At 38.0% G+C, this 144,179-nt stretch overlaps 1 protein-coding gene across 1 annotated transcript; it reads right to left on the bottom strand.

Annotated features, from left to right (window-relative positions):
• Window positions 1-39,114: 39,114 nt before the first annotated feature.
• On the bottom strand, window positions 39,115-106,826 carry LOC127692964 (solute carrier organic anion transporter family member 6A1-like; the record flags this gene model as incomplete). Its single annotated transcript, XM_052193594.1, has 13 exons — window positions 106,388-106,826; window positions 104,276-104,536; window positions 96,890-97,081; window positions 95,170-95,266; window positions 92,701-92,816; window positions 85,841-85,950; window positions 77,802-77,946; window positions 71,857-72,052; window positions 67,726-67,879; window positions 53,658-53,845; window positions 48,751-48,815; window positions 46,667-46,804; window positions 39,115-39,218 (listed from the first exon to the last, which is right to left on the bottom strand). Coding segments are annotated over exons 1-13 (2,205 nt in total), but the record flags the coding sequence as incomplete, so codon positions are not given.
• Between the last annotated feature and the right edge of the window lie 37,353 nt (window positions 106,827-144,179).

Below are 144,179 nucleotides of genomic sequence, written 5' to 3'. Positions count from 1 at the left end.
CATATTTTACATATATGTAAATTCCTACCATATATGTTTATATCAAACCAAAGAATCAATAATCTACATGAATTGGACATGTTCAAAGACTGAGTTTGGAGAGGAACATAGTGTAGAGGAATTGAGACAAATAGAGACAGAAAGAGAGAGTCAAGACACAGAGATGAAGTAGATGATAGATAACTGATGAGAGATAAATATATAAATACTTAGGTAGATGAGAGAGAATGTAGATGCCACACACTTCAGCAACAGGTTTAAGATGTTGCCTGCTTTACATTATGGAAATACAAAGAAGAAATGGTCAGGGATACATCATAGTAAGAAAGGGAGGCCAAAAATGAACATGGGGTTTTAAAGTTCAAGTGTTAAAAAAACTATCCTGTGGAAATGTCTTATCTGATAGGGATTGCAGGACTTTGCAGGACTGTTTTTTCAGAGTCGCAGTCCAAAACTCAACAGCTTACTGATAACATTTATGCAAATGATGATTCCATATCTTCCTTTAATACAGACATCTAGTTTCTGTTTCTCTTCTCTGTGTCAGAACCTCAGAGGTGAGGGCATGAGAAAGACAACAGATATGACATAGGTTAGACTTTGTCTTTAAGAACTACAATTCCTGAGAAGTAGGCAGAAAATAACAAGGACTTTTTGCTTTGGATGGAAAAATATGCATGTGAAAGAATACACTGAGATTCTTCTGTGAGTCTCAGAATTAGCACAAGCATATTATGAATATAAAATAATTGTGGGTTTAATGTGAAGAAATATATCACCAATACCACAATGTTTTTGGAATTTATTATCTGGATATTGAAAGAGAAATATGTTTATTTGTTACAATTCTTGCATCCTTTACTTAGAAACATCATTTTTCCCAAAAATAGCAAGATCCCAATACCCTTTTAGATACTTTTGAAGAGAAAATATTGAATACACACAGTCCTATAAAGCTTCTATTTTCCTATTACTTAATTCTCATAGAATCAAGTTGTCTTAAATTATTTGTCTTAAATACATATTTTCATGAACACAAAACATAAATATGTTCGAGCTCAGTAAACAAGATATTCAGTGACTCTGAAGAACGTGCTCAGAGGACTGACAGGCTGTTTAAGTTTTATGGGGGAAAAGGTATGCATAATTAGACAATCTGTGGCTCCACCCATCACTGATGTTTGAGCTCCAGAATCTCAGGCAGGCTTGGTCTGACAAATAGGCGGGACTACACACATTCTTTTCCCTGGAGTTTTTAGCCTCTCCTCTGGCCCGTATTAGGCTTTAGACTCCCATCCCCACCCAACCCCCCATAGCCCCAGATGGACAGGAAAATCCCTCTTCATCAATGATCCTTGTTTCAAAAGCCTGATAGCTAATGGGAAGCACAATCTTCATTCTTGTCTTGGACGGGTAGTCATCCATGGTACTGGCATCTCCAATGCACTGGGGTCTTCCACTGCAACTAGGCTTCACCTGTATAATTGCACTGTCTTGGGGGGGGGGGGGAAAGAGGTTAAAACAAACGGTAAGCTTTATGTGTAAAAAAAAAAACAAAAAACCATCCTTAATAAAACACTTTTTTTTTTTCAAATTTGTTTCAGGGTAGTTAGTGAACAGACAAGCATAAAGACCTGTATTTCACAAGGTTTTTAAACTAATAGTTACTACAGCTAAAATGATTTATTTGGCATTTTTTGACTTTATACTCTTGACCCTGTCATTCTCTTTCTTTTGGTTTCCTCTTTTGTAAAATGTAACAAGTAACAACTATACCTTAAAATGATGGCGTTTCGTTGAATTGGTTAATGGCCTTAGCAGAGTGGGCGACATATAGGAGGGCTCCATCCGTTTGTCACACCATTCATAACATACACAGCAAGCATCTTCTACTTGAAAATATTTTGCTAATTGTTCACCATAACACATAAAACAAATAGATAAGCCATTGACCTCCTGGAGTTTACTTCTTCAGTTAATGGACCAAAGGGTAACAATCATAAAAGCAAAAGTAATTGAATGTAACTAATATGTATGGGTGGAAATCATGTGCAAGCAATATGTGCAGAAGATAATCTAAAGGATAATGAACCTAGATAAGCCCGGTGATTGCTTGATTAGGGATGATCAAAGATAGCCTCTTGGTAGAATATTATCTAAGTAGAAATTTAATGGGAAAAGTCTCTATGCACAATTTTAAAGGGATTTGTAGGGTAAGCTGAACTGAAGACTTTTATACAGAGAATAAACTTCAATTCCATATTTGCATAAGACACAATAATGTCTGCTTTGTAACACTGGATCTGGGAAACCAAAGACCTCTTAAGGAGTTAAAATAAGTTTAGTTACAGAAATAAAAATAAAAGGGAGTAATAGCTGAAACAAGTATTTGTAAGCTGCTTCAAGTTATCAATCCATGGCAATTTGGAATCCAGGGTACTAGCAACACATGCTTTGTCTATCATTTTATAGTTCCGGTATGTCAGATTAAGTCTTCCAAAATAAAACCTTAATTTCTTGCTATCGAACAAGAGGTGTAAGGGTCCATGATGAGCTGAAGAATGATAACCTGGATTCAAATAGTTTCAACAGTGTTAAAAACCCCAAAGTTCAAAGTCTCTTCTGAGATTCATCCACTCACTTAACTGTGATCCAAAAGGCAAGACAGGAAACCAGCTGGGCAAACTCCAAACTCTGCATCTCCATATCTGATGGCAAAGCAGTCTTCAGATCTTTAACTCCTTTCTCATCTTTGTTGACTGCAACAAGGTTCTGTCTCTGGGCTTGTTCCACTCCCTGTTAGCAGCTTTCCTTGGTAGGCATCCTGTAGCTCTGGCATAGGGTTTAACATCTTCACAACTTCTTGTTCCAGTGTCTGAGATCCACATATAATCTTCTGTGCATTTCCAAAAGGCTGGTGTCACTTCTCCAGTTCTGACCTCTGTAGCACTCTAAATTCAGGTCAATCCATTCCACTGCCACTACTGTTCTAGGTGATCATTCCATGGTACTGGCATCTCCAATACACTGGGGTCTCCCACTGCAACTAGGTTTCACCAATAGCCTCTCTTAGGTTCCCTTGCTGGTACCAAGCCTCAACTCCTTTGCATGACTCCTTCAATCATGGGCTGTCAACTCCAACTGAGGTTGCACTTTCACCAATGACCTTACGTGGGCTTTCACAGAGGCAAACCTCAGCTGTTCTTCATGATGCCTTCATGCCTTCAAAACCAATACCATCTGGGTGATGCTTACACATTATCAAATACACTGCAGCATGAGGTACAACCTTGGCTATCTCTGGAACACAGCTTCTTTGTGCTCTCAGTGAATACTCTCCAGAAGATTTCACCTCAATGGTGCTGGTCTCTTCTTAATCACCACTAATTTCTTAGCTCCAGCTAACCAGCATCAATTGTGTCAGTAGTCTCCTTCTCCCCTTGAATATAAAGCCAGTGACACATGGCTGAAACTGTTGAGTTCTGCTGCTTGCAGCAGCTGGAACATTGCCCCCCCCCCCTGTTCTATTATATTAATCACTAGCCTCCTTTTTTCCAACTCCTGCAATGTGTAAGCTTGGCTGTCCTGGATCTTGCTCCATAGACTGACTTTGAACTCAGAGATCTGATACCTGCCTCCTAAACTCTGGGATTAAAGGTGTGGTCAACCAAGCCTGGATTTAAAATTTTCTTCCCCTAGAATTCGTTCTGTTCTAAGATGGCCTTGAACTCAGAGATCTGTTTATCTTTGCCTCCTGGGATTAAAGGCTTGTACTACTATGCGTGGACCTAAATTTAGCTGGGTGGAATCTTGCCCCAAGGTCACTACTCCCTTAATTCAATTTAATGTCCTTGAATTCAGCTCCATTTCACCTCCTGGAGTCCCTTTAATACTCAAACTATATGTTTTGTATTTTTCCTTTCTCAGTTTGCAGTGTTTGTTCAAAATGTTCTTCATCCGACTTAGCCAAAGAACAAAGTCTGTTGGACTTTTTTGAGACATCCTTTGTGGATGCAATTCTTATACATCTCTTTACCTTAGCCTTAGGCAGTTTCTTTAGATAATGGCAAAAAGCAGCCTTGTTCTTCACCAAAACATGACAAAAACAGTCTCTTGGCCACATATTAAAGTTCTTCTTCACTGAAACCCCTTGGTCAGCAGGCCTACACAGTTCAAATGACCCTCAGCACCACTGTCTTCAATATTCCTACTAAGCTAGCCCATTAAGCCCCACTTAAAGCATTCCAAGGATTTCTAAATCCAAAGTCTCAAACTCCACATTCTTCCAAACAAAAGCATGGTCAGGCTAGCAGCCCTCAGATGAAGATTTAGATCTCTCAGCTTCTCCTGCACCCTGTTAATCCCTGGTACCAACTTCTGTCTTTGTTAGGGTTTTACTGCTGTGAACAGACATCATGATCAAGGCAAGTCTTATAAATGATGACATTTCATGAGAGCTGGCTAACAAGTTCAGAGATTCAGCCCATTGTCATCAAGGCAGAAACATGATAGCATCCAGGCAGGAATGATGCAGGAGGAGCTGAGGGTTCTACATCTTTATCCAAAGGAAGCCAGGGACAGACTGGGCATCCTCAGGCATCTAGGAGGAAGATCTCCAAACCCATTCTAACAGTGACACACTTCCTCCAACAAGAGCACACCTTCTAATAGTGCCACTTCCTGCGATGAGCATATACAAACACCTGGTATTGCTACTTCAGGGTGCTTCAGATTTTCTTTAAGTCTAGGAAGCATCTGAAGTCACAGAGTAACATATAAAACCTTGCACACAACAGACATGGAGATGCACACCTTTAATCCTAGCACTGAGATGGCAGAGGTGGGTGGCTCTCTGTGAGTTTGAAACCAACCTGGTCTACATAGTGAGTTTCAGGCCTCATAGGGCTTTATACTTAGACTTTGTCTAGTGAATAAATAACAACAAACCACAAATTAAAATGCAAAGAAAAAATTTGTACTTTAAGTGAAATTTTTGAGAAAAATAGTTCTGTACTGACTTCTAAGTGTTATATGATCTGCTTGCAACTCTTCCCCCCAAAATATGATATATTATTTGGTCCTAAGTCAGTAGATCTTAATTTAAACTATGCTTATGAAATTACTTACAAAGAAGTAGGATGGATTTTCTTTTTATCATTGGAAATAACATCCTTAAAGAGCAAATAAGAGAACAAAGAGTTTCTCAGGGGTGAGGAGCTTCTCAGATATTGTACGTCCTTGCTCTTTAATCTTTGACAGTAGTGGTTCTTGCAGAGTAGTGTTAATCATGAAGTGGAGATCATGTAAACAATACAAAGATGGTGGAGGTGCACATAGCTCTGTATCCCAGCACTTGATTGGTGGAGATAGTAGACTTGGGAGTTCAGGATCATCCTCTGCTACATAGCAAGTTTGAGGACTGCTAGCATTATACAACACTTGCTTCAAAAATTTTACAGAACCACTTTACTCTTTAATTTTCCATGAAAATTGTCAATTTTAATGTGTTTTTCTATGTATCTCTTCTATTTTACCTGAAATATTTTCCATGTAAATCTTTAATTTTATCATAAAGTGTTTTTACTTCACTTTTGAATAAAAAAGGAAAAAATTTAAAAAAAATACAGGAAGGGAAAGACATGGGATAGGGGAGGGAGAGAGAGCTACAGAGAAAGCATATGTAAATGGCATTGGATCGTGTAGTAAAATTATTAAAGTGCCACTGTAAATGCTTATTAGTTAGGTTCATAAATAAAGCATAAAGAACCAAGAAGATGCTATTAGTATTTGTTAAATTTTTTTGTTTTTGTTTGTTTTCTAAAATGTTATCTCTCTCTCTGTCTTAGTTAGGGTTTTACTGTTGTGAACAGACACCATGACCAAGGCAAGTCTAATAAATAACAACCTTTAATTGTGGCTGGCTTACAGGTTCAGAGGTTCAGTCCATTATCCTCAAGGCTGGAGCGTGGCAGCAGTGGTTAAGAGCACTGACAGCTTGTCCAGAGGTCTCCAGCGATCTCACAGGAACTCACAACCATCTGTAATGGGATCTGATGCCCTCTTCTGGTGTGTCTGAGGAGAGTAACAGTATCTTCACATATATAAAATAAATAAATCTTATAAAAAAGAAAAAAAGACATTGTGTTTGTGTGTGTGTGTGCATGTGTGTGTGTGTGTGTGTGTGTGTACATGCATGCATGTGCATGCCATATGCCATGACATGCATGTGGAAGTTATGGACAGTCTGGGGGAGTCAATTCTTGCCTTTCTTCATGGATTCCAGCATTGATCTGAAGTCATCAGTCTTCTCTAACAAGTACCTTTACCCCCTAGGTCATCATAGTGTAACAAAATGATTCTTTTCAAACATGAAAAAGCTTAAGTATCAATATAAACACTATAAATAATGATTCTTTAATGAAATAATAGCCCTTGATTTATACATAAACAAACAAGAGATAGAAGGAAAGACAAAGGTCTTATTGGAAAATGACATTCAGTAATATGAAAATAATTAGGGCACTGAAATCACTGGGAAAAAATGTCGATGAGGAAAAAGATGCTACATGCTTTCAGACTATTCACTAACAACATATGTATTCATTACAAGTTAAAAATTAGTAATAATAGTGAAGAAACATTGTATAAATAATCTTAGAGATACTGATGATCTGGTATGTCAGAAGGGTTCAATGTCAGGTAGGTGGGGGGTCTTGTCATACCTACATAACCTTACGTATCATAAGGAATTATTACATTTATCTAAGATGTATCCTGTCTGTTCCATTTTTGCTATTTTAACCAGACTATGTGTCAGAAACAACTTGAAAGAAGTACGATTTACTATGCCCCAGGATTTCAGCCTTTCAGAGCTAGAAAACAGGGTAGGACAGTACCTCAGTGTCAGATGAGTGTACTGCTATGACACATGACATGGATCTGGAGGTTGAATACATATTCTGGAACCAGGCTGAGTGTGACCTCTGAAGATTAATCCAGTGGCCTTCCTACCCTACACAGGCTTCTTTTTCAAATGACTCCAAAGCCTTCATAATAATGGCATATTGTTCTACACAATTATTTCTATTTTTTAAGTAAAAAAAAATCACTTTAACATGTTAAATATATTGCCCAAACTGATATGATTAAATTAAAAAGCTAAAATTCAAATCTTGGTAATAGAGGCAGAGTCTGGAGTCTTGGTCATTGAATGATAATGTGTTCTCAGTAGTTGTTTTATGTCTGCTAACATCTGAATCAAGATAATCTTTTCAAAGCAATGAAACTAACTGACAAACTTCAGAACCTTAAATCTAATCCAATCAAACAAAACATATCTGTCTTTTCAAAAGATCTGGTTTAGTTTTATTTGGGAGTATGTTTGCATATTTTCACATGTATTTGGATTCCTGCAAAAACCAGAAGAGTGGATTGGATCTTCTAAAGCTGTAGCCACAGGTGGCTGTAAACCCACAAATGTGGGTGCTCGGAACTAAATTCCAGTCCTCTGCCAGAGCAACATATGCTTTTAACACAGAGCCATCTTTCCAGCTCCTAAAATGATGCTGTTGAGAGGAACACTTGTAACTAGGGTCCCATTGATAATATGAAGTCATTTCATTTAACTAGGAATTTTTCTCAGTTACTTGCCAGTGCTTTTAGAAACTCATAATCAGCTGAACTAGCAACAAAGACAATGCTTATTAGATTCTGTGTTGAGTTTGAGAGATTTCAGAACTGATCGATGAAAAAGTTATGGAACAGGTTTTGTTTGGACAACATCTTAACACTTTGTTGTAATAGAAATCCTTCATACATGGCATTATCAATGGCTACAGTTCTTGATGGGATTAGTAAGAATAGGGGCACCACCCAAAGAGGAGGAAGGAAAGCACAGCATACAAAGTGGAAAGGGCCATATAGAAGGATGCTACATATTATTTGATGTCCTGCAGGAGCACAGCCAGAAGTTAAATCATATACCTGCAAACTGTAACAACACTTTCCTTTTGTGTCCTTATAGATGTACCATTCACCTCATCTATAGCTAACATCTACTGGATATGACCTTTCCTGGAAGGAAAATTACAAAAGTTGTAAATGGCCAAAAATATATTTATTGAGGCAAAGTTACAAACAATTGGGTATGTAAACTTTTCATATCCACACGAGTAGGCTCTCGAGCTCACAAGTTGTAGGCTTGTGGAAAGAAGGAACTTAGGACTGAGGATGCAGGGAAAAAAATGATAAAATATACATGTCTGGCCTGAACAGAGTCCTAGATCTTGTCCCTAATACCACATGAAACCTGACATGATGACTTACTCCAGGAATTCAACTCATTGTAGGACAGTGGTTTTTAACCTTCTTAATGGTGTCCTCAGGTGGTGGTCTCCCATCACAAAAGTATTTTTGTTACTTCATAAATGTAATTTTTAATACAAGTCCTCAGGTGGTGGTCTCCCATTACAAAATTATTTTTGTTACTTAATAAATGTAATTTTGCTGCTGTTATGAATCATAATGTAAATATCTGTTTTCTGATGGCCTTGAGTGACCCCTGTGAAAAGGTTGAGGGGTGACAACCCACAGGTTGTAAACCACTGTCCTATGCCTAGGACAGTCATGGTTATATGACACCCTGTCTTGGGAGGGGAGAAGCTAGGAAAGAGAAACAGGGAAATTAAAAAAAGGAGGAAAATAAGTAACTTGGGATGGGAGTGGTCATCTTTGGCTTATTTGTGTAACAATTCACATGACAGTAATACAGTTCACTGGCCAGCAGCCAGTGTGATATCTCAACAAGGAAGGCATTGTTGGGCAAGTCTGGCTTTCTGACTTTAATCCCTGGAACCCACAGAGAAGGAGAAGAAAAGAGTCCACTCCTCAAGGCTGTTCTGTGACTTCACATATACCTCCCCAGACCCTGCACATTAATAGTAAATGAAAATTAGGGAAAAGAAATTCACTGGTCAAAGAGTCACAGATTACCTCTTAGAATGGCTAGGCCAAGATAAAATCACAACTTTCTATTCTTTGGCAGGTCAACACTAAAAGTCAAAGAAGTGTTTGTTTAAGCTGATGAGAATATCAAAAGTCTTAGAGAAGATTGGCTGCCTGCCAGGGATTGGGACAGTGTTTGCTGTCCTGGGGACTTCCAGGAGGAAGTGGGGTTATCTGTTGCTAAACAAAGGACCCAAACTTTTTATTTATATATTTGAATATTTACCTGCTGCTGGCTGAAAATGGCTGGTCTGCTGAAAAATAGAACTCCTAAATGAAATACACAACTTCACTTCAGGCATCAATGAGGGAACACGAGCTGGAATTGAGAATCTGTATGCTAAAAATGTCCAGAGGAGAATGTCAGCCAGGAAGTCTCATAAAGGGGCTAGAGGAATTTTGGACTTGCTATAATATCTATGCTGAGCTATACTTTGGCATCTGTGGGTGCCACAGAATAAAAACTTTCTCTTTAAACTTTGACCTGTTAGTAAAATTTAGATAAGAAAAAACAAACAAACAAACAAACAAAAAAAAAAAAACCCAGATTGCAGCTGTGCTACATTCTCACTGATGGCCTGAGAATGTTTACTCCAGTGCAGTCACTCAGGAGCTCAGGTTAAAAGAAAGGCCACCATCCTGTAAGTGTGCCATCCAAAGTATTATAGACATTGGAGCAAAGAAATAAAATCGGAAGGATGGCAAATCTTTACAGCAATCAGAGTAAGGAATTTTAAAAGAACCACAAAATGTGGGTGGGCAAGAATAGACTACACAATAGTGGATGAGTACTATGTTTGTGGTTACCAAACATAAACATATTGGGAGGGGCAGTTAAAACTGTATTTTACTTAATGTACACACACACACACACACACACAGGTGAGAGCTTGCAAGTTTTGGAATATAGAAGACAATTTGGGGGGCTTGATTCTCTCCTTATTTTTTTTTCCTTTTGGTTTTTCTAGACAGGGTTTCTCTGTGTAGCCCTGGCTGTAGCCAGGCTGGCCTCGGACTCAGAAATCTGCCTGCCTCTGACTCCCAAGTGCTGGGATTAAAAGCATGCACCACCACTACTACCCGGCTGATTCTCTCCTTCTACGTGAGTCTCCTGGTCTCATGGATTGAACTCACATCCTGAGGCTTGAAAGCAAGCACTTTTACCTGCCCAGCTGCCTTTCTGTCCCAAGTTGCTTTTATGAGTGTGTATATTTAGTTTGTTTTGTTTTATTTTAAAGGCAAGTGTCCAGAGCCTTTGTTAACCTGATTCTCACTATGTAGATAAGGCAGGCAGTGAGTGATCCTACAGATGTCTGCCTGCTTCACCCTGCTAAATTCTGGAATTAAAGAAATTCAATAGTGACCTTCAATTTCTTGGAGGTTAATATATTTGTATTTGTTTCTTATAGGCCACTTAATGCATGATCACAGAATAATTGCTTAAAATTACATTTATATGTGTATGTGTGTGTATATACAGTTCTTCAGGTCTAAAAAGGTCTAGAATCCAAGATGGGAATCCAAAACTCCAAAGACTGCAGTCAGTGTGCTGGTAACTTTGACTCTGCCTCCCTTTCTTTTCAGCACCAGGGAGTCTAATACAGTCTTTCTCTTATTACATTATCAAGTCTTTGTCTCTTATGCTTCCCTCTATTATAAATAACTCTTGAGACTGTATCCAAAATGAATAACCTAGTATATTCCTGCTATGTTAAGGATCAAGTAATTAGATTTCTAATTCTATCTGTCATCTTAATTCTCCTTTGCCACATAACATAACGTACTCATAGGTTCCAGAAATCCAGACAGGAATCCTAATTTTCCTGCCTGCCTCAGTAAAATATGAAAACATTTATACTTGCTCATAATACTCATTATGTTGTACAATGACTTTAATATAAAATTCATATTTTAAAGTCTGCAAGAATCACAAGCTTGTTGTTAGTTCATGGGAATAATTATAATACAATGCATTTCCCTTTTTGTTTTAGAGACAAGGAAAAAATTGATCTCAGCAATATATTACCAGAGGCATTTTCAGTCCAGTGTCTAGAATAGTATATATTGGGCTCTATTATGTTTTCCTGTATTTGTTTTCTTTGGGAAAAATGCCTTTCTATCGGTAATGCTTTTAGAAGTAAAAATCTATTAGGGAAAATAGTTACAGAAAATAGAGTAATTTTGGTACTGTTGAACAAAACAAAGCTATAGTGTTGATGAAAATTGGCAGAAAAAAATACGGAAAAGTATTCAGTATAATACAAGGGTTTTTTTTTTACACTTTACATATAACCATGTAGAAAGCATGACTTATATGTACTTGGAAAAAAGAATAGACAAATGGATAAAATATCCTACCCCATCAGGATCATCATTAGTTTTAAATGTGAAGACAAAATTAACTACACTTGGTAGAACTAAAGAAGTATGTCATAAGTAGGAGCTGTGCGTTGAAGCAGGAATAAGGGAAGAAAGAAGCTGTGAAGAGACAAACAATCATGTCAAAAACTTTAATAAAAATAAAGATAAGGTGCTTTATCAAAAGGATTCATTCCTTTAATAAACTTATTAAAAGGTTGATTTTGTGTGGCTAATATACTCTTTATACACAGAAAAGGTAAGGCCTGACATAACCTTTAATTGTTGAGTGCCATATTAGCGAAGTATTTTTCTTCTCCTCACCACACATTTTCTATTAAATAAGTACTTTTTCTTTGCAATAAAATCTACAGAACCTCATGATCCTTTAATGTGACCGTGTTTGAGAAAAGATAATATAATTATGATAGACACTGCTAGTTGCTTACCTCTTCATGTTTGCTTTTATAAATCAATAACTATTAGCTTTCCATAGTAGCTCATAATAGCAGTATCCACACTAAAATATTACCCGTCCAGTGGTCTGTGATTGAGAATGCCCAAGGAGGATGTAAGCGTGACCTGCCTGTGACACTAATTATCACCTGTGAATCTGAGTGGCTAAGGAGTTGTCCCTTTTCTCCCTCACAACTCCATGTACATCCACCCCCAAAGCTGGGAGGCAGGGGAAGAGGATAGCAGTCCCCAAATAGGTAAGGATTGTGTAATGGCTATTCCTAGTTGTCAACTTGACTATATCTAGCACAGACTACAATCTAGAATCAGAGGTCTCACCTGTGATGTAAATCATGAGGCTGGAAGACACAAGTTTCTGACCTGGATCTTGACATGGAGATCTTGAAGCATACTGGCCAGGAAAAGCTTAGGCCCAGGCAAGTTAGTACAATGCCTTTAATCTTAGGAGACTAAGGCAAGGAGATCTCTGAGTTGAATGTCAACCTGAGGCAAAGCAAGTTCAGCTCCAGGAATTGGGGGTAATTATCTTTAATCTGGGCCACAATTTCTCCAGGAGAAGTACATTGGAAGAAGAAATCTTTGCCTGCTTGCACTTACTTGCCAGCATATCTGTTGGAACCTACTTCTACAGAGGACCAGCTGATACAACTAGCCTTGTTGGACTGAGCAACTAACTACTAGATTCTTGGATTTCTGATTCACAGCTGACCATTGTTGGGTTAGTGAAACTACAGACTGTAAGTCATTGCAATAAATTCCATCATCATAGAGAGACATTCCATAAGTCCTGTGACTTGAGAGAACCCTGAATAATAGAGGCCAGTTCTCAGTCAAGGGCATGCAATGGGCTTTGCTCCCCTGAAAGAACCTTCAACCAAACTCTGAAGGAATGTCCAAGAAACAGCTCTGGACATTGTCACTTGATGGGGAATTTGACATGTGGCTTTTCAAGTTGCCACTTCTTCCCACCTCCCCTGCCAACCATTATTGTCAGGTATGAAGATGGAAGACATATGGTGTCTACCTTATGGCTAAGACAAATAGATCGTAATATTGAGGATTGTAGACCAGAAGGATGGAAAGCATGCATACCCTTACATCCATCCAAAACCATCCATGCAAAACTTTCTGCTTGTGAGAGACAAAGAACCCTCACCTTTCAGTTTACAATGTTCCAATTATAATGGCCATTCTCTGACCTTCTCATTTGACGATAATTTACAGTCTAGGCCTCTTTAGAAGAAAATAGTCATCTGGTTATATTTCCACAGAGATCGGACTTTTTCAGACACCTCACAGAATCACCTATTTCCTTGCTCAAACATAAATAGTTACTGTTCAAGCGGGGAGAAGTTAGTGTGCTCTGTTGAATCCAGTGGGCCCTGGCAGGAGGCTCCAGGTGTCTGCTTTGGGATCTGAACAGCCAGGGCAACAGCACTCAGCCTCCAGGAAGTGCAGGAGACCTGATGTGCACCCAGAGGCAGTCTGGGAGCACACAGCTTGCTCCAGTGGCACTGAGCTTACGTTCCAGTCCTGAGGCCTCTGGTGGAAGCCCTCAGATCTCTCGGCTTTCGGATCCAGATCAGCCTGGGCAGCAACACCACATCTCCAGGTCCTGCAAGAGGCAAGAGGGGCTTCAGAGCGGCCAGCGGGGAGACGTCAGTGTGCTCTGGTGAATCCAGCAGGCCCCAGCGGGAGCCTTCAGGTGTCTGCTTCTGGATCTGAACAGCCTGGGCAACAGCACCCTGTCTCCAGGCAGTGCAGGAGGTAAGCTGTGCACCAGAGGCCACCTGGGAAGGGGCAGCTTGCACTGGTGAGTCCAGCATTGACAAGACCAACTAACACCAGTGAGAACTAGATGGCAAAAGGCAAATGCAGGAACGTCACTAACAGAAATCAAGGCAATATGGCAGCATCTGAACCCAATTCTCCTCTACCAGCATGTCCTGGGTACCCCATCACACCAGTAAAACAAGATTTGGATTTAAAATCACTGGTCATGATGCTGGTACAGGAACACATGAAGGACATACTTAAAGAAATTCAGGAGAAAATGGATCAAAAGTTAGAAGCCCTTGCAAGGGAAACACAAAAATCATTGAAAGAAATCCAGGAGAATACAAAAGCCAATAATGAGGAAACACCAAAAACATTTAAAGAAATACAGGAGAACTTTGATTAAAAGGCTGAGGTCATGAAAGAGGAAACACAAAAATCTCTTAAAGAATTACAGGAAAGCACAAACAAGCAAGTGAAGGAGCTAAGCAAAACCATCCAGGATCTAAAATCAGAAGTAGAAACAACTAAGAAAACGCAAAGGGAGACAACTTTGGAGATAGAAAGCCTTGGGAAGAAATCAGGGGACATAGATGCAAATATCAACAACAGAATACAAGAGGTAGAAGAAAGAATCTCAGATGCTGAAAATACCATAGAAACCATGGACTCAACAGTTAAAGAAAATGCAAAATGCAAAAAGCTTGTAACCCAAAATATCCAGGAAATCCAGGACACAATGAGAAGACCAAACCTAAGGATTATAGGCATAGATGAGAGTGAAGATTTACAACTTAAAGGGCCAGCAAATATCTTCAATAAAATTACGGAAGAAAACTTCCCTAACCTAAAGAGAGAGATGCCCATGAATATACAAGAAGCCTACAGAACTCCAAACAGATTGGACCAGAACAGAAATACTTCCCGTCACATAATAATCAAAACCCAAATGTACTAAACAAAGAAAGAATATTAAAGGCAGTAAGAGAAAATGGCCAAGTAACATATAAAAGAAGACCTTTCGGAATCAGAGCAGACTTTTCACCTGAGACTATGAAGGCTAGAAGATCCTGGGCAGATCTCATGCAGACTCTAAGAGAACACAAATGCCAACCAAAACTACTATATCCAGCAAAACTCTCAATCACCATAGATGGAGAAACTAAGATATTCCATGACAAAACCAAGTTTACCCAATATCTATCCACAAACCCAGCCCTACAAAGGATAATAGGAGGAAAACAGCAATACAAGGAGGGAAACTTCACCCTGGAAAAAGCAAGATAGTAACCTTTCATCAAACCCAAAAGAAGTTAACCAATCAAATTAAAAAAAATAACGTCAAAAATGACAGGAAGTAACAATCACTATTCCTTAATATCTCTTAACATCAATGGACTCAATGCCCCAATAAAAAGACATAGACTAACCAACTGGATATGTAAACAGGACCCTACATTTTGCTGCTTACAGGAAACACACCCCAGGGTCAAAGACAAACACTACCTTAGAGTAAAAGGCTGGAAGACAATTTTACAAGCAAATGGTCTCAGGAAACAAGCTGGAGTAGCCATTTTAATATCAGATAAAATTGACTTTCAACCCAAAGTCATCAAAAGAGACTCTGAGGGACACTTCTTGCTGGTCTAAGGAAAATTACAACAAGAAGAACTCTCAATCCTGAACATCTACGCTCCAAATGCAAGGGCACCCTCTTTCGTAAAAGAAACTTTATTAAAGCTCAAAGCACACATTGCACCTAACACAATAATTGTGTGTGACTTCAACACTGCACTTTCCTCAATGGACCGATCAGGAAAACAGAAACTAAACAGGGACACAATGAAACTAATTGAAGCTTTGGACCAATTAGATTTAACAGATATATATAGAACATTCTATCCTAAAGCAAAAGAATAAACCTTTTTCTCAGCACCTCATAGTACCTTCTCCAAAATCAACCATATAATTGGTCACAAGGTAGACCTCAACAAATATAAGAAGATGGAACTAATCCCATGCCTCCTATCAGATCACTATGGAGTAAAAGTGGTTTTCAATAGCAACAAAAACAACAGAAAACCCACATACACGTGGAAACTGAACAATATTCTACTCAATGATACCTTGGTCAAGGAAGAAATAAAGAAAGAAATTAAAGACTTTTTAGAACACAATGAAAATGAAGACACAACATACCCAAATCGATGGGACACAATGAAAGCAGTGCTAAGAGGAAAACTCATAGCCCTGAGTGCCTCCGAAAAGAAAATGGAGAGAGCATACACTACCAGCTTAATGACACACCTGAAAGCCCTGGAACAAAAAGAAGCTATTTCCCCCAGAAGGAGTAGAAGGCAGGAAATCATCAAACTCAAGGCCGAAATCAATCAAGCAGAAACAAAGAGAACCCTACAAAGAATCAACAAAACCAGGAGCTGGTTCTTTGAGAAAATCAACTAGATAGATAAACCCTTAGCCAGACTATCCAAAGGGCACAGAGACAGTATCCAGATTAACAAGCTTAGAAATGAAAAGGGAGATATAACAACAGAAACTGAGGAAATTCAAAAAATCATTAGATCCTACTACAAAAGCCTATACTCAACACAACTGGAAAATCTGGAGGAAATGGACAGTTTCCTAGACAGATATCCGACACCAAAACTAAATCAGGATCAAATAGATCAACTAAACAGTCCCATAACACCTGAAGAAATAAAAAGGGTCATAGAAAGTCTCCCAACCAAAAAAAGCACAGGACCAGATGGCTTCAGTGCAGAGTTCTATCTGACCTTCATAGAAGACCTAATAGCAATACTCTTCAAACTATTCCACAAAATAGAAACAGAACGAACTCTACCCAACTCGTTCTATGAAGCCACAATTATGCTGATACCAAAACCACACAAAGATCCAACTAAGAAAGAGAACTTCAGACCAATTTCTCTTATGAATATTGATGCAAAAATAGTTAATCAAATTCCTGGCCAACCGAATCCAAGAACACATCAAAACGATCATCCACCATGATCAAGTAGGCTTCATCCCAGGGATGCAGGGATGGTTCAATATAAGGAAATCCATCAATACAATCCACTACATAAACAAACTCAAAGAAAACAAAACATGGTCATTTCATTAGATGCTGAAAAAGCATTTGACAAAATTCAGCATCCTTTCATGCTAAAAGACTTAGGAAGAACAGGAATTCAAGGCACATACCTAAATATAGTAAAAGCAATATACAGCAAATCGGTAGCCAACATCAAACTAAATGGAGAGAAACTTGAAGCAATCCCACTAAAATCAGGGACTAGACAAGGCTGTCCTCTCTCTCCATATCTTTTCAATATAGTACTTGAAGTTCTACCTAGAGCAATTAGACAACATAAGGAGGTCAAGGGGATAAAAATTGGAAAGGAAGAAGTCAAATTATCAATATTTGCAGATGGCATGATAGTCTACTTAAGTGACCTGAAAACCTCCACCAGAGAACTCCTACAGCTGATAAACAACTTCAGCAAAGTGGCTGGTTATAAAATCAACTAAAGCAAATCAGTTGCCTTCCTATACTCAAAGGATAAGCAGGCTGAGAAAGAAGTTAGGGAAACAACACCCTTCAAAATAGCCACAAACAATATAAAGTATCTTGGTGTGACTCTAATGAAACAAGTGAAAGACCTATATGACAAGAACTTCAGGTCTCTGAAGAAGGAAATCGAAGAAGACCTCAGAAAATGGAAAAATCTGCCATGCTCGTGGATTGGCAGGATTAATATAGTTAAAATGGCCATCTTGCCAAAAGTGATCTACAGATTCAATGCAATCCCCATCAAAATCCCAACTCAGTTCTTCACAGAGTTAGAAAAGGCAATTCTCAAATTCATCTGGAATAACAATAAACCAAGGATAGCTAAAACTATTCTCAACAACAAAAGAAATTCTGGGGGAATCAGTATCCCTGACTTCAAGCAATACTACAGAGCAATAGTATTAAAAACTGCATGGTATTGGCACAGTGACAGACAAGTGGACCAATGGAATAAAATTGAAGATCCAGAAATGAATCCACACACCTATGGTCACTTGATCTTCGACAAAGGAGCCAAAAACATCCAGTGGAAAAAAGATAGCCTTTTCAACAAATGGTGCTGGTTCAATTGGAGGTCAGCATGCAGAAGAATGCGAATTGATCCATTCTTATCTCCATGTACTAAACTTCACTCCAAGTGGATCAAGGACCTCCATGTAAAACCAGACACACTGAAACTAATAGAAAAGAAACTGGGGAAGACCCTTGAGAACATGGGCACAGGGGAAAAGTTCCTGAACAGATCACCAATAGCTTATGCTTTAAGATCAAGAATTGACAAATGGGACCTCATTAAATTACAAAGTTTCTGTAAGGCAAAGGACACTGTTAAAAGGACAAAACGGCAACCATCAAATTGGGAAAGGATATTCACCAACCCCACATCTGATAGAGGGCTAATATCCAATATATATAAAGAACTCAAGAAGTTAGACCCCAGGGAACCAAATAACCCTATTAAAAATGGGGTACAGATCTTAACAAAGAATTTTCACCTGAAGAAATTCAGATGGCCGAGAGGCACCTTAAGAAGTGCTCAACATCATTAGTCATTAGGGAAATGCAGATCAAAACAACCCTGAGATTTCACCTTACACCAGTCAGAATGGCTAAAATCAAAAACTCAGGAGACAGCAGATGTTGGCGAGGATGTGGAGAAAGAGGAACACTCCTCCACTGCTGGTTGGGCTGTAACATGGTACAACCACTGTGGAAATCAGTCTGGAGGTTCCTCAGAAAACTGGACATGAGACTTCCAGAGGACCCTGCTATACCTCTCCTGGGAATATACCCAAAGGATTCCCCGGCATGCAGTAAAGACACATGCTCCATTATGTTCATAGCAGCCTTATTTATAGTAGCCAGAAGCTGGAAAGAATCCAGATGCCCCTCGAAGGAGGGATGGATACAGAAAATGTGGTATATTTACACAATGGAATACTACTCAGCAATTAGAAACAATGAATTCACAAAATTTTTAGGCAAATGGTTTGATCTGGAAAATATCATCCTAAGTGAGGTAACCCAATCACAAAAGAATACACATGGAATGCAATCTCTGATAAGTGGATATTAATTAGCCCAGAAGCCCTGAATACCCAAGGGAAAAATTGCATAACAAATGACTCCCATGAAGAAGTATGGAGAGGGTCCTGATCCTAGAAAGGATTGATCTAGCATGGGAAGGGAATATAAGGACAGAGAAAAAGGAGGGAGGTGATTGGAGAAGGGATGGAGAGAAGAAGGTTTATGGGACATATGGGGAGGGGGGATCCGGGAAAGGAGAAATCATTTGTAATGTAAACAAAGAATATAGAAAATAAAAATATTAAAAAAATAAATAAATAGAATCTGTGAAAACAAAAAAAAATAGTTACTGTTTACAAATGTTTGTAGAGACTAACACTCCAAGATGTTTTGACCTCTTCAGAGGGTTTGGGAGGTCTCGGGAGCCCTGTGCCTGATTCATGCCTCATCATGGCTCTGCCTTACACTTTTCCAGTTAGATCACTTCTCATCTCAGTTTAACTCAAGAGAATAAGTTAGTAACTAATTTAAAGATTCTTCAATTCGTCATCAAATTTTCATTTAGCTTTGATGTTCCTGCAGCTCTTGTTTAAAGTACCTGTAATCACTGCTTTTTTTGCACTACAGAATTTCAAACTTTGGAACTAGAAAATGTCATCCTGAGTAAGGTAACCCAGACCTAAAAGTACATGCATGGTATGTACTCAAAGTACAGATTACCTGAGATACAGTCCACAGAACTCAAAAAGGTCAACAAGCTGAAGTGCACAAGTGAGGATGCCTCAGTCCCACTTGGGAGGGAGAAGAAAGCAATCACAAGTGAGGAGGGAGGAAGGGAGGGACCTGGGAGGGAAAGCAGATGGGGTAGAGAAGAGCGGGGATAGGGGAAAAGGGGGAATCTTATCTGACAGTAGGGAGAGGAAACTTATAGAGCCTACCTCCAGAAGGAAGGCAGGGCTTCAAATGAGCAAGAGGGGGGCCATCCCCCAGTCATAACTCTGGTACATAATTTTTCCTCTCTGAAAGAATCACAGGGATGGAAATGGAAAGGAGCCTGAGGAAAAGAAGGTCTAGCAATAGGCCCGAAGTGGGATCTAGCTCAAGGGGAGGTCCCAAGGCCTGACACTATTACTGAGGCTATGGGGCTCTCACAAAAAGTGACCTAGCATGACCCAACAAACAGCTGAATGAGTCCGATGCAGATATTTGCACCCAACCAATGGACAGAAGCAGCTGACCCCTACTGTTGAATTAGGGTAGGCTGAGGGCAACCCTGTAGGAGGACCAGCAGTCTCAATTTATCTGGACCCCTGGTATCTCTCAAACCCTGGACCACCAAACAGGCAGCATATACCAGTTGATATGACGGCCCTAGCACACATATAGTAGAAGACTATTGGGTCTGTGTTCATCCAGAGATGATGTACCTAACCCTCAAGAGACTAGGGACCCCAGGGAGTTTAGAGGTCAGGTGGGGTTGGGGGTCTGGTCATCCACGTGGATACAGGGGGAGGTTGAGAAGGTATGGGATGTGGAACAGTTGGAGGGTAGGCAGGGGTTGGCAGGGTGGGAAATAAAATATGGAGTGTATAAAAATAATTACTAAAAAATATTTTTAAAAAGAGTTTCAAACTTTACAGCGCCCTGAACAAAGGGTGTGCTGTCTTAAAAGTACATATGAGACTATGTAGTTCCTTATCTAAAGAATAGGAATCTTCTCATAGTATCATGAGTGTGTGTGACAGAAGGCTGATGGGGATGTACCAAACTGCTGAGTCTCCTGTCTTTACCTACTTAGTGCTTGCCTTGGTTACTATTTGTTCTTTCATCTTTGTGCTCTTAATATCCCTCAACAGAAGAGTGGATGCAAAAAATGTGGTATATCTACACAATGGAGTACTATTCAGCCATTAGAAACAATGAATTCATGAAATTCTTAGGCAAATGGATGGAGCTAGAAAACATCATACTAAGTGAGGTAACCCAGACTCAAAAGGTGACTCATGGTATGCACTCACTAATAAGTGGATATTAACCTAGAAAATTGGAATACCCCAAACATAATCCATACATCAAATGAGGTACAAGAAGAAAGGAGGAGTGGCCCCTTGTTCTAGAAAGACTCAGTGAAGAAGTATAGGGCAAAACCAGAACGGGGAAGTGGGAAGGGGTGGGTGGGAGGACAGGGGGAGAAAAGGGGGCTTATGGGACTTTCAGGGAGTGGGGGGCTAGAAAGGGGGAAATCATTTGAAATGTAAATAAAAAATATATCAAATAAAAAAAAAGACAAAAAAAAGATTTAATAATATGTTAACGTCTTTCATGTTCCTTGGCATAGTTTTTGTTAGCCCAGATACATTTACTGTTCAACTTTTAAGTTAATTTTCCTTGACAGTTATACTGCTTTCTAACTTTAGGAAGCTGCTTGGTTCTTTTTTTTTTTTTTTAGTAGGTTGTTTCTATCTTTTACTGATAGTTATTTTTGGTTATTTTGCCCTATTTCAGCTCCTTACTTATGGCAATTTTTATGTTTTGATTGCCAAGTATTATATTAATCATCCTCATGAAGTTTCAAGGAGCTGCTTACATGTTGATCATATCTCCCGTATATTTCTACTATGTTTAGATTTAATTTGCAATTTTTCATTAAGGGAAAATTATGTTGAGAGCTACTGTCCTCACTGGTGGTGTAACAAAGAGATGTGGAGTCTTTAGAAAATGTCCTCACCTTGAAGTAAGTGGATCTTTGAAGATACTTTCAGAGAGGTGACACTTCATAAATAGATCTGTATATAAAGTCACAGTATGTTTGAAGCTCAGGAAATTAATGTCTATACTATATTTCACATTTGTATTCCTTTTTTAAAAAAATAAAGGATTTGTTTATTTATTTTATATGAGTACACTGTAGCTCTTTTAAGACAGGCCAGAAGAGAGCATCAGATCTCATTACAGATGAGAGTCACCATGTGATTGCTGGGATTTGAGCTCAGGACCTCTAGAAGAGCAGTCTCTCCTCTTAACCACTTAGCCATCTCTCCACCCCCCCTCCACACACACACACTTTTGTATTCCCAAGGCCTCTAAAATAGTTGTTTCGTAGAACTCAAATGGGCCCTATCAATTACTATAGTCTTCCAGATAGCCAGGGAAAAGCTGAGGGTTAAGAAGGTCCCATCTCCACTTCCTTACTGTTTATTTTGATTTTCTTTTGTCTTATGGGCGCCATCATTATCTGTACTAGAACATCAAGTCCAGTTCAGTGGCAGGGTTCTGAGAGAGAAGACCAGGAGATCAGAAGATAGAAGATATCAGATTATAGAAGACAGAAGATAGGAAAGTTTATAAGACTAGGAGTCCTTGCACAAGTTCTGTCTTATGCCAAGCATGTTCCTGTTTTCAGAGGACCTGTGTTCCTTTTCTATATATCACATTCTCATTCCCAAGTCTCTGGCACAAAGCTAACACAGGTTTTGCCAACCATGTTCCTGGCTTAGAGAATGAGCTAGGTCTCTTCTCCACATATCCAGGCCTCAGTGAAAACCTTACTCCAACACTCCAGCCCTCAGCAGTGGAGTAGGCCAGGTGCTACTCTGGTGTGCCTGTGCAACTGGGAAAGCCACACCTACCAAATGGGGAAATACACACCCACAGATGACCTTTCTTTTCTGGCAACTTTTCTAAACTTCAAAATTTTAGCATTTAGAGTCAAAATCTGATCTTTTTCTCTGTCCTGATTCATTGTATTCATTTTTAGTTTTGTGGTTTAATTTCTTGGAATGCTTCCAGGACATAAAAAAGTTGGCTATCTACTATGATTCTTTTGATGTTCTTCAGTAAGTTTTTCAAATATAACTGAAACTACACTTTTTTTTTTTTTGACACAGTTCCACTTTGCAGAACAAACTGTATTCTAGTACTAGATATAACTAGCCTCCAACTCCTGGCAATGGTCTAGGCTCTTGGGGTGACAAACGCATATATCAAAACTACAGCAGAGGAACACTTTTAATTTTTCCCCAGGATTCTACATATCCCTGATACATTTCTGCTGTTCAATGTCCATGGCTAATATTAATTAATTAATTAATTAATTAATGTGTCCAATTTTTCAGTGCAGGGATTGCCTGTGTAACCCGGGCTGTCCTGGAACTAGCTTTGTAGAGCAAGCTCAGTAGACCATGACCTTGAACCTGGTGGTCAACCTGCCTCCGACTCCAAGTGCTGTGATTAAAGGCCATGCACCACTATGCCAAGCTCCAGGCTAAGACTGCGACGTTAATTTATTATTTCTTTAATTCTTTTCCACCAATCTATAATTCTGTCAGCTCTGCCATTAGAGGAGACGAGCCAGGAGAACTGACCACTGTTCTCACTGCACAGCTGTTATTCCCAGTCATCATTTTGGGTACAGGTTTCTCCCAAACCTCTGGCCTGACATCACCAGCCTTGTTTTAATTTATTCTGCCGCAGTGAAGGGTCTAAAGGGCTAGGCAGCTGTGGTGGCACATACCAGCACTAAGCAGGCTGGAGCAGGATGATCCTGATTTCCTTCCGTGTTTCCTTTGTTTGAAAGTTTCACACTGAAGAAACTGACACTCTCAACAGCATTGCCAGAAGTCCCTGAGGACCTCATGGGTTCTTCTTTTGTGTGTGATTACATGCTGGTAGGCCCAGTTTCATGCAGGTTTTGTGCAGATAGCCATGGCTACAGTGAGTTTATTAGTGGAGTCCTCACGTCATTTCCAGACTGTGCTTCTCATCCTTACCTCCTACATTCCTGTTTTGTTTTGTTTTTGTTTGTTGAGACAGAGTTTCTCTGTGTAGTCCTGGATGTCCAGGAACTCACTCTGTAGACCAGGCTGGCCTCAGACTTAGAAATCTGCCTGCCTCTGCCTCACAAGTGCTGGGATTGAAGGCATGCGCCACCACTGTCTGGCTCTTTACATCCGCACTTCTTCCATAGTGTTCCTTGAGCCCTGGAGGGGATGTTAAAGCTGTCTCTATTGGTATTGAGCACTCAACATCAAATTTCCAAGGCTTTGACTAGTTGCTTTGATTATAACTTGGACTATATAGTTGGTTATACAACAGGTCTATGTTGGTTACACAGTTGATTCTGGGTCAGACTAGATTCCATAATCAGATTCAATCTTAAAATCAATGAACGACTGAATTTATTTTAAAAACTGAAGAGAAAAAAAAAAGATCACTCAGCATCATGGCCAATGCCTTTAACCTCAGCTCTTGGAGAGTAGAGGCAGGCAGATCTATGAGAGTTTGAGGCCAGCCTGGTTGACACAAAAACAACCAAAGAACAACAGAATAAATTACCATACCCAAGTCTAATCATGACCATCCTAGCTCTGGCATTTCTTTAAGGCAAGGACCCAATTCTGGAGAAGTGCTTACCATGCTGAAGAGATTTTATTGCTCTCCATCTTGAGAATTTGTCCCCTAGCACTCAGGAGCCCAAAAGTCTGAGAGGCTGGAGTGCAGAGGCTGGAGAACCCTTGCTGTCCCTCAGGGCTCTCTTGAACTTGACCCAATTAGAGAATACTACACTGCACTTCCTTAGAAATGGAGGGCACTTCGACCGCCTACTGTAACAACACTGACCCTGGTTTCACTTCGCATCTGCTTTTTAAGTCAAGGTGCCAATCCTCATTTGACATGTTAACATTTACTCATCACTTGTGCCTGCAGACTTAGGTCATGTGTGATATATTTAGACAGAAGCAAAAGACAATGTGGATGTGCATGAACTATCCTGAGGCTAGAAAGTTTGTTGGTTTTAATTATTACTCTTTTCTTGATGCCTAGAACAGTGCCTGACATAAAACAAGCAAGCAAACAAACAAACCAACCAAATAAGCTTATTGGGCACTCAGGAGTATATGACATCTGGGTAAGAAAACGACAAGGTATTAAAGGTCCGGCAAGCTCTGTTTGTTTCTTATACTCAAATGACTGAAGATTTCTTCTATTCTTTTTATTTCAAACCCAAAAGAAATCATATTCAAACATGATCTTCTTTGGGCTCCTCCAAAGGGCTCAGGTCACATCTTCAGCTCTGCCTTCTGTATCACTCTAGGCTCTGGTTGACTGCACTCTTCTGCTACTTGGTGATCATCCCATGGTACTGGCATCTGCAATACACTGGGGTTTTCTGCTGCAACTAGACTTCTCCAATCCTCTCTTAGGCTCTCCTCATGGTGCCAAGCCTCAACTTCTTTGCATGACCCCTTCAGTCCTGAGCCATCGACTGGAACTGAGGCTACATCTTCACCAATGGCCTTCTCTGGTCTCTCACAGTATGAAGCCTCAGTTGCTCTCCACAACCTCTTCATACCTTCAAAACCAGTACTACCTGGATGATGGTTACACATTACCAAGTCCAGCTACAAAACGAGGTACAACCTTGGCTATTTCCAGAACACAGCTTCTTTGTGCTTTCAGAGGACATTTTCCAGAAGATTTTACCTTAGTGATGTTGGTGACTTAATCACCGCTAATTTCTTAGCTCCATCTAATCAACATCAGTTGTCCCAGTAATCACTTCTATTTTTGACTCTAAAACCAGAGCCACACGATTGCAGCTGCTGAGTTCTGCTGTTGCTGGAGCTGACACTTGGTCCCTTTATTCTATTACATTATCACCAGCTTTCTGTTTTCCAACTTATTCACTTCCTAAGATTGGTGTCCTGGAACTTGTTCTTTAGATTGAACTTGAACTCAGAGATTGGCATACCTGTCTCCTAAATGCTGGGATTAAAGGTGTGATCCACCGAGCCTGGACTTAAACTTTTCTCTACTTAGAACTTTTTCTGTACCAAGCTGGCCTTGAACTCAGAGAACTGCTTGCTTCTGTCTCCTGGAATTAAAGGACTGTACCACTTTGATGGGGCCTAATCTTTTCATGGCCGCTATGCCTTAAGATCTAGAACAAAAGCCTGTGTCTTTCTAGATTGTAGTTCATTTAAAAATTAAAAGCCCAAGAAAAACAACAACCAAGCAATAATACCTAATATAACTATGTCGTGTTAAATGGCAAATGCATAAACAATGAGTTTAGCTGGGGAGTATCTTTTCACAAATCAGTTTATCTCCTTGCATGCAGGATTCAACTCCATTTCCCTTCCTGGTGCCCCTTAATCACTCGAACCATTTTATATTTTTCATTTCGATGCTTACCATGCTTGTTCAAAATGATCTTCATGAGATCATTAGCCAGAGAGCAAAGTCTCTACTGGGCTCTTTTGAGACTTTGTTAATGCAATTCATACAAATCTCTTTAGTTTCAGGTAGACTCTTCAGACAAGAGCCAAAAGCAGCCACATTCTTCACCAAAGTATCACAAGAATACTGTCTTGGTCACATATTAAAATTCTTCTTCTCTCTAGAGCCAGGCTTACACAATTTAAAGCGCCCTCAGCAAGTAAGTCTTCCTTATTCCTGCTAGGATGGCTCATTAAGTCCCACTTAACGCATTCCACAGCTTTCCAAAACCAAAGTCCATAAATCCACATTTTTCCAAACAAAAGCATGGTCTGGCCTGTCACAGCAATACCCCAGTCCCTGGTAGCACGTCCTGTCTTAGTTAGGGTTTCACTGCTGTGAACAGACACCATGACCAAGTCAACTCTTATAAGGACAACATTTAATTGGGGCTGGCTTACAGGTTCAGAAGTGCAGTCCAATATCATCAAGGAAGTAGCCTGGTGGCATCTAGGCAGGCATGGTGATGGAGGAGCTGAGAGTTCTACATCTTCATCTGAAGGCTGCTAGCAGAATACTGGCTTCCAGGCAGCTATGATGAGAGTCTTAAAGCCCATGCCCACAGTGACACACCTACTCCAACAGGACCACACCTCCAAATAGTGTCCCTCTCTTGGCCAAGCATTATCCCAGCTCCTGTTATTTGTTTTTGTTGTGCCTTTTGTGTATTGTTTTGTTTTTTGTTTTGTTTTGTTTTGTTTGCCATGTTATAGAGATCAAGGATTTCTGGTTCTTAGTCTTTGATTTTATGAGAATTTTTCTTAATCTATTTCCTATTTCATATCTAGTCTATCTGGCTCCTACTTGTATTGTGTTTCCTCAAAACACCAAGTATAACTGAGAAATCACTTGGTTTCTACATATTTCTGCAGACAATTCTGAATGAGAAAGTAATATTTATAAATGAATCAAAAATAAACTTACATTTTAAAGTATAATATATCAAATAGTGTTTCATTTTTCATTTCTTTTTAAAAAAGATTTATTTATTTATTACATGTAAATACACTGTAGCTGTCTGCAGACATTCCAGAAGAGGGAGTCAGATCTTCTTATGTATGGTTGTGAGCTACCATATGGTTGCTGGGATTTGAACTCAGAACCTTCAGAAGAGCAGTCAGTGTTCTTAATCATGAGCCATCTCACCAACCAAGTTTCTAATTATATGCCCAAAGGAAGAATATTATTTGACAAAGTTAAAAATAATTGTACCTGATGTGCTTTGAGTCATAGCACACTAGAACAGAAACACATGGGGGTATGGCTTTGTGATTTATGGAAGGTGCCCACTAATCCAAATGGATAAACTGTGTCTTTTAGATAACAAGGGTTATTAAGCCCTGGACAATTTTAGGAATAGGAAAATCTGCCTGTTTTATAATGATAAATAATTGCAAGTCTCATCAGGAGAGTGGTTATTTGCCAGTATGGTGTTGTTTCACATTTCACAGGCTATATTCTGACATATATGTAATTTTATATGAATCTGAAAACCAAAAAAAAAAAAAAACCAATCAATATATTATAATATTCTCTTTTTTTCTGGTGCTCTACAACCAAACCCATATAATCTTCAAATATTGTGTAATAGGATTCCAATCACACCTAATTACCTAGAAAATATTGTTTCTGAGTAAAAATTAATACTTTTAAATTAATATTCCAGAAACTCATCTCCAAGTTTACTCATTGTCATAATGAGCGAGAAACTCTTCCTACAGTTCTACTGCAGTGTCAACTTCTTGGTAACTAGGAGAGATGCCCTTTTTAATGTGTGTGAGACAGTATGTTTATATGGCAGAGAAGAAAGTATTGCCATGGTGGGTAATCTCCTTGTGCTGCTGTCAAAATTATCTGTAGAGTGATAACACAACCATATTTATTCCAAACAGAGCAGCACCATATTTTAATAAAAGCAGTCTATGTCAGAAACAAATATCTACCAAAATAAGGACAAGAAAAGAAATTTTTTAAATGGCCTGTCAGTAAAGTTGGAAGAATCATAATCAAATAGTATACAGTACTATTTGGAGGGGGCATTAAAACCTGTGATCATATAAAAATTATAATGGCAATCTTCCAGCAAAGGCATTATAAGGCTGTGGTGGTTTGAATATGCTTGCCCCATAGGGAGTGGCACTGTAAGGATGACTGGCCTTGTCGAAGATAGTGTGTCACTGTGGGGGATGGGCTGTGGGGGTCTCCTCGTATGCTCAGGTTCCAGCCATTGTGAGTGAGAACTTGCTCCTAGCTTCCTGAGGATGCCAGGCTTCTCCTGGTTGCTTTTGGAACAAGATGGTAGAACTCTCAGCCCCTTCTCCAGTGCCATGCCTGCCTGGATGCTGCCATGCTTCCCACTATGATGATAATGGACTGAACCTCTGAACCTGTGAGCCAGCCCCAACTAAATATCCTGCCTTGGTCATGGTATCTCTTTATAGCAATGGAAACTCTATGGTATGCTATAACTCATATTGCAGCTAAGATTTTCATTACAATGTGGAAAAGCGCATTACATATTTCTTCTAATATAATCAAATATTTTATATAAATTTTACAATTTTTCCCAATCGTACACATGTCTATAATTTATAACCTTAGTTTTATTTGGCATGGCTTTCTACGTGTACATAGAATCATGCCAGTGAGTTGAAATTACAATGGCAACAAAGGAACAATATTCAATAAGCAAATATGTGTTTGAACCTAAAGAGTACATTACACATGTGCATCTGTTCGTGAAGAAAAACAAGCCTAATTTCACTCTTTCCTGGTGACTAATAACCAACAATTTTAACTGTACACATTTAAAGTCATAACTGACTCCTTTCCTCTTCCGCCCTCCCCACATCTTCTCAGTAAACAAAGTGTCTTAAGCTTTATGTGAGGGACAATGCTCAAGAGGAAGGGACTGAACAATCTCCTGCTTCGACAAAGAAATTTGCCTTTGAGATTATTTTATTTCCTAAGTATCTGAGCTAAGGCAAACAGTACTGTAAATCCTCAATAAATACTGTAACTCCTTGAACCTTGACTTAGTTAGACAAAGAAAAATTAAGATAGTAATACAATAAATATTCTGAATAACTCCCCACCATATAACTCTATTACAGTTGAAAAGAAAAATAAGTTGTAATGTTTAATAGTAGATTAATGACAGACTCTATTGTCATGTCAATTGTGTCATCCTCGAATTCCTCAGTTCACATTTAATAACTGATTAATTTAATATTAATATTAATGCCCGTTCCAGTTCATTACATGAAGCTTCTACTTATAAACATTTCTCAAAAGTGATTTTGTTTACATTGAGACCACATTGTGCCAGGGACAGTCTGCTTGTTTTTATTTACTATACATATTAACTACTGGGGAAAAACCTGAAATTTTTTTTATCATCTTTAAGATAGTAATGAAATGTTTTATAAGCAGTGTATTTTCCCCTTTATAAATACTGCGCTCATCAAAAAGTAAAAGAGCTGGTTCTTTTTATTTGCAAACAAATGCCAAACACATGGCCACGTTGGGAAAGCATTGAAGCTGATTTTTTGAGTGGAAATTTGACAGCATCCAGGCTTTGTCTGAGCCTCCAGAAAGGGTTTGTACAGAAGACTTTCTGTGAAATTTCTCATGTGAACTCGGTGAACTTGGGCCAATCCTTTCTTAACTCCTCTGTAGGTTTTATTGCCTTATCGTGTTATTCATACCTAATCAGATTAATGTCATTGAGAATCTTTCCACTTCGTTAAACAACATTGAGATGAGAAAGAAAAGGGAAAACAACAACATAAGAAATAGAGAAGAAAAGTCAAACACGTGAAATAATCTTTTGTTCTAAAGTTAGTGCAGTGTTTTAGGAGAAGTTACAAAACTGAATAAGTAAAGCTGAAAGTCTTTATAGAATTGAAGTCTGTCTGCTTGTAAGCTTCATAATATTCTGAAAATCATTCTAATCAAAGTACAGACACATTGCTCATTTGTTTCCTAGGGCTTTAAACTTTTGATGAATTTATTACAATTGAAGGAGATTATGAGAATAGAATTTGGAAGGGAAGAAGATAAAGTACCTTTATGTGTAGATGATAGTATACATAAGTGATCCTAAAAATTTGACCAGGAAACTCCTGCAACTGCTAAGTACTTTCTGCAAAGTACCTTGATACGAAACTTAAAAATCAAATGGGCAGAGAAATAATTCAGAGAAGCAACATTCTACAATAGCCACAAGTAATATAAATAATAATATTTTGTGGTATCTCAAACCAAGCAACCAAAAGACTTGTATGATAAAAAACCTTTCAACACCAAAGAAAGAAATTAAAGAAAATATCAGAAGACAGATCTCTCATGTTCATATACTGGTAGGATTAGTAGATTAAAAATGGCATCCTAGCAAAATCAACAGATTTAATTCAATCACTATCAAAATTTCATAACAATTCACAGATCTCAAAAGGGTATTTTGTTTCAGATTCATACATAAACACACACACAAAAAAAAACAAAACAAGGAAAGGTGCTGGAGGTACTGTCACTCCCAATTTCACATTGTGCTACAGGGCTGTTGAAAAACAAAGCAAAACACTCAGCATGGATGGTATTGTCACAAAAACAGACACATATATCAAAAGAATGAAATTGAATGTATACAACCCTGGCTGATATAATCTCATGTCTTTGTCTACCCAAAAAACATTGGGTATTGGTTTCATTTTATGGAGTGTGCCCAGCTAATGGACAACTGATTTTTTTTTTATTAAGAAGACAGAAATGCACACTGGAGAAAAAAAGATAGCATCTTCAACAACTGATGCTGTGCAAATTGATTCATTGTGTTTAGAAAAATAACTTAAATAGATCTATAATATCACCACTCACAAAACTGAAGTCCAAATCAAAAGCCCTCAACCTAAAACAAGATACATTAAGCCTAATAGAAAAGGAATTTGTTGGCACATGCAAAGACTTTCTAAACAACACAGCACAGGAATCAACAATTAGTGAAAGAAAAAGAAAAAAATTAGTGAAAGGAACCTCATGAAAGTAAAGAGGTTTCTGTTAGGCAAAAGATACTATATCTTGGACAAATGGGCAGCCTACAGATTGGGAAAATTAATTTTATGGATTACACATGTGATATAGGTCTAACATCATACACACACACACACACACACACACACACACACACACACATGCTCAAAAAATAAGACATTTAGAAAACAACCCAATTCAATACAGGATATTGATTTAAATAGATTTCTCAAACAGGAAATTCAAATGTCTGAGAAATATTTAAAATAAATGCCCCGTGTGCTTAGTTGTAATGAAATGCAAATCAGCACTACTTTGCCATACCTATACCTTTGCCATACCATCATCTATACCTGTCAGGAGGGCTAAGATCAATTAAAGAAATGACTGTTCACGCTTCAAGGGAAGCCCTCCTCCATTGTTCGATCAATGTAGCAGTTCCTAAAGAAGGTGAAAATTGAGGTATCTCAAGATCCAGCTACACCACTCTGGCAATTTATCCAAAGGATGCTTCATTTTACCACAGAATCCTTTGCTCAACCATATTTGTTCATAGTAACCAGAAGTTAGAAACAACCCAGATGTCCATCAACAGAAGAATGGATAAAAACCAATGTGATATATTTACACAATAAAGAGTTTTTAATGACCTAGGTACATTTTAACAGTTCTCTACTCTGTGATTGTGCTCAGTCATTAAAAAAAAAATCATAAAAGTTGAAGGTAAATGGATGGACATAGAGGAAATCATCCTGGAGTAACACAGATCCAGGGAGACAGATATGGTATTTATTCACATACCATATTGTATTCACTTGTGTGTAGATATTAGCTGTTAAATAAATAGAACCACAGAATTTACAGATAGATTAAGTTACTGGAAGGACAAATAGATCTCCCTAGGGAAGAAAAATTGAGTTATGGGTAGATGGGAGTAGAGACTAGAATGGGAAGTTCAAGTGTGGTGGGAAGACCAGGAAGATGGGGAGAGACTGCAAAGACTCTGGTCTATTTGAGAGCTCGTGTGAAAGCCTGATGCAGTAGAAGCTTTCTAAAATGCAAAATGTTTGCGAAGGTGAACTAGTTGAAATCATCAAATAATGGGGGGATTGATCTCCAGATGGATATCTCCTGATCAATGAAGCTTCCAGTACTGAGTTTGGGTTACACCTAATTGTTTTTTTGGCCAAAGTGTCCCATGGGAATCCCCAAACAATCCAGGCTATTGCTAAGACTATAGGTTGCTCTTTGAAAACTAACAGTAAGGCCACATTGTTGAAGAAAACACCCACAAAAAGCTTGTGGAAATGTCCAGCTGGTGACAACATAGAGCCTTCTATACATATGTGATAATGCATTTGGTACATTACTCTACAGGCTACCAAAGGATAAAGGTAAACACCAACCCACCCACCAAACACTTTGATCTACAGTGATGTCCTGTCTGCAAGATATGTTAGGGCAATGGTGGTGCAAAGCTTGTGGGAATAATCAATCAATACATGATTTTACTAAAGGCTCACTCTAAGAGATGAAACCCATATCTCACACTGCTTGGGTGATCAAAATCTGAGAATTAAATTGTCCAGGGACCTAGGGTGAAACAAGATACTACTGTTTTAAATACACATAGATACACACACACACAGAGACACATAGACACACAGACACACAGATACACACGCATACACACACATGTGCATTATGGGTGTATGTGCACCTGCTTAAAAAACTACAAACAAAAATATAGCATTAAAATGACTCCTAATATCATTCTGACATACTCATAGATGAGCATCTTGCTAGGCCGTCATTAAGATAAGATGGATGATAAAATACTTTATCTAAATTGACAGATATGATGGACTGAAATTTATAAATATGTTTCACTTAATATTGAACTTTCACTTTATAATTATGTTCAATTTATATCTGAGAGAAAATAGCCTTTTACTGGACTGAACAGGAGAATTGTTGAGGTTTTGTCTTTTATTCTTTATTGTAATGCTAAGTACGGGTCCCCAAGAATTGAGTCTGCACATGGCTCCTGGGATCCTGCCCCCAAGTTTATTCTGATTGATGAATAAGCATTCCTACAGACAATAGGTGAGCAGAAGAGACATAGATATGACTGAGGTTTCATGAGCTTGAAGAGAGAGGACTATGAGGAGGGAGAGGCAGGCTGGGGTGGAAGAAGAACATGCAGAGGGGAGATGGAGAGCCACTGTGGGCTGAGGCCTGAGAGAACGTGGCCTCGAGGGCTGCCCAATTTGGTGAAGATCAGTGCAGATAATGAGTGATAGATTTGGATTATAGATAGGAAAGTAGATTCAAATAACGTGAGGGTAAGCAAGTGGCCACCTACTCTTCTGCCTAAGGCATATTAAAATACAAAGGATGAGTATGTCTTCCACCCTGGAACATAAATATTCTAAGGTAGGAAAGAAGCCCTAGGCCAAGTGTTTTAATAATTTTTACTACAGAACCAGATATTATTTTTAACATTATCAAAATATACATGCATATGTAATATAAAATCAATATACATATATATGATATTTAGATTAAGGAATATTTTAAGTTATAATTTAATGACTTAAAATTAGTTTTTTACTAAAATCTATATCACACATGCAAAATAATATTTTAGAATCCTAATCCAGAGCTAGAAAGTGGCTTAGTGGATAAGGGGGCTTGTCCATACATCTGAGTTCAAGCCCCTTAATGCACAGTGGTGTAAGAAAACTGACTCCTGAATGCGTGCACTGTGTCACGAACACACACTGTCTCGACCATAACACAGAGAAACAAGTGATAATCCATAAAACATGGTCAGACATGTTTCACAAAAGTCTTCTTTATTACTAAAATGAAAATCCACATAGATACTTCTCTGATAATTTTCTCTTATGAAATTACAGCGCTGCCACAATTTTATGAAATCTCCAAAGGATAGACTGCTGTCATTAGAACCTGGACAGTCACAGGTTCTCCAGTCCTACAGATTTAAACCAAAGAGAGCCAGTCAATTTTCACATAAAACCAGCTTATACATTTTCACATCGCATGTTCAACTTAAAGAGTGTGAGTACAATGAATGTTTTCTGCCCCATACTTTCTTCTGCCTCTCATGGGTATGGATGCAGTCACCTTTCCATACAAGGTAATATTAAAGTTATCACTTCACCCAGAGAAGGAAACAACAGAGGAAACTGGCTTATTTGTTTTTGTTACAGGGAAAAGAAAACTTTGTCTTTTATTCTTTAATGTAGTGTTTTTTTATCTAGTATTTGGAAACTGTAACAAAATGTGTACCAAATTTGAAAAATTAAAATTTCTTCAGAAGCCCAACTTAATTTGAGAAAAATCCTATATATTAATTGATATGTTTCTATATTTAAGTGCAAACCATTCTCCAGAAGAAACAGTTGTGCTTAATTTTAAACTAAAGGATTAAGGGAAAAAACAGGCAAATTATTCAGATTATCTGAGACTTTTAATAAAATTCAGGTGAGTGTAAAATGTAGATCTCTGTGACAACATCAATTTTCATGGCTTCTAAAACAAAACTCAGTAGAATATGCATACTGCAATTTTCTGGAGTAATCTCTTTATGTCAAATCATCAGTGAGTAGATTTTTTGGTTGTTTTTTTTTTTTTTTTTTTTTTTTTTTTTTTTAATGAGATAGGGTTTCTCTGTGTAGCCCGGGCTGTCCTGAAACTCATTCTGTAGACCAGGCTGGCCTCGAACTCAAAAATCCACCTGCCTCTGCCTCCCAAGTGCTGGGATTAAAGACGTGCGCCACCACCACCTGACCAGAAATTTAGCTCTTAAGAAGCTAAAATAAACTATCTTGGAAATTTAATATGATTTTAATTTACTTTTTCATAATATAATAGTGAAATATCTAATTTAATTTATAAGCTTATTGAGAAAAAATTACCAAAATGCCAAACAAAATAAAATAAAATACACATTAGGAGGATGATGTATAGATATGATAGCATTTTAGTTTTATATGTATGAAATTCTCAAGAATAAAATAGAACACTTTAAATATACTCAGAGAAATGGAGTTAATGCTATATGGCCTATATCCAGTAACTAATAGGGAAACATTGCAGAGTTAAACTGTGTACATTTTCACATTTCCATCTCACATTCCTCTATTATCCTCCCGTTAAAAGAATTGAGTGCTCTTTTCCCCCAGATCCAATCTCCCAGTTTCACCCACAGCTCTGCAACAGAACACCTGTTTCAGCCTTCTTTGTTCCCTTCCCCCACCTTCTGTGGATCACACAAACTGTCTCCTCCTAATACCACTCTCTCCACTTTCTGCTTCATTCCAGCTGCCAACTCCAACTAAGCCACAGACCATTCCTGGAAAACAAAATTTCCCCTTCTCCTTCTGTTCCTTGAAAAGAAAATGTCCAACTTCATATGAAAAACAAAACAACAACAATGACAAAAAAGCAGTAGAGCTAAAACAACTCTGAACAATAAAAGAACTGCTGGAGATCTCACCATTCCCAATTTGAAGTTGTACCTCAGAGCTAGAGCAATAAAAATCACATGGCATTGGCAGGAAACAGATACACTGATCAATGGAATCTAACTAAAGACCCAGACATAAATTATCATACCTATGAACACCTGATTTTGTTTTTATAAAGAAACCAGAAATAAACACTGGAAAAAAACATAACATTTTTAACAAACAGTGCTGGTCTAATTGGATATATGCATGTAAAATAATGAAAATAGATCCATATTTATTACCCTGTCAAAACTGAAGTCCAGATGGAACAAAACCCTCAACATAAAAGAAAATACACTGAACCTGACAGAAAAGAAAGTGAAAGAAAAGTCTTTAACACATTGTCACAAGGAGACTACTTCCAGAACAGAACACCTATAGTAAGGCAAAATAATCAACAATTAATAAATAGGAACTCATTTCCCATTCTTCCCAGTGAAGCATTCATCACTGAAAAGCTTCTGTATGGCACAGTGTATCTTAATTTGGGGAAAGCAGCAGCCTAGAGAATGGGAAAGATTTTTGCCAACTTCTAACTAGTGAAGAACTATTATCAAACATATGTAAAGAGCTCAAGAAGGTGAGTATGAAAAAACCCAAAATAATCTAATTTTTTAATTAATCTAATCTAAAAAATGGGGTACAGAACTAAACAAAGAATTCTCAATAGAGGAAACTCAAATGTCAGAGAAACACATAAAGGAAATGTTCAGCATCCTTAGCTACCAGAAGAATGCAAATCAAATTTTTTTTTTGGTTTTGATATTCCATCTTACACATGTCATAATGACTAAGATCAATAACAAATGATAGCACATGGTTTTGATGGTATGGAAGAAGGGTAGCACTACTTCATTGATGGTGGAAGTGCTAACATGTACAACCATTATAGCAACCTGCATGGTGGTTACTCAGAAAGGGTGGAATCCATTTACTTCTACCATTCTTGGGCATATATTTGAAGGACAATCCATCCTACCACAAAGACACTTCCTCAACGATATTAATGGCTGCTTTGTTCATAACAGATAGGTAGGAATTGTAAGTAAATCTAAATGACCCAAAACTCAAGAATGGATAAAGAAAATGTGATACATTTTCACAAAGAAGTATTACTCGGTGTTGAAAAGAAATGTAACCTTAAATTTGCAGGCAAATGAATGGAAGTAGATTAAAATAATCTTGAGTGAGGTAATCCAGATCCATAAAGATAAAAATGGTATGTATTCACATGTATATGATTCATAGCCATTAAATAAATGATAATTAGCCTACAATACATACACAAAGAGATGGTAGGTATGGAGGAAGGGAAGGGGAGGCACAGGGCTCTCCCTGGGAGGGGAAAACAGAACAAACTTTATGAGTGCAGTGGAGCTGGATGTAGATGGGAATGAGAAGGTCATGTGGGGAGTGGAAGCAGAGATAGAGTTAAGGAGATACTGATGGGCATTTGACAGATGATATGAAAATCTAGTGCAGAAACACCCTAGAACTTATAAGGGTGATCCAAATGATGTCTCCTAATAATGGAGAAGAAAGTGTCCAAAGAAAACCCTATCTCTTGTCTCAAGTGAAGCTTTTAGTAGTGGGACTATGATGCATTCATTTTAGTTGCTGACTGACAGGGTCACTGGACAAGCCAGGCTGTTGCTAAGACAATGAGTTAGCCACATAGTTAAGAACAATGTCTACACCACGCCTTGAACATAGGTAAATCCAGTTGGTGTCAATATGGAACTTTAATCCCCCTACATTTTAGTCTCCTTGGTGTGGGAAGGTACTCTGTGGGATACTAAAAAAGAAACAAAAACACCAACAAAGATACGATAATTTGGCCTACAATCTGTCTTGCCTTTAAGATATGCTAAGGCAATGATGGCACAAAACTTGTGGAAGCAGCCAACTCATATTTGATTTGACTTAAGGCTCACTCCATGAGCCAGAACGCATATCTAATGCTGGTTGAGTGACCAAGAACTAGACACTGGTTAGCCCAGAGAGTTCCGGTAAAACCAAATACTACTTTTCTTTTTTTATTTTTTAATAAAATAAGGCAGTAAAATGACTCCTGATGATATTTTGCTGTACCCAAACATCAGTGTCTTATTCAGTCACCATCAGAGAAGTTTCCTCCTGCAGCAGATGGAACCACAGCCAGACATTATTCAGAGAAGGAGTTCTTGGAACATGTACCTTTAAATGGAATGTCTCCATCAAATCCATTCCCTCAGAGCTCAGGAAACCTGGCAGAAGAGGAGGAAAGAGTGTAAGAGTCAGAAAGGATGGGAGAAGCCAGAACAAGGCTCTCTGAATCAACTGGGGAAGGTTCATATGAACTCATAGACAGCAAAGCAGCAAACAGAGTGCCTGCTCCAAGTTCTCTCATAAATTAGAGCTTTCAGCTTGGCGTTTTACATGGGACTCTGAGTAACTGAAGGAGTGGATCTTTGATTCTTGTACCTGATCTTTTCCTTCTGTTGGGTTGCCTTGTCCAGGTCACGAGTGATGGTTTCTCTTTTGATTTCATTGTATTTTATGTTGTTATGCTTGGTTGTTATCTCCTAGAAGCCTATTTTCTAATGAGAGACAGAAAGGGGGTACATCTGGAGAGGAGGGAAGGTGGAGAGGAACTTCGAGGAATAGAAAGAGGGGGAACTCTAATCAGAATATATTGTATGAGAAAAGAATTCTAAACATTAGGAAAAATCCTGCAAAACTTTTGAAGATTTATATATACATACATATACATATGTATATGCATATACATGTGCTCTATCTGCATGTATGCCTACATGTCAGAAGACAGCATCAGATCACATTACAGATGGTTGCTGGAAATTGAACTCAGGACTCCTGCAAGAGCACATAGTTCTCTTGTAGATTGTGTGTGTGTGTGTGTGTGTGTATGTGTGTGTGTATGTGTGTGTGTGTGTGTGTGTGTGTGTGTGTGTGTGTATGTGTTGTCCATTTTCAAAATGAGTCAACATGTTTGTTATTTTGTTTGTTTGTTTTTTGGAAACAGAGTTTGTAGCTCTGGTTGTCCTAGAATTTAGTCTGTAGACCAAACTGGCCTAGAATTCACAGATCTATTTTCTCTGCCTCCCAAATGATTAAAGACATGCAGCATAACCCAGATATTTTTTAAAAGAAAAAAATTTAGATATTCAAATATTTCAAACAATCTTAAAATATCATGTTTTAATGCTCGGATTAATTGTAGTATTACATAAAGCATATTTTTAAACTATATTATTATCATTATCTTAAAAGTTATTGAGCCGAGTGGTGGTGGCACAGGCCTGTAATCCCAGTACTCTGGGAGGCAGAGGCAGGCGGATTTCTGAGTTCAAGGCCAGCCTAGTCTACAAAGTGAGTTCAGGACAGCCAGGGCTATACAGAGAAACCCTGTCTCGAAAACACCAAATCCAAAAAACAAAAAAAAAGTTATTGATATGATATTCCATTGACAAAGAGAAAATAAAATTCTTACCAAAGAAGAAATCAGTTAATAATTTATTTTCCTGTTTTGGTTCCTTTTCTTTTCTTTGCATTCTCACTTCCAACTCTTATAACATTATATTTAAAAAGTGCGAAAAGAGTAAGCAAGGTTGTAGCCAATTTGCAAAAAATACCTGTATTGAAAAAGTAATAATGTAACTATGTTTTTAACCAAAGTTTTTGAAAAGAATGCCATGTACCTGAAGAAAAGATAGTTTATTTTAGAAAGTATTAACTTCCCAATTAAAAAATGAAATTAATATTAACGAGTAATATAAAATTAATTTTTTCAATGCTTACAAAACTTTTCATATTAATCAGATAGCCTCCAAAGAGTAATGTTTACCGTATTAATTAAAAGATACATAAATCCATTACGTGTTCCAAATTTATCAATAGAAACTGAAACATTCTTCAAACTTGAAGCAGCTTTAGTGTTTGAAATACTGATCATTTCCTACACATAAACATTAATTTATAGAAAATTGCTTTCATAGGTTTTTGAAAATGAAAATTTATTACATAATAATAATTACACTTCATGAGTAATAAACCGTATAAGAGTCAAAATGTTGCAGAAAAATATGCTATCCAATACAGCTATAACACAAGACAAGTAAAGTTAGTGAATCCTTTCCATTTATTAAATATTTCATATATCTCAAGGGATACTATCTCAAAGATATAGTTACCTATAATATTACAATGAAAGTTATAAGTAGTGAATAACTATAATGTACTTTTGGAAACACAGAGTTTGAAAAAAATCAACTGAGAAATGAAGAAAAATACATCCAGTAGTGCTTCCAAAAAGAATGTCGTGGTAGAGACATTTCTGACAAGAATAGAAAAAAATTATGACAGTACATTAACATCTTCTACATTTAAATAAATAACATCCAAAGAGATGTTATGTTATTTAATGTATCCTCCTTGAATACATTTTCCATAGCAGATGGGAACAAGAGGTAGAAACCACACTTTCATCAAGAAGAATCTGTGACAGAACAGAGCGTTCTGTTGTAGGCTTACAAAGACTGACCTGGGATGTTTGCACAGAACAAAGAGTGAAAAGAAATACCAAGAGATGTGCTTAATATTGAGAGGGCAGAATTTCAAACAACCAAACAGTAATGATATGCTGTGGGCAGCACTGGCTGTTTTTATCCACAATTTCAGCGGAACAAAAGGAATGGGAATGGAAAGAATTGGTAAGTTTATAGCCTGGTCAGGAAAGAGAAAAACCACATGTTTGGAAGAACAAAACCTAAGTGTGGCCCAGTAAGGACTTATTAATGAGATTAGTGTGATTAAACATGAGTGGACAGTTGTGCACCAGAACAATGAGCTAAGGCCTTCAGTGGCTGGGCTCCATCACTCAGAATGGGCTTGCTGCTCAGGGGAACATTTTCTTCTTGCTTTTATTTCTTTCATTTTTCCTGTTTTATGTTCTTTGTTATATATATATATATATATATATATATATATATATATATATATATATATATATATATATATATATATATATATATACATACATATATGTATGTATGTATGTATATATATCTGACTCCCAAACACTCCTCCCCTCCATGTTTCTCCCCTCAGAGTATCTCTACCCTTATCCCCTCCCCTTTTCCTCTGAGAGGGTGAAGCTGTCCCTCTACCTTTCCTCCCAGGTACATCACATCTCTGCAGACTGGGCATGTCCTCTCCCACTGACTTCAGAGAAGGCAGTCATGGAGACTGAGCTACAAATCTGTTATATATGGGATGGACACCTCAGTCTAGCCTGTGTATGTTCTTTGGTTGCTGGCTCAGTCCCTGAGAGTTCCAGGGATGGGGGTGGGGGTGCGGGTGGGGGGAATGGGAAGGTGGTGGGGTCCAGGTTAGTTGACTCTGTTGGTCTTCCTGAGGGGTTCCCATCCCCTTCAGGGATTTCCATCCTTCCCACAACTATTCAATAAGAATTCCTGATCTCCATCCAATGTTTGGTTGTGGACAGAGCCTCTCAGAGGGCAGTTATGCTAGACTCCTATCTGTAAGAGTAACAGAGAATCATTAATAAGGTCAGGGATTAGTGTTAGCCCATGTGATGGGTATCACGTTGAGATGGGTATTGGTTGGTTATTCCTTCAGTCTCTCCTTTATCTTTCTTCAAGCATTTCTTTTAGACTGGAAAATTTGGAGGTTGAAAGTTTTGTGGGTGGGTTGGTGGCTCAATACCTCCACTGGGGTACCTGGGTAGCTACATAAAGTGTACTTTTCAGATTATATGCCCTCATTGAAAGACATCTCAGCTAAGGTCACTCCCATTGAGTCCTGGGAGCATTCCCCCATCCCAGGTCTCTGGAACTTCCTAGAGATTTCCCACCAGTCCTGGCAGCTGAAGATTCTCATCCTTTCTCCTAGCCTTCTTTTGTCCAGTACTAATTTGGGGCTACATTCCAAGATTCTCCAATGGGTATGAAATTGTGCTTAGCACTGAACGACTCACATTAAAACAGCAACATAGGCAACTTCCCTTTCTGGTTTAGGTTCTGGTTCTACTATCCATCAAATTAAAACATAGCTTGTATTCATGGATTTTTTACTCATAAATATTTTGTCCAATTTAAGTATTCATCTGTGTTAAGTCCATCATTCTTGAATTTTTATGTAAAATACATAAATTAATATGACTCTATCGTTCCTATTTGTAGTTTCACAGGGAGATAATATTCTCAGTGTTAATCTTAGCAACTTGATCCAGTTTTTTTCTGAAGTGCTCTTGTTTATTCCCATTCCATTAAAAAGAAGCTCTCAGTGATTCCTCTCCACAATATCTGGGCATTACTTCTCTCATAATTTCAAGGCTGTTATTATGTAAATTGAAGGCTACCTGAACACAAGCCCTGGGGTACTACAGCATGTGACCTTTGATCCATGATGACTGTTGACTGGTTAGCCCCATGGATAAGGTTCTTGGATAAAGAGAAGTCTTGCATCCTGGGAGGGACAAAAGACAATTGCATATTTTCTTTTGTGCTTTAAAATGGTCTGTAATTTTAAATATACAACTTGTGCTCTTCCTGTAATCTCCTTTTAATATACTCAGGCCACAGTTAGTGATGGGGAACCAGTACCACAGTCAAGGCCCCATTACTCTACACTGGTAGTTTCTTCAGCTCCCTTTTTTTTGAGAGAGAGAGAGAGAGAGAGAGAGAGAGAGAGAGAGAGAGAGAGAGAGAGAGAGAGAGAGAAATTCTTTTATTATCTCATTTTTTTAATTTTCTTTGTTTAGATTCCAAATGATTTCCCCTTCCTCAGTTCTCCCCTATGAGTCCCATAAGCCCTCCTCCCTCTGCCCATTCCCCAATCACTCCCCTCCTACTTCTCTGTCCTGGGACTCCCCTCAATGGTGCATCAAGCCTTTCCAGGACCAGGGCCCTCTCCTTCCTTCTTCTTGGGAATCATTTGCTATGTTAATTGTGTCTTGGGTTTTCAGAACTTCTGGGCTAATATCCACTTATCAGTGACTGCATTCCACGTGTATTCTTTTGTGATTGGGTTACCTCACTTAGGATATTTTCCAGTTCCACCCATTTGCCTAAGAATTTCATGAATTCATTGTTTTTAATTGCTGAGTAGTATTCCATTGTGTAAATATACCACATTTTCTGTATCCATTCCTGCATTGAGGGATATCTGGGTTCTTTCCAGCTTCTGGCTATTATAAATAAGGCTGCTATGAACATAGTGGAGCATGTGTCCTTATTGCATGCCAGGGAACCCTCTGGGTATATGTCCAGGAGAGGTATAGCAGGGTCCTCCAGAAGTGTCCTGTCCAGTTTTCTTATGAACCGCCAGACTGACTTCCAGAGTGGTTGTACCATCTTGCAATCCCACCAGCAGTGGAGGAGTGTTCCTCTTTCTCCACATCCTCACCTGCTGTCTCCTGAGTTTTTAATCTTAGCCATTCTGACTGGTATGAGGTGAAATCTCAGGGTTGTTTTGATTTGCATTTCCCTAGTGATGGTGAACATTTCTTAATTTCCATTGTGTCAGGCAGTCTTAGGGTTTACCCACAGGTGCTCTATTTTCCTACTGTCACCTTGTCCCTATGTTAGAGGTATATGCTTTTGTTAAAAGAAAAAGTAAGTCATGGAGGTTCTTTTAATGTAATTTTAAAAGGAAATCCTTATATAACTTCATGCATTCTATTTGATATGCTCACCCTTCATTCACCCCCCCCCCAAGCTCATCCCAGACATCCCCTACTTTACCATGTCCTTTCTACATTTGTTCCTCTGACCCCTGCTTTTAAAAGAAACTTACTGTAGTAGTTTGAATGACAGTTTCTCCCTTAGCCTCAGGTATTTGGGCATTGGTTCCCAGCTGATTGCCCTGTGAGAGGAAGTGGCTCTGCTGAAGAAAATATGTCATTGGGGTAGGATTGGATAATCATAACATTACCCCAATTGTAGTTTACCTTCTATGCTTCAGGCTTGTAGTTGAAGATGTCGTCTCTTAGCTTCCTGCTTCCACTATCATTTCTGCCACTTTCTCCTGTGCCTCCCACCTGTGACTTCTCATCACTCCGGAACCCCACCTTCAAGGCAGACCTTTCCATAAGCTGCTCTAGTCCCCAGGGAAGTAACTAACACAGAAGTTAGTACCAGAGAGTGAGATTGCTGTGAAGAACCTGTAGACTATAGAAGCAATTGAATTGTGTGCATAGAACTTCGTGGGTTATTCAAGTAGGAGACTGGAAAACAATAGCACTGAGAGAAATGTGGACTGGGGAGGCACAGCTCAGCAAGTTTCAGGGGGAAAGTAAGTCAGCTTGGCTAGCAGCCATCGTTGTGTTATTTTGGTAAAGAATTTGCCTATCATTATCCTGTGTTCTACAAGCTTCATTGAAAACTATAGGATGATTTCAAAGTTGGAATTCATCTCAAGACAGCATAACATTGAACGCGTGGCTTTGTTGTTTTGGATTGTTCTTACATATTTCTTCAGAGAAATCGGATGTAAGGTAGAAAGAAATAAAAAATGTACTCCATTGAGTAGATGTACCACATTTTCTGTATCCATTCCTCTGTTGATGGACATTTGGGTTCTTTCCAGCTTCTGGCTATTATAAATAAGGCAGCTGTGAACATAGTGGTGTATGTGTCTTTGTTATATGTTGAAACATCTTTGGGGTATATGCCCAAGAGTCGTATACCTGGGTTAGGCAAGTGGATGGAACTAGAAAATATCATCCTGAGGGAGGTAACTCGGTCACAAAAGAACACACATGGTATGCACTTACTGGTAAGTGGATACTGGCCTAAAAGCTCAGAATACCCAAGATACAATTCACAGACCATGTGAAGCTCAGGAAGAAAGAAAACCAAAGTGTGGATACTTCAGTCTTAGAAGGGGGAACAAAATACTCATGGGAGGAAATAGTGAGAAAGTGCAGAGACTGAAGCAAAGGCATCCAGAGACTGCCCCATCTGGGGCTCCATCCCATATGCAGGCACAAAACGCAGACACTGTTGCTGATGCCAAGAAGTGCTTGCTGACAGGAGACTGATATAGGTGTCTGCTGATATAGGTCTTTCAGAGCCTGGCAAATACAGAGGCAGATGCTTGCAGCTAACCATTGGACTGAGTATGGGGTCCCCAATGGAGGAGTTAGAGAAAGGACTAAAGGAGCTGAGGGGTTTGCAACTCATAGGAAGAACAACAATATGAACCAATCAGGCTCCCCCCAGAGCTCCCAGGAACTAAACCACCAACCAAAGAGAACACATGGAGGGACCCACAGCTCCAGCTGCATATTTAGCAGAATATGGCCTTGTTGGACATCAATGGAAGGAGAGGTTCTTGGTCCTGGGAAGGCTCCATGCCCCAGTGTGGGGAATGCCAGGGCAGGGAGGTGGGATTGTGAGGGTGGGTTGAGGAGCACCCACATAGAAGCAGGGAGAGTAAGGATGGATAGGGGGTTTCCGGAGGGAAAACTGAGAAGTGGAATAACATTTGAAATGTAAATAAATAAAACATTCAATAAAAAAGAAATAGAAATGTAGAGTTTGGATGGAAAAAAAGTTGTAGGAAGCTTAGTTTTATACTTAAGGCAAGTGCTGGAAGAGAGGCTATCATTAAGGAGATTTAATGAAGTCTCTTTGTTAAGAGTGCCTGAGTGTTTTCTGCTCTGAGGAACTTGGCAAAAACTTCTACAAATATTCTATGGGTGGAAGCCCGTGATAAGCTGGAAGCTAGTTCTGACAAGGTGCTGTAGGATCATGCTAGATGGAAAAGTAAAAGGAGGGATGTTTAAATTCTTCCTTCAAAAGTCCAGTATGCTCCTGAAGTCAGCAAGCACACAGCAGAAGAGGAAGTCTCTGATTTTTAGGAGGTCTTGAGAGTCCATTTACTAACGTCTGAAAGTGAATCCTGGGTGGTAGTGGAAAGCAAAAGATGATAGATATGCTAGAGCAGTGAAATATATACCCGAGAAAGCAGCGAACAGGAAGTGGAGAAGTACATTGTGGTCAGCAAAGGAGGGCTAGAGACATCGAAGCTCTGGGCACTTCACATTGAACTGCAGGATCAGACCTGTTCACTCATGAGTTTTGATCTTTCTCTGGTCAGTTTTCTCCTCTATGTCCCAATTCCTCCTCTTTGGAAAGGCAATGTGTCTAATGTGCTTTAGCTATTGGAAGTATGTATCTGTCGGTCGATTTTGTGTGGGGCTTACAGCTAAGAGATTGCCTTGAGTCTCCAAAGAGACTTTGGACATTGGTCATTTAAACAGCATTGAGACTGGCGTACTTTCTAGATACTTTTTAAAGTTGACTAGATGTATTTGGCATTATGACATGGCCTTATGAGAAGCAGGAAGTGGAGAGCAGCAGTTTGAATGAGAATGTCCCATAGGCTCAGGGATTTAATGCTTGGTTTCTGGTGGATGGCAATACTTGGGGACATGGAGCAACCGCAATGGAGAAAGCATATCACTGGAGTGGCAGGGAAGGTTTGTCCTGTTTACATGCCACTATGTCTGTTTTCTGTTTATTCAATAAACAACACCAACTCTGTATCCAACTCAATAACATGTTGAAATCTATATTTTGAAGAATGATACAGAGTAAACGTGAAAATTTCAGTGACTGAAAAATTACAAAATATGTCTTATATCACAAAAAAAGGTCAGGTTTAGTGTTCAGAGGGATAAAAGGATTTTGAAGATGCTATTTATACCAATAATATTTTATAGAAATTTATCTAGCATTTAATATTGTAAAACTGAAAAACTCCCAAGTGAAATCAATTTGGTCATGTAAATGTACAGGAATAGTTAACAGACTGAAATTTTATCACTTATAATCCCTTTTAAAAGAATAACACAGAACTGTAGTGTATTTAATATCATATTACAAGTATTTACATTAATTCTATAGTACAAGTTTATAAAATACATCCTACATGATTGTATAAGCCTTTAATTGTCAGTGTATTTGTTCATGGTTAATTATTACCTTGCTATAAGCAACTGCAAATTCTAAAATCAATTTTATTTACTTAAATTTATACATGTTACATCACTTACATAATCCCATCAATATGGACATCATTTTAAACTTATTATAGATCCAACAACGTCCTTTAAGTCCACATTCATTAATGTCCCAGTAAATACAAGAACTGCTTGCTGATATTTGAAAAAGTAGTGGTCCAGGGATGGTTCCTAGAAAACAGTCAGTGATTATGAGTTCTTCATAAAAACACTATTGAACAGGATTTATTAAACACACACACACACACACACACACACTCCTACATACATTATTTATAATTGTTATACTTTTTTATTGATTGGCCCTTCAATATCCAGATCCCTGAATGTATACCAATATCAGTAGTTTAAAATTATTTTAGAATTCTGTCTAGGATGCTAAATTTTCAGGGAATATTTATGAGACATATTTAGAACAAAGGAACTCAGCTCCATGATTTTGTGACTTCCAGTACCTTTAAAGACACGTAACTTTGAGATGTTCACTGAAAATGACTTAATACTGCTTTGGGATCGCATTCTGTTGTTCATGTCTCTAAAGTATTCTTCCCTTACCCTGGCATAATACATTTCAAGACTCTGCAGTGGAATTGTTTGTGACATCCAACTGTGCACACTCACCCAAACATGCATTCACACACTCTCTAGTTCAACATGTTGCTGTCAATTAAATTAAAATACATTTTCTATTCATGTCTTCTATTTTCATTTCATTTCATAAATCTTCATCATAAATTTTTAATTTTGTTTCACCCATCCCCAACTTCTTCTGTCTTTCCCCCTCATGCATCTCCTGTTAAAATGTTAACACTCTGTATTCATGTCACATGAGTTCTATTATTCCCCTCTATTATACTTTTTACTGAGACGGCAAGATCATTTTTACCTGTGTGACCTCTTCATGAAAATCTCATTTTGTCTAAGGCTTTCCCTGGTCCTCCCTTCTACAGCTTCATCACTTCACAACCTACACAAACCCTTCTGTTCCCTATTTTCTCCCTCTCTATTTTCATCTCATCTATATTCTAGTATCCCTCCTCTGCAAATGCATCCCAGCAAGCAATGAACCATTTCTAGTTTTGTCAGGCACTTCAGGTTAAAAATACAGATGATTGGAAATTACACTACTAGCTGTCCAGGCAGGTAGTGCCTAGGGCGCAGTAGTGGCAAGATCATTTACGGGGATGAGCAACCACTATGTTGACTGACTATGAGGACTGCTTTGCAGGAAGTAATTAATAACTAGTACTATAAACGCGGTTTGGGTAGAGAATCATGCTCTCTAGTAAAGAACATATTAGTGTTGTTCTAAATGGTCAAGTTGTGAAATTTCCTCCTGAATACTGCTTCTTTCCATACATTGCTGCTGCCCCTGCTCTACACCTGAGAAGCTTCTCACTGCATCAGGTGGTACTTAAAGCAGGATTGTGCTAAGAATATTTCACTGAGTGCTCATCTATAGATGAGGCATACGCATCACCCTTCTTTGATCCAACTCTCGGGAAACATCAAGACTGCTTGAGGGAATATTAAGAGCTAGAGGACAGAGAGAAGAACACAAAACACTGTCCCCTGGACATGACTTAGCTGTTGCAAATATGAACTCATAATAGCTGTTGCTACCTTCTAAGGCATTTAAATTATCAAGCCAGTTAAAGATATCATCATGGATTTGGAAGATGCTTCAGAATATCCAATCTGTTCTTGGGGTAATTATATCCATAGAAACATCACATTAGGGATTTTCAACATCAGTGATGAAACTATTTTAAAGAACTTATTCTACTTGGTTACTTCCCAAGCCTTTGAGAAGTATGAAATTACTTTGCATATGTTAATATTTTGTACACTCTCTCATATGTATGAGATGATGATGATGCTTTGGTTCAAATGTGTGGTTCTAGCTGATGCAGTGTAATCGATGCATACTTAACTGCATAGCTTTTATTTCACATATTTTCTCTGTAATTGGGTTCTATATTTTTCATGATAATGTATTCATTTATTTTGTGTTATTGTACATTATTATTTACTTATAATTTTAAATATACATATAAACAAATTTATATTACAATAATGAACAATTAAATACATTAAAAATAGGTGAAAATACGTACCAAATAATCTCAGGGTTGTATAGGTTACAGCTATGCCCAGTGAATGTAAATTAGGGGGTAAAGTTCTGAGAATAAATGACAATGATATTACCTGTCAGTGACATGTGGTAGGTATATATTTTTTAAAAAGATAGATATTTATTTGTTTGTGTTTTAACATATGACTATAAGATTTTTATATATTTATGATTATATATTTATGTGTAATATACAATCCTATGTATAATTTCCTATTCTACAAATCTTTACCCAGTTGACAGAAGTTCAATTTGACTTATGAACATAGTATAAGTCCTCCCATTTCTTCACATTTTTATTTCCACTTGCTGCCTAAAATCTCAAACCCTGTAATTCTTTCCATGGGAAATAGCTTTATGGATCACATCTATCTGGGCCACCTTTTCCTGAAACTACTCGGCTCTGTCTGGCTCTCACGTTTAGTTTACTTTCCTCCCTCTTGTAGGCATGGTACTGCTGAGAGTCCATTTCAGCATTGTTAAATCTGCTCTGCATTTTCCTAGTTTGCTGTTTCTTGTGGATCATACACTCCATAAATTGTATCAGTAAGTCTACACTTAACATTCTGGTCTTTGATTGAGTTCTAACTAAATGGCACTTTGAATGAAGGAGAGAGCTTAACTCCACTCTTCTACCCATGGTTACTTGGGGTGAGTGAGTTCCACAGAAGGTTGTTTACCTTACAAGGGTTCCTCTCTCACTCCCATTCCCTGAAGAGCATGGTGGCTGCACACCACACTATGGAATGGGTTTCCTTACACCCAGCCTATATTTCTATATTTGGTTACAATTTTATTCAACTTTACTTGAATTATCCTAATTTCTGAGTGTCCTCTCTTTCATGTCGTATATTTATTATAGTCACAACTCTAAATTAAAATAAATAAAAATATTACTTTATGTCATTTCAAAGAGGAGATACTCTGTTAAACAACTAAAATTATATATATAATACATATATATATATATGTACATATATATGAAAGTGCTGAATAACAAGCAGGAATATCTCTAATTTTTATTGATTAAGACAAGTATTCATTGAAGAAGAGAACTGATATAAGGATTTTCATTTAAGTTCATGACTTAAAAAAATTTAGATTCCACACAAGAGATACTATATGATGTGATCACAATTCTAAGTCTACCTTATTCACTTAACCTGTTGATACGCAGTTCCATTAATTTTTCAGCAAATGGCATAATCTCAGTCTTCTTTATGGCTAAATAATATTCCACTGTATGTACCATATATGGGTTATCCACTTTGGAGTGTTGTAAACACTGCTTCAGTGACCACGCTGTGTTGGTACTGTCACTATTCTTTGCTTTGATTCCTCAAATAGTACCCTGCAGTCTTATAAATGAGTCATGTAGTAATTCTCTTTATAATCTTCTTGAAGAATTTTCACATTGATTTCCAGGGTACATATGCAAACCTATTTCCATCAGCTCAAGGATACTTCTTTCCTTCACCCTCACAAAACTTTCTTATTTATTTTTCTTAAATGTAGCCATTTTACTGGGGAAAAACAGAATCTGAATGTTTGTTGATTTGCATTTACTTCATCCTTAAAGATCCTTGCCACTTTTGTGTTTGTATTGGATATCTCTCCTTTTATTTATTGACCATCTGTACTTCTTTTGTAGTGTCTGTACATTGTATTTTCCCATTTGTTGATTGAATAATTTGTGCTTCATTTTTTCTGACTTCTTCATATATTCTGAGTATCAGTCTTTTGCCAGAGGTATAACTAGACATAGTACCCTCCCCTGCTCATTGAATGCCCCCTTTCTTTTTTTTCCATCAATAAAGTTTTATTCAATTTGATATGAGATGTATAAATTAAAACAGGAAATGAGACAGGATTTTTTCCATTTGGCGTTACAAGACAGGAGAGAGAAAAGTGGCACTTTGCTAAGCCATTTGACTGTCAGAATTAGAAGCACAGGCCTGGGAGAGCTACTATGCAAGAAGCCCAGCAAGGCCTATTTTAACCAGCATTTAAGAACACTGTATGGAGGGCAGTGAGAGAATGAATGCACTTGAATATCACTGAGGGAATGATTACACATGTTACATACAGTTTGTTCACACTAGGAAATGTAATATAGGCACTGAAAGGAATACTGATAGGAATACCGTTGATAAAAATGAACCCATATAAAAGCATTTCCTTGACAATATATGCAGGATTATGTCTATTCAGGATATACAAGAATACACCCTTATCTGTTGGTATTGAGACTTGGCGGAATCCCCCTTTCTTAATCATCTTCTTTACTGTACAGATTTTTTAAAATATGGTGAAACCTTGCTTGTCAATTATTCCTCCTGGTTCCTGAACTGTTGGATCCCTTTTCAGAAAGATATTGCTTACGTTTACATCATGAGGCATCTACAGAAAATATTTCAGTTATTTTCTATTTAACAATGTCATTAATTTTTTGACATATCACATAACAATCTTTGATTCATTTATTTTATTTTATTTTATTTTTGTTTTTTGAACCAGTTTCATATTTTTTTGTATCTGTACATCCAAATTTTAGAGAGCCACTTGTTGAAGAGACTGCGTTCAACAGAAACATCTCTTTCTTTAACATATATTTTGGAAACTTTTGTTGAAATTATAGGGCTTTTCCTATGTGGGTTTAATTCTGAGTCCTGCATTACTAATCATGTGGGCTTGTGTGCTAGTGAAATGTTTTTGTGACTATGGCTTGGTTGTATAGTTTAAAGGTGTATAGAGTTCTAGTGTTTGCTTTTGTGTTCATTACAGTTTGAGATATTCAGGATACTTACATGTGGATTTTAGGAATTGCCCTTGTCTTATGAAAAATGACATTAGAATACATTGATGGAACTTGCATGAATTCATAGATTATATTTGGTAGTATGGGCATTTCCCCAATATCAATTCTACTGATCTGTAAACATGAAATGTCTTTTTCTAATGTCTTCTTTGATTTATTTCCTTTGCTATTATTCTTGTTGTAAAGGCATTTGCCTCCTTGTTTAGGTTTATTCCTAGATATTTCATTAATTTTGAATTTACTCTGAATGTGATGGTTTTCTTGATGTTTATGTCATTTACTTTTACAAATATATCCAAACAGGCTGACTTTTGTGTATCAACTTTGTGTATTAGTGCTTTGCTATTAGTATTAAGGTGGAATACTGAGGGTTACTTTCTTATTTGTTTATTTTGAACCACAAGTTTAACTATGAAACCCAGACTGTACTTGAACTCATGACTATTCTGCCTGGGTCTTCTAGGTTATGGAAAGATAAGTATTCAAGTCTATGTGATCAGATTTTCTATAAATTATGATACTTGTTTCTTGTGAGTGGGAGGATGCTTTTAAAATCTCTCTTCAGTAACCAATAAAAGTGAGGAGGTTAAAAATAAAGTTTGTGAATGTTTTAACTTTCTCTGATAACACATTTGCTTGAATATTTTACATTATCGTTAAGGAAGTCGTATTCATTTTTTTAATCATTTATTTATGTGTGTCTGTGAGGAAAGGAGAAAGAATGACATGAGAAAGAGAAAGGGTATGGGAGCGCTGCATTAGTCAGAGGAAACCTTTCAAGATGTGGTATTTTCCCCTTCACCATTTGATTTCTAAGGGAATGAACTCCGGTTCATAACAGTGAACCAGTGAACCATAAGACATAACAGTGACATACACATAACAGGGCCTCAGAAATAAAACACAAACAAGAAAAGAATTATAAACGATGCAATTAAGCAGTCTTTCCATGTGTGACTTTACTCATTGGGGCATTTTATCAACTCAAGTATGGGTTCTGCTCCATTTCTCTTCTTTGGGATTTATATTTAGTTCATGGAATTAATCTTTTACTTGCCCACACGGGAAGTCTTAATATAATCTTAGATGTCTCCATATCCCATCAAAGTTGTAACTGTCACCTTTTAAACACAAATATTTATCAAACCACCAAGTACTTACCAAATTACCTATAAATTTCACTATTTCACCCTCACTTTCTGTTTCCCCATTTTGCACTTTTATCTCCATTATACACACTATTTTCAAACTCTCTTATTAAAGATGTGCATCTGACTGTAACCTGAGCCCTGGGGAGGCTGAGGCAGAAGCATCACAGGTTTGAGGCAGGCTTGGGTTGTACAAGAAGATACTAAGCACCAAAAGCAACAAAACAATTAAAGTATAACATCATAGAAAAAAAGACAGAACACCTATCTCACCATTTCCTCATATTTTGTAGATAAATTCATTATATATATTTTGTTTTATAACTAAATTCTCCCCTATTTTCCTTCCCCTCTAGTTCCTTAATTTTTCTTGTTTTTGTTCCATCAGAACAGTATATTTGCTAGGATATTCCACAATTTCTGTCTCTACGTTCACTCCACAACTAACTGAGAACATGCCAAAAGTAAGCTACTGTTTTCTCCTTTGTTGGTCAACCTTTACAGGATAGTTAGGCCACAGATACTTGTTAAACATTTGACAGAATAAGTTTAGAATAATGCTTTTTTATTATCTTTCTAGAGTAAAATCGAGTATTAGGTGGGCTTAACATATTCTAGATGAGCTCATGAATGGTCAAAGTTGGGTCATTTCAGAATAATAAACTGAAAGTAACTGAGCCAATTTTTAAGATCTTAGTACACTCAGTTTTAAATTAACTTAGTTTAAAATGAACATGTGCACAAATTATGCTAACAAATAAGTCAAAGTAAAAATTATACATTTCCATGACTTTTAACAACATAAATATTTTCTCTATTTACTACTTTAGAACAGAAAAATCTTTCGCTGCAAAAATCTGAACTATTTTTTAAGTCTCATTTTATGAAATAAACATATAATAATTATGACTATAACCTACTTACCGCAGGATAATCAAGGTGATTGGTATACTAGCTGAACTAGAAAAAGCAATTGAAGAAAAGAAAAAAGCAAAAAACAAAGGTAGTGCATAACAATTGGTGTTACATTTCCCAGTAGTGGCATCAATGGGATCCTTTTGGGAATCTGCCTGGGACATCCCGTGTTTAATGCAAGTACAGTTGTAGAACGTCTGTGAACATTGACAATAAAAAGAACAGTATTTCAGCCATTACAAAACAGCCTTATTCATATAAAATTTAAAGTTTAGTTAGTATACAAGGGGAGACTTGCCTAGCTTTTCATCTTTATCATTTTCTGATTCTCTTACCTTCTCCAACTCTTGCTATTTGTCCCCCTTTCAAATTCATAGCCCCCTTTTCTTTAGTTGTTAATATATACTAGCTCAGTCTGTATATTGTTCCTTGAATGTATACATTCATTAATAAGCAATTGCTATGCTCCTCCCTGGAGAAGACTATTTTTCATCCTCTCGGAATACTTCAGGCAGGGTCTCTATGTGTATCTTTGACTAGTCTGGGATTCACCGAATTCTGGTTGCCTCTGCTTCCACAATACTGGTATTAAAGTCATATGCCACAACACCCAGATAACAACTCATTGTTTTAATAATATCCTCATACTAAACCTGTTATATATTATTTTGAAATGCAATAGTGATTCTAAAATCAGAGATATATTGCTCATCAGTGAATTACTTTTTGTTTAGGTATTTGTGGATGAATAATAGTTGCAAATAAGAGTTCTACAAATTTAAAAGGTAGTAATCAATCTAGGTTAAATTTATTATCATTGGACAGTAATGTAAATTAAGGGCAATTAAAGATAAGGTAATGAATAAAATTAGATTTTAGCTGATATTTGAAATATGTATAATTACCCAAGTATGAAAGATTGTATAATCATGCTAATACTGTATTTTGTGTATAATCATGACAGATTTGATTTTTTATTAAACTCAGTGGACATGTTGCTCCAGGAATCAAAGTTATTTTTTAAAGATTTATTTATTTTACTTATATGAGTACACTGTAGGTGTTTTCATGCACACCAGAAGAGGGCCTCAGATCTCATTACAGATGGTTATGAGCCACATGTAGTTGCTGGGAATTGAGCTCAGGACCTCTGGAAGATCAGCCAGTGTTCTTAACCACTGAGCCATCTCTCCAGTCCAGTCTAACAGAGAAAGGAAAAAGTAGATATGCTCCCTCAAACAGGTAGAAAGACCTTTGGGCTTGGGCCCAAGTGGAAAGAACGCATTAAATAACATAAATATATAAATGCCCAAATTAACATTTTTCAGTCCACAAATTTGCGAAATGTCTGTGTGCTAATCATCATTTTCATTTGAGGGAGTGTAGTGTAAACAATTCAACAAATATCTGTTTGCCATTAGAGATCTTTCTACTTAGGAGGGCGAGCAATTAAACATCACAGAAGAAAGTTTTATATGATTCATATGTGGTTACTGTCATGAAACACAGGGCAAGAAATATTGTAGCCAGTACTAAGAGAAATAACTTTTGGGCTTAGGAGTCTCTGGGATTACATAACTAATGGAATACTATTTGAGATGAAATTTTAAGAATGATTGGAAGAACGTTACAAGCCTATCAGGAAATGGGTTCCAGATAAGAAAAGGAAAGCAGTCAGGCATAAAAACAGTGAGCTAAAACTTGCTCGACAAGCTCAGGGGCCAAGCACTGCCAGGGCTAGAGCAGAATGTGAAACAATAACAAAACAAAACAAAACAAAACAAAAAAACCAGGAAGGGAATGAGAAATGTAAGTTGTTTAAAAATTGATAATTGCAAATTAGGTTAAGGAACATATGGGGACAGAGGTGAGGAATTATTTGAAAGGTTAAGGCCTTTGGTGAAAACAGAAAACAAAACGGAGCACATTAGTCATAATGCTCCCAAAAATTAGCCACCAGTTTGTTTTTAATTGAGAAAACTACACAAGTTAATTGATGCCAGCAGGGCACATCAAGGAGCCGCCTCCACAGATGAGAACTCAGAATAGTGAGTGCCTTAGACCTCAGGCTTACATGGCATCTCCAACAAAAACCAGAATGGGAAGTGAGTTTATGGCAATAAACTAAAAAGAAAAAAATTATGGTGCTTGTAGGTTTCTTCAGAGTCCTGTCTAAACTGGTGAAAGATGCCTTAGAGATGAACTTTCTTCCTTTGCAGCAGAGATAGCTACATGCTCTAGGCAAAATGAGTGAAGGAAGAGAACTTCATAACTATGCTCAAATCAAAAATATTGATATTAGAGAGGCATACTTACAGGTAATGCGTTCAGGCTTCCTTCACACACATAGAAACATCATGAAGACAATGGTAAGGTACAGGTGAGAAGACTTGGGAAAATCACACCATTTCACTTATAAGCTAATGATGAACAGTGTTTATAAATTATAGAAGATGGGTTATAAAAATGCCATTGAAATGAAGCAGCAAAATATATTTAATTCTAATAATAAAAAAGAATTTGGGACTAGGCAATTGGTTGAGTGACTAAATCAACTTGTGGAATTTTTCTTGTAGTTTTGAGTCAATAATTTTTATTTGAAAATTTAATAACAAATAAAATGAAGATGGATTAAAATTCTTCTATATCAAATATATTGAATATTAATCTAGGAGTTGAAATTGCAGTTTAAATATATATTCAAGTGTTAAGGAAGAGAGCAATAGCCATAGTACATCAAACATGAAGATACAGATACATGGAAGATAAATCAGAAATGATCATCAAAAGAAAGTTAGCATTAAGAAGCTAAAATCATTTAAAGTAGATTCAAAGCCAGATTGTAGTTACCAGTCATGAAAAGGAATGCTTTATGAAGAAAAAAATTATCCATTAATAAGACATAACAGTGACAAACACATAACAGGGCCTCAGAAATAACACACAAACAAGAAAAGAATGAGAAACTATGCAATTAAGCAGTCTTTCTCATGCGTGATACTGATAACTTGATGTTATTATAAGCAGTCTAAAATAAGAAGCAAAATGGGCTTAAAATGAAGACATAAACAATAAATATCAGCAAAGTCTTATTTGATATGGTTGATGGAATTAGTTGCCAGAAAACGGTATATCAGAAACTACCAGAAAGAGAACAAAGTATGCATAACATTGTTAGACATTGGTATTTCTGTGATATCATTGTAGAGGAATTTGAATCTAGCAACATGGTTGCTCTGTCAAGGGATAACATCCAAAGACCTAGGACTGTGTCATCTGACTGCAATGAAAACACACCACATGCCTTTATTTCCTCTGGCTAGAATACAGACAAGCCTTTAAGTACACATCTTAATCCCAAATAACAACATCTAATTGAGATGCAGACAAAGTGATGAATCAGAAAAATATTTGACAGAATGAGTCAGAGATAGGATACTCCCACCTCTTATGAGAGCAGAGAGGAAGGAGAGACACAGAAGAGCAGCTCAGGAGGATATGGAGTGTGTGTGTGTGTGTGTGTGTGTGTGTGTGTGTGTGAGTGTGTGTGTGAGTGTGTGTGAGTGTGTGTGTGAGTGTGTGTGTGAGTGTGTGTGTGAGTGTGTGTATGAGTGTGTGTGTATGTGTGTGTGAGTGTGTGAGTATGTGTTTGTGAGTGTGTGTGAGTGTGTGAGTGTGTATGTGTGTGTGTGAGTGTGTGTGTGTGTATGAGTGTGTGTCACTGTGTGTGTCAGTGTGTGTGTGTGTGAGTGTGTGTGTGAGTGTGTGTATGAGTGTGTGAGTATGTGTGTGTGTGAGTGTGTGAGTATGTGTTTGTGAGTGTGTGTGAGTGTGTATGTGTGTGAGTGTGCGTGTTTGAGTGTGTATGTGAGTGTGTATGTGTGTGAGTTTGTGAGTATGTATGGGTGTGTGAGTGTGTGAATGTGTGTGTGAGTGTGTGAGTGTGTGTTTGTGAGTGTGTGCAAGTGTGTATGTGTGTATGTGTGTATGAGTGTGTGAGTGTGTGTGAGTGTGTGTGAGTATGTGTGTGTGAGTGTGTGTGTGTGTGTGTGTGTGTGTGTGTGACAGTTTTTACCAGGACAATTTTATATATACAGGTTCAGGTGAAGACAGAAAGAGCCAGACAACGAGGAGCCAGAAGATTAGAACAGAATGCCAGCGTTAGGATGAGGCCAGGCAGAGTCATCCAGAAGTTGAGCCCAATCGAATCAACTTGGAGAAGAGTTTGGGACAGAACATGTGAGCAGAACCAGCCCCAGTTCAGAAAGAGCCAGAAATCCTGAGCTTATTCAACAATAAGTCTCCAAGACAATTAAGTCAGCTGAATACTAGTTACTTTTACAGACCATAAAAGTGATATTAAAATTTAGATGTAGTTGCAGAGGAATCACTATGGAATAAAGGATCCATTAATGACTGGGAAACTGATCAGTGGAAATAACTTTTTAAACACAAGAAAAGAGATGGAAACATATAGGAAATTCTAAAAGGTATGGGACATTGTAGAAAAGTCCCCCCCTATGTATGTTAGGAAATAATTCAAGATGGCCATGAGGATCTCTTTGATAGCTCATGCTTAACTTCATAATACCCAGGGCAAAGAATCTATGGCTTTTAGTTCCCTCTCTAAATTCTCTAAACTATATGACAAGTGAAATGAAAAAAGAAGCTACTTTGAGTAAACCTCACCTGCCTAGGTGAGCTTCAAACCATACCAGGATTTTCATGATGCCAGATTTTCAAGCAAGCAACATAAGATTCTATTTTGTTGGCCTTGAGGGAAAGGGTTCATCTCTTCAACAATTTGAGTAGTCCATAATAGTCAAAACTGCTTCTGCAGAGAGCTAGCAAAGAAATACATATTTCATTTCTTTCAAGCACAAAGAAACAGATGTGCTTAGAAGTCATTCCTTCTCAGAGCGTCTAGAAAGAACAGAACGTGGACCTGCACCCTGATTTCTTTCTAAACATCTAAGCCATGCTATCTTTTCAGTTCTAAACTTAGAATTGGGAGGTCATGACTAATGTCATTTAAAGGCAAAAACATATTGCTAATTTGCTAGATAGGGATAGGATAACAAATGCCAGATATTCATCCAGGCTCAAGATGTTTGGTAAATCCTCCAAATCAATCAATCAATCAATCAATCAATCAGTCAGTCAAGTGAAAATTATATCCAAGCTAAATGAAACTACAGATAGCACACAGCATGAAATTCTCAATGCATAAGGAGACAGAAGCAAGATAACAATAGAGCTTAGTGGTGGTGTCTTTTGATCATTAGTTTGGTTTGTGTGTATACAGGAGGTCAGTTCCACAGTTTAGTTAGTGGATTTCAATGTGAGAACAGGTGCCAACTAGGTACGGTTCAGAAGGAAACAAAAATGAAAGCCCTCACTCAATCCAGGCACACCCTACTGTTCCTCCCTTCTCCTGAATGCAGTAAGGTGAAGAGGACTTTATGCATACCCCACAGACTTAGAACTAATGCAGCCAGCTACAAGGGGATAAACATGTGAAAGCAGGAACGAAAACAAATCGTTGTTTCTTCCTATTGTTTTCCTTAGGTTTTTGTCACAGAATCAGAAAGTCTAAAATTGTGTCTTTTAATGACTTGGGGGAAACGTAGTATCCCATGACCAGTTGAAAGCTCTCAGAAATGATAGAGAAATTCTTCAGGCAGAATGAAAACAATACCACGAGAAAACATAAAAATATTTCAAAAATGTGCAAATCTTGACTGTCGAAAAGAAACAGTAATAACATATGCCATTTAAAATATACGAACAGGTAGGGATTATAAACTTCTACAGCTACTATGGAAATCCATCTGGTAGTTCCTCAAGAACCTCTTAATAGATCTACCATGAGATCCAATCATTGTGGATAGCCCTGGAGCTGACTGTATTTGATGTTAATTCCATTCTCCTGGGAGGGGCTGAGGAGAAGGAATGAGTCAGCGCTCAGGTGATTTTTCTGTAAATCTTCTTCCCACCTTAATCTGTAAATAAAGGCTAGAGCTGGCAATTACACACACACACACACACACAGAGAGAGAGAGAGAGAGAGAGAGAGAGAGAGAGAGAGAGAGAGAGAGAGAGAGAGAGAGAGAGAGAGGAGAGAGAGAGAGAGGGAGAGAGGGAGAGAAGGGGGGGAAGAGGAATTGAAAGTTTTGGGAAAGAAGGAGAGAGAAGGAGAGGACAAGGGAGGAGGCAGAAGGAAAATAGAATAGAAGTACCTGACCTGGAGAAACTGCAAGTTCTATGGGATCTCACAGACGTGGAAGATGGTAGTGTAGTGGTAGATCTGCCCAATCTAGGCACGCAGCAGGTATTCATATTAATTGAGTTGTGTTTTGAGTTGTGGGTTGGAGATTTATCACAACATCCAGTTATTCAAATATTGGGCATATACCTAAAGGAATCTACATCCTACTACAGAGACTCTTATTCAACAATGTTCTATTCAAAAGAGCCAAGAAATTGGGAAGAGCATAAATGTCCATCATCCGATCAATAGATAAAGAAAACATGCTACCATGGTACTTTTACACAAAGGAATATTACTCAGCTGAGGAGAAGGAGGAAGAGGAGGAGAATAGAAATTGCAACTAAATGAATGGAACTAGCCGGGCAGTGGGGGTACATGCCTTTAGTCTCAGCACTTGGGAGGCAGAGGCAGGCAAATTTCTGAGTTCGAGGCCAGCCTGGTCTACAGAGTGAGTTCCAGGACAGCCAGGGCTAAACAGAGAAACCCTGTCTCGAAAAAACAAAAAAACAACAAAACAAAACAAAAAAACAAAACAAAAAAAAAAAGAAAAAGAAAAAGAAAAAGAAAAAGAAGGAACTAGGATAAAAGTGATCCTGCATCAGATAATGCAGAGCCCACAAAAGATGAATATGTTATGGATTCCTTTATATATGCATAACTCCCTTTAAGTCAATAGTAAGCAAGCTACACTCCATGGAATCACAGAGGTTAGATGTAGAATCAGAGACTTGGAGGAGGGTTGGATAACCCTAGGAGGGGAAACAGAATAGTTAGATATGGATAGACAGGGGTGGGTGGGAGACTAGAATGGAAGGATCAACTGGGAAAAGGGAGATGAGAGAATTAAGGAAGAGAATGTAGAGAAGGGCAGCAATAAATTCAATGGAATCATCAAATAACAGGGGAGACAAAGAACAAACTGCACATCCTTTCCCAGCAAGTCAGCAAGTGAAAGAAACCTCCAGTGCTGGGAATCAATTATTCCTAAAATTGTTGGTCAAAGAAGTCCATGAAAACTCCCAAGCAGCTCGTGCCATTGCCAAGGATATAGTTTGTTTTCAACTGATGGAAAGTCCTTCTTGCTGAAACAACCCTTAGATAACTCACTGATTGATGTTGCACTGATCATAGAGCCTTTGCCCCTACCAACAAATAAGATACTGAAAGGAACTCTGCATGCTACAGAGGAAAATTGTAAGCACTAAGTATATATGCAAAAGCTGTGATCTACAATTATGGTCTTCCTGAACGTATATAGTGGCCCAGATGATGTTATAGTAACCAACACATAGCTTCCTGGATTTAAGGACACTCTATGAGATGGAACCCATGCCCAACACTTCGTAGTGTCCAAGACAAATGACCACATAGCCCAGGGTCACTCCTAATACTACTGCTTTGCTAATAAAATATAGCCATAACGTTACTTCTAGTGATATTCTGCTATCCACACAGGTCAGTGTCTCACTTGGCCATCTTCAGAGAAGGTTCCACCTGTTCAGCAGTTCGGAACAAAGATGATGAGACTCCTAACTGCAGAGAGTGAGAGCTCTTGGAAAACACTCTTGAACAGGGCATTTCTGACAATTTCCCCTGTATAAGGATCCAAAGAACTCTTCAGAAGAGGAGGAAGAAATATTTTTCAGAGCCAAAGGGGATGGAGGGCACCAAGGAAACAAGGCCTTCTAGACATAACAGGACTGATGCACATATGACCTCCCAGAGACTGCGGCAGTATGTCCAGGTCTGGGCCTGACACCAGCTATGAAGTACATATGAGCCCTTACCCCTAACAAAGAATGCTCTCCACTTGACAATCTCTTGTAAATGAAAAAAAGTTTTCTCCAACCAAGTCTCACTGGGAACTCAAACTGCATTCAAGTGCAAAATGCCCGCTGGAGAACACAAAGCAAGCTCAAGCACAGTGTCTCTCTGTCTGACTGTCTGACCATCTGTCCGTCTATCCATTCATCTGCTTGCCTACCTGCCTGTTTGTCTATCCTTCTGTATGTCAGCATGTATGTTTGTCTGTCTCACAATGCTTTGTCTGGTGCTCTTTATTTATTAATCTACTAACAGCAGATAATTTGCTTATAAAGTATAGTTTTCAGCTTTATTTTTCAAGCTTTCTTATTTTTATTTATTTATATTTTGTAAATGTTAGATATGTGTCTCTTAGCATCTATATGTGCTTTTTAATGTATTTTTCTTCAGCTCTTTTTTTTCTATATGTTTTTCTGCTCTGGCTTTTAAAATTTATTATTACTATTATTAACATTGTTGTTTTTAAATTTTTTATTTATTGATATATTTTTTATTTACATTTCAAATGATTTCCCCTTTTCTGGGTCCCCACTCCCCACAAGTCCCATAAGCCCTCTTCCCTCCCCCTGTTCCTCCATCTACCCCTTCCCACTTCCCTGTTCTGGAATTCCCCTATACTCTTGCACTGAGTCTTTCCAGAACCAGGGGCCACTCCTCCATTCTTTTTGGACATCATTTAATATGTGGATTATGTCTTGGATACTCAAAGTTTCTAGGCTAATATCCACTTATCAGTGAGTGCATACCATGATTGATCTTTTGAGACTGGGTTACCTCACTTAGTATGATGTTCTCCAGCTCCATCCATTTGTCTAAGAATTTCATGAATTCATTGTTTCTAATGGCTGAATAGTACTCCATTGTGTAAATATACCACAATTTTTGTAACCATTCCTCCGTTGAAGGACACCTGGGTTGTTTCCAGCTTCTTCCTACTACAAATAGGGCTGCTATGAACATAGAGGAGCATGTGTCCTTATTGCATGCTGAAGATTCCTCTGGGTATATGCCCAGGAGTGGTATATCAGGGTCCTCAGGAAGTGTCATGCCCAGTTTTCTGAGGAACCACCACAGTGATTTCCAAAGTGGTTACACCATCTTGCAATCCCACCAGCAGTGGAGGAGTGTTGCTCTTTCTCCACATCCTCGCCAACACCTGCTGTCTCCTGAGTTTTTGACCTTAGCCATCCATGATCAAGTAGGCTTCATCCCAGGGATGCAGGGATGGTTCAATATAAGGAAATCCATAAATGCTATCAACTACATAAACAAACGTACCCCACTTTTTAATGGGGTTATTTGGTTCTCTGGGTTCTACCTTCTTGAGTTCTTTGTATATATTAGATATTAGCCCTCTGTCAGATTTAGGGTTGGTGAAGATCCTTTCCCAATCCTTTCGTTGACGTTTTGTCCTTTTGACAGTGTCCTTTGCCTTACAGAAACTTTGTAGTTTTATGAGGTCCCATTTGTCAATTCTTGCTTTTAGAGCGTAAGCTATTGGTGTTCTATTCAGGAACTTTTCCCCTGTGCCCATGTCCTCAAGGATATTCCCCAGTTTCTTTTCTATTAGTTTCAGGGTGTCAGGTTTTATGTGGAGGTCCTTGATCCATTTGGAGTTGAGTTTAGTACAAGGAGATAAAAATGGATTGATTCGCATTCTTCTGCATGCTGACCTCCAATTGAACCAGCAGCATTTGTTGAAAAGACTATCTTTTTTCCACTGGATGCTTTCAGCTCCTTTGTCGAAGATCAAGTGACCATAGGTGTGTGGGTTCATTTCTGGGTCTTCAATCCTATTCCATTGATCGGCTTGCCTGACATTGTACCAATACCATGCAGTTTTTATCACTATTGCTCTGTAGTAAAGTTTAAAGTCTGGGATACTGAATCCCCCTGAAGTTCTTTTACTGTTGAGAATAGTTTTAGCTATCCTGGGTTTTTTGTTATTCCAGATGAATTTGAGAATTGCTCTTTCTAGCTCTATGAAGAACTGGGTTGGGATTTTGATGGGGATTGCATTGAATCTGTAGATTGCCTTTGGCAAGATGGCCATTTTAACTATATTAATCCTGCGAATCCATTAACATGGAAGAGTTTTCCATTTTCTGAGATCTTCTTCGATTTCCTTCTTCAGACATCTGAAGTTCTTGTCATATAGGTCTTTCACTTGTTTGGTTAGAGTCACCCCAAGATACTTTATGCTGTTTGTAGCTATTGTGAAGGGAGTCCTTTCCCTAATTTCTTTCTCAGTCTGCTTGTCCTTTGAATATATAAAGGCTACTGATTTGCTTGTGTTGATTTTGTAGCCAGCCACTTTGCTGAAGTTATTTATCAGCTGTAGGAGTTCTCTAGAAGATTTTTTAGGGTCACTTAAGTATAGTATCATATCCTCTGCAAATAGTGATAGTTTTACTTCTTCCTTTCCAATTTGTATCCTTTGACTTCCTTATGTTGTCTAATTGCTCTAGCTAGGACTTCAAGAACTATATTGAAAAGATATGGAGAGAGGGGGCAGCCTTGTCTAGTCCCTGATTTTAGTGGGATTGCTTCAAGTTTCTCTCCATTTAGTTTGATGTTGGCTACCGATTTGCTGTATATTGCTTTTACTATGCTTAGATATAGGCCTTGAATTCCTGTCCTTTCCAAGATTTTAGCATGAAAGGATGCTGAATTTTGTCAAATGTCTTTTCAGCATCTAATGAAATGATCATGTGGTTTTTTTCTTTGAGTTTGTTTATTTAGTGGATAGCATTTATGGATTTCCTGTTTACGTAACCAGTCTGTTAGTCTATGTCTTTTTATTGGGGAATTGAGTCCATTGATGTTAAGAGATATTATTAAGGAGTAGTGGTTATTGCTTCCTATCATTTTTGATTTTAATTTTATACGTGTGTGGTTATCTTCTTTGTGTTTGATGAAAGAAGCTTAATATCCTGCTTTTTCCAGGGTATAGTTTCCCTCGTTGTAATGGTGTTTCCCCCTATTATCCTTTGTAGGGAAGGGTTTGTGGAATGATATTGTGTAAATTTGGTTTTGTCATGGAATATCTTTGTTTCTCCATCTATAGTAATTGAGAGTTTCCCTGGGTATAGTAGTCTTGGCTGGTATTTGTGTTCTCTTAGAGTCTGCATGAGCTCCGCCCAGGATCTTCTAGCTTTCATGGTCTCTGGTGAGAAATCTGGTGTAATTCTGATAGGTCTTCCTTTATATGTTACTTGCCCTTTTTCTCTTAGTGCCTTAAGTATTCTTTCTTTGTTTAGAACATTTGGTGTTTTGATTATTATGTGACGGGAAGTATTTCTGTTCTGATCCAGTCTGTTTGGAGTTCTGTAGGCTTCTTGTATATTCATGGGCATCTCTCTCTTTAGGTTAGGGAAGTTTTCTTCCATAATTTTTTGAAGATATTTGCTGGCCCTTTAAGTTGTAAATCTTCACTCTCATCAATGCCTATAATCCTTAGATTTGGCTTTCTCATTGTGTCCTGGATTTCCTGGATGTTTTGGGTTACAAGCTTTTTGCATTTTGCATTTTCTTTAACTGTTGAGTCCATGGTTTCTATGGTATCTTTGGCATCTGAGATTCTTTCTTCTATTTCTTGTATTCTGTTGTTGATATTTGCGTCTATGGTCCCTGATTTCTTCCCAAGGTTTTCTATCTCCAAAGTTGTCTCCCTTTGTGCTTTCTTAGTTGTTTCTATTTCTGTTTTTAGATCCTGGAAGTTTTTGCTCAGTTCCATCATTTGCTTGTTTGTGCTTTCCTCTAATTCTTTAAGAGATTTTTGTGTTTCCTCTTTCATGACTTCTGCCTGTTGATCAAAGTTCTCCTGTATTTCTTTAAGTGATTTTTGTGTTTCTTCCTTATTGGCTTTTGTATTTTCCTGAATTTCTTTCAATGATTTTTGTGTTTCCCTTGTAAGGGCTTCTAATTTTTGATCCATTTTCTCCTGAATTTCTTTAAGTATGTCCTTCATGTGTTCCTGTACCAGCATCATGACTAGTGATTTTAAATCCAAATCTTGTTTTTCTGGTGTGTTGGTGTATGCAGGACTTGCTATTGTTGGAGAATTGGGTTCAGATGCTGCCATAATGCCTTGGTTTCTGTTAGTAACATTCCTATGTTTGCCTTTAGACATCAAGTTCTCCCAGGTGTTAGATGATCTTATTGTCACTGGCTGGTGCTTTAACCTACTGTGGATCTTTAAGGTTATTTCTGCAACACTGGATGACTGGGTTTCCTCTGGCACAGATTACTGATATGCTGCCTCCTCTTTGTGCCTTTGGAGCCCTGCTCAGTCTTGCCTCAAGCAATGTTATACTTAGGTTGTCAAGGTCAACCAGGTGTTCTCTGTCTGCTCTATTATGGAGCGAAGATGGTGTGGTGGGGGTCACTCCCTCTGTTGATTCTCACCTAGGACACAGGTCCTGCGATGGACTGGCTTGCAGATGAACCCTCTATGTGCTCAGTTCCTGAGTGCAGGCAGACCCCTGGAGATTTGCACCCCCAGAGATCTAAAGTTCAGGGTGATCCGTACCCAGTGACCCTTTTCTGTCCCAGCTGTGAGCGAATATGGCCACGTATATGCACGTTAAATACAATGAATAAATAAGATGTTCAAAGCTATACAAAGTCAGGACAAATAGTTTAAGGATATTTCAGGTGAAACAGATTCTAATAGCTCTTTTCTGCTCATTAAAAAGACATATATTAATCAGGTATCCTAAGGAAATCACATTTTTGTTGTTGTTGTTGTTGATTTTTGGTTTTTGGAGACAGGGTTTCTCTTTCTAACCCTGGCTGTCCTGGAACTCACTTTGTAGAATGGGGGAGGGGTGCCGGGCAGTGGTGGCGCACGCCTGTAATCCCAGTACTTGGGAGGCAGAGGCAGGCGGATTTCTCAGTTCAAGGCCAGCCTGGTACAGAGTGAGTTCCAGGACAGCCAGAGCTACACAGAGAAACCCTGTCTCGAAAAAAACAAAACAAACAAACAAACAAAGAATGGGGGAGGGGTGGTGATATACGTGTAACTCCACTGCTGCAAAGAGAGAAATGTGTTGATCTCTGGGGCTCTTGAGAGCCAGGTTCCCTAGTCTATTTGGAGGAACTCCAGGCCAATGAGAGACTGTCTCAAAGAACAAGGAAGACTGATCTTCAGGAATGACATCAGAGATTGTCCTCTCGCCAGTACTTCATTTTTAATATCAAACGCTCTCATACTTGTGCACATGTGTTTCACAAAGACACACGTACATTCATGCATCAAAACATGTATATGCACAAAATGGAAAAAAACATAAGCTTAGAGGAGTTGTAGATTTTTACTTGCTCTATATAACCTAAGTACTAGGAAAAAGAAAATCCTGGTGGTCAGAGCAGTCCAGGGAATAAGAAATTCAAGTTAGTACCAAAAGTAACTACACTATGTTTTAGTTAAGTCAGTGGGTGGTTCTTTAAAACAGAAAGCAGATACAACACAGTTAAGTTATATCTCTCTAATTCACATGAGTTCTCCATATCTCTGTTTTCTAGAAACATTTTCTGAAATCCTTGTACATGTAGTAATACCTGGTGCACAAAGAACTAGGGACTGGGGATATAGCTTAGCATTAGAGTATTGTATTCTGCCTCCCCACACAATTAAAATATTAACCATATCTGAGTTACTGTGGAGCAGAAATAGGAAACTGAAGGAGAATACAGAGTGTGCATTTTGAGTCTCAGCAGAAAACACATTTGAAGGAAAGACGACTCACACACAGGAAGGCACTGGCAAACCCTCTGGTGTGTGAAAATTTGTGTTCAATGTTTAAACAAGTGCTGCGAAAGGGATTCTGAAAACACAAAGTAAGATTTCTTTCCATGTTGTTGAAATAAAAAACATACGGAAAAATATAAAAGCAAAATTCTATAGAGAACTAGGAGTAAAATGTCACTATCTACAAATGGAGTATGCTACTGGTGAGGAAGAAGCACAGGAAAAATTACCTTTTCATAGTGTAGGTTTTTAGAAGCAAGGCAGCCTGCAAAGCAGGGAGAGAAATATTCAATCTCATTTCTTCCACATATAGAAGCATAGATGGAACTTGTACAACCACAGTGTGCATTGCAAGGAGCTGTGAGGTTCCCCAAATGACCTGATCTGTTAAATTGAGATTAAATAAAATTATAATACCCTCATTTAAATTTAATGCTTACATCAAGATATGGATAAAATTCACAAGTATGCTTACTGAAATAATTTTTAACAGATTTACTAAGGTATAAAAGCATAATGAAAAACATATTTAAGAGTGTAAACACATGACAGTCCCAAAGAGGTGACTTAGCTCTTAAGGGCACTTCCTGCTCTTCCTGAGAACCAAAATTTCATTCTCAACATCATCATAGTAGCCCACAACCCTTTGTAATTCCAATAAGAGAGAATCCTATGCCCTGTTATGGTCTCTGCAAGGACCAGCCATGGATGTAATACATATATATATATACACACACACAGGAGAACATTCAAACACAAAAACTAAAAATAAATAAACCTTAAAAAGGTACCACTTGATTTATTTTATGCTATAGTGGAATTGTCACTACAGTCTTGTTAACAAGCAAAATCACCTACAATGGTTTCCTTTCCCCCTACTTTAAAGACTTCCTTTACCCCTTTATAATTCCTCTTCTTTCTTTTGCTTATCTTCCTTCCTTCCTTCCTTCCTTTTTTCCTTTCTTCCTTCCTTCCTTCCTTCCTTCCTTCCTTCCTTCCTTCCTTCCTTCCTTCCTTCCTTCCTTCTTCCCTCCTTCTCTCGTTCTCTTTCTTTCTTCTCTCTTCTTCTTCCTCCTGCTGCTCCTTCTCTTCTTCCCTTTCTCTGTCCTTTTCTCTTTTTTTTCTCTCCCTTCAACCTTCCCACCCTCTATTTTTCCCCTGTGTGACAGATTCTTCCCATACAAACCAACCTAATCTCACTATACAGTCAAGGTTGACTTCCAACTCATGACAGCCCCTCCCTCTTCCATTAAGATTCCCGTGACCTATGGAACAATTTTTTCACCTCTGAGACTAAATTTTGGCATTTTTTATCACCTTAAGTATCTATCATTTCTTTGTATTTTGAAATGCTCAAAGTTCTCTTTGTTACCTACTTAAAAATATGCAAGTTATTAGCTATGATTATATTATTGTGTACTACTTATTAAAAGTCATTTCTCACATACAAATGCCTCCTTTAGCATACTTAGCATTTTTTTCTCCAGCCACTTCTCAGGTCCACAATTATCCAGCCTCTGGGAGCCACAATTTTAGTCTTTTAGTTTAATTGAGCAAGGTCTTAAGATTTTATTTTTATTTTCTTTTTAAAAACTTAGTGTTGGTTGGCCTTGAACTTACTGGGTAATTATAATTTTCACAGCAGTAATTTACTTCTTTGGTTAATTTTATTCTTGAGCGTTTTTTTTTTTTTTTCATTTGCTTTTTGAAAATACAGGTAAAATAGTATCTTTTTCATAATTTCCATATGATTAATTCAACATAACTACATTTAGTTCTTCCTGCCCTGCCCTTTATGGTGTCTGCTGTAATGGCTCTCTTTGACCTCTCATTTTACTAACTTTAGTTTCTTTGATTTTCTAGTTTAGCTGAACGACAGGCAGTTATTTACCTATTTATTTTTCAAAGAAGCAATGTCGTATTACACTAATCTTGGGGGTCTGGATAAATGGCTCAGGAGTTAAGTGCACTTGTTGCTCTTGTTTCTAGAGAACCAAACTTTAGTTTCTTGGGGCCAGGTATTCCTGTATTGTATAGAATTATAGCCTGCACAGTATGCAGTGTAGTCTTCTGGCTATCGGCTCCCACACATGCAGATACTCATGCATACACATACATAAAAAAAGTTTCTTTAAAAAATACTTCGTTCTGTATTTTTAAGTTTCACTTTTTCAAGGTACATATTTTTTTATTTCTAATTTGTTCCTGTGGAGAAATTAACTGGTTCCAAATAATGAAAACAAAACAAAGCAAAATTCTATAGGTCAAAGGACCTATAGCAGCTTCCATGTTACTGATTATTCCACCTTTCTCACAAGTATCTAAATCAATCTCTTCACACTACTGGCGTAAAAATTTGTCCCTTTTGCCAGCAGCATCACCAATTGCCTGTGAACTTAAAATTCTCAGATTTGTCATATTAGAAATTGCAGGGATGGGAGCCAGCAATCATAATTGACATGTATTATAGGAGGTTGATATTAAAGTTGAGAAAAATAGTGTTTTAAGAATGAAATACATTGTGAGATGTTGTAAGCAAAACATACATAATGCTCACAATTCCGCAGTCAATTTGCTTATGTCATGACTAGGTTTATTGTACATCTATTGATCTCTCCTAGTGGAGAGTTCTGTAAAGCTGGATCAATTTATGTTTTCAGTTGGATGTGTAAATTTTCCTGGATATAATTTTGTCTTTGGTTTTTTTGTTTGTTCTGTTTTTCGAGACAGGGTTTCTCAGTGTAGCCCTGGCTGTCCTACAACTCACTTTGTAGACCAGGCTGGGCTCAAACTCAGAAATCTGCCTGCCTCTGACTCCCAAGTGTTGGGATTAAAGACATGCACCATCACTGCCCAGCCTGGATTTATTTGTGAAGTGTAACATTCTTCTCAGGTTGGGTTGTCTGCCTTATACACATTAAGTTTCTAAGCATTTGTAATGTAACTCCTAGCTGTTCTGAATCTTATGAAGATTTGTAGTTAAGACAATACTGCCATACTGGTTTGGCTTCACAATAGATTTTTATCTCTTGTGTTTGAGTTCTCCAACTTGGTTTCATTGATTTCTTTTATAACAGAGTATATTCTCAACTCAATACCTTGTGTTTTTGTCATACATGTATTTGCATGTACCTATTCATACTTTTTGAGCTACAGGAAAATCCTTCTGAGGGGGAAATGATACTTTTTCTTTTAGTTAAATGTATTTTAAGGCATAATTCCATTTTAATTATTTGTATTTTAAAAGGATAGCCTATGGATTATATATAGTTTTCAAATAAATTTGTAGAGGAATGATGTTTATGACATTTAGCATTCAAGTATATGAATGCTTACAATATGTCGCTTAGACATTAATTGAATGAGATTTTGCTTTATTCATAAATGTTTTGTTTATTGGATATTTGGGTTACTTATTTGGAGTGTCTTATTTTTGCCTAGTATACTCATTTCACCAGATTAGCAAAAGTTTTTGCACAGAAAGAGCTTTGAATTTTTATGTTTTTATAAACTTACCATCGTTCAGTTATAAATATCTCTTTTTTTTTTTTCCGAGACAGGGTTTCTCTGTGTAGCTCTGGCTGTCCTGGAACTCAATTTGTAGTCCAGGCTGGCCTCAAACTCAGAAATCCGCCTGCCTCTGCCTCCCAAGTGCTGGGATTAAAGGCATACACAACCACCGGCCGGGCATAAATATATCTTTTATTACAATGTCTACAGATTCATCACCTTCCTCTAAGTCCCATGAATGTATTTGTGAAAGAAGTGAAGTTGCAGTCATGTTTTATATCCCTTTGGACAGCTCCAGTAGCATTTATTGGATAGTAGTTTGTCATATGCTGTCCCATTGTAGTTTAAGGTGCTATTATTCTTTTTTATCATTTCACTTAATCCTTAGGATTTAAGTGTCATTTATGGTATACAATATTTAATATTAACTCTTGCCACGCTCTTTGAACTTTGGATATTTAATTTAAAAAGACCATGTGGATGCACAAATATCCTCTAAATCTGTTGTTTGATGTTTATAAACAGGTAGTCAGATCAGTTCAAGAACACAAGGTCAAACAAATCACATTACACATATTCTACATATTCTAGTAACATTTTGTACTTGCTACATACTCTAACTCAAAGTTCTAGTTTTGCTCATAAATCACTAATAAATGCATGATAAATATAATAATATAATTATATGAGATGTGTACTATTAATATGAAAAGTAAGACTATATATTATATTTTATTTTCATGTTTAATAATTCTAAGAGTTACATAAATATATAAAGTTACTGGATTACTAGTCTGAAAAATATGCCTTAATTTATTATTTTAAAATCTAGTATGCAAACTCATATTTACCCTTCATAATCCTCACTGATTCCAGCAAATTTCACTCTTTCACACTTTACAAAAATGTTTAATATTAAAAGCAGAAGTGATATAATAGATGTTAGCATTATAAATTTCATTTGGCTTCTACAAGACATTTTCAACTTGGAAACAATGAAACCTCCCATAAAATGGCCAACTGCACCTCCTGGAACTAAAATAATTCCTAAGAAACAAAAAAGAAAATACTGTTAGGCATACATGTGAAGAATATAAAAAAAAATTACCTGTAGATGCCATTTCTTCTACTCAAATACAGATTTTCAAACTAAAAACAAAACAAAACAAAAACAAAAAACTATAAAAACTATTTGAGTAAGTCTAAACTATATAATATGTACAATCTTATGCAAGTGGATGAAGCTATTCCAGGTCTACTGGACCTAGAATTCTGGTAATAATGGTGAAGCTCTGCTCTACTATTACTGGGTATCTAATATACAAGCCAGGAACTTAGTGTACAGATGTAGTATTTAGGAACTGTGCTATTGAAAGATAAGACAGAGTTTTAAATGTACGACTTATTGCAAAAGACTTTAAGAAAATGACAGGTTCCCTCAAATCATCCCATGGATAAGAACTGCAACAACTTACTCACTGAGACATCTCATAGATGTTTCACACAACTGAACAGGCTTACAACAATGTGAACATACAAAGTACTTAATATAAGGTATAGTTTTTCTCCTTAAGCATAAATATTTAGAGAGAGGAAATCACAAGAAGAATATGGGGAAAAAGAAAAACTGAGTCACAGTAAAATAGAAGAAAAAAACACAATATAACACAGTAAACTAAATGTAGACTACTGTGTGTGTACATGTGATGGGTAGAGAACACAATATCAACATAGACAAAAGATTAAGTCTAGAGAGGATTTGAACACATGCAAATGAAATGATCCATAGAAATGCAACAAACAAACAAACCAAATAGGGAAGAAATAAAGGTGTTGGGTGAAAAAGAATGCCAAATAAAAGTAAACAATAAAGCATGTAATTGATGAAATTCAAGGTCAGGTCCAAGATGGTGGTATAGGGACACTCAGCAATTGTTTGTTCTTCTGTGGACAGGAAATAAAATAATAGACTCGGAACTTGTCATAGACAGAAGAGTGGGTGAGAACTAGAAGTTGTCTGTACAGAAAATAAAACACAGCACATTCTACAGACTTGGGAGAATGACAAAGCAAGGTGAGAAAATACTCTTGCTCCTTGAATACAAAAATTTAAAAGGAGGAGAGCTTCCTGTACCTGGACAGGACAGTGGCACTGGAAGGCAAGATGCGGCACTGAAGGCTGCCGCATCCTGCAGACAGGAGGCTTGAATGGATACCAGGCCTGGAGGGTGAAAACAAGCTAGCTTTGGAAAAGAAATTACATGGAGTTTCATGAAAACTCAGTCACAGAACTGCCTGGAGAGACGTTCTATTGTCAGGGACTCAGTCATTCTCAGAGTAGAAATCCTGGAATTGTCTCAAGACTCCTCAGAAGAATCTCAGACTTCTTGTGGACATTTCAGGGCATAGCTGGATGTGCAGCCACCCCACAACGTGAGACAGTTATAATGTGGGTGAGTGTCTCAGATACAACATACTGAGAGGTGTATGCTCACATACACTGTGAGAAGTAAGAAATGCCCCATGACTTGGATGTTTCTCATGCCTCATGGTGAAAAACTACTGAGAGCATTTAAGAGCAAGTGTATTCCCATTCAGAATGGTCCATATTCTCCCCAAATTTAGTGTTCTATAAGAAGAGCTCCCTGTAGCACCAACACTGTCTATATATCCATTGTATACAATACAACTTCCGAAACTTTGGATAGGTGAAGATAAACCTAAAGTAGCCTATGTTCTCACTATGCTCCTGTGACTAGACAAGCCCACTGCTCTACCATCAATATCCATGGGCACGGTATTGCAGACTAAGACTCCAGACAGTGAGCACCCCTAGAACAGTCTACATACCCTAACTTTGTCAGATGTTGGGCGTGGTTTGCTTCTGTTTCCACTAGCTTGGTGACAATTAAGCCCAAGAATAATCTGAAAATACATTCTACTGTTCTCACCCCGTTCATTGTGAATTTCAGATCTAGACGATCCAGAGAGATCTTAGCTAGAACAATGTTTTGTTACTTTCACCCATTTCTCTAATTGCATTTTATTATTGCAATTTTATTGCTTGATATTCTTTATTTTCATTTAATTGAGTTTTCCTCTCTTCCCTGTTTAATTTACATTTTCTTCTTTTTATCTATATTTTTATCAGTTTTGGTTTCCTTCTTTCTTCTATTATTATTTAAATTCTGGGGATTTTTATGTGTCCCAGGCACTGTGTGATAGGCTCTAGCCTTAAAACTTATTTTTTAAATGCATTTCTATTATTTTAAAATTTACTTCTCTCCTTTCTCTCCTTTGTTCCATAAGAACTGAGGATCAAAGCCAAGGCCTAGTATACAGTGGACTGTTACTGCCCCCTCGCGTTATAATTTCTGAGGATTTGCATATTGTATATGTGTATTCTGTAATAGTCACATGTGTTGCAGGGAAGACTGCATGTGACTGGTAAGTCTGGTGATGAAGTATGACATAGTAAAAGCTATGCTTCCAATTTTGAATCTTCAATGTGAAGTACCTTTCAGTCTGGCTATATATCCTTCAAATCACAAACACAGCAACCAACACAAGAATCACTTTCAAACAAATGAGTTCACACTAACAATGTCTTTATGGGTCAATAATTCCTAAGAGTGCTATCTCTCCAGTAGGAGTCACCATTGAACATGCCTACACATCTGCTTAAAGAGCCAGAGTTAGACTACCATTTCTTTTTTCTTTCTTGTCTTTTATTATTAATCATTTGATTCATTTACACTTCAAATGATATCACTCTTCCAGGTTACCCCTCCACAAACCCTCTATTCCATCCCCCATCCCCCCCAACCCTTTTCCTCTATGAGTGTGCTCATCAATCCACGCACCCACTCTTGCGTCACTGCTCTAGCATCCTCCTAGCTGGGGCATTAAGCCTCCACAGGACCAAAGGCTTCCCCTCCCACTGATGTCCAATAAGGCCATCTTCTGCTATATATGTATCTGGAGCCATGGCTCCCTCCATGTATAGTCTTTGGTTGGTGGTTTAGTCCCTGGGAGCTCTGGGGTGGGGTGTCCAGTTAGTTGATATTGTTTTTCCTATGGGGATACAATCCCGTTCAGCTCCTTCAATCCTTTCCCTGGCTCTTCCATTGGAGTACATGGGCTCAATCTGATGGTTGGCTGTTAGTATCTCCATCTGTATTGGTCAGGTGCGGGTAGAACCTCTCAGAGAACAGATTCATCAGACTCCTGTCAGCAAGCATCATCAATAGTAGGAAGGTTTGGTGTAGGCAGATGGGATGGACCCCTAGGTAGGGGAGTTTCTAGATAGCCTTTCCTTCAGTCTGTTCCATTTTTTGTCCCTGTCTTTTCTTATGACAGGAACATTTCTGAGTTAAAATTTTTGACATGCATAAGTGGCCCTCAACTGGGGGCTGTGTCTGTCTACTGGAGGTTGTCTCTACAGGTTGTAGCTTCCCTTTGTTAGGTATTTCGGCTAAGGTCATTGATTGCCCTTGGGTCCTGGGAACCTCTCACATCCCTGGATTCTGGGACTTTCTAGTGGCTACCCCCAGTTCCCCCACCCTCCAATGCTACATGTTTTTATTCAATTTCCTGGCTCTCTGTACTTCTCTCCTGTCCTTTCTCTCTTGTCCTCCTGATTCTGCCCGTTCCTCCTTTTTCCCTCCCCTTTCTCCCTCCCTCTTTCCCATGTCCCTCCCTTCCTCTAACTCCTGTGATTGTTTTGTTCCCTGTCCTATGGAGGATTGAAGCATCTACTCTTTGGCCTTCCTTCTTCTAAAGCTCCCTTTCAAGACTTGCAGAAATTCTGATTTATTCTTTCCTTACATAGCAAATTTTGTCTTGAAACTGTCTTCACAAATAACCTATGAGACATCATGTTACATTTCTTTACTTTTGTAAATCAATTCAACATTTCATGAGAAATCAATTCTTAAAAGTCACATGAGCAGAAAAAACCAACACATTATAAAGGGCACCATACAGAAGTAAATAATTATCCATGTGAACTCATCTGAAAATCTAAATATAAAAAGTATGAAAATCAGTAACATACAACCAATGAACAGTATTAGTGAGCTAAATAAGATATTTCAAGATAAGAGAAAACAACTCAATAAAGAGAGAGTCTGAAAAATATTACAAAACTTGAAAATGACAAGCTTTATAAACTAAATCAAAACCAACTAAAACTGGGTATGGCAGAGCACACCTGAAAGTAGGAGGAGGAAGACTTGCAGACCAGCCTCAGCTGCAGATCAAGGTCAGTTTCACAATTGCTCTTAGCTATATCTCACCCCATCTCAGCAAACAAAATTAGTTGAAAGCCTTACCAACTGTTAAATAAGGTGAAAGAAAAGAAAAGAGGGCAATTTGGGCCCTCTCAAGATGGCTCAACAAGAAAAGAGTGCTGGCCGCCAATCCTTGAGACCCACATGGTAGAAGGAAAGAATGAACTCCCATAAGTTGTATGCTGGCTTCCAAATATGTGTTTTTGAAAGACAATGCTCATATATACACACAAACCATAAATAATAAAGTGTATAAATCAATGAAAATATTTCTCAAGATGTATGATGCTATTGGACTAATTATATAAATAATAACACTTTCACAATATACTTGAAAGGTCTTTAAATGCATTTCTGATACATTAGAATCTGAGATTTGAAGAGCGTTCGCCATTAAAGAAAGTGCAAGGCAGAGAAGCAACTGTTCTTAAGAGGGTCATTTATTTTCTGTGATATATGTTTTTATGTATTTTAATGCAATGCTAGTGATGCAGGTCCACTTATGATTTTTTTTTGAAATATATCACTTACTGAAACTTATAGTATTAGATCTTTTACAAAAGATCTTTGTAAATCTTCATTTACAGGAATGTGATCATTCCTTTCCTTGAAATGGTATTGTACGTAGAATTAGTGCAGTGATACCAGCATTTACTCTGATGTTCACATATCATACTCTTGTATCCTCATCCTTTAAACATTTGTGTCTCTCATATGTAAGGAAACTTTCAATTAAGTAATATCTGCTGAAATTTCTTGCCATTATGTCAATGTTTATTCTATTTCTGTATTATGTACTTCGTGTACTGGCTGGTTTTGGGTGTCAACTTGACAGACTGGAGTTATCACAGAAAAGGAGCTTGAATTGGGGAAGTGCCTCCATGAGATCCAGCTGTGGCCATTTTCTCAATTAGTGATCAAGAGTGGAGGGCCCCTTGTGGGTGGTGCCATCCCTGGGCTGTAGTCTTGGGTTCTTTAAGAAAGCAAGCTGAGCAAGCCAGGGGAAGCAAGTCTGTAAGAAACATCCCTCCATGGCCTCTGCATCAGCTCCTGTATCCTGACCTGCTTCAGTTATAGTCCTGACTTCCTTTAGTGATGAGCAGCGATGTGGGTATGTAAGCTGAATAAACCCTTTCCTCCCCAACTCGCTTCTTGATCATGATGTTTGTGCAGGAATAGAAACCCTGACTAAGACACTTCAGGAATAGATAATAGGTAAATCTTTTTCCTATCTGCCTAAATCTTATGTACATGCCAAATACTGAAGCAGACAGATCTTTGTTCTAAACATTTTGCAAATACATTTCTTTGTACTGTAAACAGCCATAGATAAATATTGTATCTTTGCCTTGGGAGCAGAGGAAATTTAGTTTGATTTTAGCTTTAGCATTCACATATATTGCACTGTGTCTCCTTATGTAGCTTATTTCTTGAAAATACCTATCATCCTTAAATATACTTATCACAACAATTTTGAAATCAGCACAGTAACAAGAAAATTCTACCTGTGAGCAGAGTGGCACGTGAGGGTGATAACAAAAACTGATTTTCTAAATATTTGGGCAAAAATTCTGAAGCTCCAATAGAAGCCAAGGATTCCGTGGCTTTGCACATCGAGTAGCACATCAGTAGTGGGTTCTTCAACAGACACTGAAACAGGACAGGTTGCAGCACAATGATTTTATCTCATCACATACTAATGATCAGTCTGCAGAACTGGCTTCCTATAATTTCAAAATGAATGTATATTGCTATACAAACAAAGCTATATAGTTTTCTAATAGACACATTTTATATGAGACTTGTAGTGTGGTTTCTCTGCAGTAAACATAGCTTTTTAATTTTCTGTTTAATTTTTAACTTATTTTATTTATTTATATTCTAGCCATTTCCCTCCTTCTGTCCCCGCACCCACAGCTCCTTATTCCATTCCTCTTCCCCCTTGTCTCAGAGAGAGTGCTACCCCCACCAGACCTCCCCCTTCCCAGGCAGACAACATCCGATGTATATATATATATATATATATATATATATATATATATACATACTGCTAGGGGCCTCAGACTGGCCAGTGTATGCTCAACCCTACATTACCTGGCCCCTCTTCTCTCTCTTGCTCTCTTCCTCTGGCTCTTGCTTTCCTGCTCCCACACTCTCCCCATTCCCTTCCCATCTCTCTTTCCATGTGCTCATGCCTGGCCTCGCTCCTCTTCTCTCTCTCTCTCTCTCTCTCTCTCTCTCTCTCTCTCTCTCTCTCTCTCTCCTACCCTCTTAACTCCCCTCCCCATGCCATGAATAAACTCTATACTATACCATTATGTTGCTGGTCCCTCAGGGGGAAGGGATACCTCAGCTGGGCCCACAGAGGCACCCCCTTCCCCCATACCTGACTATAGCTCCATAGAGCATACCTCCCCCCCCTTTTATCTTTTTACAAACACATCATATGGTGCCAAAACCTGGGATCACACCAGGGTCCTTTAGATGGGTGAGGTGGCACATGCATGTAGTTCCAGCTACTCAGGAGGCTGAGACAGAAGGATTGCTTGCGTCCAGGAGTTCTGAGCTATAGTATGCTATGCAGATCAGGTGTCAGCCACTAAGTTCAGTATCAATATGGTGACCTCCCGGAAGTGGGGATACCAGCAGGTTGCCTAAGTAGGGTTGTACCGGCCCAGGTAAGAAATGGAGAAGACATGGGCCCCATAACCCTACACCGAAGCTATGGGTTATGTGAGTCTGTTGGTCTTCCTATGTGGTCATTCTCCCTTTCAGCTTCTTCAATCCTTCTTTTAATTCAATCTTAGTGGTCTATGACTTCAGTTCAATGGTTGGGTATAAGTATCTTGCTTTGTCTCAGTCATCTGCTGGTAGAGCCTCTCAGAGGACAGCCATGCCAGGGTCCCATCTATTAGCACATCTTAGCAGTAATAGTATCAGGCCTTGGTGCAACCCCATGATATCGATCCTAAGTTGGGCCAGTCACTGGACTGCCTTTCCTTCAGTCTCTTCTCTATTTCTGTCTCTGCGATTCTTTTAGACAGGGCCAATTCTGGGTCAGAAATTTTGACTGTAGGCTAAGGGACTTGAGGGACTATCTAGTGGAGGTGGATTCTTTGAGTTGCCTATCCCCAGTGTTGGGTATTTTGGCTATGGTCACCTACAATGAGTCCTGAGATTGTCTCACATCTAGGGTCTCTTGTACTTTCTGGAGGTTCCCCTGACCTCCCATCCCCAGAGGCTGCTTGAGATCTGTTACATTGTTGAAAATACTTCTCAGTGTTTTATTAGATACACTCATATTTTGCATTTACCTAACTCACCTGGTAAGTGCTGTGTAATTTTACATCATGTCACATATTAATCAGTTCTTAATGAATTAAGTCCTTATGACTACTTCAATTCCCCATTGTTGCAAATGTGTTTACAATAAAACCACCTATCAGGTACTTTTGATCTCCTATAAAAGTATCTTTAGAATTTTGTACATTTGGAAGAACTTTATGGATACTGGTGATTTTGGTGGTTTGAAGATGCTTGGCCCATAAGGAGTGGTACTATTAGGAAATGTAGCCTGTATTGAGACGTGCTCGGGCATTGGAGGTCTCCTCCTACACTTAGAATTCACCCATTGGAGAAGAGAGCCTCCTCCTAGCTCCCTGAGGATGCTAGTCTCATCCTGGCTCCTGTGGATGAAGATGTTGAACTCTCACCTCCATATGCAGCACCATGTCTGCCTGAACATAACCATGCTTACCGCATTAATGATAATGAACTAAATGTCTGAACATTTGTAAGCCAGCCCCAATTAAATGCTGTCCTTTATAAGAATTGTTTTGGTCATAGAATCACTTTCCAGTAATAAAAACTCTAAGCCAGAGTTTATGAATAATTTGATTTCTTTATTCCAGATCCCCCTCCCCAATTTTATTTTTAAATAGTAACACTTCAATATTTGAGAGTCTAGTTTACTTAATGAAGTGGGTATACTTGAAGATTCACCAGAACAGTATTTCAGCTTTGGCAAGACCTACAATGCCATCAGTAGTGAGCATCAGAAGGCCTTACAATTGCCAGAAAGGCTACATCTGAGTGTTCTAAAACCTAGCATGTAATAGCCCTAATATTATAGAAAAAGCCTTGAGATATTTCCATCGTTCAGACTATGAGTACTTTTTAATAAATCTCAGGCACAGCTGAGAGAAATAAGCCTCATGCCAATTTTGGGTTGATGAGTAAAACTGTTTTATGTTATGCTACTTATTTTTGTCATTAAGCAATAGCTAACTGGCAGAGTCCACATAATGAGTAACACTTGGCAACATTTATTAATATTGTCAGACTTTGAACATTTTGTCACACAGACATACATGAGATAGACAATATTTCTTTAGTGTATCCATGCTTTTATATATAAATGTGCATCTTGGGACTGGAGAAATGCCTCAATGGGTCACTTCCATTGCTTATATCATATTGCAACTACCTATTTAATATCTTCATATATATATATATATATATATATATATATATATATATGTGTGTGTGTGTGTGTGTGTGTGTGTGTGTGTGTGTGTGTATACCAAATTGTTAAATTTTATTTTCTATAAATATGGTTCATTTAGATGCAGATAAAATGTTATACTGCTCTTGCTACCCTGGCCTATTACTGGATCAATGATTTTTTCCAATACTTTTATAGGAAATTTAGAGTAATTTGTTATTCTTTAAAATATAAAATTTGTTCCATATAGTTAATTACTACTGAATTGGATTTATAGATTATTGGACAAAGTATCCCATATGTAGACATAGCCATTTCATGAATTAGTATTGCATCTGTCAGTTTACCTGAGTCTTCATTTTTATGGCTATGTCAAGTTCAATTTTCCTCATGAAATTTTTTGTGAATCATTGTTAAATGAGTTTCTATGTATTAGTTTACAATTCAGTTTTAGACATAGATAAAAGGTATACAAATAGCCCGGCACAGGGTGAAATTTTCAGTGTTTAAAGTTTATGTATGTTCATGTACCAAAAAAGCCCCTAAAGTCAAAAATAAAACAATATTAAAACTTTTATTAAGTTTACTGTTGGAATCACAGCACCTCTATAGTGGCAATTGTGAAACATTGATAGAAACAATTAAAGTAGACACACACAAACAAATAAAAATGTCATACATGATAATGATAAGAAGAATTAATGCTGGAAAATGAAAATTGATCTATATATTTATTCAATGCAACTTCAACCACAATACCAGCCATGTTATTTCTGAACTATCAAAAACAATATTGAAATTCATATGGTACATAAAACGATGCCAATTATTCTGTAACACACCAGAGCTAGAGGTGTCACTATACTTGATATCAACCCCTACTATAGGGACATGTTAGATAAAGATATAGTATGGCATAGATAGAAGACACCGACTACAATGAGACAAAGATAAGAGTTGTGCACATTCATTCATCTATAGCCAGATGATTTCTTTTATAAAGGGTCAAAAAGTACACAGTGAAGAAGAGACGGGTTCTTCTATATACATATGAATGTTCACTTGCAGATAATTGTAAAGTGGCCCCATCTTTCATTCTGTAGGAAAAGCCAACTAAATAGTGATTGAAATGTTAACATAGAACTAGAAAGTATAAATTTGCTAAGATGGAACATAAAGGTTATATTGTTTCAGTCTGAGCAAGGATGATATTTTTTGTCTATGACTCCAAAGGCTCAGAAAACAGAAGCCATGTACATAAATGAGATCATGTAAAAAAAAAAACAACAACAACAAAAAAAAAACAAAACAAAAAACCAAAACTAAGAGGCTTCTGTGCACAAAAGAAAACAGCCTGAATGAGAGAATTAACATAATGTTGAAACACCTTCAAAATTACATATTATTAGGTTTCAGTTTCAATAGGCAGCATGAGAAAGTATTATAAAACTGCCTTTAAAAATGCAGTTTTAAGAATTCATATTTTACAAATTATATTTGCATATGTTTTTATTTAGATATCATTCATATGTCTTGATTTATTACTTATAGTTTGATTGACCTGGGCTTTAGTAACTAAACATTTTAAACTGGAAAAAAAAACCTACTGGAACGAAGATACAGCTTTTGATTGGGAGAAAATGCTTGCCTCATATTCTTGTAAGAGCTAAGAGACAAAACAGATAAGGTTCCAGAGAAACCTAAAAACAAAATGGTAACCCTGTTTAAAAGTGGACATATGTTCTGAATATGCCTCCAAAGAAGAAATATAAATAACTGAGAAATCATACATAAAATGTAAAAGATAATCATCATAGAAATGCAAGTACCTCCACATAAATCCAGATCCACTGAAACTAATAGATGAAAATGTGGGCAAGAGTCTCAAATACATGGGTATGGAGGGAAGTTCCTGAACAGAACACCAATTGCTTATGCTTTAAGATGAACAATTGACAAATGGGACCTCATAAAATGGCAACACTTCTGTAAGGCAAAGGACACTTGGCCTTTCAGAGTGGGCAACCAACAGGTTGGGAAAAAATCTTTACTAACCCTATATCTGGTAGAGGGCTAATATCCAAAATATACAAAGAACTCAAGAAATTAGATTCCACACAAACAAATAACCTTATTAAAAATGGGGTACAGAGTTAAACAAAGAATTCTCAACTGAGGAAACTGAGATGGTCAAGAAACACCTAAAGAAATGTTCAACATCCTTAGTCATCAGGGAAATAAAAATCAAATCAACTTTGAGATTCCACTTCACAGCAGTCAGAATGGTTAAGATCGAGAAAGCAGGTAACAGAAGATGCTGACAAGGTTGTGGAGAAAGGTTGGACTGCAAGCTGGTAAAACCACTCTGGAAATCAGTCTGGTGGTTCCTCAGAAAAAGGGACATGAGAACCCAGCTATACCACTCTTGGGCATATATCCAAAAGATTCTCCAACATATAACAAAGACACATGCTCCACTATGTTCATAGCAGCCTTACATATAATAGCTAGAAGTTAGAAACAACCCAGATGGCCTTCAACAGAGGAATGGATACAAAAAATGTGGTACATTCACACAATGGAGTACTACTCAGCTATTAAAAACTACTCAGTCATTAAAAACAATGACTTCATGAAATTCTTGGGCAAATGGATGGAACTTAAAAATATCATCCTGAGTGAGGTAACCTAATCACAAAAGAACACATGTGGTATGTACTCACTGATAATTAGATATTAGCCCAAAATCTTGGAATACCAAAGATAGAATTTACAAACCACATGAAGCTCAAGGAAAAGGAGGACCAAAGTGTGTGTGCTTCGGTCTTTCTTAGAAGGGATAACAAAATACTTACAGGAGCAAATATGGAGAAAAAGTATGGGGCAGAGACTGAAGGAAAGGCCATTCAGAGACTGCCCTGCCTGTGGATCCATCTCATATATAGTCATCAAATACAGACACTATTGTGGATGCCAAGAAGTGCATGCTGATAGGAAACTCATATAGCTGTCTCCTGAGAGGGTCTGCCAGGGCCTGATTTATACAGAGCTGAAGGCTGGCAGCCATCTGTTGAACTGATGATGGGGTCCCCAATGGAGGAGTTAGAGAAAGGACTAAAGGAGCTTAAGGGGTTTGCAACCCCACAGGAGGAACAACCATATCAACCAGCCAGAGCTCCAATGGTCTAAACCATCAACCAAGGAGTACACATGAAGGGACCCATGGCTCCAGCCACTTATGTAGTAGAGGACGGCCTTGTCAGACATCAATGGAAGAAGAGTCTCTTGGTCCCGTGAAGGCTCGATGATGCCCCTGTGTAGTGTAATGTGGGTGGAGAGGTGGGAGTGGGTGGGTGGATAGGGATATACCCTCATAGAAACAGGAAGAGGGGCGATGGGATAGGGTTTTTTGGGGGGGGTGATCAGGAGATGGGATAACATTTGAAATGTAAATAAATAAAATATCCAATAAAATAAAAATAAAAAATAAAGTTGCAATGAGATGCCTCTTATCCGTGTTAGAATGATGCTACAGTCTACACATAAAATTCTTCCTAGAAGCCAACTTTGTTGCTAAGTGAATGGTGTCATTTGGAGGAATTTGGATCTTTTGTGGGCAGGAATGGTTACCTGGAGAGTATGCCCCACAAGGACAACTGTGAGCTTTATATTCTGGCACTACTTTCTCCTCTCTGTTTATATAACAAGACATGAAATGATGAGGGCATTAAAGTCACCTTTTTCCCCTGCCATATTTCTGTTCATGCCTTCTCTGTCATGATAGACTGCATTGCCCAAAATGAAATTAAAATTAAAGTCTTACTGACATTTAATCACTTACTTCAAAGGATTCATGATTTAATAAAGAGAATCTGAAGAATAGTTACAGGTAAAAATAAATCTTATATAACATATCCACTTACTTATCTTTGAAAGAATTCCACTAATTCACTTGTACTTTGAGAAAGCCAACTCAATCCAAATATAAAATATCAGCTCCAGTAGTTAGATAGGACCCCCAGTGGAGGGATAGGGACACCAATCCACATTCAGACAACACAAATAACAAACCATCTAGGGAAAGATACTGAGAGTTCTCTAAAGAGGAAAATAAAAATGGCTAGTAAATATTTTTAAAGGAATGGGGCCTTTTCCCCAGTGAAGGTAATTTTTTAGTGTTTCTTAGGTGCCTGCAGCCCTTTCTCTACAATTGACAGAGAGAAGCAGGGTTGGGAGTACATGAAAAGTGTGGGAGGGGAGAAATGGAAAGAGGGATGAGACATATTATATTTTAATTTTAAAATAATATTTTAAAAGAAATGGGATATTTTGAGTAGGACAATAAGCAATAAAAACACACAAACAAACAAACAAACAAAAACAAATATCTCCAGGAAAGTTAAATGAATTAGAAATTGGGAAGATAGAGATGCAGTGCTAAAGCGAGTTGTAAAAATTCAATTGATAATGTTTTGAAGACTTTTTGAAGTTCTATTCAGAGTGTAAAATTCACGACAAATGAGTAAAAACGATGTGATCATTACAATCCTGCAATCTATGTGCCAAAAAGAAAACTTTAAGTAGAACAAAGAACAGTCAAAGGAGGACTCGAGTTTTGGAAGGGGCTTCCTCGGCATCCTGGAGTCTGTTACTGCAGGAGACATGTTTCTCACCTATAGAAACAAAGTATTTTGTATTCAGTATTGTGATTTGTGTGGTTGTAAGAGGATGTGTTGACGCAGCTTCTTCCAATTCATACAATCTTGTTAAATGTCATATTTATTTCTTCAGAGAGAATAAGCACAAGATTACATAAGATCAATTTAAAAAATCAAACTTATAGTTGTGGCATCATCTGTTACTAATGCAAAGGGGATTCTTTCTTTCCATTATTACAAAACTGAATAATCTAATAGGAGACCCCAAAACTTTCACCCAAATTTAAACATTTTGCTTAGCTCTATATGAAGATTGAACAGGTCAACCTAACTGATTTGTAAAATATTTTATAATATTTTAAATAAAAATATTTTACTATACCCAAAGAGCATGAAACAAATCCTGTAACTGATATCCATATTTCATTTTTTTAAGCTTCTTGTAAAAAGAGAGAGGCTCCTTTTCTTTCCATTGCTTTAGCTTGTGTGCACCTAGAGGTTATCAATAAAGCAGTCTTATGATTATGTTGAAGCAGGTAAGAAAATATAAATCATGTATTTGTACACATTATAGTAATCCCAGTTATTCATGGAAATACAAGACAGTTAATTTTAAACAAACCAAAACCAATCTATGATTTAGAATGCAAATTCTTCTACAGCCATGCTTTGCAAATGACAATTAGTTGATCATGTAATTTCCCACAACTGCACTGCCCAATTCTGAAGTCAACTACTATGTATTTCCCTTAACTACTAGAAGTGGGCTCTATAATTTTCAGTTCTTCCTATGGCTGAATTACCTAGTTCTAATTTAATGTAGAATTCAACAACCAAATTCAATAAATAACAAGGCACAGTCTTAAAAAGGAACCCCCCCCAAAAAACCTTTCTTATATCACAGAGTATTTTGTGGTAATAAAAGGCATTACCAAATGAGAACTTTTTGCAATAGCACATAGTAATAATGTAATTGTGCTAATAGTAGCAGTAAATGTAGCTATAAAATTTCATTTCCATACATATATCATTACACCTTTTCTTCCTTAACATGCCTTTATTCAGTGACCTCTCCCAGCCCCTATATCTTTTGCTACCAAAATAGCCCCTGTTCTCCCTTCATGTCATACCAGTGTATGCAATCTCAGTATTTTTCCTGCAACTGATATACGTTTTCCTTACATTTAAGTGAAGTGTCACTCTTACGCAACTTTCATATTGAGTTATTTGTTTTTGGTTTCCTAGGCTGTTTTTCTATTATGGATGTTGTTATTTGTGCAGGAACAGTAATGAAGGTTTCACTTGAGGGTCACTTTGTGTCATTAGGACTTCCTTAATGATAGATAGTCTGGATGGTGAGAGATGGAATCTCAAAACAGTTTCAATTAGCATTTCTCTGTTTAAGTTAACTCCTTACTTTTAAACATTTTAGGATAGTACATAGTCCATTTGTAACTTTATTTTCGATGACACACATATGTCATCGAAGTCTGTTCTTATTTTTTCCTTTTCCCTTTTGTTCTTCCATACACCACCACTCTTTCCATTTAATTTCTATCTCCTGAACACTCATGTTTTGCTTATGTATTTCTTATTTCATTATTGCATATCCAGTTTCCTTAAACTCTCTTTAGACACATGATCATTTTTTAGTCTTGTCACACAACCCCTCCCTCCACCCTACACATGAACACACAAACACACACATACACACATGCACATGCACAAATATGTGTACAGACATACATACTTTTAAATTGGCATTCTACATATGGATGAAAAATCATTTGGTATTTGATTTTTCCAGAGTCTTGACTTAATAGAATTTCTATTTTAATCAGTTTTATTTAAAATTTTATGGTTTAATTTTTATTTTTAGCTGAATAAAATTCCACTTTGAATAGTTCTAGGGATTCCTGTGGGTATCAGGCAAAGAAACAAACCATGAAGAAGTGAGAATGCAAATAGTTCAAATTGGCTTGGTCAACATGGATTAACCTCGGGAAATCTGATGCCTAATAGTTTGTCAGCATATTTAAACACAATATAATATGAGAAAATATTTCCTGGTACAACAGTCCATTATGCACAAGGAGGATCTAATTGTATCCAAACCACCTCATGGTACATGTCATTTCTCCCAAGAAGATGGGTTCTGGAGATAGGCTATCTATATTAATTAGCTCAAGGATCTAAGGGACAGTCTGGCCTGCTCTCAGACATACAGATAGCATGGAGTTCATTTGGGTTATTAACCACTTCTGGTCCTGGTTGTGGGAGCTTAGAGAAACGCCTGGCTATATAGATAGTGTGTAAGTCATTTAGACTATTAGATATCTCAGATCCTCATTATGGAAGCTTTGGGGAGCCCCTGGCTATAATGATAATGTAAGAGTAGGGTATTAACCACCTCGAGTCCTGGTTTTAGGAGCTTAATAGGGCTGGAGAGATGACTCAGCAGTTAAAACCACTGTCTATTCTGCCAGAGGTTGTGAGTTCAATTCCTACCAACCACATGATAGCTTACAATCATCTATCTATATGGAGATCTGATGCCCTCTTCTGGTGTGTCTGAAGACAGTGATGGTATACTCACATATAAGTAGAAGATTAATATAGCCTGACCCAATAGACAATACAGATCACCAGGCTACTAATAACCTCCAGTTCCCAAATTTGTGCACAGACAAAACACGTTATACATCCATTTCGTTGAGAGGTCAGTCCTACATACTTAATATTCCTGCTTTGCCCAGAGATCTGTGGGTTCAAGGACCTTCATGCTCCCAACAGTTACCACACTCTCTTTATCCCATTAAACTATTTATAAATATCTATATTGGATCTATTTTCTAGTTGTTGTCAATATTGATGCAGAAAGTAAAGGTACACAGGTATTTCTGTGATTAGAATACATCCAATATATGTAGACATAATCTTTTTAGGCACTCTGTAAAAGCTGTCCTTGTGTTATTCAAATGCTGATTTCTCTGCCCTCATAATTGGTTCAATATGGACACAGCACTGTTGTGCTTCTTCAGAAATATCCTGACTCAAGTTTGTGTAAACAATTCTTACTATTCATTCTCTCCATTTAATGTTTATCAAGCTGATCACCCAATGGTTGGGCAGAAGAAAGAATAGGGCAGGACTTAGAGCAGCCAGGGGAAAGACAGAGATTCAGAGGAGAGGAAGGGAGATTCAGATATGATAGGAGTATGAACTAGGAAAGAGTTCATAGAATTCAGCTGGAGAATGGAAGGCCATAAGTGCAAAGTATTATGGGATTGTTGATTGGGAGGTAGCCAGATTAGCATAGGGAATTAAGATATTGAGGTGAACCTTGGAAATAAATCTTGGTCTTTTTGTTTCATTATTGGGGATTAGTTAGGATAACTAATTCATTATATAGGCATACATATGGAAGAGTGGTGCAACAAGATTGTCAGGAGTCATAATGGGACAAGCTAATGACTAGCAGATGATCATCCTGAAATGGCCTGCTGCAGATTATTATATAATCTGCAACAGGTGAGCCCTTGTTAAGCAAGACTGTAAGGGATTCATTTTAGGAAAGATTCCTGCTATTAATATGCTTTTCCTGTTATTATTAAACATTCATAACAATCACTAAGTAGTAGCACACCCCTTTGGAGCCGATCTCTGCAGATCCACGAAGATGTGCTGTCTTGTAGTGTTGCTATATAGACAAATAGATGACTTAAGCTTTAATGATGATCCTATAAGAATTCCTAAAATTATATCTGTGATTATTAAGCTCTTTTGTAGTGTGACAGCTATTTGGTCCTTTTCTGATAGTCAAAACTGCAATGAGAACTCTGCCAGTCTCCCAAGTGTCACCAGTTAATTGCTCTTAGATGGTAACCAGAATTTCTCCTAATCAGAGCACATTCCAATAGGTTGTAAAACAATTAACCAAAGGTCATAAAAAGGGACTAATGATTTATTATATGTGCTAGGACAGAAGATAAAATATTTACTGGATTTATCTATACAAAACTTCACTAATAACTTAGTTATAGTTTTAAACCTTCCATGAACCTGTGGTACAGAGACAGGTGATGGGTGTTTTGCTAGATAGGTACTCTTTTATTCTATTTTTTGATCTTTTAGTATTTTTTTCTATATTCTTTGTTTACATTCCAAATGACTTTTCCTTTCCTGGTTCTCCCCTCCCCATAAGTCCCATAAGCCCTCTTCCCTCCACCCATTCCCCAATCACCCCCCTCCCACTTCTCTGACCTGGTACTCCCCTACAAATCTGCATCAAGCCTTTCCAGGACCAGGGCCCTCTCCTTCCTTCTTCTTGGGAATCATTTGATATGTGAGTTGTGTCTTGGGCTTCTGGGCTAATATCCACTTATCAGTGACTGCATTCCATGTGTGTTCTTTTTTGAATGAGTTACCTCACTTAGGATGATATTTTCCAGTTCCAATCATTTGCCTAAGAATTTCATGAATTCATTGTTTTCAATAGCTGAGTAGTATTCCACTGTGTAAATATACTACATTTTCTGTATCCATCCTCCATTGAGGGACATCTGGGTTCTTTCCAGCTTCTGGCTATTATAAATAAGGCTGCTATGACCATAGTGGAGCATGTGTCCTTATTGCATGCCAGGGAATCCTCTGGGTATATGCCCAGGAGTGGTATAGCTGGGTCCCCAAGTAGTACTATGTCCAATTTTCTGAGGAACCGTCAAACTGATTTCCAGAGTGGTTTTACCAGCTTGCAATCCCATCAACATACAACTCACAGACCATATGAAGCTCAAGAAGAAGGAAGACCAAAGTGTGGATACTTTGATCCTTCTTAGAAGGTGGATCAAAATACCCATGGCTCATAGCCAATCAATGATCTGAGCATAGTGGCCCCAATGGTGCAGCTAGAGAAAGGACCCAAGGAACTGAAGAGGTTTGCAGCCCCACAGGAGGAACAATAATATGTACCAACCAGTAGCCCCAGAGCTCCTGGGACTAAACTAGCAACCAAAGAGTATGCATGGAGGGACCCATGGCTCCCGCAAAGGACGGCCTTTTCACACATCAATGAGAGAAGCCATAGGACCTGAGAAGGCTCGATGCCCTGGTATAAGGGAATACCAGGACAGGAAAGGATGGAGGGGGGTGTCAAGCAGGGGGAGGGGGCATGGAATAGGGGGTTTTTGCATGGGTAAGGAGGAGGAAAGGGGATACCAGGGACACCATTTGAAATGTAAATAAAGCAAATATCTAAAAAGAATTTAAAAAAGAAAACCAACGATAACATTTCATTAAATACGTTCCTACTGACTTTTTTTAGTTTCATGTATTGCTCATAAAACTGTAAAAAGTAATTAAAATTAGATACAAGTTAAAACAAAAAGGGTAGAAGCTTTTTCTTTCTCTATGCATTAAAGATTGAAGCTCATCTTTCATCCAGAATGTGTGAGTTCTCTCTGTACTGGTGCTTGGTCTTTTGCTCCACATGCATATGTAAATATGGATGTATGTGTAAGTATGTCATTGTAAGAATGTATGCATGTATGTGTGAGCATGTAACTGTGAGAATAGTGCAAGCTGGGCCAAACTGAATTTGAATGGAAAAGTATAAATGAGCATGTATGAAGCTGTGTTTGAACTTATGTGAGATTATGCATATTCACTTATGTAAAAGTTTTTCTTTCTTGAGTGTTATTCTCTTCTCCTGGTTCAATAGAAGTTTATGGCTCCAAACTTCCCTCTAGCCTGACAAGCAAGAGGCATCTGGACAATAGGGAAATGGCTCTAACAATTAATCTTTTACTTAATTTCCTGCTGTTTTAGGATGAAGTGCTAAGTACCTGAGACTGCAGTCTCTGGCTTCAGTGGAACACAGAAGGCAAATCAACTACAAAGCATAGTAACTTAGATAAGTAAACTTTTTTATTATACAGCAACCCTAAATATCTCTTGAGATAAAGTCTTACCCTCCAATGGATATGCACTTGTCCATCTGCTTCCTTAAGAAGGCTGTCCCCACCCCCCACAAGGACACATGGTAATTTCATTTTGCATTTTTAAAAGATTTTTAATTATGGCTTGTGTGTGTGTGTGTGTGTGTGTATGTTTGAGTATGTACACATAAGCATTGCCTATGGAACTTACAGGTGCAGGCAGTTATGACCAAATTCATATTCTGTGCAGGAGTGGTAATCATTTTTAACTGATAAGACATCTCTCCAGTCCCTTATTTTCTGATTTTTTTTTTGAGAAAACTCCATAGTTTATATATAACTGTATAAGTTTATGTTGCCACCAGGAGAGATAAAGGTTTGTATTTCCCCACATGGTCATTTGTACCATTGTGATTACAGCTATTCTCTCCACATTGAAATGGAACTTCAATGGTTTAAAGGTTTAATGCAAAGGTTTAATTTGCATTTTCTTAATGGGAAAGGATGTTGATCAATTTTTGAATATTTATTGTCCATTTGTATTTTTTTTAACATGTAGACTATTTGAGTTTTTAACGTAGGTCCTGCTAGTAATGAGCTCTTCTTTTCAGAACTGTTCCAGCTATATCCTAGATGCTTGGGGATATTGTACGTTTTCATCATTCATTTCTGTTTGGACTTCTTTAGGAACTGAATGCTAAGACATCTACCTGACCGTTTTAGCTCTTTGCCTCCTTGCTCTTGCACTCACTAACAAGTCCATTTCTTCAGCCTCATCACAACCTCCTATTTGAGGGTTCTAATGCCAACTAAGGACAAGCTAACACATCCAACCTCATGGACTGAAAAACTGCAGAGTTCCTGGACTATATTCAAGGTGGCCATTTTTGGATTAGTTGGACCATAGCCTATACATTATTCTAATAAATCCCCTTTGTAAGCATAAACTTTCATTCTATAAGTTCTGTTACTCTAGACAATTCTGATTCACACACTCCAAAAATAGATTTGAGTATACTTTCTTTAAAAACACAATTTTACACTTTAAATAAAAGGTTATATTAACAAAAATTATTAGTGACACAAATATATGCTAATGAAACTGTACTATATAAATATAATATCAGAATGTGATATTGCTGGATTTGTTAAAAATAATAGGATATGTGAACAATATATTTCTTTTTTACAGAGCATTACAAGTAAGTGAAGCATATTTATAGAGATGTATAGTTTATCTGTGTTATGAGAATTGAAGGTAAGGATATAAATTATTATAACAAATTGATTATATTTTGATACTCACCAGGTAAACTATGTGGAAAACATAAAAATGGGAAAAATGTGAACCACGCAAGCAGAGTGGCACTCAGAAAACCAACAAACCAATTGAACTGCCACAGAAGAAAGTTATCTTTTACCCTTGGATAGAGAAAAGGAGGAAATTTCAGTTAGGCACACTTATAAAACAAATCATAATTAGTTGTGAGAATGGGAGAATTTTCTGTTAATTTGCATTCATTTGTAATCTCTCACTCTTAATTTTGGTACTGCGCTGATAATGGCTGGTTGTTAGTATCCACTGTTTCAGTTTGGTTTGGCTCCTATCACAGCCTGTTTTCCACTCCCCTTTTTAGTGGCACACATGCCTATTGTACCAGGTGTTTCTGCTTGTTCCTATTTCAAGTTTTCTTCATTTTAGTTTCTGCCCATGTAAGAACCAAGTCTTGCTTCTTTCCCAGGCTCTTTCAAATCTTGCTCCTGGGCCTCTACATCCTTGTTGCACAATTTTTCTTATTTATGGCATCTTGATATCACAACACCATCACAAGGACCCTTGTGCTAAGTATACTTTGTATTTTTATGATCTTTCCAGTTTTGTGAAAAATTTTCCCACAGTTTTCCTGTGGGTCCCATTTGCATTCTTCTTAAGGTTTTCTTTGCTTCTCACAAAGCTTAGTAGCTGGTAAGGTAGGAAGGTAATAGTGATTTTTCAACTAGACAAGTTCTTTGGTAATTATCAGAATGTCAAATTCATTAAGGAGAATAATCATGTTTATTTTAAATAATTCTTATTTTTATTTTAACAATATTTTCTTATATTCATTTATTTTATATTTTGTATATGAGTGTTATATCTGTGTGCTTATAGCACAGAGTTCAGAAGAGGTTGTTGGAAACCCTGGAGCTACAGCCCCTGATGAATATCAATGCAAAAATACTCAATAAATTCTTTCCAACCGAATCCAAGAACACATCAAAATGATCATTCACAACTATTCAAGTACACTTCATTCCAGGGATGCAGGGATGGTTCAATATATGGAAATCCATCAATATAATCCACTACATACTCAACTCAAAGAAAAAACCCACATACCTATGGTCACTTGACAAAGGAGCTAAAACTACCCATCCAGTGAGTCCCACACGCTCAAGCAATAAAGCCAACAGATTATAGTTTGAAACTTCCTAAGACTATAAACAAAAACTACTCATTTTTTTGATTATTTTGTTTATTTACATTTCAAATATTGTCCCTCTTCCTGGTCTCCCTCTGAAAATACCCCCTCTTATCCCCACTCCCCTTTGCCTCTAAGAGGATACCCACCTACCCACTCCTGCCTCTCCTCACTAGCATCCTCCTGCACGGGGAGAACAAGCCTCCACCAGACCATGTGCTTCCCCTTCCATTGACGCCAGATAAGGCGATCCTCTGCTACATATATAGCTGGAACCATGGACTGGCCCATGTATACTCTTTGGTTTGTAGTTTATTCCCTGGGAGCTCTGAGGGGTATGGTTAATTAATATTATTCTTCCTATGGGGTTGCAAACCCTTCCAGCTCCTTCAGTCCTTCCCTATCTCTTCCATTGGGGTCCCCAGGCTCAGTCTGATGGTGACTGGGAGTGTCTGTATCCGTCTTTTTAATTTAATTGTTAACACAGAGAGCAGAGTCCCAATCCTAACCATGAAGCTATTTCCAATGGATGATTATTTGTAAAAATACAATAAGTTTTCTCCAATCAAAGTGAAGTGTAACTTGGTATAACAACAACACTCCAGCCTAGGAACCTTTGCCTGGAGTAATTGTGAAACACAAAATGAACTCAATGACTTTAGGGGGTGGTCTTTTTTTGTTGTTTCATTATGATTTGTTTTGGCAGTTTTTATGTCTTATTGGTCTTTTGTTTGTTTGTTTTGCTATTCACTATTGAATTCTTTTAGTATGGGCTTTCTTTTTCTTTTTGTGTTGTTTTGTTTTTTAATAAATAAATGAGAAAGATCATAATGTTAGGTAGATAAGGAGGCAGAGAGGATCTGAGAGAAGTATGATGTGGGGAAGAATTTGATCAGAATGTTGCATGAAAAGAACCTTTTAATTAAGTAAAATGAACACTTTTTATAAATTATGCATGTAACTAATACTATTATATTGTGTTGAAACAACTGTATGGTTTTTTTCGACAAAACATAAAATTTAGTAATTTTTTTGAAATTTAATTTAATTGATTTTACTTAATCACTTTACATCCTGCTCCTTGCCCCTCCTTCCAGCCACTCCCTCCCACAATTCCTCCCCCTTGCCCTCTCATTCTCCTCTGCACCCCACCATCCCATTTCAAACAGTAAAATTACAAATGAATACTATAAATGTACACATCACCAGAAGCTGGATACATTTTCTAAGGACTATTTATGAGTTACTGCATCTATTCAACAAGTATTATATACAATGTAAACTAAATAGAAAAATAAACAGTATTGACTTACACTTCCTTAGAACTGTGATTAAATGAAGGCTTAAGGTTTGGTGATCCCACTACACAGCCTAGACCATATCCCAGTATTTGTGCTGCATCTGCAATACCTTGAAAATGAACAAAAGGAGTAAAGTGCTTTAAAATCTAACTTGGTTTAAAAAAAAAAAACCTAAACTATCTGCAATATTTGGATTTTTTTCATGTTGTTCTCTATTACTTGACGAAGAGAAGATGGGTAGGAAAAGAGAGGAATAAAGGGGGAGGCATGAAAGAGGGGCAAAAAGAAAAGATGTAAATAATTTGTGGAATTGATTCTAACAAACCCCAAATTAGTAGGGCAGGAAGCTCATGAGAAATCCATGCGAGAGTTGATGCTATCTTATAGTTGATGCTAGTCCTGACCCAAAATCATTGTTTCTTTGGGGACAGTGAGTCTGCCCTGTTAGGACTCTACATTGCTTGAATGAGACCTGGTTTTGTCATAAAGCTCGTCTGCCTACTGATGTGTCTATTGATTGTGGTTATTAATCATAACTAAGACAACATCAGAGAACCATCTAGGTCTGATATTACAGCTGGTTGCATATCCTCTTATCTCGCCAAGTATTAGATACATATATAACTTAATTATGAACTTAATTGTAACTTATTTAAGCTATATATTTAATGAAACATAAATATACCAATATTCAATATACACATAAATAAAGTATATTTCTTTTAATATCTCACCAGCATAAGATAGCACATTTTCATAATTACTTTTTCATTGTTTATCAAAACTTCAGCATAGCAAATGGTGGCAATATAGTACAACATTTATATTGAATAGATAGTGTCTCATTTTCTATTTAGTAAAACTACAATGGGTATTTTCCACCAATCTTGACCAATGCTAATAAGACACAAGTATTTTTTATAAAGGTGAATAGAAATAGGTATATTCTGTATTTTGGTCTATTGGAAAAATTTTCTTACTATTGGTGGAAAAGTATGTTATTTTGTGCAAGTTACTTTGTATTTATAGTTGTTCTTCCTGTTTTGTTTTGTTTAAATAGAGTCTTGTTCTTTAGCTCTGACTGGTATAGCCCTGGTATTTGATGTGTAGTTTCACAGGGCTTTGAACTCATCTTCTTCATCCCTCCGTCTCTGTGAGTCTCAGACAACAGGCAAACCCCATGCTATTTACTCATGACATGATTTCAAAGCAAGTACAAAAATAGTTTTTTATATTTTTGAAAATTATTTCTAGCTATCTCTGTGAAAGGATTCTTCATTTTAACCTTCCAGGACCACAGTCTAAATAAGAATAGACTATTTTGAGATATATCAATGTTTACTTAATGTAGAACACAGTTTACACAAGACATTGAAAAGTGGAAAAATGACACCATGTTCATCTCTCTCTCTCTCTCTCTCTCTCTCTCTCTCTCTGTGTGTGTGTGTGTGTGTGTGTCTCAGAGAGAAAAAAAAAGAGACACAGAGTAAATTTTACCACTTAAAACATACATGCATTTTTTTAAATTCCTTTTCTATCTTTCAGTGACGTTATATTTTTCTAGAAACCTCAGAATTAGGTAGATCAATGTGATCTTAAAGTTTGCAAACAGGCCATCAGCACTTAGTACAGTGTCATCACAGGACCAACAGAAGTTCTATGTGGGTTCAAACATACAGAGACCCAATGAATATTGAAAATGGGCCATGCATAATAGAAAAAGCAAACTTGCCTAAATAGATGCCCGCCATGTACATGGAAATGTTGTCATAGATGTAGGTCACACCAAGGATATACAGCGGCATCCCTGCAAATCCCTGCAGAGACTGCCCGATGATGGAAAGACTGATAATTTCTGATTTGAATGGTACTATTTTTTTCTCACAACTTGCCATTGTTCTTTGGTCTTCATCTAGGCACAACTCTTTTGAAAGATAAAAATTATATTTTACTGAATTGAATTCAAAATTAAATGTACAATTCATCTGCACTTGCTACTTTCACCATGATGTTTTTCTTTTATTTAATATTCTTATATTGGATTGCTAATATAATTAATGATCATATCTTTAATAGAAATTGCACAATAAAAGAAAAGGTGTCAGAATACTGGAGGAAACATGAATATTATGAATGAAACAGTATGATTGTTTATATGTACAAGATTACATCTACGCAGATATGCTTTTATGCATACACAATTACTCATATGTAATACATAGGCACTCACTTTCCTATACTTTGATTCCTGTTCTTCTGATGTTTGTCTCCACCAGAAAAGCACTTTCAATGCCCTTGATGGTCCCCCCTCTGAGTTTAGTTCCGTATCTCTTTCTTTAGCAATCTTTAAATTACATCACACTTTTTGATAAAATAATTTCCTATTTTTGACTCTTGAACTTCAGTAGTATACTGTTATGGTTTCCATATGAAATACCTCTCTAAAGTTTCACGTGTTCAATACTTACTTCCTTGTTGATATTATTTGAAGAGTTCCTAGAACTGTGAGGGAGAGATACAACCTGGTCTATGAAAGGAATATCTTGTTATAGTTCCTTAATATCTTTACTTTCTTTGGTTGCCAACATGAGGTAAACAGACTTCCTTTGCACAGTCCCAATTTTCTGTCTCGATGTGGGCTCAGAGTCGATGGAGACTAGCAACTGTGGAGGTAGCACTCTGAAACCATGAGTTAAAAAACTCATGTTTCCTTTTTTTAAGTTGTGTTTGACATTTTTTACATCAACAAGACAAGTACACATAGGATCATCAAAACAAGATATTAAATCATAAAGTGAGATAGTTGTGGGCCATACCTGTAATCCCAGTAGGTGTGAAGGAGACGTAAGAGGATCTCTGAGCTGAGGCCAGCCTGACTGACAGAGTGAATTCCAGAATAGCCAGGACTATAAAAGCAGCCAGGGCTACAAAAGAAACCCTGCATCAACAAACGTCAAGCAAACAGACAAACAAAGAGATCACTAACACCACCATAGTTACTTTGTGATAATAATTTAATAATCATTTAGATTTCTAAATCCTTTAGGTCACAGGCTACTTTTCATTATTCTTACAAACATAGTTATAGGGTTCATGTATTTATACCTGTTATGTTGGTGGAGCTATGCAGCTGGTATATTAAATCATATTTATCATGAACATCTTGGGTAAAGTTTAACATGCTGTTGAAATATTGTAGAAAAACTATTGAAGTGAATGCTACATTTAATATACTAATAAAACCTTACTTGGCTTAGTTTCTGTATAATACATAACTTTATGGCAAATCAGAAATTTTCTCTAAAATTGTGATTTTTTTTTTAACCCAGCATGGTCATCTTTTTTACCTTTTTATTATAATAATGCATGATGTATGCTATCAGTTTCTTTATGTCATTTTCAAATATGTATGTGATGCATTCTGATGAATTTCATCTTTTCTCTTTCTGTCTGCCTCACTTTCACACTGATTGGCTTTCTCTTTTGCTTTAGACACTCAATCTACCTTCTCTTCTTGACTTTCTTGTCGTTCTTGTTCTTATTCATGATCATCTTCATGTTCTTCTTCTTGTTCTTGTTCTTCTGTTCTTATTCTTCTTGTTCTTCCTTTTATTTCTTCTTCTTCTCCTTCTCCTCCTCCTTATTCGTTGTAGTCTCATCCTTCATCTTGTTCTCCTCCTGTTTCTTCTCCTTCTCCTCCCCTATCTCCCCCTCCTCCTGCTGCTTTTTCTTCTTTTTCACCTTCTTCTATTACTAAGTGAGTTGTGTCACAGTTGTTTATTGGATGAAGGCTGATGTGTTGTTTGCAGAGCGTGGGCACCTTGCTAGGCACTCCACTGCTGAACTCTATCTTAGCAACATCTAGTTACATATAAATACACAGGAATGCATGGGGACTTGTGCTTTCCTTTCTCTTTCATGGTGATAAGTTTGTAGACTACCTTGAATAATTAATGTGCAGATATTCACAGTTCCTGTGAGTTCAAGATTACAATGGATACTTCATTTCTAAATTCATTATTTCACACTAGTTCCCATACACTCCACCCCATCTAGCTCTTTCATTCTTCGGCAGTGTTCCCTGGGCCTTGGAGGTCCTATCCATAGCTGAGCATATCACAGCTATAACTCATGCTTACTTATTATTCTCTCAATACTTCCAGCTAATGTATTTTAGGGCGTGCCCCAAATAATCCTTCAAAATCTTAATAGACTACTCTAGTTTCCTAACTCAGGGTCTCCTCCTTTATGTTGCATGTAATATCAGCACTTAGGTTTGACTTTTCTCTCTTCCACAACAAGCAAGCTATCAGCCAATTTACAACTTCTCAAATTATCTCCTTACACAATCTCTAGCTATAGTTTTTGAGCTGAAAGGAAATACATGGCGTTTAAAATCCAATCTGACTTCATGATAAATAAAATAAGGAAGGCTTTCACCATGTTTACAATCTACAATACAATCTTACAATCATACAATACACCCTAAGCCTATTTACCTGTGCCTTGTTCAAGAAAGTTATCTTACTAGTATAGGTACTCCTTTTTATTTTTATTTTTATTTTTTTTTTTTTTAGGCATGGTTTCTCTGTGTAGCCCTGGCTGTCCTGGAACTTACTCTGTAAGCCAGGCTGGCCTTGAACTCAGAAATCCCCCTGCCTCTGCCTCCCAAGTGCTGGGATTAAAGGCGTGTGCCACCACTGCCCAGTTTAGTAAATGTGATTCTTACTCCTAAGGATCACATTTCTCAGCTTTCTATTGAAAGTAACTTGAAAACAAATGGATACCACTGCTGTAATAAATCTATTCTTTCCTAAGTTTAAGAATAAAGAATGATTCTGTTACAGAAATTGAAGAGTATAAATCACATATAATAGCATACATAACAAGCACCAAAAGAGAAACTAGCAGGATATAGAAAATGTTCAATATTATAAATACTGATTAGAGTTCTAAATTCATAACAAGCAAGTTCTTGTTATAGTAAATAGCATGAATTCCATTAGTTAGTTGATGGAAATAATTCTATGGCAACATTTTGGATAAAATTATGTTGAAGTTCACCAAAGAAAGAAGTGTAGAAAATCAATGTTCATAGCAGCCTTATTTATAATAGCCAGAAGCTGGAAAGAACCCAGATGCCCCTCAAAGGAGGAATGGATACAGAAAATGTGGTATATTTACACAATGGAATACTACTCAGCAATTAAAAAAAAAATGAATTCACGAAACTTTTAGGCAAATGGTTGTATCTGGAAAATATCATCCTAAGTGAGGTAACCCAATCACAAAAGAATACACATGGAATGCAATCTCTGATAAGTGGATATTAATTAGCCCAGAAGCCCTGAACACCCAAGGCACAATTAGTATAACAAATGACTCCCATGAAGAAGTATGGAGAAGGTCCTGATCCTGGAAAGGATTGATCTAGCATTGGAGGGGAGTATAAGGACAGAGAAAAAGGAGAGAGGTGATTGGAGAATGGGTGGAGAGAAGAAGGTTTATGGACATATGGGGAGGGGGAACTGGGAAAGGGGAATTCATTTGGAATGTAAGCAAAGAATATAGAAAATAAAAATATATATTAAAAAATGAAAAAGAAAATCAAGCAACATGAAGAGGTCTTTCACAAAACATGTATGGAAAAAAGATTTCAACAGGTGAGGAAAGGAGAACTGACCACAACATGGCTGCTACTGCTACTCGTTAACGGTGAAAAGGATTGGAGCTAGGGTGGCTCAGCAATCCAGAACTCTAGGTGTTCCTTCAGAGAACCTAGAATCTGTTCCTGGCACCTAAATGTCCGCTCACAACCATCTGCACCTCTCATTCCAGGTCCTGGCAGTCTCTCTGACCTTGGCAGGTATCAGCATGCACGTGAGGTACATACATGTCACATGAAAAGCATTTAAACAGATAAAACAAAATGAATATATAAAACTTTAGATGAGATTAAAAGACCCCTTCCTCTTTCCCCAATTATGATGTAACAATAATAGTAATAGAGCATAAATATTAGACTGATGAAGTGGGCTAATGTAAGGAATTGGGGGATGGAACAGCAGGGGGGGTTGGGAGGATGATTTATGGGAGGGATTGGAAGATGGAAAAGGAAAGAGGGAAAATTAAATGTATTTTAATTAAAAAGCAAAAAATAAAATAAAATAAGAGGCATCTAAAATTCTAAAATGGAATGAGAATAATTTGTGTTTAATCACTAGTGAGAACTGATAGAGAAAGGGACCTTGCAAGTTGATGACAAAAGGAGGAAAGATTTAGGTGCACACAGAATGATCGCTAGAGGACAGCTCCTTTGTTTTCACTGAAGAGAAAAATGAAGACTGATTCAAAAACATAGGTCAAAGTAAAACTTCTCAGTGTTAAAAAATTAAGACAATTTTCCTCCATGATATAATTTTCCATCCAACACAGGTCATCTTAGGAGTTCAGTAAGAAAGCTTAAAATATTATCAAGGGTTACAATAGAATGTGGACTGTGATAACTTTCAGGTAAATAGATCCATTTGTGAAGAAACTAGCACTTCCAATTGGCAGCAGCAGATTTATCACAGGACTCAGCAGCCACCTGGCTTATGGAAAGGAGCAGGCGTATGATTCACTCCCAAGGTTTCCAAGCAGGAGATAAAAGGACAGTGAGATAAAATAGTTGAGGGCACTCACTAGAGGTTTTAAAGATTTTGGTATGTCATGTTGGTGACAGAAAACAATTTGCAAATGAAGGGAAATAGCAACTAGGAGAAACAAGGAAAGCTGGTTTTCATTATCCACTGGTCCTAATGATAGAAAAGAAGTTTGCCTTCATTCTGAGTAAGTACAACCCAGAACCACTGGTGGGTAGCATCAAAACTGTGAGCTCAATAAAAGCTCGGTAAATGGGAGCTGTCTCCACTGCTGAGAAAGTGGTCAGGATGAGAGCAGTATAGATGGTCACTTTATATAAAGTTCTAGGAAGAAAACATGACAATGTAGGATGAGTATTTTCACGAATTCATCAAGAATTTTTGCATTGAATTTTCCATGTTGTGGTGAAGTATCAGGTCTGCCTGTTTGTTGAGGCACACATACTCTGCATGTGTGTTGTATATTAACCTGCCATCATTGTTAAATAACAGAATCATGGAACGTGTAAAATAAAAAAAAAATAGTAATTTATGAACTATACCACAGAAGTTCTGAGAGCTCAAAACAGAAGATGAGCCTAGTGTTTAATCAACAAAGCACAAAAAGGAAATACCAGAAAAATAAAATCAGGAGATTTCACACTCAGAGAAGAGGGGAGAGGGGTATATAAATAAATGGAGAACCTCTCTTCTCTCTCTCTCTCTCTGCCTGTCTCTGTATCTCTCTGTCTCTCTCTGTCTGTCTCTGTATCTCTCTGTCTCTCTGCATGTGTGTATGTGTAAACTGAATTATGAGACAAAGGGGTTAGTGAAGATATAAACTGTCAGAATAAATCAACTATTTGCAAGAAAGAAATAATTGAGTACTTTTCAACAAATGATTATGTCTACTTCTCAGCCATTAGACACCTAGAAAATACAGTAGACACTTAATCCCAAGTAAAACAATAGGTTCAAAAATGTAGATGACATAACAAAATTCAAAAGGAAGAAAAATAACAATGTCTTCTACTATAATGCCTTTCCAGAATTGATAACAAGTTTTTAAATTTTAATTTTTTTTGTAAATTGTGTGTGTGCATGTGTACGTGTGTGTGTGTGTGTGTGTGTGTGTGTGTGTGTGTAAGCCAATGCCTTCAGAAGCCAATAGATTGTGTCAGATCACCAAGAGCTGTAGTTAGGTGTGGTTCCTAGCTGCCTGATGAATGTGCATGGAAGCCAGCGCAGGTCCACTGAACTACTGACCAGGTTTTTAAAAAAACTTATAATGGTAAGTTTCTGAATATTTCACCATTCCTAACCACAATTTTGTTAAAAGAACAAAGTAATGAAGTGTTTTTCTTTTCTTTCTTTTCATAAGTCCTCAAGATGTCGCTTTATGAATTTCAAAGATCTATGTAATATATGGTTCTTACATGTGTATGCATTATACAGATTGCATTAGATTGGTATTTAAATAGTTTTGATTAGGGTTAACTGCTTTTAAAAAGGTTGGAAAACATTTAACGAAATGCTCAACAACTTTATTAATCAGGGAAACACAAATTAGAACTACTTTGAGATTCACCTCCCACCAATAAAACAAACAATAGCACATGCTGATAGAATACTCACATACAGCTGATATGGAAATCAAGGAGGAGTTTCCTGCAAGAAGTTGGGAGTCAGTTTACCTCAGGATCTAATGATACCACTTAGGGCATATACTGAAAGGATATATACAGCGATACATCCTTGTTCATCTCTGCTGTATTCAAACACCATAAATAGACCATTATAGACCTCAAAGACATTCATATACATACATATGCACATGGATGCATCTCCCTTCCTCATCAGGTGTGGTTAAAACCCAGCTTAGCATATATATAGATGCCTGTACGATATGGATGGCTCTGGGACATTAGCATTAGAAATATACTCCAAGGGCAGTTCAAATAGATCTTACTAGGAATAGGGAAAGATTGTGGAATTAAACAATAAACAATGTTACAAAGCCCCCAATTTCACAGATTCAAATGATGGCCAAAGTATAGTTTCCAACTTTTGAAATGTTAGGAGTGTGTAGGTATGTATGTAGGTAAGAAAATTAACCCTTCTGTCTGTGTAGGTTTATTCCTGTATTTGAACTTAGTTGCTTCTGTGCTATAAAGAGAATGAAAAGAATAAATAAAATATATTGTGCAAAATAAAACTAACTAGTAGACTTCTCAAAAGATCTGTAACATATGTAAAATTGTATAAAATAAATAATTTTACAAATTATCTTGCTCCTAGCATAATTTCTTCTTTGAAAGATACTTTCTCCTAGCATTGTTTCTTCCTTGAGAATTAAATCAGAGTGCAACAGGAAATAGGTAATAAGCACCATTACATAAGGATACACAGACATCATGAACTATTTTATATCATTTGAATCAATGATTTGAAAAAAATAATTTAGTATATGATAGGATATTTGAAAAAAATCTCACCTTCGATTTCTTCCACTGGTCGTACAATTTCATATTTCAAGTATGGGACAGCAAATATAATTGAGCCAAGTCCTACTAAAAAGGCAGCAGCTGCCAACCACTTTGATCTGTTCCCTTTACATCCATAGTGCGCTACAAGTATTGCTACCAATAAAGATGCAAGATCATAAGCGATGGTCAATATAACTTTCTCTGCAGGTGACAGATAAAAATCCTTCTCAAAATTTCCAGTACTCACATCAGTAAGACCAAATGTAATACCTAAAAATTTCAAAGGAAGGAAAAAGGGCAATGATCACATTTTAACAGACAAAACATATAACCATGATAATCAAAGAAAACTTTCATTTATTCTGGTTTATAATATTATGAATGTGCAAAACCTATAAACAAAATTAATTTTACTAACCTCCACAAATATTCTTACTTGAATTTGACAAGCTGTCTGTGACTACCTCTATTAATTTATTAAAGATTAATTACTTTTTGTATTATCTCATCACTCTTTGCCAGCAAACTAAATATCAATTATCAAGAATTAAAAGCACACAAATGGATGTTTACCTCGTTTCTAAAATTGGAGCCATAAACAAAGTTGGAACCCAGCTTGTATTTCCAACTATAACATTGTTTCAGAGCTGGAATTCTGTGCTTGACATTTAGCATTTCTAAGCGTTTTTAATCTTTTTGAAAAACAGTGTACACATTCAATATATTTTTTTTATTTTCTCAAACATTAAATAAATGATAGCATACAACATATAGACATATCCATACCTAGGAATGTCCCATAGCTAATGCTCTGAGCTTGGAGTTTAACCAACCTGAACATTTTCAATTTTTTAAAATGTATACTTTCAAATTGTTATTTTTTATCAATTGTTTCAGTTCTTAAGCATTAAGTAAGTGATAGTATAATGTGTATACAGCTGTTTTCCAGCATGCAAAGAAGAATAAAATTGTAGTAAGCAAAACATAAATAGGTTGATACAGGGGATAGATAGTTATGAAAATAATTCATTTCTAGTAGTTAAAAAAAATAGTTAGTAGTTGAGAGTTATGACTGCAGAATAGCTGGATCACAAGTCCTTGCTGTTGCCCAATTACCTCCAACACTCCTAGGACTGCAGGGATCCAGGAGTCCATACTGCTCTTCCTAAAGCTTCTAAAACTCTGAGGACCAACTGGTCCCTGCTGGTCTACTGCCCCAGGGCCAGACACAGGAGCACAGTGCTGCTGAAATATTCACGACTGTTGCTGACAGGATATCTGTTCCCTACTCTACCTCCAAGATCCTCAATCTCTCAGTGTTGCTTCTGCTTCCAAAATCACCATGCACATCAGAAAACCACAGAAGATCGTGGCCACACTTTTGTACCTACGGCCCCAGCCTCTCACTGGTAATAGCTAAGTGTGAGAGCCAGGAGGGAGGCAGTGGGCAAATGTCATTTATTTCTAAGCTAACCAGAGAAATTTCGAATAAAAGTAAGCTCAGAAGTGGATTGAAACTATTTAGTGAATATAGTCAAAAAGGTGAGTTTTTTATATTAGTAAAGAAATGATTGAGAAAATATGTATTTAAATTAATAGAGGAGGAAGAGTGGGAAGGAGGATGGAGACACGCGTATAAACACACCATTGTTTTCCTTCTTGTTTGTGATGTGGACTACTTCAAATCTCACCAAACCCTCAATTCAAAGATGAGAAAACAAAATCCTGACCGAAAATTACTTGCCAGAGTGTTTCAAAATTGTGAGCAGAAATCGCCATGATCTCATGATGGCAATGCTGTTTTCAACTGCATTTTAATATTGAAACAATTCAACCCAGATTTTAAGTTGGTCAACAAATAACATGAGCTAACTTAATACCACCTTCCCATTAGCTCTCTATTGGAGGCCAGACGCTGATACCCACAGTGTGAAGTGCACCCTGCCAAGCAGGTGGCCAAAGGACCTGAAATAACAAGAAAGAATTATTTTCTCTGGCTTTTATTCCACTCATGCCTGGAAAACAAGCCAGAGGTCGTATACCCTCTCCTTTCCCACCATGTCAGCCTCAAGTCTCCCTCACGATTCCACTTACCAGAGCAATCCTGGTCCTCCAACTTACCTTGAGCTAGGCATAATATACAGAACGAGAGCAGGAAGAAGTTAATGTTGTTGAAACGCTGCAAAGAACGGAAAACCAGAGGCCCCCAGCCGAATGGCCCCTCCAAGGAAGCATCGTGCATTATATCTGATAACTGCGATGAGTCTTCAGAGACAGGATTCGTAATATCTAACATGGCAGCAGAAAGTTGTGTCTGATAATCGACTACTCTAAAGGATTCTTGATCACTGTCATGCCACTCTTCCAGCGGAGCCTCCGCAGTGATGTCCACCGGGGCCTCTGCAGTGATGTCCACCGGGGCCTCTGCAGTGATGTCCACCGGGGCCTCCACAATGATGTCCACCGGGGCCTTCACAGTGATGTCCATCGGGGCCTCCACAATGATTTTCACCGGGGCCTTTACAGGGCTGTTGCGCATTTGTTCCGGGTTCTGGTCCATGGCTTATCTTACCCTAAGCAGCTCCTTGCAGGTATGTTTCAAGACACCTGTGTACTCCCTGGGCTTGGATGACTAATCCTGTTGCTGCCACTCTAACCTCTGCAGGGAACGTTACTTCTAGTGAAGGAAGCCAACGTCCCCACAGAAGGGTTGAGTGACGCGGCAGAAATTCGACGGCGGGGTTCCATCTTCTCTGCGTCACAGAAGAAGAGGAGAGGGGAGGTGAATATGATTAAACCATGTTGAACAGTATGTTCAAATACCTAATAAAAATTTTTGTAAAAGAAAAAAAAAAGGATACATAAACGTGTAAGAAAGAACCTGGGAACCAACCGCCAGTATCTCAACCTTTCCTTCAATGTGGTGTCTCTATCACTAGATAATCTCACTTGATACAAATTTTTTAAAGTACTAAAATAATAAATAATGAGAAAGGGGGAAGGAAGAGTAAGAAAGAAAAGAAAGAAAGAAAGAAAGAAAGAAAGAAAGAAAGAAAGAAAGAAAGAAAGAAAGAAAGAAAGAAAGAAAGAAAAAAAGAAAGGAAGGAAGGAAGGAAGGAAGAAAGAAAGAAAGGAAGAAAGGAAAGGAAGAAAGAAAATCAGAAAACTTGAGAAGACATCCAACTGTGATGGAGTCTTTAAAGTTCATATCCTCTTTTCTATTGATTGTATATATATATGTTTATCCATGTATGTGTTTAGTATGTATGTGCATTTAAGTATATAACAGAGGAACCCACCTCCAGTATATATAGACTTGCTTCAGTGTGATGCATCTACAACTGGATAAATAATATCACTTGATATTAATTTGTTAAAGTACTAAATAAATAAAATAATAAATAATAGAGATAAAGAAAAGTGTGTGTGTGTGTGTGTGTGTGTGTGTGTTTGTCAGTTTGCCTATGGTATTATTGTGGATCATAGAATTCTGCAAAAATTAGTGTTTGAGAATTTGACAGATTAATGTAGACTGACAATCACAATTGATATGTAAACATTTATTTGACTTGTGAGTACATTTTGCAAATCACAAGGTCTGCCAAAGTTTGTAGAACTTCTTTTATGATTTGGATGTGACAAAAGGTACTGAATTTGTTTTTTATAAGTCATTATAAAGTAAAAAGATAGTTAAAAACTGTTTTACTTCCACCCATGTACCATATTGTTGCACCTTTACACTAAATTTGAAGAAACTAGATTAGGAGATTTCAACTATGAATCATGGGCTATTCTTATTATTATTTATGTTTTCCATTTGGGAAATGATTTTATTCATTTTCAGTAGTCTTAGCCAGTATTCTACTTCTGATACTTGTCTTGGGTGATTATGTACAACATACAAAATATTTATATGCCTACTGGGTTGAATAGCATTGATTTAGGTTCCTTAATTGGCTTTTAATGTAATATATTTTAGAGCAAATTCTTAAAGTGAAAATTTTATATAAAACTATTGATTAGGGATGTCTCATTCAAAAACTATTTATAATCATGGGTTAATTGTCAGCAATTTGGGAATCAGAGGATAACATATTCCTATACTGAAACAAAGACTTGCTTTGCATGACAAATTTTTCAATGTCATTTTGAGTGAAGAAACATCTGTTAACTGTCTTGTATACAGAGGTAGGATTCTCTCAGCCAACCATTGAACTGAGCACAAGGTCTCCAATGGAAGAGTTAGAGAAAGGACTGAAGGAGCTGAAGGAGCGTGCAGCCCCATAGGAGGAACAACAAATATGAACCAACCAGTACCCCCAGAGCTTCCAAGGACTAAACAACCAACCAAAGAGTATTCATGGAGGGACCCTTGGATCCACTTCCATATGTAGCAGAGGGTGGCATTGTTGGACATCAAAGGGAGGAGAGGCTTTTGGTCCTGAGACGGCTCCATGTCCCAGTATAGGAGAATGCCAGGACAGGGAAGCAGGAATGGGTGGGTTGGTGAGCAGGGGGAGGGGGATGGGATACGGGGTTCTCAGAGGGGAAACCAGGAAAGGGGATAATATTTTAAATGTAAATAAAGAAAATATCTAATAAAAATTTAAATAGAGAAAATATCCATATGTATATTATATACATATATATATACTAAAAAAACGTGTCTTGTATACAAAGAAGTAGTCTTTTATCATATTTCTAAGAAGGAAATGTTATTGAGGAAAACTCTAAATAAACCACCTAACTCCATTTGGTCTTCATATTGCCCAGTATGTCACTAGCTTTCTATTAGATTTGCTGTAGATGACACCATTGGCTAGATGCTACCCAATGGGCTAAAACTGTTTTCTTGAAAATCTCATTTCCCAATGTAGTCAAGGGGATCCTGCTTTTCTCTGATCCCTTCTATATAAAATATACCTTTTTATATCACCCTTTCATCTCAATGGAAAAACATTTGTATTCTAATAGTCAAGTGCTGAATTAGTTATTTCTGGGAAATGGAACTAAAATAAGTTATAATACCCTCTAACCATCGTGGTTTTTTTTTTTTTTTTAATCTTGATGGAACATAGGCCACTTGGTATGGGCATTAGGAATGAATAGTGTGGAAAATTCTTAACTACCCTTGAAGATTTAAATATCCTGGTTCCCTACTATTTGATGTGGTTCACACTACAAGTTGAAGACTATTCCTACAAACCCTGGGGAAGAGGGTCTTTATGGGTATAAAGATCATCTCATTCCTCTCTCTCTCCCCTGCTCTCCACACACTGGATCCCAATCTACCACAGTCCCCTTGCCATCCATTCTCCCACCCAGTTCCCTCTCTCCACCCACATCTGATAGCTATTTTACTTCCTCTACTGCATAAAATTCAAGCATCCTTCCTTGGGTGCTCCTTGTTTTTTAACTTCCTCGGCTCTGTGGATGGTAGCATGGTTATCCTGGATTTTATGGCTAATATCCACTTAGAAGTTAGTACATATCATGCATGTCCTTTGATGTCTGGGTTACTTTACTCAGGATGATATTTTCTAGTTCCATCCATTTGCCTGCAAATTTCATGATGTCCTGCTTTTTAATAGCTGAATAGCAATCCATGGTGTAAATGAAGCACTTTTTTGATATTCATTCTTCAACTGAGGAACATCTGTATTGTTTCCAAGTTCTGCTATTATGAATAAAACTGTGATTCACATAGTTAAGCAAATGTAGTTGTAGTATGGTAAAGAATCTTTTGGTATATGCAAAGAAGTAGTATTGCTGGGTCTTGAATTAGAACTATTTTCAATGTTCTGATAAAGCACCAGAGTAGATGTACAAGTTTTCTCTCTCACCAGCAATGGAGAAGTGTTGTTCTTGCTCCACATTCTTGCCAGCATGTGTTGTCACTTGAATTTTTGATCTTAGCCATTCTGAGGGGTATAAAGTGGAATCTCCGAGTCATTTTAATTTGCATTTCCATGATGAATAAGGGCATTGAACGTTTCAGTGTTTCTCAGCCATTAGAGATTCCATTGTTGCGAATTTTCTGTTTGGCTCTGTACTACATTATTTAATGAAGCCAGTGAAGGGATTATTGATTTCAACAATCTCCACTTTGTCAGATGAGAAGGCAGCCCTGATAGCTAGGTGCCTAATATGGCCAAATCCATTCATTCTGACTTTCACCTTCGTGTGTATGGGACGAGGGTGGCACCATATGAGGAGATATGGCTGTCTCTGGAGCAGGGAGGAGCAGAGAACCATGCTCATGTGTTGACATGAACTGGTAAGGTATACTTCCTCATCCGACAAGGTTTTTACAATGGGAAGAAGAAAGAAACCAGGGTATAACTTTTATTCCTCTGTAATATTCATGTGTTTCTAAGAGAGTGATAAGTAGTTTTGTTTTTTTTTTGTTTTTGTTTTTTTGGTTTTTTTGTGTGGGGGTGTGGTTCGCTACTCTGAGAAAATACCAGCATTAATTTAGTGGTATGGACATTTAACATGTAGAGACTGCAAACACATAAATAGGTTATTACATGGCATTGCCATTACAGAGAATTAATTTTTTTCAATCATAGAATGAGTTTTTTTGTAAAAGCATGTTGTTACAAGCAGAGCAAAACTGGGCCATTCTACTCTTAGGCCTCTTATTTCAAATGTTGTCTCATTGTCTTGGATGCACATCCACCATGATGCCCTCCTCCTTATTGTGCCATAAGCAACAGTTCCAAACAGCCAACTGTGGCTGAACTCTCAGCATCCAAAACTATGAGTAAAAATCTCACTGATTTTAGATATTCACCCTAAAGAATTTTGTAAAAACAATAGAAAACAGACTAATAAAACCACTGTTTCTTCCTTTTAGTTCCTCTGAAACAACTACACCTTCATCAATGGATTGAATCTCTGTCTCTTTTCTTTTTAATTATAAAGAACATTGTTTTTTTTACCTTTATTTTCAGAATATATATAGAGTCAGTTCCCTACCTGTTAGGTTCTTAAGTCCTTCACTCTTCTTGTTTAGGTTCTCAGTCTTTGCATCAAGTCATTAAACCAATTCCTGGCATTCAACAATTTGTTAAAGGGTTGTATTTAAGTTCTATCATCCTGCTAGAACCTCATAGTGTACAATGTACGTGCCTACATATATGTGCACATACAGCTTGGTACTTTCTCTTTCCTCAAGCACTTTTAAAGAAAGTATCTTTTGGTGAACTCTGAGAAGACATCAGACATTTCCTTAGAATGGACTCATAATACCAAGAAAACAGTGTGACTTGTAAAGATTTCCATTTGTGGAATATGAAGCCCCCCACATATACTCTATTACACTATAGCAGTATTGACAGAAACCCTTCAGTAGAGTAGGGACCCATAGGTAGAGCTGAATGATAACAGTCTGGGTAAGTTCTCAGTGAAGGTGATGGTGAGCAGACATTCTAATATCAACACTTCTGGACCACAGTGGTACCTGATATGGCAGAGAAGGAAGATGAGGGTTTTATTTTACTACTTTAGTAAGTCCACAGGTATTTTTTTTTAATCTGTAACAGACCCTCTAGACTACAACCAAGATAGCAGAAGTCAGCTCTAAAAAATATGTGACTGTGGACCTGGAAAGATAGCCCATTCACTAAAATGCTTCCTACATGAGAATGTTGACTTAAGTTCAGATTCTCAACACCCATAGAGTAGGCTGAGGGAAACTGTTTGTCACCTTCCCACTCGCTAGGATCACAGAAACAGGCAGATTCCTGGGATTTACTAGTCATCCAATCCATGTGAATCAATGAGCTCCGATTCACTGAGAACCTTGATTCAAGAAATAAGGTGTAAAAGGATGGAAGAAGATACTGATGTAAAAGAACTCAAACAAATTCACATGTCCATGTGTACACACATGTACATGTGTACACACAGGAACACATCTACAAACACTATATACACACATGAATGCCAATGTGCAATAAGAAAATAAAATGGAAATGAAATATTTAATGAGCAAGACTAAGCTCCAATAACATTCTTATGTTTGCAGTAGCATGCTGGACTTGTTTAAGTCAGGGGTTTCCCAATCCACAGTCTAATAGAGAAGACATAAAAACAAGTAATCACAAAGCTCAAAGACTAATTGAACTTTCATATGTGCTACAAATGTAAATCACAGGGTACTTTGTAAGTATGTAAAAGGAAGTCTTCTCTAGGCTAGAAACTAAAAAGATTCAGAAATTATTTAAGAAAAGATCTTGAGAATAAGTAATAATTTTTCTCAAGCAAAGAGTAGATGCAAGAAGAAGGAAATATATATACCAAGCTTTTACAACAAGAAAAAACACAATATGTTGACAGAATTTGGAGAGGAGTGGGAAATAGTTCAGATAGTACCTCCTGTACACATCTCCTGTTTATGTAGATATCAAGGCTGTCAATCTGCCAAACAATGAGAATTTGGTTAAAAACAATTCAAGCATAGAAAATTTATTTCCTCCTTTTCTTAGAATGCTTAAACATACTACTACTACTACTACTACTACTACTACTACTACTACTAATACTACTACTACTACTAATAATAATAATAAAGATGGATTGCCATAGGGAACAGAAAGTACACAGAGAGTTGAAATCACTGGGACTTCATAACAGAATATAAAGAAAATATACCATTTACTTAGGACTCAGATTAAAGACTCCCAAGTATCTTCATAATATTGTTATACCTTTCCTTAAATGTTCTATCAAAGATGTTGTTCTAATGTTTGTTATAATCTGTTATCATAATTGTAATAGGTTTTGGCTTTTTGAACCTAGAGAAAGTTTTACATTTCTACTGAGAAAAATAAAAATAATAAAGAGAAGAACAAAACAAAAGTTTGTAGTAGCATTATTAAAAATGTTCCGAAATCATAGATGAATGTGTATATTTAACAAACTTCAAACATAAATTGTAGTGGCCTAAAGTTCTTTTGAAATAGTTAAACAGTTTTTGAGACAAATATATATGAGGAAATGAGATAAAATTCTGTTATTCAACCTTGTTATCTCAAAATGTTTCATTTATTTCTTCTTTTATTAAAACTAGATTTTTTTTTGGTTTTCTGGATTTGGTTTTTTCAATACAGGGTTTCTCTGTATAGCCCTGGCTGCCCTGGAGCTCACTCTGTAGACCAGGTTGGCCTCAAACTCAGAAATCCACCTGCCTCTGCCTCCCAAAGTGCTGGGATTATAGGCGTACGCTATCACCACCCAGCTAAAATTAGATTATTTTCTAATACAATATATTGTGATTACAGTTTCTGCTGTCTCTACTGCTCCCATTCCTCTCGAACTTCTCTCCATCCAGATTTACCCCCTTTTTGTCTCTTATTAGAAAAGAATATGCTTCTAAGAGATGACAACACACAAACAACATAACAAAATAGAGCATAATAAGTTAAAATGGAAGCAATCACACTGAAGATGGCCATGGCCAACAGAAGGAAGAGCATCCCACAGGAGAGGGCAAGAATCAGAGACCCACCTGTGCACATACTCAAGCGTCCCTTGGACTAAACTAAAACCCACAAAAGACACATAGAGCACCTGATGTGTAGACACATGAAGGCCTTGTGCTTATTTCAAACTCTGATAAGGACATATGAGCTTTGGCTCAGCAGACATATAGGGCCTTATTTTCTTGGTGTCTTCTATCCCCTCTGATTCTTAATTCCTGGACCTTCCTTTCCATGGGGTTTGCTAAATTGTGAGGGGAGGGATTTGAGGGATTTGATAACTCACCCCATTTGGAGCCTAGTTTCTTTCTCTCTCTCTCTCTCTCTCTCTCTCTCTCTCTCTCTCTCTCTCTCTCTCTCTCTCTCTCTCTCTCTCTCTCTCTCCCCCCCCCGTGTGTGTGTAATGCTGTAATGGCTAGCTATGGGTCTCTGTATTTATTCCTATCTGCTATAGGGCAAAGCTTCTGCTGATGACTAATTAAGGCACTGTTGTATGTGTATAGCAGAATTTCATTTTGTTGCTCCTTCTTTTTCCAGACCGGAATTATTTGGTTTTACCCTAGGTCTCTGGGTTATCTGGTCTCTGATTCTTGAGCACCTGAGCCATACTGGGTATGAATGTGATCTGATGGAGTTGGCATTTAGTCACATCATATATAACAAGCATTGTTTCACCATTGCCCTAGAATATTTTCTGGCAAACAGTATTATGTATTAAACCTTTTCTGGCTGAGTTGTTTATCTTTCTATTTTGATAGACTGCAGAGTAACTTCCTGTACCAAAAGTACTACAAGGCAGAGGTAAAGTTTTTATGTAGGCAAAAGCTCAACCTCTCCATGTCCAATGAATTGTGTAGGTGTTACCTTCAGCAATGAGTTCTTGCCGCCAGTTGATGGAGAAAAACCTATTATTGTTTTGGCTATAGGTGGGGTTGTTTGGAGATGTCCCTGGAATCCCTTTGGCTAACAACTCAACTGGAATTAGCCAGGACCCTGTATCAGAAGCTTCATTTGATGATGAGATGGCCAGCTGGGGTTTGTCTCCTCTATTATTTGGAGACTTCATTAGGAGTTAAGGCATATCATTTGTATCATTAACACACAGTTTACATTTCTCACATCCTCCACATATAATTCTTTTTGAGTTCACTTTTTAAGATTTATTTAAGATATTTATCACATAGATGAAAACTAGTGTGCAAGCACATGTGTGTCCATGCACACACATAAACATATCTGCAGTATAAATTATCTTTTCCGCACTAAGGCAATGATGGCATGATGATGATGATGATGATGATGGTTTAAGAACCAAACAGAGCAAGATATCCTGCCTAAAAGAGAAATAATAATTATGATTTATGTTAACGATTTTGCTTATGACATATTATAATTCTTGCCCCATTAAACTCAAAAATTTCAATATGGCTCAACAGAAATAATTTGTAAAAAGTCCTTTTGAAATAATGTGGTGTGGCTGGAGTATATAACTTAGTGTCGGTGTGTTTGCCCAGCACTGATGGGAACCAGAATTCAATTTCCAGTAATGAAAACACCCCGTAAAGTGGAATGATGTGCTCACAAGCCTCCTGGTCTGTAGAATAGGTGCCGTTCAAGAAACAGGCATTCAGTGATTGCCACATAGGCATAGTAATCATAAGATCCTTGCTCAGAAGCACAAACCGTTTCTATTCTCAGATATTCAAACTGAGCCACAGAAACAATAAACAGGTTCTAGAAACTCCAAGTACACACCAGCAGGTGATACCATCACTCTTCCCTACAGTGGTGGGCTGCAATTAGAAATCCCTTACATCATCTAATTCCAGAGGTCATCTCTGCATTTTATCGAATACCCAAACTCATTTTCTCTAGGTTTCACCTCTAGCTAGCTAGGAATATACAAACCAGTGAAGTTCTGACTTTGATATGCTTAGCATTGATAGTTTCTTGCTCCATGTGACAGCTCAGGACATTTCAATTCTATACTCTGAGAGTCCCATAGGATCTGACTTAGCAAACATTCGGGGTGTTCAGGCAATAATAACCCTGAATAACTCTTTTGAAGGTGAGTAAAACCCAAGGGCAAAACCTTCTTCTTGTCCTTTTTCAGATGTACAGTTCCAAGAGGAGACTGGGATCCTGAGAAGACTGGAAACCCATTCCCTGAAATAGTTGCTAACTTGGTAACTTGTCTTCTTTGTCCCATTCCACTTTCTACTGCCGGCTACTATAGCATACTATACATAACTGAGCCCCAAAGATATGCTGGAACAGGTCTGCTCTTCAGGTCAGACTTCTTTCTAATACAGCATAGTTTTTCCAAAACATATTATTATCATCTTTACTCAATAAATACAAAATACTTTTTTGTTATTTCTTACTATACTAATGTGAATTAAAATTAAATGCTCATAACTAACCACTTGGTGTTTATTCATCAAACATTGTAAAAAAAATCACCTTTTACACTTATAAAAAAAGGTGTGTGTGTGTATGATTATTTGTACATGTGGATGTCAGAGAACAATTTCGGAGATTTGGTTCACCCTCTGAACTTTTCATGGGTTCTATACTGGCTGGTTTTATGAGTCAACTTGATACAGACTGGAGTTATCACAGAGAAAGGAACTTCAGTTGGGGAAGTGCCTCCTTGAGATCCAGTTGTGGGACATTTTCTCAATTAGTGATCAAGGGGGGAAGGCTCCTTGTGGTTGGTGACATCTCTGGGCTTATATTCTTGGGTTCTATAGGCAAGCAGGCTGAGCAAGCCAGGGGAAGCAACCCAGTAAGAAACATTCCCTCATGGCCTCTGCATCAGCTCCTGCTTCCTGACATGGTTGAGTTCCAGTCCTGACTTCCTTTGATGATGAACCTGTGTGGAAGTATAAGCTGAATAAACCCTTTCCTCCCCAACTTGTTTCTTGGTCATGATGCTTGTGCAGGAATAGAAACCCTGAATAAGAAAAATTGGTACCAGCATAGTGGGGTATTCCTGTGACAACCTGACCATGTTTTGGTGAGGACTGTGGAAGGACTTTAGAACTTTGGGCTAGAAGATCCATTCCATGTTAAGTGCTATATGGGATGTTGTATAGGAGCTTGGAAAATAATGTTGAGAACAGTGCAAATGATGGAGGCCTGGCTTGTGAAATTTCAGAGAGAAGATTAAAGACTCTTATCAAGGCCATGTTTTGATTGTGAAGATTCTGTGGTTTGGGTTAGCTGGAGCTGAAGAATCAGCTGTGATTAACAAGATACCAGAACCACCAAAATGAACCTTTGTGTCACTGGGACTATTGATGCTGATTCATTGGTGCTAAGAAATTAGCAGTGATTAAGAAGAGACCAGAATCACTGAGGTGAAATCTTCTGGGAAGTGTTTTCTTTTCTTTTTTTTTTTCTTTTTTTTTATTGATATATTTTTTATTTACATTGCAAATGATTTCCCCTTTTCTGGGTTCCCACTCCCTGCAAGTCCCATAAGCCCTCTTCCGTCCCCTTATTCTTACATCCACCCCTTCCCACTTCCCTGTTTTGGAATTCCCCTATACTCTTGCACTGAGTCTTTCCAGAACCAGGGGCCACTCCTCCATTCTTTTTGGACATCATTTAATTTGTGGATTATGTCCTGGGTATTCAGAGTTTCTAGGCTAATACCCACTTATCAGTGAGTGCATACCATGATTGATCTTTTGAGACTGGGTTACCTCACTTAGTGTGATGTTCTCCAGCTCCATCCATTTGTCTAAGAATTTCATGAATTCATTGTTTCTAATGGCTGAATAGTACTCCATTGTGTATATATACCACATTTTTTGTATCCATTCCTCTGTTGAAGGACACCTAGGTTCTTTCCAGCTTCTGGCTACTACAAATAGGGCTGCTATGAACATAGTGGAGCATGTGTCCTTATTGCATGCTGAAGAATCCTCTGGATATATGCCCAGTAGTGGTATAACAGGGTCCTCAGGAAGTGACATGCCCAGTTTTCTGAGGAACCGCCAGACTGATTTCCAAAGTGGTTGCACCATCTTGCAATCCCACCAGCAGTGGAGGAGTGTTCCTCTTTCTCCACATCCTCGCCAACACCTGCTGTCTCCTGAGTTTTTGACCTTAGCCATTCTGACTGGTGTGAGGTGAAATCTCAGGGTTATTTTGATTTGCATTTCCCTAATGATTAATGATGTTGAACATTTCTTAAGGTGTTTCTCAGCTCTCCGAAGTTCTTCATGTGAAAATTCTTTGTTTAGCTCCGTACCCCACTTTTTAATGGGGTTATTTGGTTCTCTGGGTTTTACTTTCTTGAGTTCTTTGTATATATTAGATATTAGCCCTCTGTCGGATTTAGGGTTGGTGAAGATCCTTTCCCAGTCTGTTGGTTGATGTTTTGTCCTTTTGACAGTGTCCTTTGCCTTACAGAAACTTTGTAGTTTTATGAGGTCCCATTTGTCAATTCTTGATCTTAGAGCATAAGCTATTGGTGTTCTATTCAGGAAATTTTCCTCTGTGCCCATGTCCTCCAGGGTCTTCCCCAGTTTCTTTTCGATTAGTTTCAGTGTGTCAGGTTTTATGTGGAGGTCCTTGATCCATTTGGAGTTGAGCTTGGTACAAGGAGATAAGAATGGATCGATGCACATTCTTCTGCATGCTGACCTCCAATTGAACCAGCACCATTTGTTGAAGTCTTGGAAAGGACAGGAATTCAAGGCCCATATCTAAACATAGTAAAAGCAATATACAGCAAACTGGTAGACAACATCAAACTACATGGAGAGAAACTTGAAGCAATCCCACTAAAATCAGGGACTAGACAAGGCTGCCCCCTCTCTCCATATCTTTTCAATATAGTTCTTGAAGTCCTAGCTAGAGCAATTAGACAACATAAGGAAGTCAAAGGTATACAAATTGAAAAGGAAGAAGTCAAACTATAACTATTTGCAGATGATATGATCGTATACTTAAATGACCCTAAAAACTCTACTAGAGAACTCCTACAGCTGATAAACAACTTCAGCAAAGTGGCTGGCTACAAAATCAATGCAAGCAAATCAGTAGCCTTTATATATTCAAAGGATAAGCAGACTAAGAAAGAAATTAGGGAAATGACTCCCTTCACAATAGCTACAAACAGCATAAAGTATCTTGGGGTGACTCTAACCAAACAAGTGAAAGACCTATATGACAAGAACTTCAGATCTCTGAAGAAGGAAATCAAAGAAGATCTCAGAAAATGGAAAAACCTTCCATGCTCGTGGATTGGCAGGATTAATATAGTTAAAATGGCCATCTTTCCAAAGGCAATCTACAGATTCAATGCTATTCCCATAAAAATCCCAACCCAGTTCTTCATAGAGCTAGAAAGAGCAATTCTCAAATTCATCTGGAATAACAAAAAACCCAGGATAGCTAAACCTATTCTCAACAGTAAAAGAACTTCAGGGAGATTCAATATCCCAGACTTTAAACTCTACTACAGAACAATAGTGATAAAAACTGCATGGTATTGGTACAATATCAGGCAAGCGGATCAATGGAATAGGATTGAAGACGCAGAAATGAACCAACACACCTATGGTCACTTGGTCTTCGACAAAGGAGCTGAAAGCATCCAGTGGAAAAAAGATAGTCTGGGAAGTGTTTTCTAAGAGCATATAGAGGTTGTGTTCCAGAGATAGCCAAGGTAGTAACTTGTGCTGTGGCCAGACTTGGGAATGTATAAGAGTCACACAGGAAATACTGGTTTTGAAAGCCTGAATGGGTCATGAAGAGCAGCTGAGGCTCGACACTGTGAGAGGCCACAGGAAGGACATTGGTGAAGGTGCAGCCTCAGTGGCAACTGACAGCACAGGACCGAAGGGGTCATGCATAGGAGTTGAGGCTTGGAATCATGAAAAGATCCTATGAGAGGTTATTGGTGAAGCCTAGTTACAGAGGAAGACAGCAGTGTTTTGGAGTTGCCAGTGCCATGAGAGGACTACCAAGAACAGCAGCAGCAGTAGAGCACAGACAGCTGGAGCCTAGAAGATAAGGAGTGTGCTACAAAGGGTAGAGCTGGAGAAGTGACCCAAGCCCTTGGAGGAGCCCAGAAGATTGTGAGTTGGATCCCAGACATTGAACCATTGGAGTTTGAGTTTTGCTTTTGATTGTGACTGTGCCTTGATAGTTTTCCCTCTTGAAAGAAGAAAGTATTTTAGTGGAGCGCACAGTTAAGAGACTTTGAATTTTAAAAATTCAAAACTTTGAATTTTAAACGATACGGGACATTGTAAAGGGATTGAAGTTTTAATATGTAAAGACTTTGGGACTTTTAAAGTTATTTAGATCTTGGGGATGAATAAGAAAGTAAGGGTTGAGGCTTAATATTGATGTGTTTGTGTGTCAAGTTGACAAGGGGTCAATTGTACTGGATGGTTTTGTGTCAACTTGACACAAGCTATAGTTATCACAGAGAAAGGAGCTTCAGTTGGGGAAATATCTCCATGAGATCCACCTGTGGGGAATTTTCTCAAATAGTGATCATTGTGGGAGGACCCCTTGTGGGTGGTACCATCTCTGGCCTGGTATTCTTGGGTTCTATAAGAGAGCAGGCTGAGCAAGCCAGGAGAAACAAGCCAGTAAGAAACATCCCCCTATGGCCTCTGCATCAGCTCCTGCTTCCTGACATAGTTGAGTTCCAGTCCTGACTTCCTTTGGTAGTAAACAGCTGTGTAGAAGTATAAGCTGAATAAACCCTTTCTTCCCCAACTTGCTTCTTGGTCATGTTTGTACAGGAATAAAAACCCTGACTAAGAAAGGTTCCTAATTCAAACTCATGCCACCAGTGTTGTTAGGCAAGTGCCTTTATCCACCAAGACTTCCTGCTGGCTCTGAAGATGACTACCCTTTGGGCCATCATTAATTCTATAATGTGTGTGCAGACCAAGGGGGAAAGTTGCCTCATAGGTGTCTAATTAACTAGAGTCATACAGCCATTTAAAAATCAAACTGTATGTGCCACAATAGCTCTAAGCTACACACATGGATAAACTATAGAATTAATGACAGTTCACATGGACAGCCATCTTCAAAGCTATATATAACATCCTTAGTCATAAGGGAAATGCAAATCAAAACAACCCTGAGATTTCACCTCACACCAGTCAGAATGGCTAAGATCAAAAACTCAGGAGAAAATAGGTGCTGGCAAGGATGTGGAGAAAGAGGAACACTCCTCCACTGCTGGTGGGGCTGCACGCTGGTACTACCACTCTGGAAATCGGTCTAGTGGTTCCTCAGAAAACTGGGAATGATACTTCCAGAGGACCCTGCTATACCACTCTTGGACATATACCCAGAGGATTCCCCAGCATATAAGGATACATGCCATACTATGTTCATAGCAACCCTATTCATAATAGCCAGAAGCTGGAAAGAACCCAGATGTCCCTCAACGGAGGAATGGATACAGAAAATGTGGTATATATAAACAATGGAGTATTCAGCCATTAAAAACAATGAATTCTTGAAATTCTTAGGCAAATGGATGGAGCTGGAGAACATCATCCTAAGTGAGGTAACCCAGTCTCAAAAGAACACTCATGGTATGCACTCACTGATAAGCGGATATTTGCCTAGAAGCTTGGAATACCCAAGACACAATTCACATATCAAATGATGTCCAAGAAGAAGGAAGGAGTGGCCCCTGGTCCTGGAAAGGCTAAGTGCAGCAGTGTAGGGGAATTCCAGGACAGGGGAGTGGGAAGGGGTGGATTGGAAACAGGGGGAGGGAAGAGGGCTTATGGGACTTTCAGGGAGGGGGATCCAGGAAAGGAGAAATCATTTGAAATGTAAATAAAGAGTATATCGAATAAAAATATCTATATAGATATAGATATAAACATAGATATTAAATGTATCAATGTATCTAATAATATCTGTTTTCACTTTTTTGTGTTAAACATTTTGTTCAGTCTTCTAAACAAACATCCAGAATATGAGCTTCAGAATATTTTAAGTTTTCTTGCTCTTCAGCTCCTTACCAGTATAACTCTCAGTGTTTTGCTGGGCTCTTTTTTTTCTCCATGAAGTTCTTGCACCAGGTTAATAAATTTGTTACAAAAAAATGAGAAAGGAAAGGAGTAAAACATGGTCCTCCATCAGTGTAGGGGAGTATCTTGAGCTTCCTGAAGTCTAATCTGAGGAAAGATGGAAATGGAATTGGTGCCTTGATGTTGACTAAGGATTTCTAGTGGGAACACACATTCTCCACCAGAGCCTCCTCCCTACCCAACTGCTCCTAGTACACCTTGCCTTATTCATATTAAGAACGGTAGCACGATCTTGTGTGAATTATGTCCCAGAAGGAAGGACAAAGGGCTGAGCACAACTTCTGATTAACTGCACTGGGCTCGTTGTTCATATCTCCTGGGCAAGAAGAGCAACAGGCCAACAGAGGCTGCCCAGCTCTTCTTTTCAAAACAAGATAATTAGAAATGTTTACGAAATGGTCACTATGTTATCTTAGAACATCTATGTATTGTACTCTGAAAGAAGTTCTTGTCTTCTAACAAACCGCTTTACAAAACATGGAACTTAAATATTATCATCTTTCCTCTGAAAAGGCCACAAAATACACTTTATATCCTATTTTTTTTAAGTGATAAAGAAAACAAACTCTTTATGAAATGGCCCCATTTCTCTTGAGGATGGAGAAGAAAATTAGTTCGGATTTTCCCAGGCTATCCTGGCTCATTAGGGTATTTTTTTTTAATATTAATATTTGTGCCCCAGGAAAACAAATTTTGAAGACTTTGTTTGTGTTTGTAGATTTTGTATTCTTTTTCCAAATTAAAATTCTGTACCACAGAGGCCAATATAAGTTTCAGGAAATAACAGTAAGATACACAGATGACAGCTCTCTGAAGTGTACATTTGGCCTATCTTATTGGGGAAAAAAGAAAAAAAAAGCATTTTTGGGGGGGGGGGGGACATACTAGAGTTAAGCAAGTTAAAAATGACCACTCAGAATAACATTCAGGTAAGGTAAAATAAGAAAACACAAGTATGTACTTTTAGTAGATCTGAAACTCAACTGCCCTTAACTCTTCTTGCTGCAAGAAGTATCACTATCCAGACAGGAAGAACAGCAGTGACAAAAACAGGCCACAGGAAGTATATTGCCTGTGCTTTGTCATTTAGCATACTGAAATCATGAAAGTTGACATTTGGGCAGCAAAAGCTGCATTTACAAATAAGGTCTAGTTCAACTAATTACTTGAAAATAGCCCTATTAATACAGTTAGGCAATAAAGGGGATGGAGAAGAAAACCAGGAAGAGAGGAGGGAGTGGAGGGAAAGGGTCCAAAGCAAGAGAGGGTGGGAGGAGGAGACTGGATGAGAGGGGAAGAGGGAAGGGAGGAGGGTGGGGGAGGCAAAGGGAAAGGAGAAGAGAGAGGAGAGGAGAAGAGAGGGAAGGAGAGGAGAGGACAGGAGAAGAGAGGGCAGGAGAGGACAGGAGAGGAGAAGACAGGAAAGGAGAGGGAAGGAGAGGAGAGGACAGGAGAAGAGAGGACAGGAGAGGAGAGGACAGGAGAGGAGAGGACAGGAGAGGAGAAGACAGGAAAGGAGAGGGAAGGAGAGGAGAGGACAGGAGAAGAGAGGACAGGAGAAGAGAGGGAAGGAGAGGAGAGGTCAGGAGAGGAGAGGCACCGTGAGTTGAGTCAAGAGACACTGACCTGAGATTGTAATACTTTAATATTTGCCTAACTGGACATTTTGTCAAAAATCCATCAGAACAGAACTGTGATGTATCTTGATAAAAGTATTCAGTGTTTCCTACTTTAGGGTTTCATTTTCCTTCGCAGGGTCTCACTATGCAGCTCTGGCAGATCTGGAACTCACTATGTACACCAGGTTAATCTCAAACTCATAATGATCCACTTGCCTCTGCCTCCTTCATACCGATATTAAAGGTGGGCCCCATAACCCAAGTTCTTAGGACATTGGATTAAATTTGTCATTGCTCCATAAGTACTTGTAGAAAATGATTAAATATTTGTTTGAAACTGATGCTTTTCAAATAAACATTAAGAAAAAAAGCTAGAAGTTATTTTAGGTTCTATAATATTCTAGATGAGTTTTACCTACACTAATGAAAACACTGTATTTGTTTTTTAAAGTAGTTATTCAGTTAATCTAATGAATCCTTTTATTCAGTATTTCTAACTCTTCATTGAAATCTCACAAATACTGTGCTGTCTTCCCAATTTCATTTAGTAATTTGTGTCCTTGAATGTTAGATGAGAATTGATTTCAGCCTTTTTAAAGTCCAGTGTAAGGCCTTCTATTGCATCTTTTTTTAATCCCTTCAATATTTGAGGATATTTACAATTTTTATTATTCTGTGTGCTGAGACTTGTCTATGCAATGTCCATTGGAGAACATTTTTTTCATGGTTTTGGTGTGCATATTGTTTTGATCTTTCACAAAGTTCATGGTTTTACAAGGGAACTGGGTGTGTGGATCTACGTGCGTGTGGCATGAAATTCTAGCCTGCCTCTGTTGAATGAAAGTTTAGTTCTGTTTTTGCTAATGTCAAGAGGTGGTTCCCTTCAGGTGAGGTAGGAGAAAGAAGCATGCCAGCTCTTCATACTGAGAGACTGGGGCAACAATTCACAGTGACTGGTGTGATATTCAGGTCTTGAGGGTCATGTGATATTGTCTGGATGAAGCCCAAGTAAGTTCCCTAGTGTGAGTCCCACCTGGATCAAACTTAGAAAAGTCCCATAGGAGGAATAACAATATAAACCAACCAGTACCCCAGAGCTCCCAGGGACTAAAACACCAACCAAAGAGTGCACCTGGAGGGAGGGACCCATGGCTCCAGATGCATAGGCAACAGAGGATGGCCATAGGCAGCAGAGGATGTTAGACATCAGAGGGAGGAAAGGCCCTTGGTTCTGAGACGGCTCGATGCCCCAGTATAGGGGAATACCAAGACAGGGAAGCAGGACTGGGTGGGTCGGTGAACAGCGCTACAGGGGTGGGGGGGATGGAATAGGGGGTTCTCCGGAGCAGAAACCAGGACTGGGGTTGAAATGTAAATTAAGAAAATATCCAATTGAAAACAAGAAAAGAAAAGCAGCATCTAGGCAAGGAACTAGGCAGAATCTCTAAAATGCAAGCAACTGTTACTCAGGGTTGGGCTTAGGTCTTAGTCCAGTGAGCTAGTTCACTCACCAAGAGTTCCCAGGTGTGGCCTCTGCTAGAGCTGGGCCCATGACCTCAGCTAGCATGGTGAATGAGAGTCCTGGATCAGACTGGGCAAAGGAGCTTTGGTATGCAATTTCTGATTGGTTCTGGAGCTGCAGAATCATAGAGGAAGGTGGTGGCAGTAACTTAGGGGCGTGGCTTCAGCAAGAGAACACTGAAATTGAGCTTCAGGATAGGGCAGAAACTGGGAAGAGACACCTGAGAGAAGGAGAGTGAATTAGACTCTCCGGAATAGCTTGCAGATGTGACTCCTGCTTGGGAGTGTCTTGAAGATACACTGTAGATGAGCATCAAAGTCTGAAGGTCTTTTAGTCAGTCTCTGCATGAGAGTTCGCTCCGACAAAATGTTTTACAAGTAGAAGGAGAAACATGTAATGGCTGAATTCAATGTTTAAATTTCTTGTGCATGTGTACTTTTAAATATGGGACCCTTAAAAACAATAACGGAGAAGAATGGAGGAGTGGCCCCTTGTTCTGGAAAGACTCAGTGAAGCAGTATAGGGCAAAACCAGAACAGGGAAGTGGGACGGGTTGGGTGGGAAAACAGGGGGAGGGAAGGGGGCTGATGGGACTTTCGGGGAGTGGGGGTCTAGAAAAGGGGAAATCATTTGAAATGTAAATAAAAATATATCGAATAAAAAAAATTTAAAAAAGAATAAAATTGAAAAAAAACTGATTTTTTTTTAATTTCTACAGTTTCTGTGGTTATGTCTCCCTTTTCATTTCTGATTTTATTAATTTGGGTACTGTCTCTGTGCTCTCTGGTTAGTCTGGCTAAGGGTTTATCTATCTTTTTTATTTTCTCAAAGAAACAGCTCCTGGTTTTGTTAATTCTTTGTATAGTTCTTTTTGTTTCTATTTGGTTGATTTCAGCCCTGAGTTTGATTATTTCCTGCCATTTACTTCTCTTGGGTGTATTTGCTTCTTTTTGTTCTAGAGCTTTCAGCTGTGCTGTCAGCTGCTTAGTGTAAGCTCTCTCCAGTTTCTTTTTGGAGGTACTTAGAGCTATGAGTTTTCCTCTTACCACTACTTTCATTGTGTCCCATAAGTTTTGGTATGATGTGTCTTCATTTTCATCAAATTTTAAAAAGTCTTTCAATTCTTTCTTTATTTCTTCCTTGACCAAGTTATCGAGTAGAGCATTGTTCAGCTTCCATGTTTAAGTGTGTTTTTCATTGTTTTTGTTGGAATGTAAGACTAGCCTCAGACCATCGTGATCTGATAGGGTACATGGATTATTTCAATCTTCCTGTATCTGTTGAGGCCTGTTTTATGACCAATTATATGGTCGATTTTGGAGAAGGTACCATGAGGTGCTAAGAAGATATATACTTTTGCTTTAGGATGAAATGTTCTATAAATATTATTAGATCCATTTGGTTCGTTACTTCTGTTAGTTTCACTGTGTCTCTGTTCAGTTTCTGTTTTCATGATCTGTACATTGCTGAGAGTGGGGTGTTGAAATCTCCCACTATTATTGTGTGGGGTGTGATGTGTGCTTTGAGCTTTAGCCAAGTTTTCTTTATGAATGCGGATGCACTTACATTTGAAGCATAGGGGAATGGGGGGGGGGGAGTAGGAGTGGGTTGGGTGGAGGATCACCCTCATAGAAGTAGGGGAAGGGAGGATTGGATAGAGGCTCTCCAGAAAGGGGGGGGGGGACGGAGACTGGGAAAGGGGATAACATTTGAAATGTAAATGAAGAATATATCCAATAAAAAAACTGTGAAACATGGTGCCCTCTGCTGGATGATCAGAAAATGGCTGGTGAGCCTTGATAAGTCTGGTCTTTGATGGAATAACAGTGGGACAAAAAAGAAAGACCTATGAGGATAAAATGGGATAATTCTTTTCTTAAAAAAAAAAAGTTCTTTTTTGTACCAATTTCTAAACTAGTGAAACAACCCTCAAAAAAAGATGTTCACAGAGTTGACAAACCAAACTCTTAATTTTTAAAAATTCATACAATATCCTTTGGTTGTCCTTTTCCTCCCAAAACTCCTTCAACTTCCTTCCACCTTCCTATCTCCCTTTGTCTTATTGGCAGCCAGAAGTCCTACCATTATTTGTAATGGGAAGTCACTTGTAGAGGAGGCAGCCATGGCTTTTGTTATATAACCTGTTAACCTCTAGTTAGTGTTAAGCAGTGGAGAGGGTCAGACCTGCAGCACTGAAGAATTTTTGTTCAGTCACTTAACTTCACCAAGAATTTGTTGACTCACCGTGAACTTCTGAAAAGCAGCTTCTGTAACTTATATCACCAGGATGTGGCAACGATATGGTGATATAACAAGCCTTGACCTCCTTTATGGAAGAACTTTGTAACACATAATAAGGTATTGTAAAGCGAAGCTTTCTCTGTTAGAAGGAAAAGAATAGAACCTTGGCTAAGCTACAGTCCAAAAAGTAGAGAATATGGGTGGAGCCACACAGCAAGCATGGGACCACTGCCCATCAGAAGATGTTCAGTGTTTGTATACAACATTGTACCAAAGATGTGCATATATAAATATTTACAATAATTTAGGTGACCATGATTGAAATATGTAGAACTTTCCTTTTATCAATAGGGTACAGAAAACATTTTTAGTTGCATCTTTTTTAAAAAAAAAATCTATTTTAAGACTGTAATCAAAGTTATACTCAATGTTGGGTTAAGAAAATTGGTCTACTATAGAAAAGAAGCAAACTATAAATTTAAAAGAAAGTGAAACATTCTTAATGTGCTAAGGACACTTCAAACACTATGTGCATAAACTAGATGAGAAACAATTCAGTCCTGGAATAGTCATGGCCACAGAGGGAATAACATCATGATCTTGGCCGTTACTGTTCTTTAGGGACAGGTGCTGCTAGGAAACAGAAACATAAGGCTTCCCTACCATTTGGGGTGACCATTCTGAACAGAGAATGAAAATAATCCCCAAGTGGCAGCATGTCTGAAACAAAAAAGTATAAACAGATGGTCAGTGATAAGCGCACATCCAGACCCAAGAATGGCTTCCAGAAACAAACGCCAATGATTTTTCCCTTCTAAGACCAGCTTTTATGTGGGAGATGTTCACGTCCGGGACATCTTAGCTGTTAATCTCACAAATCATAAACATGTTGCGTACTGTATAACTCTTGTTTTCCCCATTGTGTGTTGTTCAGTATATTTATTCATTTAAGAATATATCCATGGATATATTAAGAATATATCCTGGGTTCATCACATAGAAGAGGTTGTTCTCAAGTCCTTATGTCTGAATTTAGGAATTCTTTGTAAATTTACTCTCAAATTCCTCTGGCTTTCATACAGTCAGCACTACTGTACCCAGTGGTGCGCATGTTGTAAAAATATGTAGCATATATGTAAACATGAAATTCATCTAAATAAATAAGGTTGTATCAATAATTAACCTTAGGGGTTTGGTAGACGGCATAGTTGGTATAGTGTGTGCCACACCAAGAAACCTGCATTGGTAAATCCAAGGTAGTAATCATCAAAGACATTGTAGTCAGTGTCTGACTCCTATTTACATTCACATATATTCCCAATGGTACAAGCACATATATATCTGCCCACATATAGTGGAATATGCATGCACACATGTGCAACACACACACACACACACACACTTGCATATACATCAAATTAACTTTGAGAATTAGTTGACCTATAATCACACCAGTCTATAGAATGAGACTTTACTGTTTTGTGCTTTTAATCTTTTGTTTTTGTTTGTATATACTCCTACTGTCAGACACAAAATACAAGTAAACTTCTATAACACAGGCACTATATTGTTTTGATTGTTGTGTGTACAGGTCTTGGTTCTGTATCTGGCACACGCTAGGTGCTAAACTAAAGTTGAGGTGATAAATGAGAATTTGAATAAAATTTCTGTGGTCAAAGAACAACAAATAATTTTTCCACATTCATTTTTATATTGTTCTACTCAACTTCTCACCCCAGTGACAAAATATCCAAGAAGGACAAAACTTCAAAAGGGGAAAATTTATATTCTTGGCTCCTAGTTTCGAAGCTTTCAATCTATGATTAGCTGGCTCCATTGTTTTTAGGCCTGTAGCAAGACAGAATATGATTCAGGTAGAACAGTAGGAGCATCAGGTGGCTTATATCATGGTGATCAAGAAGTAAAGAAATTGATGTAAAATATGAAAAGGCGACATGACACACCCTTGTAAGGCATGCTCCCCTGAGATCTATGTCACCTAACAAGGTTTCAGAATCTAGATCTCTCGGTATATAGTCCAGAGGTCATATTTTAGATTCCAACCTATTTATATACAAACATACATTCACATATACTTTTACAACTACTATTAAAAGAAAAGAAGGAATAAAAGAAATAAAACAAAATGAAAGGGAAGAAATAAAAACAATAAGATAAGATTGCCTTGTGAATTCAAAGGCGGCGAGGTTTGGATTGTGATACCACTCTGTTTTAACTTATCACTGTACTTTGGAGAGTACAAGTGTTTTCAGTGGTCAGCATCTGAGACTTCCCCACATTACAAAGTATTTTCTGACTATTCTACCATCTAACAACACAACGTTATTGGGAAAGATGCAACTTTCATCTCACTTAACTGTCCCTTTGTATATTTCTACCACAAAAATCATAAACTGCCTTTTAGAAAGACCAAAATGAAGTAAAAATGTCTAAATAGCTATAAAGTTAAAAGTCTTTTCATTTGCATTTTTAATTCAAATGGGGATTTCCTTGCATTTTCACACTAGAGGGAGCCATTTGCTTAAACATGTTTTAGAGAAATTGAGAAAGTGGCAAACTATTTTCTAAAAAAAACCTATATTGTGTTCTAGCTTCAACAGTGACACAGCAGGGTTCATTCACTCCCAGACTGGGACTTTGCTTCGTTCTTATTTTACTTAACCTAATAGCTTGTGTGTGTGTGTGTGTGTGTGTGTGTGTGTGTGTGTGTGTGCGCGTGCGCGCGCGCAAGGGGATAATTTTCTTTTCTTTGAAAAAACACAGAAAAACTATGGGAATATGTTTTTATTTTATCCTAGGTATAGGATATTGGGCACCTTCAGATTGTCCACAGCAGCCGTGATTTTCCTTGTGCCCTAGCAGGGGTATGATTTTTTCAGTGGTGGATAATTTCTGTTATTGTGTGACTTAATGGAATTCTGGGGGACTTTTCAGAGAATATATAAATCTGAGAGATGGAACTGTTGCTGTTGGTAGGTTGTGTTTGGATGTTGGTGGGTCATTGGTTGGTGATTTTTATGTTTTGTTAATTAGTCATAGGCAAAGAAAGTAGAAGAGGAAGAGGAGGAAGAAGAAGCAAAGGAGGAGGAGAAAGAGGAAGAGAAAGAAGAGGAGGAGGGAGAGGAGTAAGAGGAGAAGGAGGAGGAGGAGAAGGAGGAGGAGGAGAAGGAGGAGGAGGAGGAGGAGGAGGAGAAGGAGGAGGAGGAGAAGGAGGAGGAGGAAATTAGATATCCTGACGCAAAGATTAAACTTGCTTCCTACTTACTCAGCTGGAAGTAGTCTAATGACAACACTGCCCCCTTTTCCCTCATACTTCTTTCTCTCTTATCCAGTGTTAGGGGGTTGAAAGGGTGGAAGGGGAAGAGAAGGGTAGAAGATAAAAAGAGCACACAAAGTAGCTGAAGTCCTACTACAGATGACTTTCTTCAGTCACTCTTCACCTTGAGACAGGGACTCTTGCTAAACTGAATGCTAGTAATTAGCTAGCCTCCTGGCCAATGCACTTTAAGAATGTGTGTATCCTTGTCTCACTCTCTGAACTCCCAACTCCATTATCACAGACTCAAGCTATAGTTGGCATTTTCTTCTTGGATGGTTTGGATAACAGCTCAGGTCCCCACGCTCACATAGCATGAAGTTTTCCAAATGAGGCAACTCCCTAGACCTTCAATGTATGGTTTTCCTTCCGTTAATTACCAATGCTGGCTAACATGTTTTCAAATATGCATCTTATCTCACTTTATATTCTTTTTGTCAAACTACCCTTCCAAATATTTTGCTTATTATTTATCTGTTTTTATTTTTTATTAATTTTAATTTTTTACTTACTCACTTTATATCTCATTCACTGACCTTCCAGCCACCTCTCCCACTATCCTTCCTCTATCTCTGCTCCCTTCCCCCTTCTTCTCTCAGTAGGTTGGGCCATCCTGGATATCTCCCTCACTTTGTCATTTCAGGTCTCTGCAATGCTAGGTGCTTCCTCTCCCAGAGGCTAGACAAGGCAGTACAGCTAGGAGAACATATGCCACTTATAGGGAACAGCTTTTGGGATAGCCCTCAGTCCAGTTGTTTGGGACCCACATGAAGGCCAATCTGTACATCTGCTACATATGAGCCAGGAGTCTATGTCCAGCCCATGTATGTTCTTTGATTGGTGGTTCAGGGTCTGAGAGCCCCAAGAGCCCACAAAAGTTGACTCTGTTGGTCTTCCTGTAAAGTTCCTACCCACTTCAGGGCCTCCAATCCTTCCTCATATTCCTCCAGAGAGTCCCCAGTCTCTATCCACTGTTTGCCTTGGATAACAGTATATCTGAGTCAACTGCTTTATGGAGCCTCTCAGAGAACAACATGCTTCTGTCTGCACACAGAGTATCATTAATAGTGTGTCAGGGATTGGTACTTGTGCATGGGGTGGGCCACAAGTTGGACATGTTATTGGGGTTGACCATTCCTTTAGTCTTTGCCCATTCCTTGCATCTCTTGTAGACAAAACTATTTGTGTTGAAAGTTTTGTGGTGGTTGGTGTCTCTATTACTTCACTGGGGTACTTGTCTGGCTACAGTAGGTGGCCTCTTCAGGTTCCATATCTCCAATGCAGTAAATCACAGCAAAAGTTACCCCCACTGATTCTTGGGCACTTCCTTTTATCCCAGATCTCTGTCTCATCCTGGAGATGAACCCTCACTCCCCACCCACCCACCACTTCATCCAGATCAGGTGTACATTTCATTGCCATGTAGCCATCTCTCCTGTCCTTCCCACATCTGATCCTGAACCTCTGGTCCCTTCTCATTTCCCCTCCTTTCAAGTTCTCTCCCTCCCACCTGCCTCTTAGATGAATGTTTTATTCCCCCTTCTAAGTGAGATTCAAGCTTCCTTGCTTGGGCCTTCCTTTTTGTTTAGCTTCTTTGGGTCTGTGTTTGTTTGTTTGTTTGTTTTAATGTCAAGTTGTACAAGTTCTTTGTATTACTATAACACACAAATAAAACATGTATACAGAAAGATTAACATGGGTATGTTTGTAATAATTTTACTTATATGCATTCAAACTGAGAACTGCACATCACCTAGAGAGCAGATAAACTGTTCTTCACACACAGCAAGGAACAGTAACAGTAATGGCAAAGAAGGAACTGCACTAAACAGGTTGAATCTGCAAAGTACAATGCTGAGTGGGAAGATCAGACACTGAAGATAACATACTGTTACATGGTCATGGCATTTGTGAAATGTACATACTTCAGAAGCTTGACTGAACTTAGGGAGAAGAGACTGACTGCAACAGGGCACAAATAAATTCTGGAGGAAGAGTAAAGTTATTCTATAGTTAGTTTGTAATAGTTACATGATTGTGCATATCTTGGCTAGTTAATCAACTTGTATTCTCTGGGAAAAGGAACTTCAATTAAGAAAAGGCTTCGTAAAACTGCCTGTAAACAAGTCTGTAGACCTTTTTCTCAATTAATATTGCTTTAGGAGAGCCATACTGTGAGGAGAGGAGGAGTTTTAGCTTGGGGTGTGTGGTTTTGGCTACAAAAGGAAGCAAATTAAACAGGCTAGGAGGACCAAACCAATCTTACATGGCCTCTGTTTTAATTCATGCCCTCATGTTCCTGCTCAGATTTCAAATGATAGACTGGAAACTGTAAGCTAAATAAAGTTCTTCTGTGTGGCTTTTGATCATGGTGTTTTCTCACATCAAATGATAGCAAAATAGGACAGTAGAATTTCTGAGAAGTAATTAACTGCATATCTAAAAAAGCTGATTTTGTTCAAGTTCATTGTTGAATTATCACACCTTAAATAACTTCATATTGGATGATTTAATATTGAGCCAGTCTAATATATGGAAACTTTTTGTTTTTCATATTGTATTTCAAGGATGTGAATTGACAAGTTTTTCAAATAAAATTATATGCATGTGAGAGATACAATTACATGAATGTTTTAGGAATAATGTTTGCTTTCCTAGTAAATATTTCAAAGTATATGAAGTAACATGGTATTTTGTACAAATCAACTCTCCATCCATCTTGTTATATCATAATAGGAAACTTTTCTTACTTCTTGGATCTTAGCCAAGACAAAGCAGAGCATAAATAGATATCAAAAGTCTTTTGTATAAAGGTAAAGAGTATTTTATTATCAAATATTAAACTATAAAGGATTATTATTAGACAGAATATTCTGAGATTTAATATACGCATGAACTCATACATGCATATGAGTAGGTTACATAATTCTTCAAGATGAAAGTGAATTTCTAATTGGATGTTACATGATAAATATAGTTCTAATGTTACTGTTTAGACCCAGTATTTATAAATAATATAAACTATTATTTATATTATATTATTTAATATATTTATATTATATTATATTAATTATATTGAGTATGTTAGAAACGTTTACCTATATAGATATAGAGTAGCTTGATGTAGCATTTTTAAAAGGATGATATCCAATATATCTGCAATCAAGTTTACTGTTGGAAATCAGAAGTTTTGCTATAAGACTATGTCTCCTAGTAATAAGCTATATTCATAAAGTCCCACCAACACGATTACCTAAACGTGAACTGAACAAGGACACCAATGATGTAGACATGTGAATATGGAGACAGAAAAACAGAATGTCTCAAACCTACATAAAGAATGACAACCAACTAAGGAATGTGGAGTGTGGGAGAAATAGTATTATCCTGAGAAGAGCACAGCTAGTGTTTGTCTAATACCAAATGGTCAGTTCTGAAACAATGTACAAGAAGCATTATATAGACTGAAAATGTTATATTTAGTATACATTACATATGTTCTCTGTATACATATAGATAAACCCTGCTATTTAACTTCTCAGTCTACCATGTCTGAATAACTACTCTTCTGGGCTCTGAAAAATGGCGCCTTTGTCTCCCCTTTGTCTGGCTTTGCCTGGGGAGACTGATCATCACACACTCTACCTGAGAAAGGTCAGATAATCCTTGGCAAATCTTCAAGTTCTATTTCCTTTATCCAGATAAGAACCTGCCCAGCAATACCTGGGATTCTTGGACAGCCTTTCAATGCAAATGAGGCATTCTTAGTACTTCAAACTCCAGCCAGCGATTTGCATTCACCCTGAAATCTCCTTCCCACTCTCCAGGGTTCGCACATAGCTTTTGTTCACCCAAATAAAGTATGTGCACACAAGGAATTTCACTGAAGACTGGCAAAGTGAGCTGTTTCATTGAGTACAATCTAAAAGAGCTGTAACACTAACGTCTTCAGAGAAATCTTCTCCAACCCCTTATCACTCACTCCCAGATGGATTGGGATTCTGCAGACCTCACCCCCTGCTTCATACTTCCAGCCTGGCATATGGTATATATATATACATGCACATACACGCGCATGTACTGTGTGTGTGTGTGTGTTTGTGTTTGTGTGTATTTAACAACCAATAAATGAGGCTATATATTTGAGAGAGAGCAAGTTAGATTATATGGGCACGTTAAAAAATTAAATTGCCTTGTAAATATTTTTCAAAATACTTGGTCAAGAAAAGATCAAAAGATTATCCACTATTATCAGGTCAGCTTCATCCCAGAGATGCAGGGATGGTTCAGTATATATAAAATAATCTACCACATAAACAGAATGAAATGCAAAACCACATTATTATCTTATAAGACTGTGGAAAGTCCTTTGACAAAAGAGATACAGGGAATATGAGATATTGATATTCCCACAAATCAGTGCTATTTTCGGCCCACACCAGAGAAGCATCTTCTTGCAGTAGGTGACAATTAATATAGAGACCTACAGCAGGAAAATGGACAAAGAGACACTTTTAAACAGTTAGTCCTAAATGGGAAATAGTCATCAAAACCCTCTCCTCAGAGTATGAGGATCTATGTGGGAGGCAGAAAGACTGAAATAGCCAGAGGTGGTGGATGACACCAAGAAAACAGGGTCTTCAGAGACAAGTGAACTGATTCACATATGAAGACTTTGTAACACCACATACAACACCTACATGGCTTCAATCCAGACAACATGAAGCACAAAAAAGGGCAACCACACATAAAATCCCACCTCTGAGAAGCTACTTCTAATTAATCCCTGCTGGGGAAAAAAAATCAATGTTCTCCAATCGAGTATAAGGTGAGGCAAGAACTCCCAAAGATAGGCCCTATGCCCAGCAGTGGTTGACCAACAGAAAATGGACTTTGTATATATTTTTTCATTTTTTTTTTTTTAGGTATTTTTCTCTTTTTTACTGTTGTTTCATTATTTGTTTTGACTCTTGTTTTTTGGCTCTTTTGGTTTTGAATTTCTTTGTTTTAATTCTAGCTTTAGTTTTGAGAAATGAGCATGAGATTGGATGGATAAGGTGTTAAGGAGAAACTGGGAGCAGTAGAGGGAAGAGAAAGTGACCAAAATGTGTTGTTAGTAGGAGAATTTAAATAAAACGTAGGAAAACAAAAATAAGATCCTGCTTCCTGCATCATCAGGCTCCCCATTCATTGGACCAGTACATGAAGTTTAATTCAGATGAGAACCCATTGCCTCTCACTTAATCTATATGCAAGCCAAGCTGGAGTAGACCTGTGCAGAGCAGAAACACTTAAATATAGTACATTGTGCTCCTCCCGCCCCCACCCCGCCTTTGACAGTGAGTTTCATAACTCTGCTAGCCACTGCTTCCCACCTGGGGCGGAGCCCTCAGATCAAGATGAAGCCCCTTGTTCTCCAAGAGACTCTGAGGCCAGCCTCCTGTGGAGCAAACAGAGCCAGTTCTGCAGACCTGTTTCCAGCTGTTGGGGGGAAGGGTCTTTCCCCGCCTATATATTTGGAGAACCCCAATAAACTTTGAGCCTTGAGCAGGAAATCTAGTCTTGACTCCATGTTTCTCTTGCCACCCTGTTCCCCTTCCCGGCTTTCTTTCCAGGTGACCCAGTAACCCGTTAGAATGTATCCGTGGGCAGCTACAGTACATGACTTTATTCAAAGAGCTTAGGACTATTGAAGTAATAAATGAAAAGTCAAAATTATTAAGTGCCCAATATACACTGAGCTCTTCTCCTTGTAAAGTGACCTATTCATTTTACTAATAGCAGTCTTACTTATCTTCATATTTTTCTGAAGAGTAGAACCAATGGGATATAAGAAAATGTTATGCACATACAGACGCACATACGCACATGTGTATACACTATTGCATACAAACACTTGATCTGTATTATGAGTATCTCATGTGGCAACAATGAACTTTCCTTCGCATGTAGTCATGTAGACATGGGCTAGATGTAAATAAACTAGAATGCTGGCAAGGGAGGTGACAGAGTATGCAGAGCAGTGTGGTTTTCATCTTTACTGAGATGTCTTCGTTGGTGATGATTCTCCCGGGATAAGTGCCTGACTCTATACAGTCTTGTCAGCCTTGCCAGAAATAAATGAAACATGTCAGCTTCTATTGTAGTGAAGTCTCTTTTTGTCTCACAGGCCTCACAATGACGCTGTGGTTTGTAGTGTTGTTGCTTGAATTATGTCAGAGTCACTGAACTCTATGGTACCAGCTTCTGAAAGACACAATATGATCAACTATGAGAAAAGGGGGGAAGTATGATTAATTGTCCAAAAAAAAAAAAAAGCACAGAAACATTATTCTCCATCCTTCCTTTAGTACCAGCGCTGAAATTGCAGACAGGAAGATCTCTGATTTTTAAGCCAGCCAGGTCTACAGAAGTTTTAGCATATCCAGTGCTATAGAGAGAAACCCTGTCTCAAACAAACAAACAAAAGCCAAAAACAAAAACAAAAAAAAAAAGAAAAAGAAAGAACCAACTGAAGATAATTATCTTTATGGGGCCAGTAATAATGTTAAGCTGTGAAGGTGTCTTTGCCCTAGATTAAGCCTATTATTCATAGTAGTAGCTCAATAAAGCCTTAATTTCTGGAGTTTGCATGTTATTATCATCCAAAAATTTAATATAAAAATTTTGAGCATCAAACCAAAAAACACACAAAGAAAATCATTTTTAGAATGAAAAAGAAATTTTACTTTTACTTTTTTTTTCTTTGAGATTTTATTTTCCAATTCTCTGGAAAGAAATAGATATAAAGCTTCTTTTAAACTCTGATCCCTGGTGGCATCCAACAGGAGTGAGGCCTGGCCCTGAAGTTATGAGAGCAGGAGAGCTGGGCGTGCCCCTGACTGAATGCCATACTCCAGATCTTATGCCTTTCAGCTCTCCTTGGTGGCCCAGTAGATATGACCCTGGAGGTGAAGGCACTGCTAAGGGTGAACAGACCTGAGGACCTGAGATCAGGAGAACTGACTCTGTCCCTGGCTAGCTGATACAGTAGGTGAGCTAGCTGAGGCAGTGATGGAGCGCTGGCCCTCCTGGTGTGGGTGGAGGAGAGCTGACTGGCTGAAAAACTCAGTTACTACCCTGCCCAGATCCAGGGTTTTAACTTGGTCCACCCCAGCATCTATCCCATCTATGATCTGTTGTAGCAAGTGAAAATGGCTGGTGCTACAGATCCAAAGATGCAGAATCTCCATAGCACAGGGCAACAACAAAATATGTGAGAGGAGTCCCCAGTGAAAATCCAACATAGGTAGTGTGGCAAAAGCCAGAGGCCAGTGACTCATTGCAGCGAACATTTACAAGTGAAGATGTAGGGACTAAAGTATATACTGTATGACAGGTTGTGACACACTACAGCTTCAATGACAAGATTTTAAAATTCTGTCTTACTTTATTTTGTGGGGGAGGTTGTAAGGTGTGGGAAGCCTTCCTGAACTATTCAGATTTAATGCTTACTCATGGCCCTAAGGTGGTGGCTGCTAAAATATGAGAACAATTAACTAGAGCCTTCCCCATGAGCTGTTGGTGCGAGAAGAGTGCGAGTTCCTGAGTTCCTGCCCTAACCTCGGAATGTTCCTGCCTTTCTTCCTGCTTCTATTACCAGGGGTGTCTCTGCCCTTCTCTCTTTTGTTCTTGTGTGAAGGTCAATTCCTTCTCTGTAAGCCTTAAGACTCGTTTATCTCCCAGACATTAAATGAGGCCTTGACACAACCCAGACTGACTTTTCTTAGCATGCTTGGCCCCCTTTTTCTCTTCCCCCCATTTTTGGCCCTCAGGTAGTGCCTCTTCAGGACCCTGGAATAACTGGACCTGCCGACGGATCAATAAGGATGGGGGGTGGATATGAAGGCATGGGGAGATGAGTGGGATTACAGTGCATGATGGGAAACTCACAAAGGATCAGTAAGTTTTATACAAACCAACAAACTTGTTTTAGGGCTGGAGATATGGTTCATCAGATAAAGGCACTTGCTGACAAGGCTGAGGCTCTGAGTTCACTTCTCTCCCTAACCTACAGTGTGGAGAAAGAACTGACTATGGCATTAACAGAACTGCTCTGGCATACCGCCCTTCCCTTAACACATAAAGGAAATGCCTTCAGGAAGTTCCTCTAGTACTTCATCTGTTTTATTCTTTATACTAGAGCTCTTGTCTAATTTTCGGTGGGTTGTTTGTATGTTACTCCTATTCATCTCCTTCCAGTGAGCACCATGACCACAGAAATCTGTATCTTGTATTCACTGCTAGATCTCTAGCATAAAAAGCAATGGCTACTAAAAAATCAACACTCAGTAAGTACTTGCCAGTTCATGCACCATCTTGTTCATGGGTTCTTTAATTGGAGAGAAAGAGAAGAGAGTGCCATTAATAAGCTCAGCACTTTAAACCTAATCTTATATCAAAATTTAACTCAAATTCTTTGACTGAATGGGCACTATTCACACATAGAACTCACTGACCTCCAGGGTCACTGATTCCTTTGATATATACCTGGCATTTGCTGCGTGCTTCTGTGGAAGGGTAATGTTCCAGGGTCGCCTGGAGGAAGGATAGAGACAGCTTCAACCCAGGAAATCTCGGACACGAGTGTCAGGAGCCATACTGGGACAAGCTAATATACTAGCAGGTGATGGTCCTGAAATGGCCTGCTTTGGATTGTTATATAATCGGCGACGGGTGAGCCCTTATTAAGCAAGGCTGTGAGGGAGGAACTGAACTGAGGAGAAGATTTAGTCAGAAAAGAACAAGATTAGAAAGAGAAGCCAGGGTGGAATAACTTAGAAACTATAGGTAACATAAGACAACCAAGAAAGCAATGTGCAGAATGCAGAGGGAACTAGGAAAAAAGATGATGCTGCAGAAAGCAGGAGGAGGAGGCAGGCTTCCCCTTACCATGGGACCTGTCATGGTAAGGACAAGGCAGGTTTAGTCTTATTAAAAGGAACAAAGCTTTTTTCTTACAAACATGGCTTTAATTCATTTAGCATTAAAAGGGTAGAAGCCTTTTCTTTCTCCATGCAATAAAGATTAGAGCTCCTTTTTCATCGAGAATGAGTAAGTTCTTTCTGCACGGTGCTTGGTCTTTTACTCAATATGCATATGTAAGTATGGATGTGTGTGTAAGTATGCAATTGTGAGAAGTATGCATGCATGTGTATGTGTGTGAGTGTGTGTGTGTGTATGTGTGTAAGTATGAAGTTGTGAGAATGCATGCAACCTAGGTCCACCTGAATTTGTGTGTAAATGTGTAAATGAGAACTCTGCACGCATGAAGCTGTGTGTGGATTTATGTGAAATTATACATATTCCTTTTGTAAATGTGTTTCTTCAAGTGTTATTCTCTTCTCCTGGTTCAATAGAAGCTTATTGCTCCAAACTTCCCCCTAGCCTGACAAGCAAGAGGCATCTGGACAACAGGGAGAAGGTCCTAGCAACTAATCCTTTCCTTTATCTCCTGCTGTTTTAGGCTGAGGTGCTAAGTGCCTGAGACTGCATTCTCTGGCCTCAGAGGAACACAGAAGGCAGGTCAGCTACAATAGCATAGTAACTTAGACTTAGATAAGTAAACTTTTATTATACAGCAACCCTAAATATCTCCTAAGACAAAGTCTTATCCCCCCACCCCCCCACCGAAGCTCTAACCCCCTCTGCTGCCTCAAGAAGAAACTACAAGAAGAACAGCTCCTGTCAGCACTGTCCCCCTCAACGCCCCCGCCCCTGGGCACATGAGGACACAAGGTGTTGGCTATCTTCCCTCTCCCCTTCCCCACTCCCAGCCTGACACTACAAATCTGGCTCTTCTATCACTAACTCTAGCAAGGATTTCCTGCCCTGATAGTTACCAGCTTTCATTCATTGTTTGAATTTTAACCACCAGTGCACCCGTGGGACCAACAGCCCCTGAATATTAACAGGAAGTATCTTCCAAAGACTCTACCCTGGCCAGCTCCTCAGGGACATAAAAACACAACCCCTAATAAACTGAACCTGTTCCTTGTGGCTGTTCTGGGGATATTTTCTTTGCCTGTGCACTCTTCACTGATCAACATAGAGTTTGTAAGGAATACCTTCTGTACCCTATTGATATGTGAAAACATAAGCCTTTATCCTATTGTATTTATATGTGCACATGTTTGTTACAATGCTGTATAAAAATTCTGTACTGCTTCTAACAGCCAATAGGCCCGTGCCCTCTGTGTGCTTGCACACATAGTCTCTGACCTGTAGAGTGCGCCTTAGCCAAGGTTCTATTCTTTTTCAAGTCCTCTAATAGAGAAGGTGTTGTTTAAAATGAACTTATGTATTCTTCCCACAAAGGTAGTCAAAGCAGATTGCAGAACTATATTCTTGTCACATCCTGGTGATGTAAGTTGCTTTCCAGAAGTTCCTGGTGAGGAAACTTATGTCTGACGAAGCTAAGTGGGAGAATAAAAGTTCTTCAGTAGTACAGATCTGACTCTCTCCCTCCATTGCATAACACTACCCAGAGGGTTAAGACATTGGATAGCCACAGTCATAGTTGCCAGTTCTCCCAGTCACTGCCCAGGACAAACAGGGACTGTTTCTGGCACCTGATTGCAGTACTCAAAAGCAAATCAGCATCTCTCTAAAGTGCTCTGCTTGTCCCCTCCTATGAAACAGGATTTAAAAAATTGTCTCTATTTACATTTTCAATTTATTGTCAGTCCTTTTTAAACCAAAGTTCAAGGAAAAACATATGAGAAAGATAGATTAGGAAAATTTCTTACACAGATTTGTGAAATAGTGATATAACCCTCAAAAAAGATGGAATGAGTTGATAAGCTAAATTCTTAAAAGTATTTTTTATGCAATATGTATTGGCCATATTTTCCTCTCCTTTGACTTCTTAAGATATTTTCCACCTCCCTACCTGCCCTTGTCTTATGGGTAACCAGAACTCCTATTGCTATTTAACTAAAGACCAGACTTAACAAGGCTCAGCGGCCATTTTTCTGACCATCCAGCAGAGGGCACCAAGTCTCACAATTAAAAACAAAAATAAGGGACGCGAAAATCTAAACTTGCAGGGAATTGAAAAGAAGACTTTCCCTCAAATATTGAAAACTGCTGTTTTCATTGAGAAAGGGATGATTCTAAATTAATGGCAAATTATAGATTAAACAGCAGTGATTTTTGTGCTTGTTAAAGCAAATATAAAATTTTAGATTAGTGATGATTGTTTTTAAAAGTCCCATATTTAAACACACACACACACACACACACACACACACACACACAAGTTTATTCATTGAATGTGACCTTTATATCTTCAAATCTATCCCTTCGAAACATTTTGGAAGCGCAAACTCTCATTTACAGAGTGACCAAAGTCCCTTGCCCTTTGATGCTCATTCACAATGTCTCTCAAAGACAATGTCCAAGCAGGGACCACATCTGCAAGCTCTCCTGGTGAGTTTAATTCAGTTTCCTCATTCCAAGTGGCTACTGGGAGTTTCTGCTCTATCTAGGAGCTCCATCTCAGCACTCTATTACTAAAGCTATGCCTAGACCTGGGGCCTGGAAGCTACTGCTACCATTCCTATGCCATGATTCTCCAAGCCCAGACCCAATTGAAATTTGAATTGTCAAGCTCCCTTGCATAGTCTGACCCAGGACTCTCATTCACCTTGCCCTGCTAGCTCAGGCCATGTGCCCAGCTCTAGGCAGGGCCATACCTGTGAGCTCTTGGTGAGTCTGAACTAGCTTACTGGACTATACTATCCTCAAGGCCTAACCCCTACACTGAGCCACAGTTACATGCCCGTTAGAGAAGTCCCTTGCCTAGATGTTGCCTTTCTAAGTCTAAACCCAGGTGGAACCTACTCTAAGACACCCCCTTGGGCCTCATCGAAACAATATCACTTGACCCTCAAGACCTTTATATCACACTAGTTACCATTAATTGTTGCCCCAATCTCTCAGTCTGAAAGACTGGAACCTTTCCTGATACTGTGTTATGTTCACAGACAGAAGCCTAGCATAATCGTCTTCTGAGAGTCTCTGACTGAAACAGACACAGAGACCCTCAGCTAAACATTGGAAAGTGTTTTATAGAAGAGTTGAGGGAAGGATTGAGGGACCCATTGGAAATAGGAACCTGAAAGGAAGACCAACGTGGTCCCTGGGGGCCTCTCAGAGATTGAACCACCAACCAAAGTGCACACACGTGCTGGCCCCACACATTTGTATCAGATATGCAATTCAGTCTTCATGGGGCTTTCCTTATCTCTGTTGCTTGTCTGAGGATCTCTTTCCCCTAACTGGGCTGCCTATCTGGCCTCAATGGGAAAGCATGCACCTAGCCCTAAAGAGACTTGATGTACCAGGGTGGGGGTGTACCTAGGGGGGCCTGCACCCTCTCAGAGGAGAGGAGGAGAGGAGAGGAGAAGAGAAGAGAAGAGGGGAGAGGAGTGGAGAGGAGAGGGGGCATGTGTGTGGAACTGTGTGAAGAGGGTACCAGGAGAGACAGCCATTAGGATGTAACATGAATAAATAAATAAATAAATAAATAAATAAATAAATAAATAAATAAATAGTGGAAAACCACAAATAGCTAAATGAAATTAGGAAGGCAATACTGGATTCGTGAGTCAAATTCAATAAAGTGATAGAAATACTGAATAAAATGATTTTATTAAATTAACTGAATAAGTATTTTTAAAAACAATACAATGTGTGCATTAGTGTAGTTAAATTGAATCTCGTGTATTTTAGAAACTAAAATAACTTTCAGCTTTTTTCCTTAATGTCATTTGAAAAACATGTATATGTTAAGCAGATAGCATTTGATAAGTACCAAACTTTAATCGTGTTTTACAAATGTTTTTGAGTCAAAGATGTCCTATGAGGCAAAGCATCCTTAATCCAATGACCTGAGAACTTAGGTTATGGGGCACACCTTTAGTAGCATAAATGAGGTAGAGGCAGGTGGATTTCTATGAGTTTGACATCAACCTGGTCTACAGAGTGAGTTACAGATCTGCCAGAGCTACATAGTAAAACCCTGTCTAGGAAAACAAAACCCTTAAGTAGAACACATTGAATAATTTATTAAGATACATGAACTTCTACTCTGATTAATTTTTGACAAAATGACCAGGTAGATAAACAATTAGTATAGTCTCAGGTCTCTTGGGTCTCCATTCAGCTTGTGTCTCCCATCCACTCCCCTGACTCCTTCCCAGCTCTCCTTCCCCATCTGTGTTCTCTTCTGCCATCTCCCTGGTTTTGTTGGAGGAAGTTTGTCAGTAGCCAATGGGTTTTGATGGTTCAAAAGCCCTTTCCAGGCTCAGCCTCTCTCAATTAGCCTAAGGATCAGGATGTAGCTCTCCAGGACTCCTCTAGTACTCTACCTGCCTGCTGCCATGTCTCCTGCTGTGATGATAATGAACTAGACTAAACCATAGAACCTGTAAACAAGATACTTTCTCTTATTAGAATTCCCTTGATGGTGGTGTTTCATCACAGCAATAGATCACTGACAGAGAGGCCTTATTATACTTAATTGTTTTCATATTTTAACCATTAACCATTCATATTTTAGCCATTTAACCATTTCA

The sequence above is a fragment of the Apodemus sylvaticus genome, chromosome 9, assembly GCF_947179515.1.
Source record: "Apodemus sylvaticus chromosome 9, mApoSyl1.1, whole genome shotgun sequence".
Classification (NCBI taxonomy): Eukaryota; Metazoa; Chordata; class Mammalia; order Rodentia; family Muridae; genus Apodemus; species Apodemus sylvaticus.
The sequence above is the reverse complement of the archived record's forward strand: the minus strand, read 5'-3'. Positions and strand labels throughout refer to the sequence as shown.